The sequence below is a fragment of the Lepidochelys kempii genome, chromosome 8 (assembly GCF_965140265.1).
Source record: "Lepidochelys kempii isolate rLepKem1 chromosome 8, rLepKem1.hap2, whole genome shotgun sequence".
NCBI lineage: Eukaryota > Metazoa > Chordata > Testudines > Cheloniidae > Lepidochelys > Lepidochelys kempii.
The window spans coordinates 6,513,817-6,651,923 of record NC_133263.1 but is presented as its reverse complement, the minus strand read 5'-3'; the positions used below and the strand labels follow the sequence as shown (position 1 = coordinate 6,651,923).

The following is a 138,107-nucleotide window of genomic DNA, read 5'->3' as shown; positions in this document are numbered from 1 at the left end:
AGTCCAGTTGATATTATAAGCCACAGATAGTTTTTTGTGAATCTTAGAAAACACCACAAGGACTTTTTTCTGCTTTACAGCACTCTTGTCTATGGCATTCAAACCACAGTCAGATGCATCAAAACCTTTTGCAGAAGCAGATGAGTTAAAGGACTTTAAAGGAGTCATTGTGCTACCACATACTTACTGAAGGCTGTGATCAAGGTAGGATTGTAAATGGACTGTTTAAGCAAATTAAGAACTCTGAACATGTAAGTTTGAATAAAGTTTATCAGATGTACTGCTATCCATTAAGGTGTAATATACATTTATAAGGGAACCCAAGAAAAGCTTTTGACAAGGTACCTCATCAAAGGGTCTTAAGCATAATAAGCAGTCATAGGATAAGAGGGAAGATCCTCTCATAGATCTGTAACTGGTTAAAAGACAGGAAATAAAGGGTAGGAATAAATGGTCAGTTTTCAGAATGGAGAGAGGTAAATAGCAGAGCCCCTCCCACCCCCCCTCAGGGAGTTGTATGGGGACCAGTGCTGTTTAACACATTAATAAATAATCTGGAAAAGGGGGTAAACAGTGATATGACAAAGGTTGCAGAAGATACAAAATTACTCAAGAGTTAAGTGCAAAGCAGACTGCAAAGCATTACAAAGGGATCTCTCAAAACTGAGCAACTGTACAACAAAATAGCAGATGACATTCAGTGTTGATAAATGCAAAATAATGCACATTGGAAAACAATGCCAGCTACACATACAAAATAATGGAGTCTAAATTCACTGTTATCACTCAAGAAAGATCTTGGAGTCACTGTAGTTCTTTGAAACCCCCCACTGGGACTATTCAGCTTGGAAAAGAGAGGAGTGTGTGTGTGTGTAGCGGGGAATATGATACAGGTCTACAAAACCATGAATGATGTGGAGAAAGAGAGTAAGGAAGTGTTATTTATCCCTTCACATAGCACAAGAACCAGGGGCAATCCAATGAAATTAATAGGCAGCAGGTTTAAAACAAACATAAGTACTTATTCAAACAGCATACAATCAATCTGTGGAACTCATTGCCAGGGGATGTTGTAAATGCCAAAAGTATAACTGAGTTCAAAAAAGAATTAGAGAAGTTCATGGAAGATAGCTAACAGCCACTGATTGACTTAAGATGGTCAAGGATGCAACCATATGCTCTGATGTCCCTAAGCTTTGGACTGCAAGATACTGGGACTGGACAACACGGGATGGATCACTTGATAATTGCCCTGTCCTGTTAATTCCTTCTGAAGCATCTGGCACCAGCCTCTGTCAGAAGACAGGCTAGTGGGCTAGGTGACCAGTGGCCTGACGCAGTATGGACATTCTTATTTTGTTACGTTCAAGAATGAAGTGGGATAACCTCAATTTTCCCCTCATAATTACAACCAAAATCAAAAAGTATTTCCAGCCAAAATCTTCAATAAACTGGAGCTAAAGTAGAAGCTGCATATCAGTTTAAAGAACATACCTTGGTATTGTTAGTTTTAATAAAATTTTATTGAGAGCTTGGAAATTTTAAATAAAGGCAAAACTTTGAAAGATTCAAACAGTTGAAATTATGGAAATGGAGAGTTAAGGAACCCTAAAACATCTTAAGTCTGTGCTCCTATCCATCACAAACTTGTTTCTAAATGATCTTTTATATTCTTGTTTTGATAGAATGAAAGAACTAGAGGTACCTTGTGCTGGTATCCTCCTGCAGTCAGTTATACAGAGTGTACATGGCCAGCTCTCTCTTAAAGCTGAGAAAATTTTAAACCCAATACAGCTGGTCATCTGTGAAGTCCTATTTTGAGTCCATAGCTAAACTTAAGGGCTAAATTGCTAAAATACAGGATTTCAGATATTACCCACCTGTGTGAGAGATTTATACTTCTTGGATAGTGTAGAGATGAAGATAGGGAGTGGCAGAAGTGCAATTACATGTTTACAATGTCACTATTTTAAACTGGTTTGGGAATAGTTCATGTGAAAAAAATACTGAAGTCCATTACAAACAGCTGAGTGACAGCATAATCCGGTAGCAAGGATGGGATTTCCAATCAGGAGCTCTTGATTCCAGCTCTTCCGGTGACACTTTTACAGTCTTAGAGAAGTCACTCAACTCTGGCTGAAATTTAGCCCTAATGTAACTGATTAATGGAATGATCCCTACCTCATATGCACATTGAGCATTAATATTTTACTGCACTTTAAGTACTATTATTGCACAAGATAAAAAAAGCCAGCTTTGTCTGCTTTATTTATTTTAAGTTCACCACATAAATTAAGCTATAAAGCAACAATAATCTGTCATTAATGGAGTTAACATTGGTAAAGGCAGAGTGCTGCCATTGTTCTCGACTGGAACAAGTGAGATGTTTTGCACAAATATGCACAGAAAACAGCTAAAGTTACTCCTATCTCCTATAAGCTTTGAAGGGAAAAGAAATTCTCTGGACTAGTTAAGCCATTCAAAGCCAATGTGCCCTTTACTTTTCAAGGTAGCAATTCAGAGCACCAGAGTACATCTGATTTTTGTAAAACAATAACTAGGTGCTAAAGAACCTTTCTTGTGTAGTTCGGTAGAGCGACAGCCCAGCTCTAAACTCAGCTACAAGTGGTGAATTAACCAGTTTGAAAATAGCCAGCCAGGCAGCCAGCCAAAAGCTAGTTTGGAAAAGATGGTTTTTGATAGATAGTGTTGATAGTTTGCCAGTTACTTTGGCTACTGAAGAAAACTCAAAGCTTAAGTGTTACTTGGTTACATAAGACAGTAGCAGACACTTATTAACACTATACATTTATGAATAAATACTGGCTACACTTAAACTCATGCTGTACATCTGTGTATCATCTACGCAAATTTGTAAACATTAAGCCCCTCTCTGCTGTGATATCCATTACACTAATGAGCAGATAAGGTGCAGCTCCTTCCCAAAGGCTGTCAAACAGGATACAGATCAATTTGACTCCCTCTGGACATAAAAAGGGTAGAACTTCCTGTATGCCATGATAACCCAATCCATTCATTATATTAATATTTGACTAAGATAAAACTATGCATTTTTCTCCTTTCCCAGATGCCACACATCTTACATTACAGAACAGCAGAGTCATATACAGTACACAAGTTCCTTATTTAACTAAACAGAGCATATCTGGAAGGGCTTGAAGGCCACTTGGTTATCTTCAGGTTGCATGTCAAAGCCCCAAGATAAAGATTTTTGTAGTCTGCATTTACTGTTCATTCAGGGAGATGTTTCACAAAAGTCACCGCTTTTAACCAAGAGCAACTGAAAAAAATCTTTGTAGGAAGAGAAATCCTGCACTGGTTGCACTATAATACGGTAGTTAGTGGTAGTGGTGGCATGTTACAATCAGAGTCATGGACATGCTGTTTGTAACTGGTTTTAGATCTGACTTATGGCCAAAATAAGCCTTATGGTAGCACGTAAGTTATGCTTATGTTATGGCATGGCATGGTATATACTCCTGAAGTGCGGAGGGTTAAGATAAGCCTTTAAGTTTTTTCTGCTCAAGGAGCCCACAACTTCCCCCCCCAAGTCACTAGTAAACACACTGAGCACACTCCTGAACCCTTAAAGGCTGTGTGTGTATTGAAATAATCTGAGCGGTCATATTCTTTGGTTGATTTCACCATTCACTAAAAATAATTTATGGAATGCAAAAATTGCACTCAGTAGTGTCCTAGCCTCAATAAAAACTGAAGCAGCAGCATGTTCACTTCAGTGACCTATTATTGGTCCTCCCAAGTCCTACAGTACCATGCATAATAACCTACACTTTCCCACAAAAAAGGCTTAAAATGATATAAATTATAAGCCAAGCCCACAAGAGCTACAGGAGACCATATTTCAACACTAGAAGCAAATACATTCTTAAGATCCATTGCCTCCCAAACAAGCTGTACAGAGCAAAGCGTTCTTTTTCATAAAGGGGGAGTAAAAACCAGTTACACCTTTGAGTACATGGGCTAAAGAAAATTTTAAACTAATGAGATTCTAATAGGGGATGGAAAGCAAGTAAGAGGGTATCATGCTGCTGCAACAGATGGTTATTGTAACTGAAGAGACAGGGCCACAGCCCTGGCATGTTTGCTCATGAACACCAGGCTCTACCAGAGAAAGGATTTGTTTTGTTGAGTATTTAAATATTGGCTTCATGGGACTGATGTGGAGAAGAGGAAAGCCAGCGTAAGGGTTTGGGGTTTTTTGTTGGTAATGCTAATGTGACTTCAGCAAGGGATAAGGTCTAGAGAGGGCCTTCTTTGTGCTGTAAGTTAAACAAGCATGTGGTGTTGTGAGAAAGCCACAGATTCACATAGTGGGCATTACAGAACAAATCATCCAACAACAGAGTTACCTTCCCCTCCAGCTCCCCCGACTCGTGCAACCTCCTCCTCATTTCTTGGCTGGAATTTGTGGTGTGTGTACACATTACAAAGGAGGTTTCACAAACAATTTCAACAGGATGCATTCTGTCATGGCAAAAGAGTCTATCCCGTGGCCACCTTTATGGATCCAGCTGTTGGAAGCCATTATGGGAGCAGTGGGCCAAGGCTGAGCTCCACATGATGAGTGAGCCAGATGACCTCAGAACTCTGATCGCCTTCCTCACTGGGGCGGATTGGAGCGGCCAGATTTTTAAACTCATGCTTCATTTTAAAGCTCACGGTCACTTCGCCCTCTTCTTTCTGTGGAGTGACCTTGATGAAAACTCCCACCTTGTTGGCCTTTCTGAAGGCTACAATGCTGCAAAATAAGAAGCAGAGTATTAGATCAGCCAAGTCTCAAGCAGCTTCTCTCTTTATGGGACTGATACAATATCTCTGGACAGATCTTTGAGTTATTCTAATGCCAACTAGTAACTATGCAATTTTTCAGGTATTACTAGTGGTTGTAAACTCTGCTTGAAAAGCTAGCATGATTCTCCAGAGAACAGACAGCTGGAACAGCTGCTTTCAATCTGCCATGTCAGCTTGCAATGCACAACCTATATAGAAGTGAATGTTTTCTGAACAATCCGTACCGTACACTGAAAAAAAAAAAAAAGAACTTCTACATTGCTCAAGCTTGACAAAAGCCTATGTGCTGAGGAAGAGTAACAGAAGAGGAAGTTGCTGAATATAACCAAGTACCACATGCCAAGTTATCCCCCACACACGAAAGATGGAAAACTCACTCAGGGTCATCTTGAAAATCCTGAGGTTCTGCCAACTCATCATATTCTGCTGCAGCATCTTTGCCAGCTAGGATGAGCTCCTTGGGAGGAACAACCACCTGCAAAACCATATGGAGAAGGGCAGTGCTGAAACACATCCCAACATCTGCATATCTAGCATCAGAGTAGGCACTCCCTGGTGACGGCTAGTCAAGCCAGGGGGCACCATAGAGGGAGAAGAAGAGAGTCTTCTGGTTTTCCTCCACCATTTCTGTTTCCTCCTTATCAAATGGTCTCTATCACACTTTCCCCTTAGATTAGAAAGTTACATGTTCTGAGTTATGGATGCTGATAATAAACCTGTTGAAGGTGATTTACAACTGTTCTCAAATTGTACAATGGTGATATTAATGCACCAGGTTTAAGGTTTAAACCTCCCACATAAGGAGCGTGACACATGGCTGAGACTGATGTACATGAATCCTCCTGTAGCTTATGAGAAGTTGGGTGCTGCTCAGCCCAGCCCACATGAAAGCACAGTGCACTGGAATAGGTCTCTGCATTTGGAGATTGTATAGCAAGAAGGTGCAATACCTTAGCAGTACTGTTGATGTCATCAGGGTCTCCCTCCTCACACTCAATCAGTGTGACATGGGTGAGGTTTTCCACTGGATTGGTCAGAGTCAGAAGAACTTGGCTCTCCTGGTGAGATACATAGGTAGGGTGTACAGTTTAGGAACCAATTACACCGAAAAAGCAGCTTTCACCCTTAGAGTTGACCTCAGGATGGCTAATGTTGCCTTCAAAACTATGTCACATTAACTCCCTGAAGATCTACAGAATACTCTGCTGATGTATACCATCCATCCGCCTTATGGGATGTAGGTATTCAGAAGAAGGATGCTATGCCATGTTACACTTATGAAGGGCACTTCCATCTCACGATTACACTTTTATAGAGTGAAAAAGTATGCTAGGAATTTACTCTGCCTCCCAACTCAATTAGCTCTCATTCCCGACATACTGGTACATCTGAGACATTCACCAGTATCATACTATACTTAAGTCCATTCATTCAAAGTGAAAATATTTCTTACCCACCTCATCCCAGACCAAGATAAGGCACACCACTGGTAGATCTTGCCATCCCTTAGTTATGGTACCTTCTCGGAACTGCAGTAGTTGCTGTTTAACTCCATTCCATTTAGATATATGTTACATGAAGCTAATGCCATCACAAACCTAGTCCCTCATCATGCCAGAGTACCTTTTTAAAATATTGTGGATCCACCATTCACACTCTCCTTTCCACCCTAAGAGGACAAGAAAAGAGAAGCACTGACCTTCATGTAGCGCAGGTTGGGAATGGACATGATCCTCACCTCTGGGATGTAGTTGCTACAAATGAAAGATATAACATGAGTCTGCTTTTGCCAGTACTCTGCCTGTCAAGAGTCCACCAACACAGTCAAAGATACACATCTGACTTGTTTAGAGTGTATGCTTTAGTTTGTTTAAAAAGATACATTTCAATCAAAAGGATCATACACAACAGACAAATCCAGTGCTCTGTAAATAACTCTTAACTACAACCTTATTTTTTTTTAAGCAAGAGATAGTGCCTTTTTCAGATTGTTCATACTTAGTAAAAAGAAAAGGAGGACTTGTGGCACCTTAGAGACTAACCAATTTATTTGAGCATAAGCTTTCGTGAGCTACAGCTCAATGCATCCGATGAAGTGAGCTGTAGCTCACGAAAGCTTATGCTCAAATAAATTGGTTAGTCTCTAAGATGCCACAAGTACTCCTTTTCTTTTTGCGAATACAGACTAACATGGCTGTTACTCTGAAACCTTCAAATTTAGTGAATTTCATTTTACTTTTTGACTAAAGTGGGAAAGTGGAATTTCAAAGAACTAATGTAACATTGTTCTAGAAAGTTTTAAAGGGAATTATTAACAGACATTAAAATCACCTGCTTTAAAGAGATACTGTACAGCAGAGTGCCAAAAGAGCTCCTAGTAATACTGCATTGAGAATAACCTCATAATATGTATCCTCTGGGTAATTTTAAAAAACACAAGTATGCTGTAATTGTCCCTGAAAGCAATGGATTCTACTTGAAACCTGTTTATGCTAGGATAGCTTTTGTGCTCATTTGCATGATGCCACCTAGAACGACATCTCAATGCTGAAGGATCAAAGATCATCATTTTTGCTTAAGTTTTAAATGAAAAGCCTACAGTTTTTCATAGCTGGTGCTTGTAGATCTACTTAATCCTTGGCAACACTCTCTCCACTACTGCATACCACATTCTGCTAGATATATTAAAAACAATTTCTTGGGTTACTTAAGGAAACATTGCATGAGCTCCTATGTGTCCGCAACTAGTTTCTGTTACCATGTTATTTTTTACACCCCCGTTATTCCTGAATTTTTGACATCAAGACCACTGCTAGGAGGAAAAAAAAAAAAAAGTAAAGTAGGGTTTTAACTAGATATTAATACACAACAAGATACTGCTCCCTCCTCCATTCCCAGCATACTCACACAGCAACCAGTTGGATTTTGAATTTAATGGATGTTGGATTGAATTCTGGTTTACTCAGATTATGTTCACATTTCTAAAAGAGATGAAAAGATATTTTAAACATCACCAAAGCACACATTGTGTACAGCCACACAATAAACAATAGGAACTGCAAGTATCATAGTTTGGATGTTCTATTTACTAATTTTGTCAGCCTAGTACACACAAATCGTCCTGAATTTGGTCTCGGCATTTGGTCAAAATTCTGATAAATTGAAAATTTCCAGTTCCAGTACTATCTTGAAAACTTAAGAATTTTGAGTCTCTCCCCATTTTCAAAAAACAAATGGACAAGCAACTACATAATGCAGGACTACAATCATCACAAATCTGCACTAAACCAGAGTTACTACAACCCTTTCCTTCAGATGAAATTAAATTGTATTCTTATTTGTTGCTCATAATATGTAGCACTTAAATCTCATTTAACATCTTCAAAATACTTTAAAATATTAACTAATTAATCCTCAGCTCTTCTGGAAGTTAGATAAAGATTATCCCCCTTTGCTAGATGGAAAACAGACGTGTTGCCCCATAGCTCAGTGGTTTGAGCTTTGGCTTGCTAAACCCAGGGTTGTGAGTTCAATCCTTGGGGGGGCCATTTAGGGATATGGGGCAAAAATTGGGGATTGGTCCTGCTTTGAGCAGGGGGTTGGACTAGATGACCTCCTGAGGTCCCTTCCAACCCTAATATTCTATGATCATACAGTGAATCATCAGAACCAGGATATGAATTCAAGACTTCCTGGCTTCTATGCCTGTGTTCAGTCCTCTGATTTTCTGTTGGGACACTGAAATGTCAAAGGGAATCCGTATTCTGCATTGGGTCATATCACTGGTAACCGACTTTCCATGTTCACTGACTAGGTTTGGTTTCTGTTTTTTTAAACAAAAGGCCATTTTATAATACCAACTATATAAGGTACTCCCATCTCAGAGCTAGTTAAGGCATTTAAGTCCAGATTTTCAAAGGTATTTAAGTCCATAAAGATGCAAACAGGTGCCTAGTGGGATTTTCAGACATGCCTAAGCAAGTCGTCACTGGGAGTTAGGTGCCTATCTGCTTCTTTAGGCACCTAAACACTTTCAAAATCTGGCCCTTAGTCTCCAACCATGGGCCTCACCCTGCCCTACAGGTTTAGTGGGCTTATTATGCTTCAACAGGCCCATATCGAGCTGGTTGTTAGAAGTTTACTTATTTCATGACCCTGTAGCATTACTGTAGGCTGGAACTTTCAGAGACAAAATGCAGTTGCAAGTTAGTTTTCTAGGTGGGTCCCCACAGTTTAGGATTCCAAAGCCGAGGGAAAAGCTGCTCTATGTATCCGGTTACCTACCCGACAGCGCAGTGAGCGTTTGATCAGAAGGTGCTTATGGCGCGGGTAGAGCTGGGAAGCACATATTGGCTGGAAGTCAGGCTGCAGGAGACGTTGGTGCAGGGTAGTCACTGGGCACATATTTGAAAACAAAAATCCAAATTTAATTCTCAACTAGAGTAGCTTAAAATCATGCGGTGTGTTTGAGATTACGGTATACTCTTGCTACATTTAAGGAACTATATACATCACTGCTCCAGTAATTCAGTAATTGCCCTGATCAAAAAAATTAAGATTTCTAGTAGTGCATGGACACAAAGACAAGCCAGCTATACAAAGAAGGAGCAAGGCCCAGGCACTGTAGACATAGGTATGGTAACAATGACAGCCAGCCATAAAACTGGGGACCAGACTTTTAAAGAGACTTCATGACCATTCAAAATTTATTAGGCATGAATAGGAAATAGCACTTGATCGCAGCCTTGAAAAATTTTACTCCCCCATGGAAAAATACAATTTTCTTTGCTGTTTTCATTATCAAATCAGTTGAGCAGTGCACTGTACAAGACAGAAATAGTCTCTGATCCAGGGAGTTTGCCCAGTTCAGACTCATGCACCAGATTACCCAAAAGGTGTATTCCTAAAGCAGTGCAGATTTCTTACACATTTGCTTTTGTGGATTTGAAAGGAGAGGGTGGACATTTGGCACAGAGCGTAAGTAGCACAATGGCGTACTCAAAATAGAAAATCTAGATGATTGTTTGAACTTCATATTTTATACTATTCGCTCCCACAGTTCCTCAGCCAATTTACAAAGACTTGCCAATGGAGGAAAAATCCAGCTAAATAATCAAAGAGAGTGTAAAACTATTTTAAACTTATGCCAAAGTAATGCACAATTGTTATTATAAAGCTTAGCGTACAAGTCCACTCCCTATCAGCACAGCTATTTCCCTCATTTCCTGTCATTACTAACAAGGACAGCTGCTCTTTTCCTCCTCCAAATGCTGCCAGTTTTCCAAAGCAAATAAAGTCATTAACAAAATGCAATCCCAAGAATGCAACAGGACAGTCCAGACTTTTCAGACTCTCACTTCAACTTTTCTTATTAGACAATGAAGTCTGACCTCAAGCAATTAATGCTGTAATTTAAAAAGCCAAAGATTTCATAATTCTTTACTAAGTTGCATCACTGCACCATCTCAAGCAATACAATGAATAAAATCATGCAAACATTAAAAACCCCAGAGGATAATTTAATGAGGACAAAGAGTAGGCTCTTCTCGATGGTTAGCTGGTAAGCAGTAGCACAAGAAACAAAATGGAATGTTAAGCCATTACCCTCTGTTAGATTTATTGGTCTTGTGTAATAATCCTCAGGGAGAGGTTCCACTTCTTCTACAGCATCAGCGGGCTCAATCTTTATCTCCCTCAGGTCCTCTCCTTCTTTCAGGCTGAAGCAAAAAAAGTAAAGACAAATTAGGGAGTCATTAAACACGGTACACCTTTAATGACTGAAAATGTTATACCATAATAAAGTGTCAGATTACACTCAAAACAAAAAAAAAACAGCATTAAGGCTGAGATTCCCTCTTAACTCATACCACTGTAAGAAGTAACTGACTTTCATTAACTTCTATTAAGAGATCTCTGCAATATCTAGGAACAGCAGGGTAAATTACAGGATTAGTGACAGCATGGAGATTGAGAGTGAACTCACTCCCTCTGTCCTGGCATTTTACATGATCCCATCTCTCCACCTACTCTAGAGGTGATGCCCTTTTCCAATAATATCAAATAACTTACCCATCTCTCTCAATTTAGATCTTTATTTTCCTGCTTATCCCTTTCATCCCTCCCGACAAAGTACCAAACCCTGAAAACTCACGAGAGTCCGGAAAGAGCACTGATGGACACCCCAGGCCTCTGACGCTGGAGTCTGGTTCCAAGGCCGTATTTGTCCTACAAGGAAGAAAACAATACCACCAAATCCAGATCTGCCGTCTGTCAGGACACAGGCCTACAGCAAACTTGAGCCTGCAACAGCATGACAAGCATAGGGTGCCAAGCAAATGAAAGCAAACTGGAAGAGTTTCTTCTCTGCTCAATAATTTGCAACTTTTCTTTGCAAATCTTGTTGGTAAAAATATATAAAACCTTGTGGGCTGGGAGGGGCAGAAGTATACTGTCAAAGATTTGTCAAGCTTTAATTCTTTACTTTAACCACCAGGCTGAACAACTACAATGTGCTGAACTGAGTTGTACTCTTGAAGGCAACTCAGTTATAGTTAGCGCAGAATGCAGTAGCTCACCTGCCTTAAAGAAGTGGGTACGTGTGAGCATATTACAGACTGAACCACTCTGCACTGCCATCAGAAGTGGATGGAGAAAGTGGAATACAGATTAAAGTTCTAAATGGCATGGGACCTGGCTACCTAAGTCTACCCACCTCTAGGCATGACCATAATGGGCAAGGACAGCTGACGTACTCACTGACTTACTAGATCTCAGCTGGAGATAGGATACTAAAGGTAGAGGACCTGCTGCTGTGAGACCTAAAGAACCTGACTTCTCAGACCTTCAAGGGACTGCTGCAAGGCTCATCCTATTAGGCAAAAATTTGCTTCACCTGGAGCTAAATGACAGGTTTTCATCTGATGGGTTGGGCTGATTGGTAGGAAGATTATTATTGACACCCATACTGGGCATCCATGTTAGTCTATGCAGGGACCGTGTCTTAGTCAATGCGTCGGAAAGTGCTCTTTTTCAAACATGTTATGTGTCTGAGGGCCAAAAAAAAAAGAAACCCTATGTTATTAAGTTACAAGATTTATAATGAAGCTCAGAACGATGTTAAAAATCAAACGGGGCTGGACTTCAGACACACTATTGGTACGTGAGTGGTTTCAAGTTGCACTACAAGAGCTTTAACACTAGCAGAAACTGAAGAGACTTACCACTACGTGTATTGTGTGTTGCTGTGAAGAGCCCCCAAAAAAGCAGCAGGTAGCAACGGAGACAAAAAATGCAGCCATAAGACAAGAGCAAATGCACAGAGCAGGCTGGTTATACAGTTAACCAAAAGGCTGCAAGCATAGAGACTTATTCTGCTAAATGAAGTAAGCTTCTCTCTAGTAGTTACAATAAACGTACTATTCGAATCTGATAAATTGTTAAACCCAACTTCAGTTAAGACTTTTAGCAGATAACCAGTATGTGCCAATCCTGCATTAGGAGGACAGTTGGCAAGTATCTGATGAACGTCTGACCAGCTGTACAGAATCGTATAGAGAAGTATTAACTCTGGTATCCTGGCTAAATTCCAACCCTGGCACTTGTGATCTGTCTAACCTCCCCCTATATAGTTTCAATATATAAAGATTCTTCCTATCCTTTAAAAAACAGTGGAGTGTTACACAGGGGCAGAACTGCTGCAATGTCCTCACACAAGAAGTGGCTGCATTTCAGTGCTAGCTGAGCTGATCCCTTCACACACCATCTGTGCCGCAGATTTTGAGATCCTTCAGGGATTATTAGCTGCAGGGGGCTGGGAATTAGTGAAATTCTTGGAGGGAAGATTATTGATCCTACCACCTCCCCGAATAGGCCTGAATAACTAAGTATAAGTTCTTTACTTCAAATCCTTCTTGAGAGATCTCCTTCCTTTTTTCTGGCAGGCACTATTATCCATCTAATCTTCAAAACTGAGGCAGTAAAAAAGCCCTGCTCCTGTGCTCCACTGTTTCTACTCTAGGAGCATCACTGTCCCAGCTCACCGAAAAGGCCAGTGGCATGTAGTTTCGGCGTCGCACCAACTTCTTACGGTCCCGCTCAATCTTCTCTTTCTGAGCCAGCTGCTGGTAATACTCAACCAGTTTGTTAATCTGAAGGGAAAAAAAGGATCAATTATATACCGCGTGAAATACTATGCCAGACAGGCCAATGGCATTCATCCATCTGTCGAGTTTCCCCTCCCATAAAGTATTTCCTACCATTGCCAATACTGGTTTTATTTTGAAGGAAATACATTGAGGAAGCGTAGATGTCTCTCAGTCTTACCATACAATGGGCAACAGGAGCAGACGTTTCATTGCTCCTCAACACCCTCTACCATGGCTCATCTCAAGACCAATTCTATCATGAAAATAACACATTACCCAACTTTCACTTCCCAGCTACCACAGTAATTGAGATGTTTTTCAGGCTATTGGGTGGAACATATGACACTCTCCAAAGTCATGGAGAATACTGCATGGCCAGTTGAGAACAATTTGGTGTTGAAGTACAATTGGCAATCTCCTTGTCAGAGACCAATTGTGTTTAATAGAGGATGAGGATAGTAAGGATATATTATGTTGGGGACCAGGAGAGCTCCAGGCCTAGAAGAGGGGATGACCAGGAAACAGCTTCTGTTCACATAGACAAGAAGTGGTTTGTTTTTTTTGTTTTTTTACAGTTTGCATGCTAATTAAAATAAAAGTGTTCCTGCCAAGGTAGAGCCATCCTTCCAATGTAGTTTCAGTTCTTTGGAACTTAGTTTCTATGTGTGGAACTTTCAGATGAAGTCCAAGAAAGCAAAGTCATGTCTGATCTATGCCATTAAATATTCATGTTTGCAGTGTTGTTGTAGCTGTTGGTCCCAGAACATTAGAGAAATAAGGTGGGTGAGGTAAAGTCTTTTATTGGGCCAACTTCTCTTGGTAAAAGACAAGCGTTTGAGCTTACGCAGAGCACTTCTTCAGGTCTGGGAAAGGTACAGCTAAATAAAAGATGGAACAGAGGGTTACTATGAGTAGTTAACACACATTGTAATAGACCATTCAAGGTGAAGTGGCCCGTTAACATCTCTGCAGTTGTAGGACTGAAAAGGGGAGTTAGAGGGTTACAGATTGTTGTAATAAGCCAAACATCCAGTGTCTTTATTAAGACCAGGATATTTAGTGTCTAGCAACGTTGTGAATTTAAGCTCCCAGGCTTATCTTCTGAAACCTGGTATGCAGGTTTCCTTTGAAGATGAGGACTAAGAAGTCAGCTACGGATCACTTTGTGAAAAGTGTTCACCCACAGTTGATATGGTGTTTTGTCCTATTTTTCTGAGAGAGTTCACTCGAGAGCATAGTAATTGTCTCATTTCACCCACATAGTTGTTGCTGGGGCATTTAGTGCGTTAGAAGTGGTATACCATGTGCTGTGATAGGCATGCTTAGGACCCCTGCATCTTGAAAGGTGTGTTGTGGGGAGGTATTGATCATCATAGCAGTGGAGATGTGTCTACAGGTTTTGCATCTATGTTATGTTAAATATTCATGGCACTTTTCTTAAGGGTATTGGTTTGGCCCTACCATTTCCCTCACCACACATGCTTTGTGCCAGTTGGTGGCATTTCAACAATGTTTGTATAAATGTAGTTTGTCCTGAAAGATCCCAAAGTTCTGTGCAAGAGGCACTATATAAAATATTACACCTGTGGTAGGATCTGGCATTCTCCCAGGGGCAAGACGCTGACCTCATGACTACAGGTAACCACAGTTTCTTTCTCAAGAATAACTGAGATGCAAAAATTCACTGATCCAAAAGTAAGACCAGAGCCTTTCTGTCCTAGGCCACCCTCCTAAGGTTTAAGCTTTACCTCTCCCCTTCACTCACCCTCTGTGTATGTGGATTCTCCGGCTCCTGCCAACCACCACTGGCTGAAACAAAATAAAAAAACAACAGTCCTCAGAAGGAGAAGATTCTCATGCTCAATACTCTGGGCAGCTAGAACAACTGTTCCTAAGACTCAACATTAGTGTTTTCCATGACAAGGCTGTAGATGAGAAGTTGTAGGCAAAGTTTCCAATTTCTTCATGATAAATCTTGCCTGTTTGTTGTAATAAGATGCTTGTTTAACACTAAAACCACACACTAGGGGCTGCCACCAACAGTAGCAGAGATCATGTGAAACGCCACGCTGAAGTCTTGGAAAGATCCATGAGGTTCCTCTATTTGGAAGGCTATTCACATGAAGCTTCATGGAGAAGTAGCTTACTTGATCAGTTTTTATACAGCATTTTAAACCAATAATATGCTTGTAAAGAATCACATTATCTACAGCAAAGGGCCCAACTAGTGCTACTTATGTAGTTGACAGGAGATGCAATCATTTCAAAAGTCAAATTCTTTGGGAATCACAATGTCCTTCCAGATGAATTAATGTAAACTAGTTTCCACCTCTACTCAAAGTATCCCCGACGATGTCTCAGTGTGAACAAGAACGGTTGATTAAGTTTTTAAAACCATTCCATAAATGAGTCCCAGGTTTGGATGCCACCTGCCAGTTTACATAAAGTCACTGAAGAATCATAAGCTGATCTTACTCCCTTCACAGCATAATTAAAACTGCTATTAATCTAATCACACAGTATTAAAACAATTATTTACAGTATGTTAATTATGAAGTGAAACACAAGGAAATTAAATGATACAAAGTAAGTAAAACCCATGCACTAGGAAGAGTGTGGTAATGATTTAGTTACATGACAGCCAAACCCTACGGAATATAATATAAAATAGAGAGCTTAAATTCTTATTAGATGGCAAGACTACGAAATACCAAAAAAAAAAGCAAGCTTCCATTGCAGGACAAACTCAACATAGCCTATCCATCACTTTGGTATCCAATATTTTTAAATGCAACACTCAAGTGTATAGGCAATTAACAAATAAACGCAGTGTCCCTGCCCTTCAGAGTTTGCACCGGAAGGTCCCAATTCTGCACTCATTCTGAACTATAGTCATGGGGTTCTGGGCAGCCACAGAGATCTGCTTGTGTCAAGTCAGCTCCACGATTGTGGCTTAATAGTCTAATCTAACCAGTAAGACTGTGCAGCTTCTATAATTACTATATTCCCTGCTAGGCAAAGGATTTAATATATAAAATTGAAAAATGCCTTGAAGAGAAAACCTAAATTCAAATACTGAACCTAAAAAGACTTCAAAATACTCATATTTTGTCATCTTAATAGAAGTGCCAATTTACAGAAGTGATGGAGTTATCATAAAGTACATCATGCATCTGTGTTATCAAACTGATCTACTTAAGAATCTGAAATAATGGTAGTTTGTTATATAGAGAACTGTTCTGATTAAGGGGGGAAAAAAAGAGTTCCTAATTCAGTTGGATCTTTTACTGGGCAAGTGGCACTATTGTAGAACAGGTTGAGAAGTACAACTAACTAACGAATCTTAATACTTCTCAATTCAGAGACTCCCTAAGTGGCAAGATCACTTTTTACCAAGAGGATGGAGTATCCAGCTCAGACTCTGTGGTTAAGTTTTACTGGGGTTACATACACAACAGACTTGGGAGCAATTTTTGTTATTTAATATCTCTGAACAAATGTTATCTTCCAACATTAGTCACTGTCCTGTCTTTAATACTGAGTTACTTACCAACAGACTTATCTGCCATACCCACATCTCTGGAAGTCCAGCGGCAAAATCCACAGGCCAGGTAATATGCTTTCTTCATTGCAGTCTTGGCTGGGTCATCAGGAAGTGGAGCAGGAATGCTTGTCGCCCTAGTGGAAAGTGTGTGCATGCAGCATGGGCAGTCAAAACAGTTAGCACACCTGTCGAAGACAAGGGAAAGTCACGAGCTTGAAGCATCCTTGGCAGAACCTTAGTTTTACATAAGAGTCTTAAAGAACAGAAACTCAGAACTACAATGTGCATTTTTGGTCTCACACAACAGCTTTAGAAAACATTGTGCTCATATAGATTCAATAGGGGAAGGAACAGGATTTCATAAAGTCAGCTAAAGGGTGGACAGAATGAGCTGGTAACACTGAAAAAACAGTACTAGGGATTTAACGTCATTTCAAAGCTTATCTACAACATATAAACGTGATGGCAGGTGACCAAAACATTTATTATAGTGCCAAAAATTATACATAGCACTTCACAGTGAGACACATTCCCTGTCCACAAGGGATCACAATGTAAGTGTGAGAAAACTTAGGATAACAGTTCAGGAGAGGGAGACTGAGAAACTCAGACATTATGGTGATTGAGCCAAACAGTACATAAATGGGCCAGGGGATTATTAATGCTGGAGAAAAGATTGCTCAAAGTAAGGAGCTTTAAAAAGCAGAGATTTAAAGGAGGAGACATTGCAGTACAGAAGCAGCCAATTTTACCTATTCTTCTTCAGCTTAGCTTCAGCTGATGGCATATTTTCCAGGCAACTGGGACAATAGTGAGAGTCCACCTAGCGAACAACAGACAAAGAAGTCACTTCATCCCTCATGATGCGTGTATTTCCAGACAGGATAGCAGCAGCAGCAGCTGCTGAAACACCTTGCTGCATGATTTCAAAATGTTTTATGGAACGTAACAGCAATGTGAAGTCAGTGAAGATATAAGATAGATGTCTGATGTTTGAAATTTTTCAGTCTGGCTTGGCAAGGAGTTTCTCTTTAGTATCTTACCACAGAAGAGGATCTTGTCGAGAAGGATTAAATGCTACTACCTAGGAAACAGGCCAAGTTTAACTGGGCCCTAATATGTTAAAGATTACAAGAGCCTCAAGATAACAGCCATCGGTTTCTGAACTTGAATAATTAAGTCAATAAAGTACTCTGGCCTTTCATCATTTTCCATCTATATGACCACTCTATTTCCATATATGCTCACCACGTGTCTAACTTTATTTTGGCTTTATAACTGCATTGGTCAGCAATTAATAGTCTGGAAAGTTTTATAGGTTTCAGAGTAACAGCCGTGTTAGTCTGTATTCGCAAAAAGAAAAGGAGTACTTGTGGCACCTTAGAGACTAACCAATTTATTTTAGCATGAGCTTTCGTGAGCTACAGCTCACTTCATCGGATGTGGCACCTTAGAGACTAACCAATTTATTTTAGCATGAGCTTTCGTGAGCTGTAGCTCACGAAAGCTCATGCTCAAATAAATTGGTTAGTCTCTAAGGTGCCACAAGTACTCCTTTTCTTTTTGCAAAAGTTTTATAGTTGTCTTGTATCTTAAAGAACAAATCAATGGGAATATTATGTCTCCTTATACAGCCTTTTATTGACAGAGCTGAAATTAACAACTGGTAACTGATCTGTGAAACTGCTTCAGGTTTTGGGGCTGCAGATACAGATTTTTCCTGTCTTAATATGTGGTGACTAGCTCAGTCACTGCAGATAAACAGTATGAGAGATGCAGTCAGCTTACTAGCCCTTTTACATTGTTAACAAATGCTGAAACATTTGAACAAACAGATGTTTTATTTACATTAGATTATTTCATCTTTACAAGTCTTTAGATACTTCAGAAGGCAACCAAACCAGTAGCCTGACTCCAGGAATTTTGGCAGAATATCATTTTAAGATTATTTTTCCAACTTTTGGTTAGGACATGTCAAAATATAACAATTTTTTCAAAAAAGTCGTAATTTGCACATAGAAAACAACATTTCCCTCACTTCTTAAGCCGTTTGTGTTTTAGGTTTCATAAAACACGATCAGAGCAGTTTTCTTATGACCTTGTTACTAAATCCACCTCTGAATATAATTGTCAAGAAGTTGCAGTGCTCAAATTATCAACCTTGGGATTGATACCTCACTAATTGAAATAACTTGTGCAAGCTTTTAAACACCTCTCTTGTGTTTTGTTTGATATAAACATGGTGATCAAGATAGATTTTCATGTGTCAGCAGTCTCTGGACAGAGGGTAACCTATTTATCCATAATCTCAGTTGATCACTATCTAGATTTTAAGTGTGAAAAGGCCTTGATCTTGAATGAACCTTTTCATTGCTGAAAAACAAATTCCTGCCTGCAAAAATCTACTTTGATTTCAAATACAAGGGAAAATGGCTAGTCTAGATGAAAACAATTTTTTTTTTTAAATCCACAAAACACTACCTCTGAACCCTGAATCTGGACTCAGACCAAGTCCCAGCGGCCATGCAAGCTTATTTGTGACAGACAATACACGCCACTGTCTGCCGAGAAAGGACACTATCGCGCTTCGCATTCAGTGCTTTGTCTGGGGAGAGTTTTATACCTGCCAACCCCCCGCCACCCCTCTGAGAGCTTGGGGAATATCACACCTCCTCGCAGCTTTACAGCGAGGGAAAGCAGCCAAGCGCAGGCCTCGCCCATGGCCATGCAGTGAGTCAATGGCAGTCAGGACTCCCAGGCCAGCGCTCCCCCGGCTACACCGCAGTGGGTCCCTGTGCTGTGCCAACCTGCCAGCAGCCACCCTGGGGTTATCCCTGGGCTGCAGGGGCAATATCAGGCAACCAAGGGGAAGGCCAGACCCTGCTAGGGGAGGGGAGCGGGAGAACTTCTGGACAGCTCAGGCCATGGGGTGGGGGTGGGCACCCTGGCTAATAATGGGAGGTGGGGGAGACTCTGCCCAGGCCACTGGAGGGAGGGGGCTTGTTTGGGGGCTGATCCCCTCAAAGACAGAGACGGGGGGGGAGGGGAGCCAACCCACACGAGGCCAGGTGGGCTTCTCCCCTCCCCCAGTGTGGCAGCTGCCTCGGACATGGGGGAGCCCCTGCCAAGCTGGGCCACCTCCCTATAGTCCAGACAGGCCTGAGTAGCTGCCACCCCCCCCCCGCCCGTGCCTGCACTAACCAATCAGAAAACGAAGCTAGCCGACAGACAGCGATACAAACCAATCAAGAAGCCAGCCTGGTGGGAACCAGCCCCCGCTCATACAGTTGAGCCAATAGCAGAGGGCTCGAAGGCCACCTCAGTCTCGCCCCCTCGTAGCGAGCTAGCCAATAGGAAGAACTAGAAGGCTTGCGCGGCAGGCGACGTGACCAATAGGCGTCAAGGGGCCGCCCTCCTCGCTGGCCTCCGGTGCGGCAGGAGGCGGCCCGGCCGCCGGGCTTACCTCGTGGGAGACGCACTCCAGGGAGCGGAGTTCGCTGCAGTAGCGGCAGAAGTAGAGCTGGGAGAGCGGCGCGCGGATCTCCTTTTCGCCGCGCACCAGGTACGAGACCCGCTCCGACTGCAGCAGCGACGCCATCTTGGGAGCCGGGGCCCAGCCGCCGTCGCTCCCGTCACGTGATCCCGGCGCGCGGCGCCCACGTGATCACCCAGCCACTTCCGGGTCGGGGAGAGGCACGTGGTGGGGATTCACAGCGGGTCGTGCCCGTGTGGGCGGGGCAGGCGTGGTCCTTCTCCACGTGGGCCTGTGGGGGCTCTCTGGCGCCCCACCAGGCGATGAGTCTACAGGGGCCATGGGGTGGCCCCGGGCACCCCCCAGCCAAGCCACAGTCCCCCCCCCACTCCGAGCAGGGGCAGGGCCCGCCCTGTGCCAGGCCGCCGGGAGGGATTGTGGCCAGGCGGCAAAGCCGGCCCTGTACCCCAGCAGGTGCTGTGCCCGTCTTGGGGCAGCTCCCTTGGGTGTCAGGGGACTGGCGGCTGAGATGTCTGAGCCCGTTCCTGCCCGCTCTTCGTCTCCGCCGGATTCTGTTCCTGACCTGGACCCTCGTATTTGTGTTATCGTAGCGCCCAGCAGACCCCATTGTGCTAGGTGCTGTACAAACACAGAACAGAAAGAAAAGGAGCTCACAAAAGCTTATGCTCAAATAAATTGGTTAGTCTCTAAGGTGCCACAAGTACTCCTTTTCTTTTTGCGAATACAGACTAACACGGCTGTTACTTTGAAACAGAACAGAAAGATGATCCTGGCCTTAAAGAGCTTACGTTCTTATGAGTAAGTTGGTGGCCACAACAGACAGACAGGAAACATAAGAGACAATAAGACAAAAGTGTCCAACCGTGGAGCACAATGATAACTGCTTAAATCCAGGACTAGATACACAGCCCTTGGTGTGCACACACAAAAAAGCCCTGTTATGTAAAAGACACTGAAATCTTTGCCAAAATGGCCCCTTTCCACTTTGTCAAACTGAACTCAAATTTACGCCTACAGCCCATATGTGTGAAAGTCCCCAGGTCTAAACGTCACTGGGAAAAATCCGTGCATTTTTAGATAATACAATTAAATCTGTACAAGACAGAGCACTATTACCATCCCAAACCATCCCCAAAGTGTCCCCAAATAGTTTGAGAACTATGCTGCCTTGCCTTTTGAAGCCATTATAACTGCTTTGTTTCTTTGCTGTGTTTGGGTTTTGTCCCACAGAAATGGGTGTTTTGCCTCCTTGGAGAATCAAAACAAGACCTTTTCATGCTGTCTCAAGCCTCAGAGACAACTTATTTCGTGTGTTGCTCTCATAGCACTACGTATAGCAGTGGTAAGAAAAGGTACAAAAATCAGTTTGGACAGCAGGGGCCACCATAGCTCTGAATGTCTCCTGCTAAACTCAGTTTATGGTGCAGCATCTCCTCACAGACATGCTGATCTCTCTGTGACTTTGTTTTTTCTTTTCCCAGAAAGGATATGCTGTTCCCGCCATCCCTAGGTCTGACTTTGCAGGGAGCTCTCCTTCCCTCAGTCTCTCCTTCCTTGCACCTGACAACTCCCCTTAATCTCACCTTGCTGTTCCCTTACAAAATCACCTCAATTTCTCCCTTCCCTCCCTCCCTCCTTACACAAACCCCACAGCCCCAGTTTATGAGTATGGAGCCCTACTTCCCTCCCAGCCCCCGCTAGTCAGTTGTGGGTCCCAGCTTTTCTTCCGTCCTTTAGATGAACAAGAGATCTGGGAAACATTATTGAGGTGATCAGCTGCAGAGCTTCAGCACTATGCCAGGGCCGTCAACCACCCAGTCGGACAGATAACTCTTTCATACTTGGATGGGGAGCAGCATAGAATTGGTACAGCTTCTTCAGAAAAAATCATTACAAGGATTACCAAACATTCCCTGTGTGCAAGGCTTTGTGCTTGGTCACTGTGCTTTCCATCCATCCTCACCCTGCCATCTCTTCTGGTCAGCCTGGTTGCTGGTCGCAATCGAACTAAGCTTAAAAAAAGAAAAGCTGATCTGGACCTAATGAGAGGGAATGGGATTAGAATTCACATGCACTATTGCCAGCATCAGTCATTCAAAAATCATGAGTCAGGCCTCAAAATTCGTGAGATTGGCTTTAAAAATAATCAGATGTTTTTAAAACAGAGTTCTTTTTATTTGCCTTCTACTTTCTGAGCCTGGCTACACGTTTTCAGGTTTTTCTGTGCAACCATAACTGATAGAAATTTAGTTTTTTAAAAAATGAAAGCTGAGATCCTCGTGCAGTCTTGTCATTCCAGGAGCTGGGGCTTTAAGAAATACAGCAAAATGCGAGACTTGCAGTAAAATTGTGACAGTCGGCAACTCTGCACTCGATTCTCACAGTTTCCAAAGAATAGAGTTTTTGGTTACATATACTGCTCTTCATGTCCAAGGTGCCACATACTACATTGCTCAGACAATATTTCCTTCGACTTCCAGGACTGTAGGATTTGGCTCAAAGTATCTGAAATTGCTTTATGAAGTGAGATATTGGTAGCAAAGCGACTTACATCAATGCATCAGCCCGTAAGCTCTCAGTAGTGCCGCTGACATGCATAACTGGGAAGGAGATGTAGGCTGGGATCCTATTGGGATCCCCCATTACGTTTTGTAAAAAGCCTGCCACTGAGGTACAACAGACATCAATAACTGAAGTTTATGTGGAACCTAACCAAAGGCAATAAGACGCATAATTGCCCATCTCCTAGGCATCAGCCATATACCAAACGCTGTTCTCTGGGCTATGTTAACAGAGTTAATGGTGGTGGTGCACCACTGAGGAAATAAACTACACTGAGAAAATAAACTACAGGAAATAAATTACAGTAACTGACAAAATCATTGCCAATCTGCTGAGCCATTTAATAAATAAGTGCTCAAACAGAGATCCCCTTTAATAAATAAGTGCTCAAACAAACTTGGTGCCACCATCCGCTCAACGCTAACCAGGAAGAACTGTGCCAGGCTGGAATCTTTTTAATTACAGAGAGCCATCATGTCTGCAGAATTTCCCTGCCTTTTATAGGAAGTGCCTTAAAAACCCCCAGACTTTCACCATTGCTCAAAACCATGATGAGTATAAACTGGACTGTGAAGTGCCAGAGTTATTATGGCCAAGCGACTGGCAGTAGCTCCCTGCTGTAACAGTGCCGAGAAGCAGAGCAGCTCTGCGCTACAAAAGTGCCTGCCGGGCAGGAGTTTTCTGTTAACTTGTTGTTGTAATCCAGAGTATTTGACTCAGCAGAGCAAGAACATCCTGTCTGTAAAACACATTACTGGTACAAGTGATTTAGGTCTTAAAAGAGAGACCTAGATTGCAGGGTGAGAAGAGCATATGCTGTGGATTTTGTGATGAACTCTGTCACTCAAACAGATTGGCTCTGAAGCTGCAACTCATGCCTTTAAAGTGACACGGTGGCAGTGAACGGTTAATAAACCATACTTACTTGGTACAACAGGCCCTGGTTTTCACTGCTTTTCTACCTCTAAAAAGAAAAGGAACCATGCAATGGGTTACCTGTGAGAGTTAATCCATCATGAATATATTCCAGATGAATGCTAAGAGCAGGCCTAGCTAGTGATTAAGGTACGGGATTGGGAGTCAGGATATTTGGGTTCCAGTCTCAGCGCTGCCACGACTTGGGTGAGTCTCTTAATCCTCCAAGCATCAGTTTCCCCATCTGTAAAATGAAGAAAATAAGTGACCTCCCTGGGGCATTTTAATTTGTTAATCTTTGCTAAGCGCTTAGAGCAGCGGTTCTCAAAGTTTTGTACTGGTGATCCCTTTCACAAAGCAAGCCTCTGAGTATGACGACCCCCCCCTTATAAATTAAAAACACTTTTTTATATATTTAACACCACTATAAATGCTGGAGGCAAAGCGGGGTTGGGATAGCTCACAGCCACCCCCACCCCATGTAATAATCTTGTGACCCTCTGAGCGGTCCCGACCCCCAGTTTGAGAATCCCTAGCTTAGAGAGCCTCAGATGGAAGGTCCTGCAGAAGCACAATGCATTGTTAAAGTCGCTGATGTGTGCTGGGGATTTCCCTCCCACCTGGCTGTTCTCAGGAAAGGCGTTAGGAGTTTTTCTACATGTGCTGTTTTGTAATCCTCCCCTGGGAAGTGCTGCAGAACAGCGAAAGGCCCAGAAGCACATGTTTGCAGGTCATTGTTAGTGGGAAGTTTCAGCATGGTAGCCGTGTTAGTCTGTATCAGCAGAAACAAGAAGGAGTCCTTCTGGCACCTTACAGACTAACAAATTTATTTGGGCATAAGCTTTTGTGAGCTAGAACCCACTTCATCAGATGCATGGAGTGGAAAATACAGGAGCAGATATAAATACATGAAAAGATGTGAGCTGCCGTACCAAGTGCGAGGTCAGTCTAACAAGACAATTTAATTAACAGCAGGATAGCAAGGTAGGAAAAATAACTTTTGAAGTGGTAATGAGAGTGGCCCATTTCAGACAGTTGACAAGAAGCTGTGAGTAACAGTTGGGGGAAATTAGTGTTGGGGAAATTAGGGTTAGGTTTTGTAATGACCCAACCACTCCCAGTCTTTATTCAGGCCTAATCTGATGGTGTCCAGTTTGCAAATTAATTCCAGTTCTGCAGTGTCACGTTGGAGTTTCCCACTAGAATCTCCTGGGTTTGAGCCAGCTCCACGTATGGCTCAGAAAGTCTCCTGGTCTCCCCACATTCTCACCAAGATACATCTATGCTTCTCTAGGCATTCAGGCAGGTGGGGGATAGGTGCAACTTGTGTAGTGATTTCAGGTGGCTTCTCGTTACTCAGACACATTCAGAGGTTACAGTCCCTTCCCACCGTATTCTTGTCTACTATGTTTCCATTATTTCCCTCCTCGAATTCTTGCCTGGCTTGGTGCGAAAGGCTATTTTCCGTCCCAATCCCTTTGAATTGACCCACTCGGTATTCTTTCTACACCCACTCGTAGCAATGAAATTCTCCAACTCCGCTAACTCTCTTTGCTCTTGGTTTGCTGCATGCTGGTGATAGGAGACCTAATTGATGCCTGAGTGTAAGCTGGTGCAAATGACTACAGTGGAGTTGTACCCACTTCTGTTCGAGCTGGATGTGGTCCATAACGTTTCACTGGGAAGCAAAGACAGAACGGGACTTTCTTGTGAAAAAGCAGCCTCCATTTGCCTCTGCCCTCCAGTTGTTTGTGGGTCATTTTAAGAACCGACGGAACATTAGGATTGGCAACGTGATCACCAATTCATGCTCTGTGTACAGACAGCATAGTTTCACACCATCTAAAAGGGAATGGTAGCAAACCGTCCAGAGGCAGGGTGATCCAGTGGTTAGAGCACTCGCCTAGCACTTAGGAGACCTGGCCTCATCTCCCTGCTCCTTCTCAGACTTCCTGTTTGACCTTGGACAAGCCATTTGATTTCAGTGGAGATTAGGAGCTTAAATAGATTTGAGGATCTGGGTCTTTGCCCCTCTGTGCTTCAGTTCCCCTGTAAAACAGGGATACTATCTCTGCCCTGCCTCACAGGGGTGTTGTGAGGATACAGACTGTGAATTGCTCAGATACTAGGGTAATGGGCATCTAAGAACCCTACATAGATAGTCCCTTGTAGGTGTACCTCTTCCATGGAGCAGCGTTCTCATTGAGACATCAGAGCAGGAAAAGTCCTATTAACTGATCTAGTCCCCTCCCACTGCAGGCTTGTTCCCTACAGTGCATTATCCAGCATCCCAATTGCAAATGTTACAAGGAGTTCCAGCCTTTCCCGCTGGAGACTAGCTCACAACATCTCACTACAGATGCTTATCAGCCTCACTTTTCCCTTTTACCCTGTTAGCTCCTAGTTATTCCTGCAGGCACCACCCCAGACAACCCCTCTTGCTCCTCGGGGTTTACACCTTCCCCATGTTCGCAGGCTGCTCTCAAGCCCCGCTTCGCTGAGCTATACATAAGAGCGGCTGCAAAAAGTGGAGGTGCTCTTCTGGTTCGTTTTTGACTCTCTCTTTTAGTGATTGGAGGCAACCAGGAATAGATGGATTTCCCCCCCCCCCCGGCCTTTCGTATCGCCCAGGGTAGTGGAAAATTCCATCAGGATTCAGGAACAAAGCTGGCCTTCTTGTCACAATCAGTCAGGATCTTGAGCTGTGTGCCAAATCTTAGCAAAACAAACAGGTCCCAGAACACGGGGGAGCCCTGCGTGCTGACTCAGAACTGCCCATTCCCGTGACTTGAGGGTCAGGCTTGTGTTTCGTATTGCCCCTGTTCCCGGAGATAAGTGATTCCATGCAGGCATCAGCTCTTATGTAAAAAGAAGGGAAGTTTCTAGCCCTTTTGGCTGTGGAGGAAGGCCTGGAAATATGACTCCTGAGCACCAGAGAAGAAGAACCCAGCTTGATTACATGTTTTTAAAAAGGATGGTTTGGGGGGATGGGGCATGCTTGGGGGTTGGCAGAGGGGTTGGCTGCGGAGAGCCATGAGGATGAATGAGTCTTCGACCCAAGAACTTGTCTCCGTTTCCTCAGGGAACTCAGTGTCGTGTCACCCCCTTCCTCTCCTGCAGAATTTCAGTCTGTTTTCTCTCCTCAGGACTTCCCAGCTCCCCCAGGAACTCCTGCTTAGCTGCAGCCCTCTTCACAAGGGACTTGGTTCGGTGCTGCCGCAGGTCCAAACTCTTCAGTCAGGGTCCCCACATTTCCAGCAGCACCTGAGAATGATCACAGAAGGGACCTGCCCTGGTGGTGCTCAGTGTGGATGCAATAGGTGGTTCCTCCTAGCGCCTCCACGCCTGGCATTGGAGGAGCAGCCCAGGGGAGATGAGCCAACGACCCTTGGCCCTCTCTGCTTCGGTCTTGGGCCTGGCAGCAAGCTCCCTGGTACAATTATTTTCTTTCATTTTAAATTTCCAAAGGAATAGCAAGGAAATGGTTTGGAGAACGCAGGGCTCTTCCAGGTGCAAGTGGCTGGGAAATTTAGACCCCTGGTCAGTGCAGGATGCCTGGCAATGGAGTACAGGGTGGGAGGGGAGCAGCAGGATTTGCAGGGATGGAGTAGGAATGATGGAGGAGGGTGCTGGGATTTGCAGGAAGGGCTTGGGGCCAGCAGGATCCGTGACTTTTAAACCTTTGATTGGTTGCTCCTCCAGTTCCTGACAACCGTCGCCTTCATGCCGGCTCTGAACGCAGCAGCTGGAGCCCTTAAATCACTCTCAGCCTTTCCAGACAACTGTCCCCCTTTCAGGGGTCTGATTTGTCTTGCCTACCCCCAAGTTTCACCTCCTTGCTTACAAACGCAGACATAAAAATACAAAAGTGTCCCAGCACATTGTTACTGGAAAATGGCTGCCTTTCTCATTGTTACCATATCATTATTGAATAAACCAGTTGGCACATAAATATTGTACTGACATTTCAGGCTATAGAGCAGTATAAACAAGTCATTGTCTGTATGAAATTGTACCTTGTACTGACTTCACTAGTGCATTTTATGTAGCCTGTTGTAAAACCAGGCAAATATCTAGAGGAGTTGATGTACCCCCCAGAAGACCTCTGGCTACCCCCAGGAGTACATGGTTGAGAACCACTGCCTTAAACCATGTGCGCACTTCCCTGGTGTGTACATGGCCACTGGGCAGCACTGAGCCAGAGGGAGGGAAACAAAGGCTCCCTTTTGAGTGAGTGAGGCAAAGGCTGTTCAGTCAGACTGTACATTCCCTCTTCCTGGAGTGGGTGTGGGCAGAGAGCTGCCCAGAACTGCACACAGCAGCTATCTAACGAGACAGAAACTCGTACACGCACTGTCTCCCCACCCACCACTCACAGGCTCTGGGCTTCCAGGCAGAAGGGCGGAGTCAAGACTCAGAAGGGCTGGACCGATCTTCCTCTCTTACACAGAGAATTACGAGCCAGCGTGTTGGTTCAGCGTGGTGGCTTGGAAAGTTGTCTGCTAGCTACCTTGGAAGATGGTCTGAGTCTCTCTCCTCTTCTTCCCAAGGAGTCCCCTAGTCACCGAGCTGCCAGGACGCCAGCAGGTAACTATTAGCTCTTTCTTTCATTAGCTTTTAAGCACAGCAGCGTCTCATTCTTAGAGAAAAGGAGGACTTGTGGCACCTTAGAGACTAACCAATTTATTTGAGCGTAAGCTTTCGTGAGCTACAGCTCACTTCATCGGATGCATTCAATGGAAAATACAGTGTTTTCCACTGAATGCATCCGATGAAGTGAGCTGTAGCTCACGGAAGCTTATGCTCAAATAAATTGGTTAGTCTCTAAGGTGCCACAAGTACTCCTTTTCTTTTTGCGAATACAGACTAACACGGCTGCTACTCTGAAACCTGTCATTCTTAGAGATGATCTTCAGGTGCAAAATTTGGATTTGGCCCCTGAATTTCAAACATGCTCAAGTGCAGGAGGATCTGATTAATCTCCCAAGTAGAATAGCTTGACAGAGTCTTATTTCCTGGTCCCTTAGCCCAGTCCTGCCTTCTGAAAACACAACTCATGCTAGAAAGGAAAAGCACGGGTGCATGTGTGCTGTTGCTGAGATCTTTAGCCACCAACAGTGAGGGGCCACGTGTGATTTTCTCATCTCTTCTGCGTGTCCATGTCTTCCCTGTTTATCATCACATTTTGCTTTTGCCTCATTCTGCGGTCACTGAGTTTCCCCTTTTGACTATCCCTCCCTCCCGCCCTCCCTGTCTCTGATCCGAATCACTGAAGAGACAGAGCTGCAGGGTGAATGGGAGCTTTTCGTAGCAACTCAATCCTTAGTTCCCCCATACGCCTCCATGTCAGATAGTCCCCCCTATGCTTCAGTAAAAGTGACTAATTTATTCCTGAACCATCTTTGAAAGATGATTATAGATGAATGTTCAAAAGTTAAGAAAGTCGCTGCTCCTGTTCCTGCAGCAGCCTTAACCTGCCTGGGCTGGATCCTCATTCACTTTCACACGTCCGTGGAGTAAGTGATGGATTGACACCAGCATAAATGAAATCAGAATCTAGTCTATTCCCTTTGCTGTAGGTTTATTTCAGACCAGGGTTGCTGGCCATGATATGACATTGGACGATGGCTGCTTTGGCACCGAGATCTCTCAGCCTTCTGCCATGAGAGCTTTCAGAGGAACAGCCGTGTTAGTCTGTATTCGCAAAAAGAAAAGGAGTACTTGTGGCACCTTAGAGACTAACCAATTTATTTGAGCATGAGCTTTCGTGAGCTACAGCTCACTTCATCAGATGTTTACCGTGGTGTTTACCGTGATGTTTCCACGGTAAACATCTGATGAAGTGAGCTGTAGCTCACGAAAGCTCATGCTCAAATAAATTGGTTAGTCTCTAAGGTGCCACAAGTACTCCTTTTCTTTTTGCCATGAGAGCAGCTCTCCTTGCTGTCCCTGGCGTAAGTGCTTTGGTGTTAGCGCTGGAGGGGGGGAAGACATATGACCACTCGGAAATTAGCTCCCTGTGGATAGAATTCTTTCTGACATTCAAGCAGCTAGCAGTAAAACTGGTTACAGACCTGTTCCACAAAAAGGGCAGTGTCAGCAATTGCCACCTTTCCTTTGTGGAGTTAGAATAAGCCCAGCCTGCAATGTTCCTCAGATACTTCTCTAAATTGGGGGGGGGGGGAAATTCATTAACAGAAGTTTAAGGTTAAAGAATTGAAAAGAAAAGTCTCCTTGTCGTGTGTAGTTACGGAGCTCAGGGTTTGTTATACAGCCCAGCTGGGATGCCAGGCTACCTCCTGGGAGAATGAGAGCAAAATATTGGATAATGATAGGAGAGACACCCAGGAGGTGGGGAATAGACCCTCTGACATGTGGCTTCCTAGGGCTGAGATCGGGAGTGGGTGAGTATGATGGTGCAAAACCTTGCTAATCAGAACTGCTACAGAATGTAGGAAGCTGCCCTGAGCCCTCTCCCATTCGGGCCCTGCCCTCACCCCAGACAAAGGGGAAGGGAGAGGAATATCTGGTCCTAAGTGCAGGTTGCTTCCTCCCTGGTGACATTTAATATTTTATAAACTGGGATGAGATTCAGTGCCCAGGAGAGCGAGGGTCTGGCAGCGCTGGCTGGAATCAGGCATCCAATGCAAGTGTCCCATTCTGGCAATGGACGTTTATTCTAACCTGCCCCAAACCTTTCACCTCTCTCAGCCTCTGCCTATGCATCTCAGTTGTAAGGTGCAACACTCCTTGTTATTCCAGTGCGGAGCACAGAGCTGTGCCACGTGTTGTTTCGAGTGGTGATGTTGATACCCATCTAGTGGGCACTAAACTAAGGCCACCAACCTTCATTACCTTTTTTAACCTGCTGCAGGCTAAGTTTCAAACCCAGATCTCCAAAGATGACAGCACAGGGATTTACCCTGCTCGGTGCCACTTAATCTATAACATTTTCATAATTAAGCCTGGCCAAATTGGAGCCTAATTAGCATCCACCATCACCATACGTGTGCATGGGATCACGGTAAATGCACCTACAGATGACCATCTAGATGTCTGTGTGTCCATTTGCACGCACATGACCACAGCTGCATGCCTGGTTGCAGGAACTGCACACGTTAGGTGCTCCACTGAGTATGCATTTTTGCCACAAGCGCCATTTTCAGAAATTGAGTCCTGCTCTCCTATGGGGTGTTTCCTTTGGCAAATCATAAAGCTACATTATGGGCAGATCAGTACTGAGGCAGTTCGGACACAAATACAGTGCCACTGAATCTTGGTCTTGAGCCCTAAGCATTGACAGTGGACAGGGACTGGATGACCTTCGAGGCCTCATCCATCTTTAACCTCTGTGATTCTAAGCAGAGTGCTGGTGGGGTCTTCAGAGTCTTCGTAGCACTAATGAGCACTCATGTCGCAGAGGGTGAATGTGCTGTCCTGCACCAATTACCAGGCACGGTGGTTGCATAAACAGCCCAGGTTTCAAGACATGCTTTCAAGGCTCTGCTGTGGGTGCAGCCTGACCTTTGAATCTGCATGAGCCTTGACCTAACATCCGCAGCCAGCATTAGCTGAGATTAGGGCTTTTATCTGCAGGGCCCTTGAGGCTTGACATCTTGGTTCCTCCTGCGCTACCTTTGCTGGTATGAGTGTGACACAAGCTCCTGCAAATAGTGGAAGTACTTGCTGATCAGCACTAGAGATAAAGCTCCAGAGTGACATAGCATGCAGGGCGCCATCCAGGGCTCCATGAGGGGGTTTGTGCCGGCAGGTGCACATGCCATATTTATAGTGCTGGGAATGGAAATAACCTAATTTTGGCAATTAATTGATCTTTGACTATTAGCGGTAAATAGGCCCAATGGCCTGTGATGGGATGTTAGATGGAGTGGGATCTAAGTTACTACAGAGAATATTTTCATGGGCGTCTGGCTGGTGAGTCCTGCCCACATGCTCAGGGTTTAGCTGATCACCATATTTGGGGTCAGGAAGGAATTTTCCTCTAGAGCAAATTGGCAGAGGCCCTGGGGGGTTTTCGCCTTCCTTTGCAGCGTGGGGCACGGGTCACTTGCTGGAGGATTCTCTGCACCTTGAAGTCTTTAAACCACAATTTGAGGACTTCAATAGCACAGACATAGGTTAGGGGTTTGTTACAGGAGTGGGTGGGTGAGATTCTGTGGCCTGCGTTGTGCAGAAGGTCACACTAGATGATCATAGTGGTCCCCTCTGACCTTAAAATCTATGATTCTATGATCCATTTAGAACTTGGGCCAAAATAATTCCATCCTGCTCTCTCCCTGGGATTGCCTGAGGTGGCCAACATTTACTAGCACGTGCACCGGAGAGGGAGATCAGCTTGTGCATTTCATCCACGCACCTCAAACAGAACAAGTTTTCAGTGCTGACCTGGGATGGATTCTAAGTGTCCCCTCTAGGGGGAGGAGAATCAGAGCTGTGTCTCTGGGCCATCTGAGATGGACAAGGCACATCACTGAGGCTGCAAAAGAGGAAATACATTTTCTCCCAGGCTGATACCTACTTAGAATGTCCACCGCCATAGCCTCTAAGCACCTCTTTGGGACTACGGACTTCCCCGGGACCACTCACATGAGTAAGGATTGCAGGATCAGCCCCTAAGTGTGTGCACCATTTGTCATCCTTGGGGTTACTAGATCTACACCTTGACCAAGGTAACTTTCTTCTGCTGCACAACTAGAAGCTTGTTCTTCCCAGAGGTCTGTTTTTTGACTCAGTCCCCCCTGCATTTCTGGGTGGGCCGGGGCATAGAGTAGGTCGTCTTTGCTGACCGAAGCCCCCACTACGCTGGAAGAGTAGCTTTTAACGTCAGTTGAAACGGGCCAGTGAATTCTTGCCTTGAAACACGCCTGAACCTGCTGATGACATCAGGAGGCCTCTCCCCTGCCACATGGAAATGCATGGACCTGCATCACTCGCATGCCAATTTCAACCAGTCCTCCTTCCAGACACATCTTTCGTAAACAGGTGTGTGATGCATGAGTGGGTGAAGCCTGGTCTGGGCCCAGGGCTCATCCAGGGAAATGTTTTTGCTCAGAGCTTGGGAAAGACATATCTCTCCCCTTCCTGGTCACTCATTACCCCCAGCTCTACGGGGAAGGATAAGGGTTCCTGGGGGGACCAGAAGCAGAGCCAGTGACTCAGTCCCCTGCCAGAAGACCAGTCTAGCTGGCGTAAAAGCCCTTACACCAACAAATGTCACCTACATCCCTCAGGATTTAATTACAATCAGCTCTGCTCACTCCGTCACACCTTGATTGTTCATAAGCAGATGGGTCCGAGAACCTCAGAGACAGGTCTTTGTCATGTTTGGTTCTGTTTAAACAAAGGTTTGCCAGGCCCTACTTTGAATGTCCTTCCCCCCTGACCCTCCCTTTTAGAAAGGAAGGGCTGTCCAATGTTTAGGACTCTAACCTAGGAACTGGGAGGCCCATGTTCTATTCCCTTCTCCGCCACAGACTCTCTGTGTGACCTTAGGTGAGTCATTTAGCTGCTCAGTATCTCAGTTTCCCATCAGTCAAATGGGAAATGTAGCACTGCCCTACCTCACAGGGGTGTGTGAGGATAAATGCATTAAAAGAGTGTGAGGTGCTCACATGCAATGATGATGGGGGCCAGATAAGGACCTAAGAGAGAGATTGTCGCACTGCTCCACTAAGTTCTGGGAACAAGATAACACCCAGACCGTGGGCTCAGCTCTGAGAAAGCTCTGCAGAAGGAAGGGGGAGGCAGAGGGAGGTTTGCTCTGCAGACTAGCACACCCTGGAGTTGACTGGAAAGACATGAAAGAGGAGCAGATAGTGCGGGGGTGGATAAAAGACCAGAAAGATAAACCACAGCCCATCAGTCCTACCTGATGGTGTCCTCTGACAATTTTCTGGTAATTAAACTATTAACTCCATGACTCAGAAAGCCACAATTATGGGAAGAGAGATGCCTCAAGGGCAGCAGAATCCAGTGGATGATGCCACGGCATGAATCCTACAGCCCGGTGTTGTCAGAATCCCGCAGAGAAGCTAGAAAAGTAGATCTAGGATGGAGTACGTCAGTTGGACATTCCATCCCTAATCCCCAGTGCAAACAGACGTGACACTGGCAGCCAGGGCCTTGAGTTTAAATCTGCAATTTTCTAAAGTGCTTAGAGGAATTAGGTATCCAACTTCCATTGAATGTATGGTGGATTTAGGCACCTAACTCCCCTCGTCTCATTTGAAACTCCCAGCCTAAAACAGTATATACACTGATATTGCAGTAATCAAATGCTGCATTTCTCCTGTGCAGGGTTGTTGTAGCCATTTTGGTCCCGGGATATTAGAGAAACAAGACGGGTGAGGTAAAATCTTTTACTGGCCCAACTTCTGTTGGTGAAAGAGACAAGCTTTCGAGCTACACCGAGCTCTTCTTCTCACTAATTTCAAAGATGTCCACTCCTCAGCAACCCACACATCACGGTATAACTGGCTAGAATGCCCGGGTCACTGCTTCGTTGTCTCAAGTCATATAATAATAAATAATTAACAATTAGTATTTTTACAGCGGCTTTTATCCAAGCCTTGCATACGCTGGGCCTCCTCACAGCGGCTTTGCTAGGGCCACTTATCAGCGGGTAAATGGGGTTACATACATTTATTATATATGTATATACACAGTATGTAAGGTACTTAGTCAGTGACACACAGCAAGTCAATGGAAGAGATGGAAATAAGGCTCCTGGCACCCAGCCCCCTTCTCTAAGCATCAAACCAAGCTTCTTTGTTTGAAATATGAGTTCATGGGTTTACATTTCTGCCATTTCTGCATTGCACAGCGTGCTGCAAAATACAGATGCCTGTAAAAGTAATACACTGTGCCAAGGAGGTACCTTGATGCACTGAAGTTTGTAAAAGTTTAAAACTGAAGCAGGATTTCCAAATACATTAGCCAGCAGCACCAGAGAAGCTCCAGACATGCAGGGTAGGGTTTGAAAATCTCACCCGAAAGGCCATTTAGCCTGTTTGTGGCCCTGCTCTACTGCTGTCAAGAATAAAAGAGCAAAGGGCGGGATGGAGGAGGCTGAGACCTTAATGTGACCTGAGAGGCCAGGGGAGGAAAGTTGTATTTTCAGCCGAGGTTGGGAAAGGCCAGGAGTGAGATGGAAAGAGACAATTGGCCATTCTGTAGTGCCAGGGGTAAATGAGAAGAGGGAGGGGGTTAGAGATGGGATGGGGAAGATGAGGAGGGGGTAGGATAGGGGGAACCGTGGAGGAGAGGGGAGGGGGAAGGCATGGGATGAGTGGGGAGGAAGAGATGGAATATATAACTATTTGGTCTTTTCTGGACTGTGCTGTTCTGTGCCCTGCTTTATCCGTAACTCTTTCTTTTTGTGGCAGAGAGGAGGAGTATGGAAGGCACGAGCAGCCCAAATCCCACCATGTCTGCCATCCCCAAGCACATCCTGGACATCTGGGTCATTGTGCTGATCATCCTGGCCACCATCCTTGTCATGACGTCCATGGTGCTGTGCCCGGCCATGGCTGTCATCATCTACAGGGTGCGGACTCACCCCATACGCAACGGGGTCGTGTGAGAACAGAGCCCAGGGCCGAGGTGGCCTCCCTCAGACCACGCTGGAGAAAAAGACAGTGGGCGAAGCAGGCAGCTCCCTGAGCCATGCCGGCCAGGACATGGCAGGAAGCACAGGCTGATACTCCTGGGACCCGAAATCCCTGTGTCACCCAAATGCACCCAAGGGAGCTAGGTTAGTCACCCACTCCGACTGGTGACAAAGCTTCTTCTGGAGTCTGGATGGGTGAGTCCCCCTCAGTGAGTGCAGCGGCCCAGAAAGCCCCTGTCTGGGCTTCATCTCATGCACTCCAATCAAAATGGCCCCCTCGTATTTACCTGGTGAGCTACTCGGAAATAACAGAGAAGCTGCAGGCCAGGGGCCGCAAAGGAAATGTTCAACTTCTGAGAGCAAAGCTGTCAAAATGGTTTCCGGAATGCAGTGGCTTTGGACGTTGAGCGACTCGCGCCGTGCCGCTCTCCCTCGCTGCGAGGGCAGGGGCTGGTGACCTCTGGCTCCTCACAGCTGGGATCTCCCGTCTCCATGCCCCAAGCTCCCCCAGCCACAGGAGAAGAACAAGGAAGGGAAGTGGGGTTCAGTGAAAGTAATTTATTTGGCTTGGGGGGAGGGGATCCGTGTAAGGTGGCAAAAACAGGGGTGCATTTGGCTTCTGGGTTTGCAAGGCCATGGGACTGTATCAACATCGTTAGCACGGCGAGGGGGCCAATCGCAGCCATGTCAGTCTTGCTGTGTTGCAGGCATTTGGTGTAATTGTCCCAGAAATGTACTAGGTGTTGGGTTTCAGAGGAAGGCCCTTTGGCTAACAGCTCTTGGGAGTGACACGGCATCACCCCCAGGCAGCCAGTCACCCCCTTTCTGGGCCTGTCACCTTGTTCTGGTTTCTTAATATCGTTGTAATGAAAGGGCTAGATTGGTGCCCTTTGACAGGGTCCAGCCAGGATCAGTCCCAGGTTGCAATATGCCTCCACCCTGCTCTAGGGAGGCCCCTATTCCAGGGCTGCCGGCCAGTTCAGTCTGGGTGGTCCATTCAGCCCTTGACCTCTCTCCAGAGATCGCCAACATGGAGTCCGTTACTGTGGTGCTCTGTGTGACAGGGACACCCGGGCACTGGGAGCTGGGCTCATGGTACACAGACCCTCACCAGCCGCCAGAGGGTAAATCCGTGCTGGATGCAAACCAGTGCTGAAGGACCCTCCCGCCCCATGTCCTTAACAAGCGCAAGCCCCATAGTTCTGTTGCAGCTCCTCTGCACTTCCTCGCCCAAAGATGGGGAGGAAATGGTTAACAAAACAGGAGAATGCAAATTCCAAGCCAGCGCACAGAGAGAAAGTGCAGTGAGGGGAGAAGGAGAAGGGAGCCCCTCTTAGTACTCAGCAGCCAGTCTGGATTGGTTCCACCCTCTGGATATAGGTTATAGACTCAAAGCTAGAAGGCAGCATAGGGTTATTTTATCCTCACCTGTAACAGCTGAGACTGCTTAGACAGAACATTCCTAAACGGTGCCTAGGTATGTAAGTGCAAAGGGATGCATTAGGGCTAGCAGGGCAGTGCACTCCCCCTTCTCACTGGGAGAACTGGCTCACAATCCACTTAAAGCACCACTGCAGTGAGTTTGCGTGTTCTCAGGGGGTATTTCCGTGCAGCAGAAAAGCTCTGTGTACTATGGTACAGTTAGCAGCCAGTGCCCAGGAGAGGGAGGCCAAGGACTGGGAAAACTCAAGACAGGAGTGCTTTGACTGTACTATGTGTTGGACCCAGGCACGGAACAGCAGGGGAAACTCACAGGGGTTCGTGAGCTGCGTCCTGAGACCAGAATAGTGGGGGAAAGGTAAGGGGCGGGTGCTGCAGCTCGGGACTAGCAAAGCTATGTGTAGAAAGGCTGCCTAGCTGTACCTAGCTGCAGCCATTGCTCACTGGCTGTTGCTTTCAGAGACACTAAAACTCAAAACTTAAGCTGCCAAGTTTGCACTTTTTGAGTTGCAAGAAAAAGTTATGGGGAAAAAAAGGAACAGGAGGGTGAATGCAATGTACATAGGAAAAGCGTGACATAAATGTATTTATAGGACATGTGTGAGCAAAATCACCATCATATAAATTGTGATATTGCACCAATCCATGGAATAAATGGACTTTACTCTACATGTGTGGATGTCGTCCATCCGTGCTAAGGACATTATTAGGTCCATAAATCCTTCTCGCGCTGACCTCACTGGCAGCATTGCCTGCACTCCCTGCCTGTCCTGAGCCATGGCCCTGGTTTTGTTCCTGCGTGAGATGGGGAGCTCCTCAAGGCATGGACCATCTCTTATTCTGTGCTCTGTAACATACTGTGTACGTCCTCAGCGCATCACATTACAGAGGTAGGTCCTCTACAAAAAGAGAGATGAATATGCTGAATAAAGTAAATAGCGTCAGATGGAAAACAAATGGACAAGATAAAATCCCACAGAACCCTTATCAAAAACCAGACAGCCTCACGTGCTTGCTGGGGTGCTGCAGGATGAGGTTTTAGTTTCTCAGTTTCAGGCTGATCTGTATAACTCGCTCCTCTCCCTAGACATCTTGTGACCACCACAACCTCATTGCATGAAGCATAGCACGGCTCTTGGTGCAGGGCTTCTGTTTACATCTTGGGTTTGAAACCAGCTTTACGTGAGCAAACCAGAGACGGGGCTAAGTCATAAGATGAGTAAGGCTGTGGTGTGGGAAAGTGGTGGACGCTTGCAAGTTTCTGAGACCACAGAGAGGCAGTGGGAAGCTGTAACCTTTGCCTACATCCCTGTTTCTGCACTCAGAGGAGCTAATTGGAGATAGAAAAATGCTGACGATACAGTGATGCAGCTTGGAAAGGTACATTCCACTGCTGATGTTCTTTCGGCAGAATCGTCTCAGGCTGGGTAGCATCTTTCCAGTGCAGCTTGATAAGGTGCTGGGGCTGAAGGCACCTGGGGACTTTGCGGTAGTACAGGCAGGGCTGGGGGCTCAGACCATGGGAATGACAGCATGAGGTACAAGGCGATGGAGAATCAGGTTCTAAGTCAGTGACAGAGGCAGGAACGGAACCCTACAGGCCTGACTCCTAGTTGCTCTGCTCCATGCGCTGGAGTATTCTCCTTTCCATAGAGCGTTTCAAAGCATTTTAGTTTACAAAGTAATGAGTTAGGCCAGGCCTGCACAGGGGAAACACAACTGCCATTACATGATGAGCAACAGCTCTCACGTTGTTAGCCCGGAGGCTGGAGTTATCCTTAACTTCCACCTGGACAGGGACCAGGAATGAGCAGAGAGGACCTTGATTTAATATCTTCTGTGTTTCCCACTGCTACTTAATCCCGTGGGCCCCTTGATTTGAAATGTCTGAGCTTTCCATTCCTGGGCATAACATGTCTGTTCTCCATGCGGCTAAGGGCAATGGGAACTAAACGTTGGGAAATGCCACCTAGGCTCTGACACGGTCTTGGGGCCACGGCCCCAGTGGCTCGTGATCTGGGCCACGGGAGCGAGGCAGCTGCTTAAATGAGACGAGATCAACATCCTGCTTACCGTGAAGGAAGCCTCCAAATGATGGTAACACTGGGTATTTACTGAGTTACCATAGCAACGGTATGGCATTCCCCACTAGAAACAATGGTAAATCCAAACTAATCCCTGGTCATTCTAGAGGCCTTTGCGGGGCCAGTTCTCCACTCTGTGTGTGTGTGTGCGTGCACGGCTTGACGGGGGGGGGTGGGCTGGGGCAGAGAGAGCGTGAGAACTGTCCAGGCACAGACGTAAAAGCAACAGAGCTGCAATGAAGAGGCATGGAACCGCGCCCCTGATCCCCAGCGTGCCGCGGGTCAGCACCACCCGCAGACCCGGCCGTGCTCCCAATTCAGCATGCCCCTGGCACATCACAGGATGCTCGCTCATGGCACGGCCAGGCACACCCGGCACCGCTCGCAGGCCCTGCTGTCTTTCATTGCTGAGCACACCAGGCATGCCTGACACACCATCAGGCACCATTTCCTGGGCAGCCTGATGGCCCAACCAGTTCAGCCTAGCTTGTGTTTACATTGGCAACACAGGGTTGTTCACGGGAGGTGGGAAGCTCAGCAGTCAAAGGGTTAAAGAAATACAATTCTCGGTGAGGTTTTATTCGCCTTCTCCAGGTAACTGGGAGTTGTAAGGCTCTGCACAGAAACCAAAGGGGTCTGATGCCAAAGGGCTAACCATGATGAGATCAAAGCTGGGCTCTCCACCATCCAGGTGCATGCGTGTGCCCGCTCATGCAACCTGCCTCTTCGCGCTTTCACATTTGATGGGTCCCACAAGAGTTTAACCAAGAACGTGCTGAACGTGCCTCTCTGCCTGGGGCCTTAGTCCAGGTCGTGTTCTGTACCGGTGACTTTGTCAGGCCAGGAAAATGGGAGCCAAATGTTGGAGCTGCTACACTTCAATGGCAAGACATTGAGGGTTGGATCCAAAGCCTGCTGCTGTGAATGGACGTCTTTCCAAAGAAGAGCTGTTGGCTGTGGGATCGTGACAAGTACATCTATAGTAGCTCACCATATTTTTTATATATTCTTGTAAATGAGGAAGCCACGCGCTGATCAGGCTCCAAATTATGAACGTACAAAATTAAAACCTAGAGCTTCAGTTCTCGTCAAGGAATGTATTTGGACAACTGGGTATGATTAGTCCTAAATTCATAGGAAACAATTATTCCCGAGAAAACATCAGCAGATTCAATTATTGAAAGAGCTAATAGAGTTTCTTTGTGAATGACCAGTTGGTGATGTATCAGGGCGAAGGGGCTCAGCATGTGGAGAAGGAGAGGGATTGGATTAAATCTCCCCAGAGGAACAAGAAAGTGCTGCTCAGGAAATGTGCCTGTCCCCGGAGAGCATGTGCCTCTTTTTGGCAGAGTACACAGTGCCCAGGAAATACTTGTTTACTCCCAGCAAACACACAGCTCAGGAAATGCTTCCAGCCCCAGACCACACGCAGCCCAGGTTGTTAGAGGACAGGCTTCCCAAGAGACACTGTGCTTCTCTCTAGGGAACATGATGTCCCTAGCCACGGAGGACACTGTTCAGGAGATACAGGCATGTTCCCAGAGAACACACAGCCCATTGTGCCACCTGGCCTCTGACAGGGGCTTCCAAACCAGCTCTGAAAGAGTGCCATGCTGGGGAAAAGCAGATCGGGGGGAGCCCTTCCCAGCACCCGCTGAAGACAACAGTTCTGAGAGCAGGAGAAATCTGTTTTCCTTCCCCCTGCATTTAGTGCTGCATCTCATTCCAGCTGATCCTGCTGCAGCTGGGGCCTCCTCCACTCTCTCACTTGGAAGGGGCCCTGCTCCTTGCCTTCTTGACTTGCTCCACCATCTTTGATTCCTTTTGTGGCCTCTGGCCATGTGTTCCCAGCTGCCCTGGCCATAGGTAGTTATGGGGCACTCCCAGACTGTGCGGTGGGAGAACAAATGCAGTGTCCCCTCCCACTGCTACTCTGCTACGCTTCAGTACAGCATGCTACAGCTGTGTCCGCAGCTCTGCAGGGAGTGGCTGTTTACTCAGAACTGGGCTCTCAGTTATCAAAACAAGCCTTTGCTGCCCAGGCTTGTACTTTGTTTGTGGGTGGGTTGGATTTCCAAGCTTCCTCTTAACCGCTGAACCACTTTTCTACAGAAGGCAGGCAGGATTATTTGCAAGGCATTAGCAGAGTGTGCGTGGGTGGATCAGAAGACTAGACTCCTGGGGGGCTGCTGGTCAGGCCTGAGGTGCACTGGGCAGAGCAGTGTGCACGGTTCCGGGGGGCTATCGGTCAGGATTGGGCGTGTGGGAAGTAGGGGAGGAGCAGCAAGTGTTGCTGACGGTTGTGTTTTGGAGGCGAGCACCGTCTCTGTTTGGCCCTGGCTAGCTGGCTCTTCTCTGAGCCCATTTCTCATTGTGAACCACAGACACTTCCTGATGCTGAAGGCCTAGAAATGGTACAGGAATGTATTCTTCTGGGGAAAAAAGAACAGGAAATTCCTCTCCTCTGCTGGGCCACTAAATCGTTTGCAGCCCTCCCCCGGCTCCCTTCAACTTACATTCCTTTTATTATCTCTCTGCCTCATTCCAGCAGGCCTGGCAGATCGTTCTGAAAGCCACATCTGGAGTCAGTTAAGACTATCCTGTGGCTGCTAGCTAGGTCCAAAGCTTTCCCCTGATTCCTCCTCACACATATTCCTGCAGTCCCACCCCAGCCCTCCTCAGCCTCTCTTGAACTCTTCTCACTCCACTAGCTAAACTTTAATGGCCCAATGAAGCCAATGGAAAGACTCCCACTGACCTCAGTAGGCTTTGGACCAGCTCCTAAATGGGGGAGGTCTAGGCTGGATATTAGGAAAAACTGTTTCACTAGGAGGGTGGTGAAGCGCTGGAATGGGTTACCTAGGGAGGTGGTGGAATCTCCATCCTCAGAGGTTTTTAAGGGCCAGTTTGCTACAGTCTGTCAGCTCAGTGAGGCTGATGCACAGATATCTGACAAGCATGCTGCCCCGATAGCCAGGAAAGACTCTTGGAAAGCAAGCTCTGCAGGCCCCAATGAGGCTGCCACGGACTGAAACATCCCCGTGATATGTCGCTGTTGGAGGGAGACTGGCTAAGCACCTCCTCTGGGATCTACCCTTCCACCACCACACTATTCCCCCGTGCTAGCCCATGAGAGGCCCCACATGCAGGTTCCCCTCCTTCTAACCATGGAGGGTGGGACATGGCTTCCTCTGGGGCCTGTGAACAATGGCCACTCAAGAGCGATCAGAGATTGCTCCCCTTCCCCAAAGGGTATGTTTTCACTGCGGAGTTAGCCCAGGTGTTACCCATAGTGCCCTTTCCTGGGCTTGAGGGATTTGAACCCTGAGCTAGTAGGCATGGCTGAGTGCATGTGTAAGCGGGGGAATAGTCCCGCTCTTGTGGGGAACTTTCCTGGCTTCTGCACTACCCCGGTGAAGTGGGCTAACGAAAGGATCTGAGTCCTCACTCCCACTTCCTTTACTCAGTGGCCTCCCTGCCCTTGAGGACTCCCCTTCCACTCTCCTGTCTGGCAGAGTCCTTGTAACCCCAACAAGGCTGGGTTCAGGATTCCTGGGGGGTCTCGACCCCCAACCCTGCTATGGTCACCTAGGACAGGGGCTAGGGTGTCCACACACCGGGGTACTCTCTCTGCACTGGGCACTTCTTTGACCCACTGACCATTACATATAAGTTAAAGCAAGTGCAAGTTATTTAATCAACAATTAATTTTAAAAAGAATAAGGAAAAATGGGAAAGGTTAAAGGAAACACATCAGCCCGCTCTGTGGCAGGGAACATCACAAACAGCGTCTCTGGAACATCAGGGCAGTTCACAGTCTGTTCCTTGCAAGTCCCAGGCCTTCTTCTCAGGCCCTGGCCGTGCTGTAGGGATGCTGTGGGTTGGACACTCGCTCTGGTGGTGGCCACACGCTCTCAGGCTCTAAGCGGTAGAACCCTTCTTCCCAGTGTCGCCCCCGCCCTGTCGGGGTTACGATCCAAGCCTGGCCTGCAGAGCCTCTTGGCTGAGGCGTCTCCCTGTGCTGGGCCCGCTGCCCAGGGTCCCCCTCGCTCTCCCCAGCTGCTCACCGCACCCAGCTCCGGACTGCTCCAGCCCCAGCTCCACCACTCGGTCTCAGCATGGCTGCTGCTGCTCTGCCTCCAGCCCCCTGGGCTGCTTTTCTGGCCCCGCTAGCTCTGGTTGCGGCAGCTCTGCTCCCAGGACAGGGTCTGCTCTCTCTGGGCTGCTTTTCTGGTCCCTCTGGATCTGGCCCAGCTCTGCTCCCCAGCTCAGCTTGGGCCCCTGCTTTCTCCTTAGCTTGGCCCCACTCTGTCTGACCCAGGCAAATCCAGCTCACACGGAGGACGGAGGGGACCTCCCAGGCCTCCTGACTCCCTGATTAGCCTGCCCGCCCTGTCATTCAGGCTGACCTGGGGTATTGGCCTCTCCCCATTGTTCCTAGGGGCTGGCAGTCTCAGGGTCCTGATTCCCCATCGACCCTTCCCCCTTTTCAGTACTGGGAGCTAGCAACTAAAACTCCACCCCCTGACTGTTAGTAAGGGGGCAACAGTCCCCTTACACATGGGCATGCACTTGGGATTTCCTTCGGCCTGGGCTGGCAACCCACCTGCTTTGCAGTGAGAATGCAGGCTAATCAAGCCCCAGTACCAGTAGTCCTCCAGGCTTATCCACCCTGGCTGTACTTTCTTATCTAACCCTTCCCTTCCTCAGCACTGCATTTTAACCCCATGTTTGCCTGCTCCATTTTCCGCCATTTGCAGTGGTGCTGTGGCTGTGTTGGTCCCAGGCAGTAGAGAGACAAGGCGGGTGAGGTAATGTGTATTACTGGGTCAACGTCTGTGGCTGGAAGAGACAAGGCTTCTGAGCAGCACAGACCCGAGGAAGAGCTTGTCTCTTCCAGCCACAGACGTTGACCCAATAATACACATTACTTTACCCACCTCATCTCTCCATTTCCTGCTACGCTTCCACAGCACTGGAGCAGAGAGGCCATCCAAGAAAGCCCTCTCCGGTACTGCCAGTTGGCCAGAAGCTGACCCCAGCCTTCTGGTAAAACTGTGGTTTGATGTCAGTAAGAGCACTTCTGCCCAGGAAGGGCAGGCAGCTTCTCCCACAATACACTGCAAATGAATTTGTAGAGTGGCTCAGGTTAATGCACCGCTAAGAACCATGGGATACCCCGTTAGAAATCCAGCCCAGCCCGTGGGCTCGTACAGCACCATTGTGGATGCAGTCGCACGGGGCTGACACTGGCAGCGTATTGCAGTGCGGATGCTCCACCAAGGCTATGCTAGCTCAGGCTAACAGCAGGGGAGACGTAACCCATAGAGACTGAGCATGTTGCCTCTTCAGTCCTTCCAGCCCTCATAAGCCTGGAGGGCGAGGGACGGAGTTTGGGACCTACGGAGCTTGGCTCACCTATCCAGTACTTTTGATCTCCCTTCCCCACATGATGATAAAGACGCATGTCCTGGTGCTGTGCGATTCTGGGCCTAGCAAACAAGACGAGCTGACCCTGCGGTTTCCAAACTAGCCCCAGCATTTGCTCTGCTGATGGTCCATAAAACATCACGTTAGGAATAACAACATTGGGTTGGTCTTATAGAGGCGCAAAGAAAACACCTGTCTGGGCTGATTTCGCTGGGCTGCCCTTATCAGCGCCCCGCTTGCCATATTGTATTGTCCACGTTCCAAAGTGGAGAAGAAAGACTTGCTCCCGCAGCAGTGAAGTTTCAGCCCTGGAGCAAACATTTCCAGCCAAGTGCCTGCAAACCCCTGCTTGTTATGGGAAAAACACAGCCCAAAAGGCTAGCAGAGGGGAGGGCATGGACGGGGTGGTCCATTTTTTAAGCATGACAATTGGGGATTAAATGTAGGTTGATTTAGAGCAAAGAGTTGGAAATCCCTCCTCAGACCCCTCCAGGATTACATAAAATAATCAAACACTCGTTTGGCCTTTTCCTGGCCATTGGCGTAGTACCAGAGGTCAAAGCCAGGTCCTTTCTTCTCATGGTATTTCTCAGAGGAACGAAGTGGCATTTCCCATCCACGTAGGCCAAATCTGCCTCAGCAATGAACCTGAAATTCATACACACTTTGCCATGAGTTGCTGGGCTTGCTTGCCTCTGCTTCATGATCAAGGGAACGAAGCATCTAAATAGTTCGTACAACTGCAGTGGCCTTTGTGCTTTCAGGTAATGATCCCAGGTGCATGAATACCAGCAGAGCCACTCCCCAAAGAGCTCCAGTTCTAAAGACAGTCAAGATATATCTACGTGAGCTAGCTGGGAGGATTTAAACTAAACTTTATTAGGCGGAAAATGCCAGTTTGGCTATACCAAAACTTTTCACAAAAAAGGGGAGTTCTGATGAATTTCTGGTTTTGAAAAAAAGAAGTTTAGAAATGTTCCAACTGTCCCAGTTCTACATTTTCCGAAACAAATGCTCCCATATCTCAGTTCAAAACTACTTTTTGTGTTTTGAAATTTAAGTTAACGTATATAATCAGAGAATATTAACAAAGGTCAAAATCAAAAAGACAATGTCTAGACGTTATTGACATGAAATGTTTCGATTTACCTGAACTGGTTTATTTTTTTCTCCAGATTTTTGGTTTGCAAAGATTGGATATTTTAACTTTTTGTTTGGATTCAGGACAGGAAACGTTTTCAAAATCATAACTACTGTCACAGAATGGGAAAGCCTCATCTGTATGCCTAGGATGCCAAGTCTAGGGCTGGTTATTTCCTATAAGATTATAAGGAAACCAAAGTGGGATGCTATTCTTCATATCTCTTACCAGCAGCGATTGCTAATAAGAAACCTGATGCTGCAGCCAGTCTCCAGGCAGAAATTTTACTCCTCTGGAGCTCACTGGGGGTTTTGCACCACAAATGACCAGAGGATGGGCTCTGGTCCATGAATTTAGGGCCAATCCAAATCCTGCTGTAATCAGTGCATGAGAGCAGGAAGGAGGATTTTATTGTTATTTATTATATCACTGTAGCACCTAGAGGTCCTAAGCAAGATCCAGGCACTATACAAGCACGGGGTAAGAGTGCCCCAAAGAGATCAGCATCTAACCAAGACAAGAAGTGCAGGGGAACCAGAGAAGGGAGGTGACTTGCCCAGAGTCACATTGCAGGTCAGCGGTAGAGCAAAGAACAGAATCCAAGGCCCCACCCACTAGACCACTACCTTCAGGACACCCGTGAATGGGTCTGAGATGTACTGGGTCTAAAGGCTCATCTAAATGAACACTTGAGCTGAGGTGTAAATCTACCCCACACGCACCTACTGCGCACTGAGTGTCCATGTGACCCGTGCTGCCGCACGCTCCGTTCTCTAGTGCACTTTGCTCTACCCCACTTTGAAACGGGAGGAGATCAGAGCACACCAGGGAGGTTTTAGAGCACAGCAGCAGGGTCCACGTGAGCACCTAGCGCGTGGCAGGCTAGATGGGCCATGCGTGAAGTTTTCGTTTAGACACGCTTTAAGAAAGCGAAGGGCTGAGGACAGAGGAGGAGCACTCTAGATGCAGGAGCTTTCGCTTTTTTGCTGTCATGATGCAGCTGGTGCCCATTGAGATGAGCTTTCACAGAGCAACAGGCCATTTCCTCTGTTTTAATCTGGCTCTTTCTTTTCTTTTCCCCTTTAATCTCAGCATCAGTGAGACCCATAGAATTGCAGGTTGTGTGGACTAGAGTCACTGCAGCACTTTCTCAAAGGGAAAGCAACCCCTTGAGGTTCATAGGCTGGGGAAATGGTACCTGTCCCAGAGCATTAGGCTGAGGAAATGTTCCCAGGACTGACGCCCAGACAGTAGCTGCAGCCAGTCGGAGCGTGGGGAAAGCTGGCTGAGCATGAGGACGACACCAAAGGATACCCAGGTAGAATGGCTGCCTAGAGAGGCCTGACTCCGCAGGGGGAAAGCCTGGTGACCTGAGCTTGCACCAGTCCTGGTGAATGTGCCCAGTCAATCCAATCCACACCTCTTCACTGAGGCGAGCTGAGGGTTTGATCCTCTGTATCCATTTCAGAGGCAGAGGCGATGGAGGAGGGGCTGCGCATATGACAGAATAGGGACCAGTCAGGGCAAGAAGGGATGGACTGTTCTGGGAATCTGGTCAAGATCCAAGGGGGCTGCCTCCGCCCCCCCCCCGTTCCCCCGCCCAGGAAAGGAGTGAAGAGGTGTCTGTGCTGGAGAGCATGTGGATGTGGCGACAATGAGAAGGATGGTGGGATCTCTAAAGGAAATGGGGGGATGCTCTAAGACCCCAGTGAGACAGAGAGTGAAACTCTGAAGGGTGATTGGACATGGTTTACTCATCACTTTAGCACCTCCTGGTGGCTGGTCGGGACATTGCCGAGATCCTTTCATTCTAGCCCCCCATCTTGTCAGCTGACCTAGTTCTGCCATGGACTTCTTCTGGATGACTTGGCTTCTGGCCAGGTCCCACTTACGTTCAATCCCCATCCAGGGCTACAAAAGTCCAGCTAAACAATCCAAAGGTCCCAAAAGGTCCTTCTCTTGGGCTTCTCCGCAGCCCTTGCCCTGGACTCAGTCTTGAGCTCCATTCCGAGTTGAATAGTGTCACACTTTTATGCCCTTCCTTGGGGCTGGTAGGGGAGCCCAGTCTCACCCTCTACTCTGGGTTCCAGCCCAGGGACCCTGTGTTAAGCTGCTAAATTTGTCCCTTTGGACATACTGCTGCCTCCCTGGGCACCTCCCTACCGCTAGTCTTCTTGCAGTATCTCTGGACCCTTCCCCGAGTATCTGGCAGTTACTCTAGGAGACTCCTTAGGTCTTCTCAGTTCCTTGCCCTTCTCTTGAGACACCGACCGACAGGGCTGCCTCCATGGGTTTGGCTCCTTCACCAGGCCTAGCATGGGGCTAACTCCACCCCCACGGTTTCTCTATGGTTCCTTTTCCCATAGAGAGGAGACCTCCTATCTCCTGGCTCTCCTCCTTCCAACATAGGTGTCTCCCCTAGCCCTCTCCCTTTATAAGAACCACCCAGTCTGAATCTCTCCATCTGCATATAATCCTTAATTAGCTCTCTCCCCTCCAGATGCCACAGAATAGGCCAGTGGGGCCCTCAGGCTCTGTGATAACCCTTTATTTGCCAGTGTGCGACATATGCCCCATCACACTGATCCTTAATTACTGACTCACTCCCCCTTTCCCCAGACCCCTCAGCAGCACTTCAGCTCCCACCAAGGAGCACAGAAGAATTCGACCGAACACGGGGAAGAGTTTGACCCTGGGACAGGAGATCCTGAGGCAAGCAGGGGCCATGGGGGGACAGGTGAATGGATTGTTCTGTGAATGGCTTGGGAACGGTGTCTCTTTCAGCTGGCAGGCTCGCAGGGTGGGAGTTCAGGATCAGGCTCCCTGCCCATGGCTCTTGTCTCATCCCATTATGTCAAACCCCACTCTTGAAGCCGCCCCTTTCACTCATCACTACATCACTGCCTCTGGCAGAGCACATGGCACAGTTCTGGTTATTGTTCCTGCCATCGCCTCTCAAGGAGGCTGCTGTACATCTCCTATAGTGCTGTTTATCATGGCAGGGCCACACACAAACACTAGCCGTCTTTCCCTTGTTTTTTTAAATCCCACTTAATGCCTTGCTCCCCCCCAGGTGCCACGTTGTTATCCCTTGGCAGTGAGCATGGTGCAGGGGCATCACATATGTACACAGGCCCAGGGAAGACCTGGTTGCCCTCCATCTAATACCTAACAAGCCCTGCTGCATGGAGGGAACAGTGCAGGAGCAGCCCTTGGGGACTCTGTTTAGCTGGATTTTCCTGCAAGCATTTGCATCATGCCTGATACTTGGACTCCAAGCCATTCCTTCTTTATAGGCCCACACAAAAAGCTTGGTTAAGGTGAAGCTAAGGTAGCAGGCCCATAGCAATGGTTGGCCTGTATTGTAATGGCAACACCTCCACCAATAGATGGCGCTGTATCTGTAGCTTAATGTTAAGTTGTTGTCTGTTATGTTATTTATGTTGCTGTATCTGATTTGGGAGGTGGAGGTTAGTAGGAAGGTTGAGCTCTGCCCGTTGTGCTGGAGTTGTTACCTGCAGTGGTCCAATAACTCTTTTGAGTTCTATAAGCGAGTATTATAGTGTGTTATCTTTCAAGAATGTCAGAGCCAAGGAAAAATCCCAAATGTCAAAAGCCCTGGAAATATAGTTTGCATTGCTCAGACAAAGCACACAAATCACTTTAACTCTGGCCCCAGAGCAATGCCTGAAGCAAAGCACACGATATCCATCCAGAGCAAGCAGTTCAATTTTAGCACTGATCAGAAAAAATCTAGAATCTCCTAACCTTAATTGTATGGTGGTTTATGGTCATGCACAATACACCTATGCAAATTTTACATATTCCTGATTGGACAAATAGCATTTTCACTCTTAATTAAGGACCTGATCCTGTGAGATGCTGAAGGAATTTCTCTTTGTAGGGTGACATAATTCAGGAACCCCTTATGCCATTCACTTCAAATTTTATAGAAAAATTCTTTCTGGGCATCGATCCCTCTTACCATTTTAGACACTTGAAATGATTTATTTGGTGACATTTCGAGGTGGTGATGAATGAGTCTGCTGCCATACCTGGCACATTGATCATTACACAAAAGGTTAAAATACACAAAGGAAACTCAGTGGCATTCTTAACTCTGGAGTGACTGGCCCCATTCTAGTCAATTCAATACTAGTCAATTCAAACACGTGTAAGGAAGTAAAAGAAGCAGTCAATTGTGTCAGACATCTGATATTCCCCTTTTGTTTCATCTACTACTGCCAACAAGGCCAGATAATGAGTGAGACTCTTTGACTCAGCGACAATGCCCACAATTGCATAAGCAGGCCTTGACACACAGGGCTCAAGTCGCTGGTCTGTGGTGCTTACTCACTGGGTGCTCTCCTGAGACATGACTGCAGTATGCATGATTGTGCATACGCATGTGGATATGCAAGGTGGGGGTGTGCAAGAGAAATGATGTGTGCTGGGGGTGGGGGCAGAGGTTGGGAATTGTTGCGGGAGACACACACAATTAATTCATTAGAAATCTGGGGAGAAACTGGAGGCTTGTATGGCTTGTATATTCGTATGTGCTCTCAGGCAGGAACAAAAGCTCGTGCAGCAGGTTCCAGAATCCATTCATGCCATAAATTTGGGAGAGTTGTCAGCACTAATTGCCTCTCTCTCTCTCTCTCTCTCTTATTGGGAAGTGTAATCTTTTGAGAGCTCTGCGGCTTTGCCTGTAACTGAGAAGCAGCTGCCGGCAGAGGGAGGTGAGGGCAAAAGGTTGTTGCCAGGGCAGTGAAGGAGGGCCATTCAGCAGCTAGTTCTGGAAGCTCAGGCAGCAAGCTCCTGCCACGTGCCCGCATCCTGAGCTGCTGGACTCTGCCAGGGCGCTTCTGTCACATGGCCAGGCAAAGCAGCAGATAAAGAGGCTCAGCTGAGAATAGCTTTCAGGGAAACGAAGTGCCGGGGTTGGGAACGACACCCAGATGGCTGAGTTTACTTCTTTCGGGGCTGGCAAGAAGATGAGTTCCTTCCACAAGAGCTGTGAGAGGCCCAGCAAAGGGGTGTGTTCTCTCTGCTTCTGGCTGGAGGTCATCCGGCCAGTTTTACAGCCACAAGCATTGCTACAAAGAGCCCAACCCCCAGGCACGCTTGTGGGCGCTGTAAATAATAATCAGCTGCAGAATAATGCTGCAGGATCACTCCTGGGCCCTCCCTTCCCCCAGCCCCCACTTACCCAAGCTCCCCAGCCAATCAGTTATGTCAGTTCACGAGTTTCCAGTGGCTTCACTGGGCAACGGATGTTGGATTGGACCCACTCTGAGCAATGGGTGGGCTCTTGAGGTCATTGAAGTCAATGGGAGGTTTGCAGTAGGCAGGATATCACCCCAGATATTGGTCTATCTAAGGTATTTAGCTGGTCCACAGTCCTGTTGTGTTAGAACACTTCCCCATCTTTAATGTTTGGTCTGTAATTCTCACAATGGCCCTGTGAGGCCAGGAAATAGGGTGGTATATCCCTTTAGATAGTGTATAAGCCCTCTGCTGGTGCTCACCATGTTCTGTGTTTTAGGAACCACCAAAGGCCAGCCGTGTGTCTGGAGTTAGGCTTGGCCCGTTTGTGTATATTTAGCAAACACTGTTATTTGGGATCCACGTGTGCTGGTGCAGTCTTTTCACAATGCTTTGTTGTGTAAAGAGCAAAAGACAGCTATAACCCCTGTTGTACAGTGGGGAATGGAGACACAGAGAAACTAAATGACTAGCACTGGGTCACATAGGAAGAGTAGGAAGATCTGATCTCAGATCGCTCAAGTCCCAGACAAGCTCCTTAAATACTGGACCATCCCCTTGTCTCCTACTTGACCTATGTGGCAAAAGCTTCCCCGCCTATTCAATCTACCCTGAAAAGCACAAAGCTCTCCTGGCAGCCCTAAGTGAACAGGGCTGTGGCTGGTCCAGACCAGCTGACTGGTTGAGGCACCCAGCATGATGCTGGGATTTGCTCCTCCTTCTCCCAGTGAATTATTAAAGAGAAGACAGGACACAGAACTGACAACTGCTTTCCCACCCCCTTGTTTAGCACCCACTGGGCCAGTCTTTCTTATGGGAGCTAAAATGAACCCAGTAACTCTCAGGAACCCCCGCTTCTTCGATTCTCCATTCTCTGTTATATAATCTCGTGAACACCATCCCTTTCTCTCCATTCAAACACCAGCAATATTCTTTCCTACCTGTGAAACCTCTAAAGAATGTCCATGCATAGCATGGGAAGCTGCAACTGCCGTATTACCGGTCCTCAACATCCCAAGAGCGCCTGATTCTCCGTGGTTCCCCGATTCAGCAAGGACAGAAGATTTATGAAGCCTGAAGAGAACACTGCTGCTGTCAGACAGCTGGGTAAATAATGTCCTTACACCAAGACGAGATGCAAAGGTAGCTGGTGTCCCTCACCCATCGTAAGCTGTTATTCTTTTGCCTCCTATTGTGCAACTAGAACAAAAGTTCAGAGGCTAAGTGGACTTTAGATAAATCGTATGTTGCCGGTTGTACAGATTGTTCCTTGAAAGAAATTGCACGGCTTGTTACAATTGAGCACCGTTCCTCATACTCTTGATCTTGGTGAGAGCTTGAAGGTACAACCCTGTTCTCCAAGATATGAAGACATTCGGGAAAGACAGCTTCCTGGCTTGCATGCCTCCACCTGCAAAACTGGACACCTGCTCAGCCTCTGGCCTGGCTTCTGTGCTCAGGAAAAAGTGGTGAGGCTTTTTCATGGGCTGCACATCCAGGCTTTCCTCACTAGGCCATGGCTATTCCTCTGCCAGGTTCCTGCTCCCATCATGGTACCCGATGACCAAGTCCTCAGACTGGGGAACGCACACAGGCTAGCGTCAGGGTACTAAAGGAGGGAGGAGAAGTAACACAGAGTCTGATCACTGACACCAACTCCCTGGGTAACAAATTGCAGAAGGGACGTCGACATGGGCATTTTACCAGTGAAGAAAATGCCTTTGCTGGCCGCTGACGAGCTGCAAGAGGCAGATACAACATGGGTGCTGATCTGAGCTGAGCCATCCAAGGTATTGCTTTTTGCTCCTCGTGCTCCAGTCATGGGTTTTAGCTCTCAGGGGGCTGTAATGCAGCCTGTACTTTGTTGACAATCCCCAGCTCTCAGCGACTGCATTGAAGTAATTGGATTTGCTCCAGAGTGGCACCATTCTTCAGGGCAGAATTTGACTCCCTGGCTTTAGAAAATAAAGACTTTTTGTTTTATACTTTAAAATATATTATTTTCACGTAATGCACTCCCTCCTCCGCCTTGCTGGCTTGGTGCAGGGGAAGAATTCAGCCCATGGAACAATTCGTGCCATCATGGCGGGGTTGTTCTGGGCTGAGGCATCTGAAGGGCATCCCCGTGGGTCAGATATTGGCCTGGCAGCCTCTGGAGGGTCAGGCAGGAAAGCGCTTTCCAAACCAGGACGCATCATTTACAAGAATGGAAAAGGCCCAGATCAGTCCTAGAATTCAAAACACGTTTTACTCCCTCCAAGGGGGGGTACTGATCTATCTATCTATCCATCTTACTTATAGGGCCCTCAGCATGGCAGTACCAGACACAGTGTTTAATCTAGTTATCCTCACAACACCCCATGCGAGGGAAAGCAGCGCTATTATCCCCGTTTCACAGATGGAGAACTGAGGCACAGAGAAATGAAGTGACTTGCCCAGGGTCACCAGGAAGCCTGTGCTAGAGCAGAAAGTTGAAGCACTGTCTCCTGAGTCCCAAGCTAGTGCCCTAACCCCTGGAGCATCCTTCCCCTTGCACAGCTTCTGAAGGCATCCCGTTGCTTATTGGGAGAGCGACTGATCAGTGGCTCTGTCATGTGACAGGCAAATGCTGGTCAATGCCTGCCCCATGCCTCAGTTTCCCCATCTATACAACAGTGACAGTAAAGCCGAACTCACAGGACTTTTGTAGAGATTAATTAATGTTTGCAAAGTGCTCTGAGATCCTCAAACGAAAGGCACCACAGAAGTGTTAATGGTAAATAAAAGAAGAATGAAGAACTGGAGCGAAATGGTGCAGAAAAGAAAGACTCTTGCAGCAGAATAGTTTCCAAAGAGAACCTTTCCCCACGTTGTCAGGAGGCGCCAGTGGGTCTTTAATGGGTCTCTGAATTCCACTCTGAACAATTAACTTGCCAACCTGCTTTGGCTGAACGTCAAATGTGAAGAGCTTCCAGAAGAAGAGATAAAGGAGCACTGAAGGGGATTGCATAGCTGGAAGGATGCCAAATGGATCTGGCGTGGAAAGAAGAGGAGATTGTTGGCATGAGGCTTTGCCTTTCTCTGGAAGTTTCATCTCACCAGCATGGGGAATTCTTTGCTCGCCCTTCGGACGTCATCTTCCTGGGAGACGTCAAAGGCTCGTGCTTTGCTGCGATCTTGACGCTGGTAACTGGTCTCATGGAGCACATGCAGGAATCTTGTGTTCCGGCAGATCCAGACAGCTCATAACGTTAATTGAGTGTCTCCTAGTGCAGATGCCCCGGTGTCTAGCACTGCAGTCAGATGAGCAGTTAGGAGGATGTATTGGGACCAGTTGTGCGGGGACGGCTTCATTGATTAGAGAACGAAGAGCCAACCCAGGAGGAGAAAGATCTGCCGTTTAGCTTGAGATAAGGAGCTCTCTCCTTTGCATGGGCTAAGAAGGATAGGAGGTTCTCTGAGTTGGAAGCAGGGCTGAACTCAAAATGCAAGCAATGCAGGGAGCTGTTTTGCAGGGAGCAATGCAGGGAGCTCCATTCCCCCTCAGAGTCACAAGCTCTGTGGCTCACAGGCCAGGCCTCTCCTTCCTCAGGAGAAAGCCACTTCACACTAGACCTCCCACTTGGCAGCAGGAACAGAGGACAAGCAACTGCTGACCTGAAGCTCAGTTCCTCCACCCTAGGCCCTGATGTCTGACCTGAATGGGAATGGGTGGAACCAGTTCAAGCGACACGCTGCAGAGGAGCCCGTGGCAAAGCAGACGATTCGAAAGGTGGCCAGCGGGTTAAAGGGCAGAAAATGAATTCAGCAATGAAAGGTGGAAGGTCCTGAGCAGTGGCAGAGAGACGTGCGTGGTGCATGTGGGAGTGCGTTGCAGTGTGCATGTGTCAAAGTGAGTGGATGCCACCAGGTGTTTGCAGCTGCAGAAAGGGTGGAGTTGTGGGTACAAATACAAAAGCATGCAGCTGCCAACGTGTGTACATGTGCGTGTGTAAAGTGTGTGTTTTCAGATGCATGCACTTGCAAAAGTGCAAGCTTCAGTTTGCACAAGTGCATGAGGGTGCGTTAACTTGTGTGCAGAAGTGGGCGCACGTATATGTCTCACTAGGCTTGATACTAGGGATCCCTTCCCGGGTCTCCTTATCCCAAATCTATATTTCTTATACCTAGTTAAGATAAATACATCTCAGAGCCTAAAGATGGTGCTAGCGAGTTTTGGTACAGCCCATGTGAACTGCAGCCCAGCCTGGTCTCTCCAAGTGCATGCAGTTTTTCAGTCAACCCAAAAAAGGACTTTTCAAGCAATCTGATATGAAAATATCAGCTATGAAAAGCTTTCTTTGGGGGAGGGGTGTTCATGTGTGCAACCCCAAACGTTCAAAAACCATGAACCAGCCCACCCCCCAGTCATGAAGTTGGCGAAAAAATCCTGAGGGTTTTTAAAAAGCATATTACATGGGGCGTAGTTTTGATTTGACTTTTAGTTTCCGAGCCTGCAGGGCGCACTTGGGTTACGTTTTCCAGTTTTTCTCCATAAACAGGAGGGCTGGAAACGTAGTTTTTTTAAAAACGAAAGCTGGGATTCTCTCTTCCCACACATCCAGGAGCTGGGGCTTTCAGAAAACAACCCAATATCGCGACTCTCGTGATAAATATCGTGAGCGTTGGCAACACTAGGGCACTGTTATTCCAGACAGACTCTGAGCTGGTCGCGGGAGTTTCTCCAGGCCCTAGCGGAAGCCCGAAATGAAGGGAGACCACAGAGCAGCTCTGTCTGGAGGAGCAGGGAAATGGAATGACGGGAATCCTGTTTACTTCCCACAAGCCATCTCCTGCCAAACATCTGTAGTAACATGGGGCTAGGCGATGGAATGGAGCCTGTTGACTTCTGATTAAATGACAAATAAGGGCGAAGGTTAGTTACATTGGTCTAACCAAGGGGTCTCAAACTCAAATGACCACGAAGGCCACATGAGGACTAGTACATTGGCCTGAGGGCCGCACCACTGACCACCCCTGCACCCGCTGCCCCGGCCCCACCCCCACTCCACCCCTTCTTTGAGGCCCCGCCTCTGCCCTGCCTCTTCCCACCCCTTCCCTGCCCCCATTCCAACCCCTTCCCTGAAATCTCCACCCCAACTCTGCCCCCTTCCTGCCCCCAGGGGTGCAGGAGGGGTGCAGGGTGTGTCAGGAGACTCAGGGCAGGAGGTTGGGGTGCAGGAGGGATGTGGGGTGCATCAGGGGGCTCAGGGCAGGGGGTTGGGGTGCAGGAGAGGTGTGGGGTGCGGCAGGGGGCTTAGGGCAGGGGTTCGGGGTGTGGGGTGCGGCAGGGGCTCAGGGCAGGGGGTTCGGCTGCAGGAGGAGTTCGGGGAGGCGGGTCCAGCCCGGCGCGCACCATGGGCAGGGCAGGATCCCTGCCTGCCTGCCTGCCCTGTCCCTGCGCTGCTCCGGGAAGCGGCCGGGACCTGTGCGGGGGGCACAGGGGTCTGTGTGTTGCCCGGGCGCACCTCCAGGTACCACCCCGAAGCTCCCATTGGTCGCGGTTCCCCGTTCCCAGCCAATGGGAGCTTTGGGGGAGGTACCTGGAGGCGCGGCCAGGGCAGCACACAGGCCCCTGTGCCCCCCCAGGTCTTGGCTGCTTCCCGGGGGCAGGGCAGGCAGGAAAATACCGTGGGCCACGTGTTTGAGACCCCTGGTCTAACCCACAGACCCCTCCTTTGGCATGTAAATACATTGTCCTGGCTGCCGTGTAGTGCTCCTCCTGGGCCGCAGCACTCGACCTACACATTGCCTGCTTTGGAAATACGCAGGCGTCTCCCTTTCCTTTCTGTTACTTTGTTGCTGGCGAAAAGGGCTTGAATGAAAAGCCTGGAGATTAAGGGCCCCAGTTTATCCAGCTAGTGGCTGGGGCAGACTTTCCCCACCCCAACCCCTCCCCTGGATTCTGCTATGGAGGGTTCACCGCTGCGAGGAAGCGGGGAGTTCAGGTCTCCTTGCCCATCCTTCTTCTCGTTGCTGAAGATGCCCATTGGTACCAACTGTGATGGCAGCTCTGCTTCTCCCGCGCCACAGAGCAGCTCCGAACTTCCAGCCTGCATGACGCTTGCTGGAGTTTCAGGGAAACATCAAATCAAGGTAGAACAAAATGAAAGACTCCAGGAGAGAGCACCCAGGGTGCGTCTCCTCCTTTCCAACATGCTGCCCCAGATCTGCCTCCACAGCAGGCGTCTCCAAATGGTAAATGCTGTGCAGAGGAAATGAAATCACAGTGCCTACCTAGCTACATACAACACAGAGGTCATTTTTCCTGCTGCAGACACGTCTCCAGTTAGGAAGTGGGCTGAAAATATCCACCCCACAGAATGCACTGAGCAGCAACCTAGGGACAGGAGACCCTCGGAGGGTTTGCAGGTTCTGTTCGGCTAAGCGCAAGTACTGGGGATGTTTTTCTTTTCCAGGGCCATTCTTGTGAACCAAGTTTCACCCGCAGCGGTGTTTGCAAATTGTGAAAGGGGGGGTGAGGGAGGTTGAAAATATAAGAAGCAAAGTTTTAAATATGACCTGGGTATTAGGATGGGGGCAAGTTGGATCGATACCACAAACTCCTTGACAGTTCCATGGGGGTTTGGGAGGCCTCCAATTGGGCGCATCAGTGGGGCTGCAGTAATTGCCCCGCTCTGTGCACGGAGCTAACACAGCTCTCTTGCACTTCTCCTTCCCTTCCAGGGCTGCTGCAATCCCCATCTCCATGCCGACACCAGCTGGGAACGTCAAATCATCTCCAGTGGGTTGGGTGCGATCGGGGCGGGAGGCACAGCTGGACGGGGAGGTGGTGCATCCCATGCCTATACCGGCCCTCCCCTTACAAACATTCCCAACAAACCCAGAGAGGAGATGCCGAGGGAGCCTGCCAGAGCAGCTATCACATCCTGGTGCTAAATACAGAACTCCTGGGGCCAGGCCAGATTGCCAAGGTGTCAGGAGACGGCCCTGACGTTGTTAGTCACACGAGGGTCCCTTTGCTCACACATCGAATCCAGAGTCTGGCCCATCTTTGCACTCTGGCTGGGTTTTCTGTGATCAGAACTGTAACACTGAGGTGTCCGCAGGCTCAGAGGGATGGTGAGCAGGACCGGCTCTAGGCACCAGCAAAGCAAGCACGTGCTTGGGGGGGGGACGTTCCAGGGGCGGCGTTCTGGCCATCCCAAGCACGTGCTTGCTTTGCTGGTGCCTAGAGTCGGTCCTGTCTCCTTCCCCACGAGCACGCCCGGGGGTTGGCACTGCCCTCCGGAGCTGGGCTTCGCAGCCCAGTGCCGGCAGGAGCAAGCAGCGGGCATTGTGTGTGTGGGGGGGGGGCTCCCCAGTCCCTCCAGCTAGGGCACAATCACCTCCGCTCTCCCGGCCCCAATCCCAGTCTGAAATGGCTGTAGCAGCCCTGCCCACGGCCTCACATCTTGCTATGCAGTGGGGGGCAGGGGAGCATCCCCCCAGTGCCAATCCCAGCCATTTCAGACTGGGATTGGCGCCGGGGGAGCGGAGGTGATTGTGTCCTGGCTGGAGGGACCGGGAAGTCCCCCCACAACGCCAGCTGCTTGCTCCTGCTGACACGGGACTGCAACACCCAGCTCCGGAGGGCAGCGCCAAGCCCCCGGGCGTGCTCGCAGGGAAGGAGAGACAGGAGGCAGAGCTGTTCGGTGCCTCCCAACCAGCTCCAGGACCCTCTAGTTACTCGGCAGCGACAGCCAGGCTGGGCACCCCGCCAGCAGCGTGACTTGGTGCGACCCATGCAGGCCACGTGAGCCCTGGGGTCAGTGCTCACGTCCTGCCTATGCCAAGGCCTCCGGCGCAGGGACAGCCATAGCTCTGCCCAGGCAGACTAGCCCAGCTCACTCCATGGCCGGCCCGGTGAGTAAATGAGTACACTAGTAGGAAATTGTTTTATTTCACAAGCTACAAATTCTCTGTTTTCATTTTTTTTTAAATTTAAACAGTCAAAAAACAAAACAAAACAATACAAAAAACCATTGCAAAGTGCAAACGTGTAAAAGCCAAACAATCCGGGGTTGTTGGGCAGCCAAAATATTTTTTGCTTGGGGCAGCAAAAAACCTAGAGCCGGCCCTGATGGCGAGGGACAAGGAACCTGTCCCCTCTAGCTCCATGGCTCTGATTTGGCCTGCAGGCCAGCTCTGCTCTGGAGATGGGGAGCCCTATGGGTGGATGAAGAATTCCAGGTCCCAGGGGCTGCCGCTGTGCTGGCGTTTACTCTGAAGGGGGCCCTCCGTACAGCTCACTAGCGCCATGGGAAAGCTGTTGATTTAGTGAGCCCAGCTTGTGAGGTGTCAGCTGATCTCAGAGTTACAGTCATGCCAGTTGCCATCGCTGTGGGTGTATATTTGCAGTCCCCTTGCGCTGCTCCTGGGCTGAGATGAACTGTGTGAAAGATTGTGGCACAGTTTGCCCAGCATAACAATACGCTGCACGAGTTAGGAGCACAATACCTGAGCTGACGTTGGGCAGGCTCTTGTGCATTTTCTCAAGCTATTCAGTTCCTCCTCTATCCTCTCTCTTGCCAGTGTTGTTGGCTATACAGGTATTATGCCCCTGAGACCCGCTGGCCACTGATCTTACACGTTCGCCTACATGCCCTTGGGTTTCTGAGTCCCTGGCTAGAAGCCATGCAAAGCAACAGGGTTCAGTTTGCAGGTTGGGGGTCCTCCCTGGAAGAGTCAGGAACTGTCCCTGATGGAGAAGGGACAAAGGAGGAAGCGGATTGATGTGAATCAAGGATGGAGTGAGTGCTCCACCTTCTGCATAAGCTGCCCTGCACTGACTGATGCAACCTGTCGCCTTTTGACAGGTTTCAGAGTAGCAGCCGTGTTAGTCTGTATTCGCAAAAAGAACAGGAGGACTTGTGGCACCTTAGAGACTAACCAATTTATTTGAGCATGAGCTTTCGTGAGCTACAGCTCACTTCATCGGATGCATCCGTCGCCTTTTGGTTTTTACATCCCCATCAGGGCAGACATGGGGGAGGAGGAGCGTTTATACCTGGCACCTCTCCACAGATTAACAGCTCCTTTGGAAGATCACGCATTCTGGGATAACAGGTTTGCCTTTGTCCTTATGACCCTCCCCGCAGGGCTGAAGAGACAGATTCAGCAATACCTGCCTTACGGCTCAGTAGCCATGTGATACGCTACTTATGCCAAAGCCTGGAGACAGCCTGTGACCCTCAGCACGCCTTTAGGTAAGGAGGGGGTTTTGTGGGATGCTAATAGCGGTGTAGTGCACTTCCTTCTCCTATAAGCCATACGCAGGGGTCACTGGATAATGCACGTCAGTCGTGCGCAGCATACGCACTGTTGAAAGGAACCGCCTGCCGTGCCATGGAAAGGAAATTTGCTGTCCAGGAGCCTCGCCGGGCGTGGTCAGTGCTGTTTGATGGCTCTTTGGCCTCTCTGGAATAGATCCATGGGCTCCGTCCTGGTCCTAGTGGGCAGGTGGCCACATCACACCCACAAAACGACAACCCACTGACACCCTCCGAAGAGAGGCCAAGAACTGAATGGGGCAGCAGGGAGGCTGACCTGGCTTCTCCTCCCTCAGGGTGAAGCTCAGTGGTAGGGGTGGGGGGCAGCGTAGGGGAAAGCTCACAATGCTGTGGCCTGTGCTTAATCCCTTTTGTGGATAAAGGGGTGGTTGTTTTTCCACTGCTTCCTTCTTTCATCAGCACTGACCTCACTCGGAGAAGAGGAAGCCCATACTAGACTAGCCTTTCCTTCAGGCTTGGAAGGCTCCTTGGCAATTACAGGAAGATATAGTTGATTATCAAAGCTCTGTAGTCAGGAAGGTATATGCTGTTGTTGGCATGGATGGCTTTTCCTGTTGGCATGGATGAGGGATTAGTTGATTAAGCCCAGACAGCCTGTCTCTCTCACTAGCTGGTCCGCCCCATCATCTCTGCAGGCTCCACTCCAGGTGCCAGGGTCATGGTCAAACAGAACACAACTCCTGTCTCCCTTTATCTCCCCTGTCCCAGGGCTGTTGTAAACAATCCCAGGCTGCACTTCAGGAGGGGGCGAGGCTGGTCTTTGATCCCCTGCTTTCCTGGGTCTGACAAACAAACCAAACAAACGACAATGGGCTGCTGTTTTAAAGCCTTGCTGACGTAAGCAGGTGCCACCAAGCCCTGGGCACATTCTGCTCCTGAGGGGAGCCAGTGGGAGAGACAAGCCCCCAGGGGTTGTAACAGTCCTGACTGAGGTGCAGGGAGACTAAATTACTCGTGCAGTGTTCCACAGGGTATCTGCAACAGAGCTGGGAGTTGCAGGCAGGGTTCCCAAGTCCTAGCTAGATATGGAAGGTAGAGGCTGTTGTTGGAGTGAATCACTTTTCCTGTTGGCACGGATGAGAGATTAATTGATCAAGCCCAGAGAGACCATCTCTCTCACTAGCTGGTCCGCCCCATCAGGGTGGGAGCCAGCTGAGTCTCGTGATGGGGCTTTACCCCTCTGCACCCACAGCCGGGAACATGGACCCTACATGGCCTGGCCCTGGGAGCTCCTGTTCTATGCAGGATGCGGCAGGAGCAGGGGTGGGTCTGGCTCAGAGCATTGCACAGCCCCGAACTGGTTCTGTATGGAGAACAGAGTGGATCGTGCGCAGCCTGTTGGCAGGACTCGTGGGGAACTCTAGTCCTAGCATGGCAGCCAGCTCCCCTGCTGTGTCTGGCTTCCCTGAAAAGCATTCACACTGCAAACCTTCTCTGCTGAGAGCCTGACACCCTTCCCTTATCACAGGGGCAGGGAGGGTCATGCTAGCCAATGTTATTAGCACTAGGCCTTCTGCTGTCCTTGGCAATTGCCCACTCCTAGCAGCCCCTTCTCAATCATTCTCGTGGCTCTTCTCTGAACACTCTCCAATGTATCAACATCATTCTTGAGCTGTGGACCCCAGAACTGGACATAGGATTCCATCAGCGCCCACCCCAGTGCCAAATACAGAGGGGATAGAACCTCCTTCTCCTACTCAACATTCCCCGGTATAAACACCCAAGGATCACATTAGCCTTTTAACCACGGTGTCACACTGGGAGCTCATATCAGCTGATTATCCACCCTGACCCCAAAGTCTTTTTCAGAATCACCATTTCCCATGATAGAGTCCCCATCCTTTAAGTACAGCCTACGTACGTTCTTCCTAAATGTATGCCTTTACATTGGGCCATATTGAAACGGATAGTGTTTGCTTGTGCCCAGCTTATCAAGCAATCCAGATTGCTCTCAGTCAGTAAATCCCCCAACCTTTGTGTCAGTGGCCAACTTTATCAGTGCTGATTTTATGTTTTTTCCAGCAGGTCATTCATAAAAGTGTTAAATGGCATTGAGCTAAGAATTAGTCCCTGCAAGACCCTACTAGAAACATACCTGCTCTATGATGATTCCCCATTTACAGTTAAATATTGAGACCTATTAGTTAGCCAGTTTTGAATCCATTGAATATGCGCTGTGTTTATTTTGTATTATTCAAGGTTCTTAATCAAAATGTTGAGCTGTACCAAGTCAATGCCTGATTGACATCTAAGCATATTACATCAGCATTTCCACCTTTATCAGCCAAACTTGTCATTTCATCAAAAATGTTACCAAATTAGGTTGACAGGATCTATTTCCCATAAATCCATGTTGATTGGCATTAATTACTTTACCTTTCTTCAATTTTTTATTAATCAAGTCCCGTATCAGCTGTTCCAATCTTTTACCTGGGATCGGTGTCAGGCTGACCTGCCTATAATTATGTAGGTGGCCCTGTTTACCCTTTCTAAATGTTGGCAGGATTGGTCTGTGGCAGTCATTGCAGATTTCAGAGTAGCAGCCGTGTTAGTCTGTATTCGCAAAAAGAAAAGGAGTACTTGTGGCACCTTAGAGACTAACCAATTTATTTGAGCATAAGCTTTCATGAGTTACAGCTCACTTCATCGGATGCATAAAGTGGAAAGTACAGTGAGGAGATTTTATATATACACACAGACCATTGCAGAGTGAGCATCTAGAAGCACCTAGGATGCTCCTTGTTATCTCCAGCTATGTAATCCTCCAAAGCTTGGGGCACTTTGGCTGAAATCAGAGAAGCTACACACTGCTTTCTCCAGCTAGAATCCCTCCAGTCCCAATAACCCTCCTCCACTGCAGCACACCTGGCCGAGATCTTCACCAGCAGCAGGAATTAAGTGAAGGAGGCTATTTTGTTTTCTGATAAAGACACTAAAGCTTAACGAGCTCAGCATTTCCCGAAGGGGAACAAACTCTCAGGCATGTTAACAAGTGCCTATCTCTTCCTGGTACTGCCCATGTCAGCTGAACATAGATGGGCTATGGTATGTTCAGCTGTGGGGCTATGGTAAGCCCCTGGGAGCGCTGTCAGATGGAGCCCAACATTCAGGGTGGCATTTTCAAAAATGCTCATCGTACAGCCGCTTAGCGCAGTGGGGTCCTGGCCCATGACCAGGGCTCTTAAGTGCTATGGAAATACATAAGTGAGGACAACGCTGAGTGCTTAGGAAAATCCCAAATCTTTACTGCCCCTTTCTGATAAATCCAGACCCCGTCTCTGGCAGCTTCAGCCCACCTCCCTGAACTACACAGATCCCACTAGGGAATATTCATCTGTAGCCCAGACAGCTACAGTCAGCATAGCAGAGGGAGCCACTCTGGAGCTATTCAGTTTTTCGTAAGTTCAGGGATTCACATTTATGTCCAATTCTGAGCTTCTCTCCAGAGTTTGCTGTCCGCTGTCCTGCTGCCTCCCAGGGACCTTTGTCCCATATCACTGGTCACTTCTACGTGACCTGGCCAAGAACTCACTTGGATTGTTCCCCCAACGTCCCCTCACTCAGCTCACCGCTCTCCACCAATCACCTGCAGGGACACCGGTAGGAAATTCGTTTCAGCACCAGGCATATTGAACTTTGATCCAATGCAAGGTAAACATTTTGATTTCTCCAAACTGGGGGGCACTCGAGTCCTTGGCTGCTTGTGTCTGTCCAGGGAGCAGCTAAGGCTACAGGGGACTTTCTTTGCGCTGTGCTTGGCCAGAGGTCATGACCTCATCTCTTGGTTGCAAGCCTTGCTGCTTTTCCCCGGGTGGCTATGGGATCTGCCTGGGGCCACGGTTTAGAGCATCTCTCAACCCCAGCCTGCCCTTTGTCCTCACACACCTTAAATCTCCTCCAGGCCCTGCTCATGTCCTCCTGCGGCCTCCTCAACCCCACATTCACCCCACCCCCATCCAATACAAGACAGCTTAAGAGCAGTTTGGTTGCTTGTCGCTCTGGCCAGGACACCTCCCTCCGCTGACTCCCCATTTTCCACCACATCCAACTCCTTGTCATTGTCCTCCCCTTCAGATCCCCTCCTGGCTCTGTGCCTCCCTGCTTAGCCACTCTAATCTCCCCCTCTCTGTTTTCCCAGCCATGCCCTGAGACAGGGGTGAGGGAGGCAGAGGGGTGTATTCTTGGGGGGCTGGGAGGTTGTCTCCCGACACCAATCCAGTTCCAGGTTTGCATGTGTTTGCCGAAGCGCCCTAGAGAGCAGCTCCTCATGCACTGAGGCTCCCAGGGCAAGCCTTCCTGCGGCCCAGCTTAAAGGAATTCCTGGCCCCCACCCCAGCCTGCATTAGCCAGTCCCACTAGTAACTCCTCCCTATGCGAGAGAAAGGAGTCTAACCCCAGCTGCCCCCATCAGAGCACCTGCTCCTGAAGCCCCACCCACAAGCCTTTGCTCTGCTGAGAGGCAGCCTTTATAGGGGCCCTAATGGGTTCCAGCTGCTAACCAGGCTTTGTGCTCTCCTAGTGGCCAGATGGACCCTTTTCTGACCCCTCGGTGGGGAGGGGGCTGTGAGCCACACAGCAGAAGGGCTGGGGGTGGAGAATAGAGGGGTTACTTGCCTGAGTCACTGCAGTGGCTGGAAGCGTAGTGGAGATGTTGGGACTGGGCTACATGTCAGCCTAGGGGGGTCTGACCCGTGTGACCTCGTGGCCTGATGACAGAGACACAGATGAACAGTGGAACCACGTCCCTCCTATGAAACCCCCAGCCCCACCCAAACAAGTCTGTAAAATGAGTAATGGGGAGAGACTCATCCCCATCACTAAGGAAAGGAGCCCCAACCTGGAGCCATTTGTACAATTTCCCCCGAACCCTGGGGTTTCAGACCCCGGTCTCCAGATGCCACCTGGCAAAACCTAAACCCAACCAGCCCTCCAGGGACAATCCCACCCACCCTGCTTCTGCTCAGAAGTGAACAAGGATGGGGTTGTTCCCAGGCCCTTGTTCGCTGGATTGTCTTCTCTAGCCACACCGCAATCCAGCAGGGACCCAGGGTGCAAACAGAGCCGCCCAGCTTTGACAGGCGCTTCATTAATAATCCCAGCATTCCCAGACGCTGCTGAAAACTGAGGGACGGCATCAGTGGGGAGTGGAAAGCAGGCCGCGAGGGAAAGGTTAGGAGCCAAGAAGTCTCTGCTTAGCAGAGGGCAGGAGCCAGCTGTCCCCTGGAGAGAACCCCCAGCTGCTATGGATGGGCAGCCCCAGAACTGCAGGCTGTGGACCAGATGAAAGCACACACAGTGAGTTAGTCAGTGTCGGCCTGGAACAGGCTCTGTTAGGGCTTCATGGGGCTCGCTAGTGTTACTAGGGCTCCTTCCCATGATCCCCCTCCCCACTCAGAGCAGTAGCGGCCTGTGTGTGACTCTAAGGAGGGATCTGTGCGATCGCCGTGTCTGTGATGGTGCTGGCAGCTGTGGCTCTGGGCGCCCCGAGCAGAGGACAGCAGAGAGGTAGTGTGTGCACTCCCTTGCTGCTGGGACCTTCCACTGCCTGCCCAGTTCCCTGGGTAAACTGGAGCAGCTTGGGGAGTGCTTTAATTTACACTAGCTGCCAAGCAGCTGGGGATCAGCACAGGTGCAGGGAGCCCTGGCCACACCCTCTTCCCCCCCACAGCTCCCCACATCAACAGCTGAGAGGTGGGATGGTGTAGGAGCCACTCTTTCTTTGTCACCAGAGGGACACTGTTCCAAGGACTCTGGCTGGCTTTAGAGCTCAAGCAGCATCAAGTGGCCCTAACACAGGGAATTGAGACCAAAAGATTGCCAGCTCCAGCAGGGATTTCCCCTGGGCTCCCCCAGGCAACAGGAATTGGAATGCCTTGGTCCTCCCATTCAGTTATACATAAGACTGGCCAGACTGGGTCAGACCAAAGGTCCATCTAGCTCAGTATCCTGTCTTCTGACAGTGGCCAGTGCCAGCTGTTCTCTAATCCTTCCCAGGATTATTCGCCTTTATATTATACCCCACCGCCTACCCTTGGGAGCTCCCAACGACTGCTTTAACCACTGACACTACCATGTGAACATACCCATCTTCCTTGTCCCCCACCCCATTCCCGCTCTGCTGGTTTATCCGCCTGCTGCACCTGGTGGCGTGTGAGTAGCAGGGATTGTCGTTGGAATGCTGGGTTGTCTCTGCTCATGCCCATTTGGTGTGTGAGATACAACTGATCAGTGGCTGTACTTGGGCACGTCCAACGGGATCACCAGGGTGAGACTCGAGGGCTGGGCCATGATAACAGCTATGAATTTCTCCACTGTTTTGATCCTAATCTCCAGGAGCTCAGGCCCGTAGCGTGTTACATAACACCCAGGTCCGTGGTTAATCTCCCTTCCCCTCCACCCCATGCTCTTTGGTTTCACGTTCCCCTCTGTTTTGGAAAGTGGCTGTAATCTGCACTCAGATCCCAGCCAGACTTTCGCACGGGGGCCCTAGCTTTATAAGCCGAACCAAAGCCCTGCACCCAGACCGCTCCAGCCCTGGGGGGGGGGGGGGGGACGCCTGACCTGAGTCCTGATTCTCCAGTTGCTGAAGCAATCAGTCCCCTTTCTCCCACCCCCAGACAGCTCTGGAGCTCACCAGAGCCCACATGGTTAATCCTCTGGTAGCAGCCCTGCCATCCCCGCCTCCCTGCGATTGGCTAGGAGGACTCAGGCTCAGCCTTCTAGTTCTCCCTGCTGCTGCGGGTGGGGAAGAGGACAGGCCCAGCCAGACCCAGGCACCCAGCTGCTGTGCTCTGTGGGGCAAGAAGCGGGTGCTTGCCCCCCATGGCGGGCAGACTCAGGGGCTCTTGGATTTTCCCCTTGTTCTTGGCTGGGTTAATTCAGCCTAACCAGGGAGAGGAGAAACAGAAGGTAAGAGGAAATCCCACCGGAGAACGGTGTGCGTGCAGGGTCGGTGCTCTGGCATGATGCTGTTGGGTCCCAGGGGGCACGCGGGGGTCGGGAGGGCATCTTTCATCTCTGTCTGGGGGGGGTCTCTCCCCATTACTCATCAGGAGAGATGGACGCAAACTGGATCTGGGTTTCAATGCCCCAAAGTTCTGGTGTGTTGGGATCTGGGCTGGGGGGCAGAGGTCTTGGGGTGAACAGCTCCCCCCAGAAAGGGCCTGTTTGCAAATGTGGAGCAGAATTCCCATTTCTAATGGGTGTTTGCCTCATGGGGCTTGGTCTGGGCCAATTCCTGTTCTCAGCAGGCAAACATGGGGAATGCACTGATTTGCTGGAGGGAGAAAGGGGTAATTTCTCATTCCCCTCTCTCAGATGATTCCCTCTTTCCCTTCCGCCTAACTGGGGTTCACTCATTTAAATACATGGCGTTAGTGCAGGGACACAGACTTTTCTTCTCCCTGCTCCCCACCTACCACTGTGGCAGCTCACCCCATTTCAGGGTGAAGTTTCCTTTTGGTGTGTGCAGAGTCCTGGGGTCCCTGGGAATGATTATTCCATGGAGCCTGGCTGCTTGAGGATCGTAGAGGAAGACATCTAATCAGTGTCATTGTCTCAGTTGCTTAAGTGAGCAGGGATCCTTGCTTGGAAACATGGTTCAAGTTACACTGGGAACAAGTCTGGCAGCTCTCAGCTTGATCTCTAAGAGGCCACGTCATGAAGCCAGCACACAGGTCAACATGACTGGCAAGCTCTGCGCAGGCCAGCCCCAGGACTGGACTAGCGGGGAGCGGAGGGTGGTACGGCCAGAGTGAGGGGCATCAGAAGAGCAGTGGGAGGTGCCCAGGGAGGCAGGAGGGTCCGGTGGTTAGGGCGCAAGCCTAGGACTTAAGTTGCATTGGCAGAGCTCAGTGGGGAAGGCTAGCTGGGTGTTTGTCTCTCGCAGGGCTATCAGCTCCCAAAACAGGGCTTACGTGAGAGTTGAGTGCTGCATAATTCCTGGCTGCTCCTCTGCATCACCCATCCATTGCCTGGGAAATGACTGTGATGCCACAAGCCCGGATGGTGGCGTCTTGGACTGAATCAGAGGAGCTGGGTGGAAAGGGGGAAAGCTACCAACGTTTGGCTCCCACTGTTAACCCTGTTTTGTCTGTCCGCCTGTGTGTGGAGGCTGCCTTGCCCTCCTGCTGGCAGAGGATGGGAGGGAGATGGCAGGGGGAGATAATTCTAGACGCCCCAGGGTGTAGGGCGGAAGGGCTGCAGGGTGATGAAGTGTGAGATAGGTGCACTGACACATCAGTGTTGGACATGGGGGAAATGCATGCCAGTCTGCATGAGATAATTAGATACAATTATTGCAGCAGTCCTTAGTCTCCCCTACACCTTCTGTAGGTAGCACGTCAAACCCCGGTCAGGAATCATGGCCCCCACCAAAAGACATATAATGAAATGGTGGTCCTCCCACCAAGAGAACTCACATTCTGAAACGATGGTGAGAGGCAACAGATAGATCTGACAGACAGGGGCTGCAACTGTGAGATGGTTGTGAGGAGCACAGCAAACAGCAGTCACATTACGGTTATATAAAACGCGTTCACCGACGTTAAGCTGGCACGTATCAGTGCTCTGAGTGCATCTTGCCTTCTGAGAACACGAAAGTGAACCAAAATGCCAACTGAGCAAACAACTTAAGAACTCAGGGAGTTCAGAGTTGAGGTTATATGTACAAAAGCCCCAAACATTGGAAGGTTTTAGAGCCATGACTATTTCTTCACTTCTTTGATGCAGAGGGGAAGTAAAGGCAGCTCTAAAAAATAATAAAATATATAACAAATGGAGAAAAGGGGAAGTAGATAGTAATGAATATAAATCAAAAGCTAGGAATTGTAGAAAATCAATAAGGGAAGCAAAGAGGCACAAGGAGAAATTTATGGCCAGCAGAGTCAGGGACAGTAAGGAGTTTTTAAAGTATGTTAGGAACAAAAAGAATCCTGATAATGGTATTGGTCCATTACTAGATGGAAATGGTACAATTATTAATAATTACTCAGAAAAGGCAAAAGTGTTCAATAAATATTTCTGTTCTGTGTTTGGGGATTAAACAAATATTGTAGTCATATTTTATAACACTCTTTCTATTCCACTAGTATCTCAGGAGGATGTTAAATAGCAGCTACTAGCGTTAGACATTTTTAAGTCAGCACGTCCAGATATCTTTCACCCAAGAGTTTTAAAAGAGCTGGCTGAAAAGCTTGCTGGACTGTTAAAGCTGATTTTTAATAAGACTTGGAACACTGGGAAAGTTCCAGAATATTGGAAGAAAAGGGTAAACGGGATCATCTGGGTAATTATAGGCCTTTCAGTCTGACATAGATCCCAAACAAGATAATGGAGCAGCTGATAAGCCTTGGATTAATAAGCATTAAAAGAGGATAATTTAATTAATGCAACTCAGCATGGGTTTACGGAGAACAGACCCTATCAGACAAACTTGATTTTTTAAAATTTGATTACAGTTTTGCTTGATAAAGATAATAGTGTTGACGCAATATACTTAGACTTCTGTAAGCCATTTGCCTCGGTACCACATAACATTTTGATTAAAAACACCAGAAAGATATAAAATTAACACGGCATACATTAAATGGATTAAAAGCTGGCTAACAGGTCTCAAAATGTAACAAAGAATCCTAATCAAACGGGTGTGTTTCTGGTGGTGTCCCACAGGGTCTAGTTCTTGGCCCTGAGCTATTTAACATTTTTATCAAGGTGTGGAAGAAAACATAAAATCATCACTGATAAAAGTTTGCAAAAAGAAAAGGAGTACTTGTGGCACCTTAGAGACTAACCCATTTATTTGAGCATAAGCTTTCGTGAGCTACAGCCGATGAAGTAAGCTGTAGCTCACGAAAGCTTATGCTCAAATAAATGGGTTAGTCTCTAAGGTGCCACAAGTACTCCTTTTCTTTTTGAGAATATAGACTAACACGGCTGTTACTCTGAAACCTGATAAAAGTTTGCAGATAACAGAAAAATTGGGGGGGTGGTAAATAATGAAGAGGACAAGTCACTAATTCAGAGTGATCTGGATCACTTGATGAACAGGGCACAAGCATTTTAATATGGCTAAATGTAAACGTATCCATCTAGGAACAAAGAACGTAAGCTACACTTACAGGATGGGGGACTCTATCCTGGGAAACAGGGACTCTGAAAAAGATTTGGGGGTCTTGGTGGATAATCCACTGAATGTGAGCTTTGGGCAAAAGGGCTAATGCGATCCTCGGATGCATAAAAAGGGGAATCTTGAGTAGTAGAGAGGTGGGTTTACCTCTGTATGTGGCATTAGTGTGACTGCTGCTGGAATCCTGTGTCCAGTTCCGGTGTCGACAATTCAAGAAGGATGGTGACAAATTGGAGAGGGTTCAGAGAAGAGCCACGAGAATGACTAAAAGATCAGAAAACCTGCCTAATGGTGGTAAACTCAAAGAGCTCAATCTATTTTGCTTAACAAAGAGAAGGTGAAGGGGTGACTTGATTTACAGTCTAGAAGCATCTACAAATATTGAATAATGGGCTCTTCAATCTAACGGAGAAAGGTGTATCACTACCCAGCAGAGGGAAGTTGAAGCTAGACAAATTCAGACTGCAAATAAGATGCACATTTTAAACAGTGAGAGTAATTAACCATTGGAGAAGGTCAGATTAGATGATCACAATGGTCCCTTCTGGCCTTGGAATCTATGAATCTGTGCTCTTTGTCGGCTTGGCCGTTGGCATGGGTAGTTACCCTATGTTGCTGTGATTGTATAAACTAGACATACATTTGCAAGACCCAACTTACTGGAAAAACTTGTGGTCTTGGAGCATAATCATTAGGCTTAAGAATTAACACCTCATTGAGGTGAATGGGCGTTCATGCCTCCCAGAGCTGCTGTTTCAGACACAGGGAATCCATTCTGCATTGGTTACACTCAGGTCACTGTGGGAAGGTTTCCTTCACAGCCTGAAGGGCTAGGCACTTCATGCTTACATAAGAAGAATTGGAACCCATCTTATAGGCCAGCTCCGGTCCATGGGCTGTGTGCTTGGCATTTCAATCCTGGAGTCTGCAGGAGCAGGTTTCCCTTCCTGAGACCCTCTGGGGAGCTGTAGGGACTGGGGCAGGCAATCTCTCTTGCCAGGGCCCTTCCCCTTCCAGGTGAGCCGCTAGACTTGCTTTTGTTTCTCATCTTGATGAGAAAGGTCTCTTCCCCTCTCTGTGTCTCTCTAAATCTCTCCTGGTGAATAGGGATCCTGGGCCACCTTGGGGCACAGTTTGGCTCCCTGCTCTCTGAGCCAGCAGCTCCACCTGACACACATGGCTGAGTGGGATCCTAGTAACAGTCTGTTTCTAGGTGACAGATACTCAGCCAGGAGCCAGGCAGTGAGGAGTAGCAAGCCAGTGTGAATCCCTCGGACAGCAATCCTTCTACTGAGCAATCTCCCTTGGCCCTTCTTACACGTACAGGAGGGGGCAGCCAGCACCACCTCCTTTCTAAGGCCCTTCCTCTCCCATCCCTGCAGAAGAAGCAGAGGGGCCAGCGTGAGCGGGTCAGCTCCTCTTCCTGCACAGGAGCGAGCAGCAATAGAAAGAGGCGCAGGGTTGACACTGTTGACATACTGTGGCTATTTTTGGTCCTTTCCCCTCCCCACCTGTGGTTCTGTGGCTGCTGCTTGGGTAGAATAAACACGCTAGCAGCTGCAGCCCTGGAAAGTCAGAGGCGCTGGGTGGGAGGCCGGTGCATGTCAAACCCGATTTCTGAGACTCCAGGGGGATGAGCACACCGTGCGAGAGCCTGGCATTGGCTGCTGGCTCTATTTGGTCTGGGAAGAGTCTCTGCGTGAGAAACCCTGACCAGGCGATCCACGGAGCCCAGCCACGGCTGTCAGAGACAAATCCTATCAGGGGGCTGGAACAATTTATATAGTGGGGGTGCTGAGAGCCATTGACTCAAACTAACCCTGCATATGATGGAAACCACTTCAAGCCAGGGGGTTCAATAACACCCCTAGTTCCAGCACCTATGAATCCTACCCCTTAACGCGATCTGCAGCAGACCCACAGTGGTAGAGGCACGCCCATGGATCGGTTAGGGTTCACCTCTTTAGAACACAAAGGAGAATATAAACTAGGGGTTAACTCCCAAGAGTGCCCCCTGCTTGACTGTTAATGCGTGCCTCGATAAGCCAGGCCTGTTTGCAGGGAGCAGGGGTGTAACGAAAGCGGAGGGCAGCGTTCAAACAGAGGGAACCACGGAGAAGATTTTCCTCTCACCAGTAGAACATATCGGCTAACCCAGCTTTCCATGTGACAACCACCATCTTGGCCAACACTCCAGGGAGTGCCATGGGGCTGCACCAGCTCTGGGGAGGAGCGCACGGTGTGGCCCGGAACATACACTTCCCGGTGGGTCACCAGAGCTTTGCTCTCTCTGGGAATGCACCAAATGGCATGGAATCGCAAAGCCCTTTTCTGGGGCAGGGGATGGTGTCCCACTGGGCCCCTTCCCCTCCCTAAACTGGATGTTGCCCCTCTGCAGATTCCTCGGAAGAGAGGGGTGGAGGCTGGCTGGAGGGGGCAGGAGCTAAGGGAGCATGTGAATGAAGAGAAGAAGTGGAGAAAGGAGGCTGAGGACAGGAGCAGAGGAATGAAATAACGATTGTGAGGCCAGCGAGGAGGTGGAGGAGATCAAGGGAAGGGCGGCAGTGAAGGCAGGATGCAGGGGTTGAGGAGGAGGTGAGAAGGACTGGGAGGAAAGAAAGAGGAAGGATTGAAGTAGATCATCCCTGGATCCAAACCTCCTGGTGATTGGTGGTGGGGGCTGGGTTCAGATTCCAAAAGCGGATCAGAACCTCACGGCTGTCTCCTCCCTCGCCTGAGCCGAACCAAACGTGGCCACACTGGAGGATCCCAGCAGCGTGCCTTGGCCCCTGCTGGTCAGAGCGGGTGAAGGGGAAGCCAGGAGAGGAACTGGGAGATGTGGAGCTCCTTGGGGAAACAGTAAAACCTAAAGAAGCTAGTTAATCGCTGGTCGTCAGACCTTGTTCCTTGCCTCTCTCCAGCCCTGCCCCTTCCCACGTGCCCTACCTGGCTGTTTTCCAGGTGGACTGTTACAACTCGGTGGAGGGAACAATCTACAAGTATGGGGCCCTCACCTTAGACGGAGAGGAGTACATCCCCTTTGGGAAGTACAAAGGGAAGATGATCCTCTTTGTGAACGTGGCTACCTACTGAGGACTCACCATGCAGTACCTGGGTAAGATCCCCTGCCCAGAGGAACGGGGAGAGGATTGTGCTGGAGTCTGGGATAGCCACCTCTGTGCACCTCAGGACACTGGGTGTGGGGGGGGTACCCTGGCACAGGCCAAAGAGAAAAGGAAGGTTGTGAAATGAAAGAGGACGTGGCAATGAGGGGGCAGGGGGGAGGGCGGGGAATCCTCACTGGTGCAGGGGTCAGGTCGGGGTGTTCGGGGGCAGATGGAGGGGAGGAGCCATGGCCAGGGCATGCCTGGGCTCCAGAGATTCCCCTTTGCCACAACGCTTTAACGGAGACAGGGAGAGAGAGAGATGACAGCATGAGCAGGGATTCAAGCACAGACAGGGCCCAAGTCCCAGGAGACCCATGCTGCTGTTAGGAGGACTGAGGGGAGGCTGACGCGCGGGCGTGGAGCTCGCTACTGCTGACGGAGAATGCCAGGACTTCTGCCCCTGAGGCCTGACCGATGCAGAGTGATCCTGGCCTCCGAGTCCTGGGAGAAGCACAGAACTGGAGCCCTCTTCTGCCTCCCCCGTGCTTCGGATTCCCAGCCAGGTGTGTTGCTGTCACAAACGGGTGCCGTCTCCAACGCCAGCCGGCTGCTTGGCGACACCGCCTGTGGCCAGACACCGGGGGAGCAGCTCCCATCTATTGCTGTGGTAACCTGTCTCTGGTTGGGTTTTCCTGTGTGCAGAATTGAATGCACTACAGAATGAGCTGGCGTCGCATGGACTCATCATCCTGGGCTTCCCCAGCAACCAATTTGGCAAACAAGAACCTGGCGAGAACTCCGAAATCCTCCCCGCGCTGAAGTGAGTAGATGGCTGAGTGACGCAGGGGCCTGAGATCCCTTGCGGGGGCAGGGGCAGGGTGGCTGCCCTGGCTTCCACCTGGGCTGGAAGAGGGGGGGAAACAGGCAGTGCATAGTCAAGCGGATACACTGGAGATCAGTAACAACAATGGGACTGACTCCCTATTGCGTGTCTGAACCCCCGCAAAGCCCCAGGGTAATTACAGCCAGCCGCCCCGCACAGTATCTGACAGGGGTGCAGGTGTGTAGATCAGCATTGAGCCAAGCCCAGTGCAGTTAGCGTGGGGCAGGAATGCAAAAGGACCATTCCTGCTTGACCCCAGCCACTAAGCAGGTGGTTTTGGGTCCCGTCCTTTAGATGCAGTTGCTGCAATCTGATAACTTGTGGCACCTTACAGATTAACCAATTTATCTGAGCATAAGCTTTCGTGAGCTGTAGCTCACTTCATCCGATGAAGCTCACGAAAGCTTATGCTCAAATAAATTGGTTAGTCTCTAAGGTGCCACAAGTACTCCTTTTCTTTTTGCGAATACAGACTAACACGGCTGTTACTCTGAAATCTGATAACTGCGTGCTGACCCTGCAGGCTGCATCCCCCATGGCCCAGGCTCCTCCCTGCTGCTTGTGATGTCGGGGAAATGCGGTTGAGGCCCCATCACACTAGCAATTGAAGCAGCATCAGTGTGACAGTACACAGGAGTGATTTAAAAATGGTTCCAGCCCACACAGCCTGCGTGGGCGCGTAGACCAGTAACCATTTAGAAAACCGTTTACAAGCCTGGCTGTTGACCAGGTTGCTGCTGTGTCTAGAACGTGGGTTAAGCCTGGCTTCTGCCGGCCGGGCAGCATGTATGGGCAGGAGCAGCAGTTTCATCACTGTCTCCATGCTAGGTGAAGATGGGCTCCAGAGGCTCCTTTGAACCAGAACCTGACTCTTCTCTCCCTTTGATTTCAGATACGTCCGGCCTGGGGGCGGCTTTGTCCCGAATTTCCAGCTTTTTCAAAAAGGGGATGTGAACGGGGAAGAGGAGCAGAAGTTCTACACCTTCCTGAAGGTGCGTGCCTGCAAACACCCTGCCCTGAGCCCAATCCTCAAGGTTTGGGGAGCACTAGATGGGGACAGATTAGCTTTTCCCAGCACACAGTGTCATTGATGCTTGTCCTTTGCTCTCCTTGCAGAACTCCTGCCCTCCCGTGGTGGAAAGCTTCGGTGACCCCAAAAGGCTCTTCTGGGAGCCCCTGAAGATCCACGACATCAAGTGGAACTTTGAGAAGTTCTTGGTTGGCCCGACTGGGCGGCCCGTGATGAGGTGGGGTCCCAGGACAAACTTGGCCATGGTGAAGAATGACATCATAGATTATATGAAGCGGCAGGTCTTTGGTCAGAGGAGGCAGCCCCTGATCAGAGAAGACTAATGTAGAGATGTCAGCGGTTGGGTGGGGTGGGACTCAAAGCTTTATCCACAGCCAAAAATTTCCATGCAATGCATCCAAAGAGCTGAATCCCTTGATACAAAATCCCTTCTGCTATGACACCAATATGGGTAGAATCTCCCAGGAAAGGTACCAGTCTCTACAGCCTAGTTTGCATGCATACTTGTGCTACTCTGTAGAGACAGGCCCTGACTGTCACTCCCTATAGACAGACCAGTCCTGCAACACATTTGGGGGAAACACAGTTGCCTAAAATGACACTTGATTTATGACAGTCACCTCTCTCCAGGTGGCATCACCTCCCCACGCTGCACCTGCCTGCCATCCTTAACCTGCCCTTCTCCACTGCCACCCATTCTGTTCTGGAGAGATTCATTATTAGCCTAGCTTCCCACTTCCTAGAGAAATACGGACAGGGGAAATCTCAGTGGAGGGGAAAGACCCTTCGCAAGTACAGAGACCAGCCCTCCCCGCTGCTCCCTCAGGAATAGACTCATGCTGAAAGCCACCCATCACTATTTATTTAGCAGTCCAGCCCTCCTCCCTTAGAACTGATCTCGCTGTATATTTGCCGTTGCTATCCCCGTAAATTGGGCTGCTCCTGCTCTTGTCCCGGACCTGGCAGGAGAGCCCTCGGTGATGGAGGGACTTGGATGCTTGGATAATGTGCATTGTCCCACCCCTCCCCACAAAGCCTCCCACACCTGGAATGTGCCCCTTGGAATCTCTCCTGCAGCCCTCAGCTCCCTACAGGGCGAGTTCTCTCTAGCTGCTGTGGCTTAGTGTGTAATCTTGGGCGTGCGTGAGAGCAGGGCATGGGCTCTGGGTGCTAGGAGAATGCATCACCATGAAGGTTAGGTCTGAAAGCCCCCAAAGGGTGGACCTGTCCCAAGCCTGCATGGGTGTAGAGTGGCCCTTCCAGTGCATTCAAGCTGCTCTGCAGTTTCCTGTGCAGGGATGTGCTCTCCTCTCTCCCCCAGGAACCCAGCTTCTCCTCCCACGCCCCCGCAGCCTGTGTAGAGCTGTAGAAATGCAAAATAAACACCTGTGCAAACGTTCAAGGGGGCGCTTGGTTTTTAAGGAGTTTTGGGGGGTTTCCTTTCAACCAGGAGGGAAGGGCATGAACCAGCGAGTCCATCTGGCACTTGATCCTGCTAGGCCCCAGCTCTTGGTTCCCAGTCATTGCCTTCTCCCCTGGGCTCCTGTCATCCCAGGCATGAGACACTACACAGATGAGCCCATGGACAAGGGCCCTTGAGACACTGCAAGTGCCAGGGGACCCAGCGCCCTGGGGTCCTCACACTACTTGTGACAGCAACAGGGGATCCGCTGGCTTGGGTAGAGAGCTCTGTGGTACTAATGCCCCCAGCCTCCCAGGGAGCGAGGGTGTCTCTGTCTCTCAGTACCTGATGTCCAACCTGCCTCTTCCTGTTTATCACAAACCCTCCCACCACACAGCATCAAAGGACTCCCCTTCCTCAGCCATGGGGCTGAACCCACCCATGCCCCACACCAGCTGGCAGAGCAGATTGGGGCAGGCCCCAGACTGGGTCCAGAGCCGCCCCAGTCAGATGGCTCTGACCTCACATTTGGGCAGAAGCGCACAGCCCTTTCCCTGCCATAGGTGCTTCTGTGGCCCCCCATCATGGAGTACCGCAGTCTTCAATAGACTTGCCCTCAGTACAGGTGCTCTAATCCCCATTTCACAGATGGGGCACTGAGGCACAGAGAGACTAAGTGACTTGCTCAAGGTCCCATAAGAAGTCTGCGGCAGAGTCCCAGACTCACCCCAACCACTGGCCTCTCCTTCTCGTGGGCTGGTGCAGGGAGAGCTCCCTTCCGCTCCTGTTTCAATCTAAGCCACTCGCTGGACAGGTGATCACAAGAAGCACTGAGGCTGCGGACGTGCTTGGGGGTCCCTACTGGCAGCCCTAGGCGGAGTGGGGCTGTGTCCACCCTGGGACAGATACTGGCTGAGGGGGCTGGGGTGACATTGTGCCTTGCTCTTCCATCTCCACCTGTACAGCTAGTAGCAGGCCTGGCCCAGGGCAACATGGATAGCTCTTCTCCCAAAAAAGGAACCCCCCCACCCTCCAGCCACTATCCCATTATCTGCTCATGCAAAAGCACCCCCCCACACACACACACTCCCCATCTGAATTCCCTATGCACAGTGGGGAGATGGGCACCCCAATCAGCTCCCTGCAGTAGCAGATGATATGCATGTAGGGCACAAGGGAGTTGTTTCTGGCCAGGGAAGCTTGGCAATTGCTAGTTAAGAAGCACAGTGATCAAGAATTTTCTGTAGTATCTGGCTGGTGAATCTTGCCCATATGCTCAGGGTTTAGCTGATCGCCATATTTGGAGTCGGGAAGGAATTTTCCTCCAGGGCAGGTTGGAAGAGGCCCTGGAGGTTTTTCGCCTTCCTCTGTAGCATGGGGCATGGGTCACTTGCTGGAGGATTCTCTGCTCCTTGAAGTCTTTAAACCACGATTTGAGGACTTCAATAGCACAGACATAGGTGAGAGGTTTTTCGCAGGAGTGGTGGGTGAAATTCTGTGGCCTGCGTTGTGCAGGAGGTCAGACTAGATGATCATAATGGTCCCTTCTGACCTAAATATCTATGAATCTAAGAGCAAAACTCTGCTGGCAATTCAGTTTAGGATGCCAGCCTAACACACCGTTTTTGCTCCAAGACAGGAACCCTTTGCTAGGCATCACCACTGTCTGAGAACAAAAGGAGACAAAGCAAACCCACAGTGGACAATGGCTGGGGTGGAAAATCTCCAGATAGTTTATTACGGAGTATTGCAAAGGAATAGTTATTGTTACAATTCATCATACTTTTTCTGCACAGAAACAAACCAACCAACCTGTGTCATAGATCTGTACACGCGTCTCTGGGGTATATGTTTGCCCCTGGGGGAATATTGTTGTTTTCCAGGATATTGGCTATACAGGGTGCATTTCAAAACCTAGGCTGAGTGGCTGGATTTGTATCAGTTTAAAAGGTTAGCATGTCTGGGCAAAATGGATGGTGAAACATCCCAAATATATGGAAATGGTCTTCTCCATGTGGGAAACCCATGGGGCTTGGGGTGAGAAAAACTAGCCCCCTCACCCCTTTTCAGCTGCAATAATAGCATGGTTCACCATGTGTCGTAAACACAGTGCTAGCAGCTAGAAAAGAAGCCCAGAGCTAGAGCTTTAAGGTTGGCTTTTCGCATACAAGAAACCAGCCAAGATTTACATGGACCCAGGCCTAGATACAGAGCTGTACGGAACAGGATTTAACTCATGTGAACAGGGAACTGAAGGGATAGGGAGCAACCAGAACGAAGGAACAAGAGGCTGCGTTGTTTAGGAGCCACACTGAAAAAAAACAGACACGGGGTGGTAGGTGCAGAACTGGACAGTCACAGGAAGCCAGCAGGACCTGAGGGGACCCACAGAGCTAAGTGACTGAAGTCAGGGTAGATCAAATCATGGAGCGTTTCACACACACGCATGTTAGTTACAGTCTTCACTCACTGTAAACTATAGAGCCGTATTCACAGGAATAGTACAGCCAGCCTCTAGAGCTGGGGTTTTGTTATTCTCCCTCTGGTCTTGGCCAGGCAGGACAAATTTTGAGCCAGAAGAGTAGGTCTATTAATTCAGAGGCAGAAGCAGACTCAAATCTCTACATATGGACTAGCCCCGAGAAGCGGACAAGGAACCGCTTCTATTAGCCTGGGTTACACTGGTAGCCTTGTCTTCAAAAACCCATGGCCAAATCCTGCTTGCTTTGTGCGTGTGAACAGTGCCTGCAAAGCCCATGGGGCCGCTGACATGAACCAGACAAACAGAGGCCAGCTCACTAAATACAGCGCTGTTAGATTGACAGTATGAAACCCTCAAGTCACATGCCCGTGATGGCCAGGTACAGGTTCTTGGGGACACAGGTGCCATGTTATCACAGACAACAGTCCAGTTAATGGCTGGTGGGCGAATGCACCCCATGGATTGCAATATGTGCAGTGCAGAGTCAGCGAACAGACAGAGCTATCAGCTGGCCTCCCGTACTGCAAGCTCCCCTGGGGTTTAAGTTCACACCCTCTGGTCGACGTAGCAGATTTAAATAGAGATCATGGGGAGGGTGTGTACACACAGACAGGTGTTATATTAAAATATCTACCAGTATGGACAAGCACATTTCTGCACAAACAATACAAAACCCAAACTACTTAGAATAGGAGTCTGGCCTTCACCCCTGCTTTGGACTGATGAAGCGTGAGTGATTTCGGGAGCTGGGGGTGCTCCATCATACTGCTCATTTCCTGAATTTACCTGCCTGTGTCCTAGGATTGTCCAGGGTTACGATGACTCACAGCACCTCCCTCTGATGGGGTTAGTCCCTTTCCAGGGATGGTCAGCATCTGGAGGGGACCAGAGTCCATTCACATCCCAGAAAGTAAACCCAAGCAGGTGGAGTAGGGGAGGAAAGGGTGAGGGGCAATAAGCTGGGTGTTTTCTCTGTAGGGCAGATGGGGGTGAAAAGTTCCTCTTCTCCCCTTCCCTTCAGGTTATTGTTCAACAGTACAGAGAACGGCAGAGATCTGCCCCACTGTTCCCCAGAACTAGCCCATGCAGCTAACAGGGAATTGGAGGAACTGAGGGAAGTGACGTCCACAAGAAAGGAGAGGCAAGAGCCCCCCAAAGTACACATTACCATTTGCATGTCAACATTAACATACAGCACATTAATTACAGACCACAGTACACTGCACACACAACAGACACATTAGCCTCTTCAGGGAGACCAAGGGGAACTCCCCAGCACCCGGGGGATCAGAACCCTGGCCATTCCTTTCCTGTCCTCAGACCTTGTTTCGTTGTTATTTTTTTCTTTGGAAGACCTATCACCCCTTCAAAGCCACTGCTGGTACTAAACTGCAAGTACTCAAAGCCTCTGGTTCAGCATACCTCAGCACTTTGCCTGCAATCAGGGCTTGCAACAGCTACCCCAGGGAGTCTGCGGAGCAGGGCAAGCCCAGGGGCATGTTGCAGTGGGATAAAACAGGACGGAGAAGAACAGGTCTGCCTGGGCCCACAAACGAACTCATGTCTATTGTTTGCTACTTCCATCAGGTTTTCTTCCTCTCCCTCGGGTCCCCAGTTCAGCAAGGTAGTTAAGCACACGTTTGCCTTTGAGCAGGTGAGAGGTCCCACGGACTTCAAAGTGCGTCTGATGTTAGACAGGTGTTTAAAGTACCTTGCTGAATCAGGCCCTAAAATATTAGCTCATTACTGAAAGGCGGCTCATCAGCTCTGCTTTGGGGATGTGGGAGAAGAGGGGCAAAGTTCACAGCCTGCTCCCTGGGAGCAATAAAGGCAGGGTTATTGCACACCATAGGCCTGTGGCTCCCTGATAACTCAGAGACTGGACTGTGAGGTCAATCTAATAAGAGAATGAGGGTTGCCACATCTTATCTAGACAGCGAGTGTGTATGTGTATGTATGTACAGAGGCCTGGGCAGTATCTACATGGTGCAAGTTCTACATTCCAGAGTTTCAATGGAGAGTCGAGACACATTTACATTTGGCCCCTGGACTCGGGACACTTTAAAAGCCATTCAAGCCAGAGTGCTCACTTTAGTCCTAGAGAGTGTTCACAGGTAAATGATATGAACCAATGGATTCAGTTTAGCTTCAGCTTGGCTTCTTTTTAACTATGAAAAGAACACACACAATTAAACCCTTTCCCCCACCCATCTATCCAGGGTACCAGATGTCTGTTCAGCAGCCCTCCCTGTACAGAGCTCTGCTTGTCATGGGATTGCATAGGGGCGGTTCTCCCACCTACACTATTCGACGGGAAAAGTCTCTAGGGTCAGCCAGCAAACATGTTACAATACAAAACCAGGCTGCAGGAAAATCCTCCACTGAAGACTGTTGAAACGTAGGGAATGGGAGGCTGCTGCAGAACGCAAGCTCCCCTCTTAGCTGAAGAAGAAGAAGGAAGGCTGGGAATCAAATTAAAATCAAAGCGACGTGACTAGGAACAAGATAACCACGCATGGCCATTTGCACAACCCCTGTAGGCAGGGCTCCCAGTCGGGATTCCAGGGAAGCCCCCGCGCTACTTGCTCCTCAGCAGCTCCTAAGGGCACGGGGCGTTCGCTCTTCAGCGGCTCCCGAGGGAGGCATTCCAGCCCGTCAAGGCTCTGCTGTTATATACAGAGTGTGTGAACAGGGATAACTAGCAGGAGGCAGGTTCTATATACACACAGGCGTGCACACTCCCCGCCCCACTCTTCTTCTGACATTAGCCCACAGCTAAACCGGCCTTTGGTTTTTTGGTAACCCAAGCCCTGCAGGTTCTGAAAGACAGAAAGCACACCCACATCGCGTAAGTATTGCTCCGGTCTCCTTGCATACTCGCTATTTAGAGCCATTTTTAAACAGAGCACAACAGCATCCCGTGTTATTCCCACATGCTGGGCCAGAGGGCAGTTGGGGGCCATCTCAGGCTTTTAGTGAACTTTACTGTCAACTTGGAGACAGGTGTTTCCACGCTCCTGAGCTGAGCGCTGGCAGAGGTGAGGATCAGTGAGGATAAGGGAGTAGCGTGCAAGCTTCCCCACACCCCACTCTCCCAAAGCACCTCGGTCTGTTCCACTATAGCCCCCGGATCCTCCTCGTGCAGCGGGTCTCTGACATGGACAAACCAATGCCAAGCTGGTGACAGACAGGATTTGAAGGTGCAAGCCCACTGCCTCAATGCACTGCAGTATTCAGTGCCCTTCTGAGCCGCAACATGAACGGCAGCTGTCCGGGGTTCTCACGCAGCGCCAGTCTCAGCAGAAGGAAAGTAACCCCTGGCGTGTGAGAGCAGCGTTTCCTTACCAGCTTCCTTGGACAGAGGTTTCATTCCCTCCACTGCTTGGGAGTTCTGGGTCCTTGACACAGCACAAGGTGGGCGCCAGGTGTATTCTGGCTGAAAGGAAGAGTGAGGAATGGGCAGCGTAAGAGAGGGCATGAAACAGGAGGTCTCAGATTCTGTGCAGAACAACTTGGCAGGAGGAAGAAGGAGACGTAGGAAGGATAGTCCAGCGGTTAGGGCCCTGGCCCAACACTTGGGAGACCCAGGTTCAATTCCCTGCTCCACTAGGCTTCCTGGGTGACCTTGGGCAAGTCACGCAGTCTCTTGGTGCCTCAGTTTCCCTCTGTACAATGGGGTAACAGACTCTCCCTATCTCCCAGGGATAAATGCATTAAAGAATGTGAGGATCCCAGATATTCTAGTGCTGGGGGCCAGATAAGCACCTAGACAGACAGATGAGGGAGAGGTAAGACATATCAGCACTGACATTTTAGTTCATCAGTGGTCCGAGTCCACCAGATGGATCATGGAATCATGAGCCACAAACTCCTGAGGGCTACCCCTGGCTCTGCCACTAAGTCACATACCAAGCGTGGACCACCAGCAGCGTGTGCAAATTGCCCGGATCAGACTTTTTTGCCTGCAGTCCCTGACTTGTGCACGCAGTCATGCTGACTGCACACGCATTGTGTGTGCACAGCTGCACTCCCTCCAGGATAAGGAATGAGGCCCATAGCGAGTGGGTGGGCAGCGGCCTACACTTAGCTGGCAGGGGGTTGGGTGGAAGGAGGTGGCCATGCTGCTACCTGGGAATTGTGTGACAGGAACCGCCTTGCCTGGAACACATCCAGATGCTGCAGGAGAGGCTGGGAGGTGCGTGCAAGGAGCAGAGATGGTTACAGGACGGCTCCCCACCCTGGCCCATCCTTATGCCTTCCCGAGAGGGTACTCACAGGAGGGAAGTGGTGGAAGTTTTGCACTGGTGGATGGTCGCCCGGCATTGCTGACGGTGGGTACCGGATTTGATGCCAGTCTTCATAGCCATGGTAGACGTGGTGGGGCACTGGAGGGCTATACTGGAACTGGTACATGGGGCAGCCAGGGCCAAGAGGCCCCGGGACCGGCTCTGGGTGCAACCTCTCTCCAGAAACCTGGAAGAGGCAGACAGGCAGATTCAGGAGCAAAGCCAAGACATCCCAGCTTATACAGACCCCCTTCTGCCCATCTGTGCAAGTCAAACGTGCCCATCGTTGTAGCATCTGTGCACCACGAGCCCTGATCCTTGGCTCTGGCCGAGATGCACTTGGCACAAGATCCTAGGCCGAGGCAAAGGTGCCTGTAAGATCCCTTCATGTCCTCTGATCCCAGCACCAGCCAAGGGCAGGTTCAGTCCCCAGCATCACCTAGAGCAACCTCAGTGGTGCTATGGCTAGACGCCCCCCCACACCAGCCACGCCCCGACACACCCTCTGAGCTGGGGGCACCAGTAACTCCGGCACACGTTCTGATTTCTTAGCCTCCCTAGCAGCTGTTCGGGTTTTTACAGCCAGGACCCCGAACCCCCAGGGTAGCCCTGGCCTATGCTGCTCCCCTTCCCACGGGGGCCCACGTTGCTCTGGCCAACAACCCGTCCCCAAGAGGGAAGAGCTGCTTCCGCCCACCACCCTCCATACCTGCTTGTGCTGCTTTAGCAGCTTCTTCAGTTTCTCCTTCTCCTCCTTCTCTCTCTGACAGTCGTCCTTGAAGAGCCGCAGCTGGAGGAGAGGTGGGGTCAGAACCGAGAGGGGACTTGCCGCAGTGTCGCACAGCGCCGGCCCCCACCCATGGACGCTGGCAGGCGCCGGAGAGAACTCCTGCCCACCGAGGGCAGGGCAGGGCAGGGCAGCCCAGCCCAGCAGACCGGGTGGCAGCAACTGACAGCCCCGCTGGGGCCCCGAGCCAGAGCACCGAACGCACCCACTGCCCCCACCCTCGCTGGGCAGATGCCAGTCTGTCCTTAGCATGATCCCAGGGGGGCTTTAAAATAAATCCGCAGCCTGGGTCACGGGCGCCGGCAGCGGGTGGCTGCTCGTTTCCTGCGGGGGGTTATGGCCCAAAAGGCAGGGGAATTTTGGCAGCTCCCATTCAAATGCGGGGGGTGTCCCTCAGGCCAAGCACCTAAAGCCACCTCATCAGCACTGACCGAAGCCCTGCCTGGCACCCCCGATGCCAACAGGCTCCTGTGGGTCTCCCACCACCTGCTGCCCCGAGAGCTGCTGACCGGCTGGGCTGCGTGCTGGGGCAAGAGGGAAAGTGGGGGACAGCCCCAAATCTCCCCGAGGGGGCAGCTTCTGCAGCTCTTCAAACAGAGAGCAGCTCAAGCAGCTGCTGCCCGGGGCTGCGATGGAGGAGACGGCTCGGGAGGAGAAGAGATCTTTAAAATCTCACTGACAACAGGCCCAAACCACCCTGCATCGCCCATCCTGCTCCGCACGAGCTCCCCAAGGCTGGGGGGAGCTGGCTGTAGGCCACAGCAGAGGCAAGAAAACAACTTAATCTCAATAACCTTTTAGTGACCAACCCTCAGGGCTGGTGGGAAGCCACGGCTCACAGGAAGCCTTCGTCGCGTACCTCCCCCCCACACACCGCGAAGCAAGGGGGCTCAGCTGAGTCGGGGGGAGTGCAGACCTGAACGCTGCTAGCTGACACAAGCTTTCCTGCGCTGGGGACACAGGTATATCATCGTCATAGGTGGGGCTGCACATGGGATCGCAGGGCCCTGCACACTATGAATGTACATGTCTGCTGTGTTTGTCTCTGCTCCCCAGCCCCTGCTGACCCCAAAGCACTATGGAAACTGCCGGCTTCTCCCACACGAGTTCCCCTTCCCCAGCTGGCATGGCCTTCACCTCCATCCCATCTGCGTGGAGCGGTAAACAAACTGCCCACACCACACACTGAAGGGCTAGATCCCCCGAGGGCCAGGAGGCAAAGACCCAGCTCGCTGGCCGATCGGCACAAACAGGGGTCAGGGAAGGATCATGCTGAGAGATCCGGCTCCATCTGCCAGTGGGTTTCACTTGTACCCAGTCAACTCTACCAGCATTGGCTGTCTCAATGCATCCATACACATAGCAGATGCCATCATGTGGCAGAGCTGAAGGCTCGGGGCGGACTTGTCTCCCCTGCCCCCAAAACACCTTTTGACATGAGCTTCAGAGCACAGAGCATTCTGAGCATGACTCCCCCACTCCTCACCCAGCTGCCCTACCTGGTTGTTGGAGACTGTTAACTGCTTCTTAAGTTTCTCCAGCTGCTGCTTCAACTCTTCCTTCTCCTCATTCATTCTCTCCCTGTCGCGCCGCTCCCGCTGAAAGTCCTCTTCGAAGATCTTCACCTGGCAGACAGAAGAGGCAGAGAGGGTCACTGGGCCCTGTCAGACACCTCCCGCGGGGGCCAGGGCGTGGCAGGGGAGGCACCCTCCCTTGGAGCGCACGTTGAAATTCTTCATGCCAAGCTAACCAAAGAATTCACACCGAGCCTTAGAGATACGAGACACCACCCCCAACAGTGCAAGCCCATGTCAGACCTGGCACCCCGCTGTGTGTCCTTCAGTGACACTCCCTGTCATAGGCACTTCCAGCCGAGGCCTGGATGGGGCCACGATCAGATACCACCAATGCCGTTCCTTACAGCCTCTTCCCAGCTACACAAGAGTAAAGCTAGAGGAACGTCAACGGAGTTGCTCCCCAGCTGACCATGTTGGTGAGAATCCAAGCAGAATCTGTCCCTTTAAGCAGAGAGGAGGCTGGGGCTACCTGCTCAGAGACCCGAGACCCTTCCCAGGGTCTGCGTTAAGGCTCTCTCTGCAGCCTTAGCTAGCCCAGAGAGCTAGAGTGAGAGAAAAGAGCCACAGTTCCTCCTTACCTGCTGCTTCAGGAGCTCGTTCTGGGTCAGCAGCTCGTGTGGTCTCATGCTTCCGCCTGGCTCCGTGGCGTTACTGAGTGCAGAAGGGGTGGGAGCAGGGGCCTGGACATTCAGGGCCTCCTCCAGGGCCTGAGGGGGGACAGAGGGCACCATTAGAGTCCATAGAGCAGTGGGGCACATGCCCAGCTGGAAGAGGGCTGAGAAGGCACCCCGGGAGCAACAGATATCCAGAGTTAGTGCAGACAAACCAAGTGACCATGGTGAAGAGCACAGCCACCACCCAGGCCCTTTCTCCTCTCCTGCTCCGACTGCTGATTAAAAGAAACAAAATCCCGTGTTGTCACTGGCCCTCCCTTCCCCCCCATCACCACTTAGACAAGCCAGGGGTGAAACTAAGGACCGAACAGAGCCCCGGTCACTATCCAACAGCGAGACGTGCCTGCCGCTGCCGTGGGATGTCTGGGCAAAGCCTCCGGCTCGTCCTGCTCAGGGCATGGCTGTGTCCCTCCAGGATTTAAACATGGGAGCGGCGAGGGGCAGGTCAGCCAGAACAGACAGAGAGGGCTCAAACCCAGAGACAGGCAGGATGGGTTTGAGGAGGGGCAGGCTGGTATCCAGACCACCACCAGAGGCAGGCTTGATGCACAAGGGGTATCTGCCAGCCAAGTGCCACAAAGGGCTAATTCCCCTGTAATGCCCCATCCCCAAAAGAGAGACAGGCCCTCCCCGCAGCTGCGCTTGCAACGTACAGCCTGTACACTGTCAGTACAGGCTCGATCTAGGACCCTGGCGACCTGCAGCTACCAACCGATGAGCTGAAGTGCCCCCAGCTGCCCACACACTGTCTGATGGAGCCCTGAGCGGAGGTCCTCCCATAATCCCCTGGCGGGGTGCGTGCATGCACCCCTGAGCGAGGCAGATTCCATCAGAGACTCTTCCCAGGGAGGGAGAAACGTTTCTTCTGTCAGCTCAGCCAATTCCTAGAACATTAGCACTCCTCCCTCTCGGGGACCGCAGGTCTCCCCGGGCCGCTGCTCTCTGGCACTGCAGTGGCCAGGAGGTATTTCTGCGAAAGATCTTGGCTAGGAAGGCAGGACAGGGAGCAGCTGCTCTGGGTTTACTGCCCAGCTGGGAGGAGGGGGAGGAAACGGGGCAGCCGCTGCCTTGCTCTGAGGCACAGTGCATTGGATACGAGGTGCAGCCAGTGCCCGGGGAGCCAGGGGATCTGCACTTTGCCATAGGTACAGGCACACCTGTCTGAACAGGCCCTTGGAAACCAAAGGCTTATCTGGGGCGACCAGGGATGGGCGCTGCCAGGCTGCCCACCTTGTTTAGCCTCTGGATCTCCTTCTCCTGGTACTCCCTTTGCTTGGTGACCGGTGCCAGCTGCTCCTGCAGGAACCTGATTCTCTGCTTCAGATCCCTCACCTCCCCAGCCAGCCTCTCCTTTTCTGCCTGAAAGAGCAAGAGGCAGGGAGGTCAGAGGAAGGAGCAGAAGTACGTTACCCACCGCCCTTCCGCCCAGGCCTGTCGTTCCCTCCCTGGGCGTGACGGGCGGGAGAAGCCACGTGGCAGAGCGGGGCGTGAGACAGGAAGACTCATCTCTCGGTTCAAGTGCCGGGGAACACAGAGAACAGCACCTCTGCTCCCATCGGGAAGGTGCCTTCTTGCACGTCCGTGGCTCAGCAGAAGGGAGTCTAGTCAGACCTCTCTGCCCTCCCCGCTAGTAGAGCTGGCCCCTCTGGAGGGCTCAGCAGATTTCGGAGCCTCTTTCCCCCCACCCCCAGCAGACGTTTCCCTAAGTCTGACCCTCTTTCCCACCACCACACACCAGTCGGGCTTGTCAGCCTGAAAGCAGCGAGATGGGCCTGCTCCTGCTTATCAGGCCCCGTGGAGGCCCTCAGCTCTGGTGCTGCAGGGTGAGTGGCAGCCCGGTTCTTGGGGCCTGACAGGACGCAGCCTCCTTCCAACCGTTCGCTCCCATCCGGGGGAGTTTGACTACGCTGGGAGGCAGAGTGCCCCCAGAGACCCTGCATGGGGCCCGCCCGCGGCTCCAAGGCGTGGCATGCAGAAGGGTCGCTGCGTCCTCACAGAGCCTGGAGGCGAGCTACACGCCCCATCTCTCCCCACTGCCCCGGCCCAGAGTTTGGTCAGTCATTCTGCTACCACAGGGACTCTGACTCAGCCGAAGAAGCCTGGCTCAGGAGATACCTCAGGAGCCAGAGGGAGACGATGTGCTGGGAAGAGCCAGGGTTACTGTGGCAAGAGGAAGCCAACGCACAAGTGCCTGGTTTTTGCCCAGCTCCTGGGTGCGGGGAGGATACAGCACTCCCCCCGGCAGGACTCACCTCCTCCACCTCAATCTTGGATTTCGCCAGGAGAAGCTTGCGATCAAAATCCCTCTGCTTCGGCTCCCGCTCTGCCTCCAGCTCACTCAGCGCCCTCTGGGAGTCCGCCAGCTTCTGGCGGAGATCCGTGATCTGCCGGGGGACAGGGCGGCCGCGTGACCGACTGGAACGCAGCGCTGCCCGCAGCTGGTTGTGCACAGCAGAGGTGCAACCCCCACCCCTATTTGCCCACCCACCCCCGCCGCATTTTAACGTAAAACTTCCCAGAGCCTCTTCTGCTGCCTCTCCCCACCCGTGTCATGCATGAAACAGGAGGTTCCAAGGGAAAGAGATGGGCTCCGATACCAGGGTGAAGATGAGAACGGCATAGATGCCTCGGCTGGCATGGACAGAGGGGGAACGAACGGCTGTATGGGTGGGGAGAGAGGCTGGGGAAAGACGGGTGCACTCAAGGGGCTGGGGATACCCGAGTAGCCCCCATGCTGCTCCCTGCAAACAGAGGGCACACGTTCGCCTCTGAGACATGTGCAAACACAGCATCTGCCACAAGCAAACTGCGTGGCACGGGCTGGCACCCAGGAGGTACCTTCTGCTCGTACTGCTGCTTCATGGACCTGAAGTGCTGATCCCACTGCTTGTTCACCTCCAGCAGCTAGGGGGAGAAAGACACAGAGTTAACTGGGACACAGACTCCCCTTGCCCCCCCGCCGAGTGGGGCGAACGGGCGTTTGCAGCCTACCAGTCTCCTACCCACAAAAATATTCTTTTCTCTCTCAGGAGCTCTGTGTGAGCAGCGTGCCCAAGCAGAACCCAGTTCTTCTCCCGCTAGCCAGGCTCATGCTCTTCGAAGTTGAGCTGAACCATCGTTTGTAAAACCTTCATGCTTCGGTGACTTTTAGTGAGCGACTAGCAGCTCCAGCAGGAGAGACAGTAGGAATGTCACAGACAAGCACGGGGCAGGCCAGCTCTGCCAGGGCACCTCAGTCCGATCCACAGCCCCCTGCTCCCCCAGCGCTCCCCCCGCCAGGCTCTGCCAGGGCACCTCAGTCCGATCCACAGCCCCCCGCTCCCCCCGCCAGCTCTGCCAGGGCACCTCAGTCCGATCCACAGCCCCCTGCTCCCCCAGCCAGCTCTGCCAGGGCACCTCAGTCCGATCCACAGCCCCCTGCTCCCCCAGCCAGCTCTGCCAGGGCACCTCAGTCCGATCCACAGCCCCCAGCGCTCCCCCTGCCAGCTCTGCCAGGGCGCCTCAGTCCGATCCACAGCCCCCCGCTCCCCCAGCGCTCCCCCTGCCAGCTCTGCCAGGGCGCCTCAGTCCGATCCACAGCCCCCCGCTCCCCCAGCGCTCCCCCCGCCAGCTCTGCCAGGGCGCCTCAGTCCGATCCACAGCCCCCAGCGCTCCCCCTGCCAGCTCTGCCAGGGCACCTCAGTCCGATCCACAGCCCCCCGCTCCCCCAGCGCTCCCCCCGCCAGCTCTGCCAGGGCGCCTCAGTCCGATCCACAGCCCCCAGCGCTCCCCCTGCCAGCTCTGCCAGGGCACCTCAGTCTGATCCACAGCCCCCCGCTCCCCCAGCACTCCCCCCTCCCCCGCCAACTCTGCCAGGGCACCTCAGTCTGATCCACAGCCCCCCACTCCCCCAGCACTCCCCCCCCGCCCAGCTCTGCCAGGGCGCCTCAGTCCGATCCACAGCCCCCCGCTCCCCCCGCCAGCTCTGCCAGGGCGCCTCAGTCCGATCCACAGCCCCCCGCTCCCCCAGCGCTCCCCCCGCCAGCTCTGCCAGGGCACCTCAGTCTGATCCACAGCCCCCCGCTCCCCCAGCGCTCCCCCCGCCAGCTCTGCCAGGGCGCCTCAGTCTGATCCACAGCCCCCCGCTCCCCCAGCACTCCCCCCTCCCCCGCCAACTCTGCCAGGGCACCTCAGTCTGATCCACAGCCCCCCACTCCCCCAGCACTCCCCCCCCGCCCAGCTCTGCCAGGGCGCCTCAGTCCGATCCACAGCCCCCCGCTCCCCCAGCGCTCCCCCTGCCCAGCTCTGCCAGGGCGCCTCAGTCTGATCCACAGCCCCCTGCTACTCTCCCAGTCCTGGGCCTGTCCTGAGCAGACACGTCACTGTAAGACCCCCATCATGCCAAGAGTGGGACTGCTTTGTAATGCGCGTACATTAGCACTAGGCCACCCAACTCATTCTCCGTGTGAGCCAGGCCTGGCCCGCCTTTGGGGGAAACGGCCAACGTGCTAAGCCAACAGCTCCTGTGTGCGCCGTGGTGCTCCGCAGCGGGCCCAGCTCACCTCATTACGCTGATGCTCGAGGATTTTCACCTTCTTCTCACTTGTCCCTGTCACGCCCTTGCCCGATGCTTTCTCTGCCAGTGCCCCACTCTGGAAGACAGCGCAAATAGAGAACCTCAGGACCTTCCTGGCAGCTGGGCCAGACACATCCCAGAGCCAGGGAAGTGGGAGAAAAGTCCTGCGTCCAACGGCTGCCTGCCCCACCTCCCTCAGCTGTCCCCTGCCATCCCAGCGCACCTGAGAAACACAGCTCATGCTGTCTTGCACGGCGATGGCCGTCAGCCCCGCATGGCTGGGAGCAGAACCCACCCCCGTGGTTCACCGACACCAGCCTTGCGCTGGTTGTCTCTCTGCAGGTAACCAACTTGAACTTGCAGCCCAGGCAGAGTCCAGTGGCCTGTCCCCATAATCCCTTGATTCTGGCCACCACTAGCCACCCCCCAACAGCCACCCGAGCAAGCGCAGGGTAGGGCAGGGGAGAGGAATTTAGATGTCTTTAGTGTCAGGAATTGCTTTTTGGACCCCAGGAGGCGTGGGTCCCGCACAGCGCCACCTGGTGTCTGCCTCAGTCCTGTCCCCACCCCCTTCTCGGGGGAAAGGGACATCTCCCCCTCTTTGAGGAAGCGGATGTGGTGGGAGCAGCCAGCCCTGCACCTACAAAGGCGGGGGACGCCTTCTAGTTCAAGGGAGATCAGCCTTCGGCTTTGGCCCCTGCTGCTTTACTGCCTCCCTTGGCACAGGAATCCGCCGCGCGCTCCTGTTGCTGGTTTGACAGAGCAATCACCCGCCCTCCCAGTCACACAGGGTTTTCAAGTCAACGGTTAGTGAGTGCACCCGCATTCACTTGGCTTCACGACCTCCTGCTGCGGAAGTAGCATCCTCCCCAGTGTGGAGAGGGGGTCTGCACCCCAGCTCCGTGGCCAAGCCCTGGTCGCCATTTCTGTGCTTTGGCCCAAGACCATTCCTCCCCTTACAATGACTTGCTCCTTTCCAGCCCAACTCTCGGCAATGGGGGAGGGGAGCAGCCGTGCTCTGCCGCTTTGCACTTCCCCGCCGCAGCAAGGTTTGCTGGTAGCCAACACTGACCCAGTGGCAGTCAGCAAGGCTGCAGGGAGCATGGCAGAATCACACCTAGCTCTGCCGTAGCTTTATGTCCCTCCCTCCAAAATAAGCCTCTTAAAGAAACAAATACTTGCACATGTTCCAAGCTTAGGGCCTGTTTTCCCACCCTGGAGCCCTCCTTCTACAGAGGGTGACTGCTGGAGTCAGGGGCACCACCCCAGCAACACGGGTCAATGGGGAGAATCGGGCCCTGGAAGTTTAAAAATATCAGCCTATGAAGGGTTAAAGGATGCTTTGAAGATAAATGGGGGGGTTTGCCAAGAGGGCTTCCTGGCACCCTCCAGGATCACACTGTGCTCTGGACTTGGGACTCCATTCCAAGGTGCGATCAGGGTATTGTTGCAAAGGGTGGGAGCTATCCCTGTGGCGTGGGAGCTGTCCCAGGATGGCACAGGGAAGAGGAAGTGTCTTGGCTGCTCCTACCTGCTGCTGGCCAGCGCTCTCCACACCGTCCCCTTTCACGCCCACCTTGTTGCTCATCATCACCATCTTCCTCAACTCCAGGTTCTCACACCTTTGCAGCGGAAAGAGCACAACAGAAATGCAGATTGAGAGACCCTCAAGGATTCATACAGCAACCAGCATTTGACGAAGTTAACCATCAGGGCAGGGAAGATGCTCAATTCCCTCCGATCCACCCCACCACCAACCGCCTCTTGCCCAACCAACATCCTTCCTGCTCTCACCTAAGCTTCTCCGTAGCCTGGTTCCTCTGCTCCAAATCCTTCTCCAGCTTTGCCCGCAGGTCCTCGTTCTCATTACGCAGTTGCTCACACAGCGTCTGCCAGAGGAACAGCAAGTGGCTTTAGGCTCATGCTTCACACAGTCCCCTTGACATACAGTGAAAGTGCATTCCAGCGACAGAACCCCCCTTGGTTTAACAAGGCCAGGTCCCTGCCCAGCATGGCCAACTGGGCTCTATGACTTGGTCTCTCCTCCACTAATGCGACTGGAGGAGAGAAGCGCACAGACACCTATCCCTTGGGCACCACACATCTCGCTCACAAGCAGAACATGACCTCAGGCCTTCAAAGGGTGGTCCTACAGCGGCCAACCCTACTAGAGACCATAGGAATCGAACCAATGGTCCAGCTAACCCAGCAGCATGTCTCTCGGCAGCATCTGCCATCAATGCTTCTGAGGAAGATGCAAGTCATTCTATGGCCAATAGTGAGCAATTATATAATCAAGCTGTCCATGAGAGAGATTTCCCCCTTGCCCCAGGCACTTAGTGCTTTGGTCATGGCTGGAAGTGGGAAGAGACAAGGGGATGCTGCACAAGAGCAGGCTGGACACAGATGAGCCTGCAGTTTCCCCACACACAGATAGCAGGGGGACACAGAGAAGAAAAGATCGAAGGAGGGACTGGTGTGGTGGAGGGGGAAGAAATGAGGAGAGGAAAAGGGAGAGTGCAGAGAAAAGCAGCTAGGCAGTGCTCCCCGGCGGAGGTCCCTGCAGGATTTACATGGAGGGAGGGGGCAAGAGCAAGTTTCCTAGGCATGCCTACGGCGGACAGATCCCACAGGCCTCTCTGCTGTGTGCAGAAGGAATGTCCCTACCTGCAGAACGGACGTCCTCTGCTCATTCTTGTGCACTTTGGAGGCCAGGCGGTTAAACTCCAGGGCCATGCGCCCCAGGTGAGCCAAGACCTGGTTCTTGTCCGGCTCCTCGGCGAAGACACTCAGGGTGCTCTCCAGCCGCTGCAGGTGCAGCATCAGGTTAGTGTCCTCGTTCTGCAGCTCTGCCTCCTGGGAGAGGAATTGCAGGTGGTCAGAGAGGTCAGCCCGGCAGCCTCGCACCGTGGAGCTGAGGGAGAGCAGGGCTGTGCAAGGGAGGAGGCAGCCAGCCACTCAGGCAGCCTCTCTTGGCATGTCAGCAGCACCTTCCAGCCAGGGCTCTCAAGTGCGGAGTTAGCCTCACCTCGGCCCTGCCAGGCGAGCACTCCCTGACAAAGCACTTGGTTAAAGGGGAGTGAAGGTAGCTTAGCAAGCACCTTCCAGCAGGTAGAAGATAGCAGCCAAACCCAGAAGCCTCTGAGAACTGGTGCTCATCCTCCCGCTGAGATGCCCAGCGGCAAATGAATGTGGGGCCAATTCAGACCCCTAAACAGAACCCAACAGAGCATCCATACAGCACAGGGGATTTACGGGGGTTCACCCCGGGGTCCTCCTTTCTCGACCTAATTCGCACTTCTCCCTGCTGAAGGAACAGTGTCTCCCTCCACGCAGGACTCTGAGCCTCCAGTGCCCTCTAGTGGCTTCTGTGTGACTAGACAACGGTGCCCTTCTACATCCCAAAAGACACTACAATGAAACCCAAGTGGCTACCAGAATTCTAGGATCTCCCGGCTTCTCTCTCCATCACCCATCCCACACAGGCAATGCTGGCAAGCACCAGTCCCAGCCTGCCCTCAATGGCCAGCCAGAACGCACCTGTGCCCTGCCAGTGAGATCTGAACCAGCCCGGTGCAGGTTTTTCCCCACCGGCGTCTCCATTCAAGGACAGTCCCCTGGGAGACATACTGTGGGTAGCCCTGGGATAACACAGGAATCTTGGCGCGTAGGAGAGCTCGCCCAGACGACTCGGTACACAACCCTGCTCTGGCTGTGGTGCCAATCAAATGCCAGAGTCCAGGGAGATTCTCCAATGCCCCGCCTCTTGGGGGACAAGTAAGCAAACGGGACCCAATGGGCGGCGACTCCTCTTGCCCCCACCTCGCTGAGAAGTGCCAGAAGGTGCCGCTTTTGAGTTACACACTGGAACAAGTTCAGCTTGTGCTACCTGGTGCGGTATGGGAGCTGGATCCCCTGGACCTGCTCCGGCCTCGCTCAGAACTTGTCTCATCCGTTTCCTCTCCGTCTCACTGCTAGAGCCAGGTCCTCCTCCTCTGTAGCTCCTGGTATATGGGCCGGCCTTCCTGCAGCCCTCCACTGCTTCTCCAAGCTCAGCTGGGCGCAGCTCCCTCTCTTGCCTCTACCACGTAATTCCTCTCTTCCGCTGGGCTTTGTCTCTGCCGTTGTCCTGCTCCCAGTAACCCCAGGGCATGTGGGGATCCAGGTCCCAAGACAGACACTTGCCGAGATTGGCCCAGGCTGTATTTATCGTGGCCGGGCACACCTGCCGGCGTGCGTCACCCCGCACACCCACTTACTTAAGCACATGTTGACAGAACTCCCGGTTGCACCGTTCAGCTACTGAGTCCTGACTTGCCCTAAGCAATTGTGGGTGTTTAGCTGTTTGGTAACCTAGGAGACCGAAGACATCTTCTGGAGCCATGACTCCCAAGAGGGAACAGGTCTCACCCTGTGTGCCACCTGGCCAGTCCACCAAGAATGGGGCCTGCCCCGGGCAGAGTCTTGTGAGCCTTTCACCTTCTAAGAGAGCCTGGCACCGCTCCCCGGGCTGTCTGACTCACGCCCCGCCCCGCCCCACCCCACCCCACCCCCCTGTCCTTTTGCCCCCATGGCCCCGGGAAATCCCAGAATTGCAGGAGTCCACATCCACCTCTCACGCGTCCCGTGGCTGACTCAAAGGGGAAAGCGAAAAAGCAACATCCCCCAGCTTCACAAACCACAGGCCGTCCTCAGCCCTGTGACTTTTTGGCCCCATCAGCTTTTATCACCGTTAGCAATGCTGCTGAGGAGGGCACCCTGTCTGGGCACACCATGCCTGGCTCGCACTCAGCACTGTCAGCCTTCATATCTGCCCAGCCAGGTAGCACACAGGTCAGCTGTAAAGCCCCCCTGCCACTCAGACAAGCCAAGAGAAAACTGGCTAAGACAACGGCAAGCAGTAAAGTTACTGGAGCGAACTCCATTCCCAGCATCTGCCGGGGGAGCTGCTGGTATGTGGAGGTAGCTCCCTGCTATTCCAGCCCCAGCACCAACTAGCAAAGGGCGTGACAACATAACACGCTTCTGACTTTCATCACTCCACCTCATGTGTCTGCCACACATGCACCCAGCCACCCTCTTGCCTGCTCCTGGTTTCTCTCTGTGCACACTGGTTTCCTCTTAAAACGGGGTGAGTTTCCCTATGGGGTTTAAATTGGTTGAGCTGGCACCTCTCAATGGATGGTGGAAGCTGGACGGATATAAGCTGATTTCAGAGCATCCACACACAAAGTCGCACTGGATTAAACAAACCGCTATAAGTCACAGCCTTTAGTGAAACTGGTGCAAATGTGTTCGTGGGCTGGGCCTCGCACAAACCCGGGGACCTGTCCCAGTGGAGCAGCACGGGTTTCTGGGATCTGGCACTGGGGCTGTTTTTATCCAACAAGAAGCTATTCTCTTTACTGTCCTATTTCCCTCCCCTGCCCCGGATGCTGCCCGGCTCGGACACAGTGGTCTGGACCCAGAGCAAAGGGTGCAGCGACTCGCTCCACCATAGTGCCGGCAGAGTGGGAAGGATTCCCCCCTTGGCAGACTCTGGGAACCAAAACACAGGTACAGTCAGTAAGTGGACACTAGGGGGCGAGTGCCCCCTTCCTCAGCAGCTCAGCTCCTCCTCGTTCGGACAGCTCAGTCTGAATCAGCCTGCTAGGTACTGCAGCCTGCGGACAGACTCCCAGGAAAACATCCCCAGCCTGCTCAAAGCAACAGGGTGGGCGAGAAGGGCAGGGAGGCAGTGACTGGCAATGCTCTCAAAGGATGTGCTCCCCTTAGACCTGTAGATTTGTTCTGGGACTCCTGTCAGGGATACAGCCAAGCTTACCACAGGCCAGCTGAGGGCAGGCTACCCGATGGGCCTCAGTCGGGACCCTGCCCTCCCAGCTCTGCTGTGCCAGCAGCGGGCACCTGCTGAGCCGAGCCTGCTAGCCATGTGGAGTCCTATGGTGGTTTTCACAGGGATAGTTAACAGGGGGCTAAGAGGATCCTAAATAGGTCAGGGTGGGTGAAAAAATCCCATCAACTATGTGTGGGGCAGGGGGACAGTGCGGGGTGGGGGCGGGGGGCGAAATAACCCAGCGATTGTCAAGTTGCGCAGAGACCGAAAGGGTTACGAAACGTGCAGCACCAGATTGCTCCAACGATTGCATCACTCAGGACTTTACGGCCCCTTTCTTCAGCCCCGAGGCGCCCGGTTTCCCAGGCCGATGGCCTGCCCCCCTGGCTGAACGCCCAGCTGCACAGAGCCTACGGCACCTGCCCAGAGGGAAGTCACCAGCGCCGGCCCATTTGCATAAGTGAGCAACGAGGCCCTTCTGCAGCAGCCTCATGCTTTCCCCTTGTGAGCTTTCTGACCACGTCCTGGGAAATCGGCCAAGGAAAGCAATCACACGGCGGTTCTTGTGTGCGCCCCGCAGCTCCCGTGCATCACACCAGGGACTGAAACGGGGCGAGGCGATGGGGAAGTGGGTGTGGGGAGAATTGGCTGGCTGCTCCTCTGGCCTTGCTACTCCCTTAGACAAGCTGGGAATCAGCACTCTAGTCCTAGCTACTGCCCCTGATCGTCCACCACCTACCCGGCCTTCATTCCCATTCAGGAAGAGCAAATCCTGTCAGTGTAGGTGAAACCAAAACAAACAGCCTTGCCCATCTCACACAGTCCCCACCGCCTGCCCGTGGACACGCTGTGCCCCCGCTGGTTACTAATAGCTCTGTCTCAAGTCCCAAATGAGCTTCCCCCCAAGGAACCGAGCTGGCAGGATGACTCACCGACTTCCTGCTCTCCTGGGAAAACCTCTTGTCCTCACCAGATACAATTTCGAACTCTGACGAAGATCCCTGAAACAGAAGAGAGGGGAGTCAGGCCCCCACCAGGGAAACCAAATCCTGCGATGCTCCGTCACAGCAAAAGGGAGGACGGAGATTATGGGGGCAGCAGGGAAGAGAGATATTTCCCCGTTCCACCAGCTAGCTTAATGCACAGGAATGGTTTGGGCCAGCGGGTCAGCTCTTTAAGCCGCTCTATGCATTGTAAAGATGATCCTCCAGGTCTGGGGACTCGAATCCAGTGACAGACAGGTTTCCCCACAAACAGAGAGCAAGTCCTGTGTCTACAGGGGTCAGAGTTGGGATGGAAGCCCCTGAAGGGAAAGTGAATGGGCGTAGATAACGGTAGCTGGCTCTGCATTCTAATGCTGTAACGCAGAGCAGCGGTTGCAATTACATGCTAGTCTAAAGCCACAGACTCACAGTCCATTCTATCACTGATGTGGGAAACAAAACAGGGAGAAATTCTACCCCTTCGACGTGTCTGTTTCCTTAAGTCTCCGAGTTTGTTTTGTTTAATTGCCTGATAATTTCAGGGTCTGGGCTGCTAAGGGTTAACAGGCAAATGCCCCCCTTTCATCAGACTTACAGTGGATGGAGGCTTCTGAGCTTCTGTATCCTGCTCCTTCTCAGCTTTGCCTGGACCCGCGGGGGACAGGCGGGGCTCTGGTTCACCTCCTGTAAAAGGCAGAGGACACCACAGCTGTGAATGTTGGTAAACAGGAGAGCAGTGAATAGGCAGAGACCAGACAGGCTAAGAAGTCAGAGAGAACCATGATTTCCAGCTAGTGGGACAAGACAGAAACCTCCATCCCGTTCCCCGGAGCGGAAAGGGAAATCAGGCTTCCACTGGGTGAAATTCTGCACTGGCAACAAATGTTACTCAGCTGGCCCGATCCCTTCCCCCTGGCTACAAAACAACAGTGTTTTGTAACATCAACAGGTTGCAGAGAGAGGTCAGACTGCAGACTTTCCTCCCACCTAACCCACAGCAACGGACTAACAGGCACTGAGGAACGGCTTCCAACCTTGCCCAACCTTCTCCTGTCTCTTTACCCTGGCCAGTGACTGCTCGGTGGGTAAGTGGCCCAGGTAGCGCCCTGCAAATGCAGACTGTGTGCATTAACTCCCAGGCGTTTGCCTTTGGTCAGTCTGCTTTGTCAGGTAAAGTGGCTGGAACTTCCCCTGTTCGGATGCTTCACACAGCTATCCTGAAAGGTCAGGTCCAGGGCTTAGACAGTCTCTTTGCAGCCAGTCCCTGTCTCATCAGCCAGTCCCTGTGAGTGGACAACTTTAAAATAACAGCTGTCACACAGGCCTTGCCCATTCATGGATATGCTTTGCCGGGTGCAGGGCACCATTACCTCCCCGCAAACTGAAAGCCTCAGGCAGGTGCGGAATTTGCTCCCTACCCCATGCAACTCCATTGACTTGACTGGAGCTTCTCCCCCGCGCCCCCCCAATACAGAAGGCTGTTACATTAAGAACATAAGAAGGGCCAATACTGGGTCAGACAAAAAGTCCATCTAGCCCAGTAACCTGTCTTCCTTGTCTACTAAAACTAGACAAGCCATAACCTGTCTTCCTTGTCTACTAAAACTAGACAAGCCATTTACAACGCACACTTTGCTTCTCTACAAAAGAAAAAAGACACTAAACTTTCTAAACTACTACATGCTACAAGGGGCCACAGCAATGGTTCCCTCACCCCACCTAGCAATATTGTTAACCTATCCAACTATACTCTCAGCCCAGCAGAAGCAGCTGTTCTATCTCGGGGCCTCTCCTTCTGCCCCTCCACCCCCACGAACATGATACAGTTCTGTGGTGACCTAGAATCCTATTTTCGACGTCTCCGTCTCAAGGAATATTTCCAAAATACCTCTGAACAACATACTAATCCACAGAGGTCTCCCTGCCAACACTACAGAAAGAGGGACTCTAGATGGACTCCTCCTGAAGGTCGAAACAGCAGACTGGACTTCTACATAGAGTGCTTCCGCCAACGTGCACGGGCTGAAATTGTGGAAAAGCAGCATCACTTGCCCCATAACCTCAGCCATGCGGAACGCAATGCCATCCACAGCCTCAGAAACAACTCTGACATCATAATCAAAAAGGCTGACAAAGGAGGTGCTGTTGTCATCATGAATAGGTCGGAATATGAACAAGAGGCTGCTCGGCAGCTCTCCAACACGAGTTTCTACAAGCCATTACCCTATGATCCCACTGAGAGTTACCAAAAGCAACTACAGCATTTGCTCAAGAAACTTCCTGAAAAAGCACAAGATCAAATCCGCACAGACACACCCCTGGAACCCCGACCTGGGATATTCTATCTACTACCCAAGATCCATAAACCTGGAAATCCTGGGCGCCCCATCATCTCAGGCATTGGCACCCTGACAGCAGGATTGTCTGGCTATGTAGACTCCCTCCTCAGGCCCTACGCTACCAGCACTCCCAGCTACCTTCGAGACACCACTGACTTCCTGAGGAAACTTCAATCCATCGGTGATCTTCCTGATAACACCATCCTGGCTACTATGGATGTAGAAGCCCTCTACACCAACATTCCACACAAAGATGGACTACAAGCCGTCAAGAACACTATCCCCGATAATGTCACGGCTAACCTGGTGGCTGAACTTTGTGACTTTGTCCTTACCCATAACTATTTCACATTTGGGGACAATGTATACCTTCAGATCAGCGGCACTGCTATGGGTACCCGCATGGCCCCACAGTATGCCAACATTTTTATGGCTGATTTAGAACAACGCTTCCTCAGCTCTCGTCCCCTAAAGCCCCTACTCTACTTGCGCTATATTGATGACATCTTCATCATCTGGACCCATGGAAAAGAAGCCCTTGAGGAATTCCACCATGATTTCAACAATTTCCATCCCACCACCAACCTCAGCCTGGTCCAGTCCACACAAGAGATCCACTTCCTGGACACTACAGTGCTAATAAACAATGGCCACATAAACACCACCCTATACCGTAAACCTACTGACCGCTATTCCTACCTGCATGCCTCCAGCTTTCACCCTGACCACACCACACGATCCATCGTCTACAGCCAAGCTCTGCGATACAACCGCATTTGCTCCAACCCCTCAGACAGAGACAAACACCTACAAGATCTCTGTCAAGCTTTCTTACAACTACAATACCCACCTGCAGAAGTAAAGAAACAGATTGATAGAGCCAGAAGAGTTCCCAGAAGTTACCTGCTACAGGACAGGCCTAACAAAGAAAATAACAGAACGCCACTAGCCGTCACCTTCAGCCCCCAACTAAAACCCCTCCAACGCATTATTAAGGATCTACAACCTATCCTAAAGGATGACCCAACACTCTCACAAGTCTTGGGAGACAGGCCAGTCCTTGCCTACAGACAGCCCCGCAACCTGAAGCAAATACTCACCAACAACCACATACCACACAACAGAACCACTAACCCAGGAACTTATCCTTGCAACAAAGCCCGTTGCCAATTGTGCCCACATATCTATTCAGGGGACACCATCACAGGGCCTAATAACATCAGCCACACTATCAGAGGCTCGTTCACCTGCACATCCACCAATGTGATCTATGCCATCATGTGCCAGCAATGCCCCTCTGCCATGTACATTGGTCAAACTGGACAGTCTCTACGTAAAAGAATAAATGGACACAAATCAGATGTCAAGAATTATAACATTCATAAACCAGTCGGAGAACACTTCAATCTCTCTGGTCACGCAATCACAGACATGAAGGTCGCTATCTTAAAACAAAAAAACTTCAAATCCAGACTCCAGCGAGAAACTGCTGAATTGGAATTCATTTGCAAATTGGATACTATTAATTTAGGCTTAAATAGAGACTGGGAGTGGCTAAGTCATTATGCAAGGTAGCCTGTTTCCTCTTGTTTTTTCCTACCCCCCCCCCCAGATGTTCTGGTTTAACTTGGATTTAAACCTGGAGAATGGTCAGTTTAGATGAGCTATTACCAGCAGGAGAGTGAGTTTGTGTGTGTATGGGGGTGGGGGGGATGTGAGAAAACCTTGATCTATGCAGGAAATAGCCCGACTTGATTATGTAAAGAGCTGTCACTTTGGATGGGCTAGCACCAGCAGGAGAGTGAATTTGTGTGGGGGGGTGGAGGGTGAGAAAACCTGGATTTGTGCTGGAAATGGCCCACCTGTTGATCACTTTAGATAAGCTATTACCAGCAGGACAGTGGGGTGGGAGGAGGTATTGTTTCATGATTTCTGTGTGTATATAAAGTCTGCTGCAGTTTCCACGGTAAACATCTGATGAAGTGAGCTGTAGCTCACGAAAGCTCATGCTCAAATAAATTGGTTAGTCTCTAAGGTGCCACAAGTACTCCTTTTCTTTTTGCGAATACAGACTAACACGGCTGTTCCTCTGAAACCTGTCTTCCAACAGTGACCAATACCAGGTGCCCCAGAGGGAATGAACAGAGCAGGTGATCCATCCTGTCGCCCATTCCCAGCTTCTGGCAAACACAGGCTAGGCACACCATCCCTAATATACGTGCACTAGGGAAGGTTAACGGGCAGGCCAGATGCGACTTGCCAAACTTTGCTCTGACCTTCTCCCTCCACAAATGCAGAGCAGCGGTTGCAATTACATGCTAGTCTAAAGACACAGACTCACAGGCCATTCTATCACTGATGTGGGAAACAAGGACACCTCACAGGCCATGCAACTCCCTGGGAAATCAGGGTCAGAGGCGTGTGTGTGTACGTACGTATGTACATCCAGCCAAGTGTGAATCTGCTCAGACAAATACTTTATGTCCTCTTCCTGAATCTGGAGAGGACGGCTCTCCCTGGGTAAGCCTCCCACCTTCATACCTGTTATTTCGGACAGTTTGTCAAAAGAGGAAGACGACCTCAGCATCTCATTGTCCTTCACGAGGTCCTCCACCTTCTGCCGCAGCTTTGATGCTTCCATTTGGGACTCTTCCAGCAGTTCTCCTAGTGTATACAGTAAACAGAGGAGTTCGCATTTCCTGGTATTTACCCTTCCCTAGTATATAGCTGCCATGCCCCAGAGGCCAGTTCCCCAGGCCAGCCTGCATAAATCCCCTCCCCAACTTGTATTTCACAACCAGAAGAAATGGAAATGTCCACATGGCCTTCTTCACCCAGAAATAATTCTTCCCAAGCAAATAATCCCACCCTGGAACTACAGTTGTTGCTTCTCTGCCACAGAGGGACTCTGGCATGGAAACATCAAGGACAGCACATCTTACAGGGGAGATTTTGTATTTCCTATGTCTTCTTCAGTTTTTAAAAGCTCTGCTCTTAAGCCAGAGAACCTCACTCTGGGCCAGGAGGGTCCCTTTTCCAAGCCCTTTAATCTCCAGTGGGTAATACAACAACAAGACCTAATCTTTTCCCACACTCAAGCATCTTGTCAGGTGTCTCGGAATGGTGCATCGCAGTCTTCTGCTGCCTGTGAACTCTCAGATGTTACTACACATCTACACTCCAGTGGCACAGTGACAGTCCCGCAGTTGTGGCATGGAGTCGCTGCCTACAGCGACGAAGGAATCCCGTCTTCTTAGCGGTGACTGCACCAGGCGCTACACCTAACCCCGGCACACAGCAGGTGAAATTTCTCACTGCTCTGAGCGATGTAGCTAGGTCGAGCTAATTTTTCAGTGTGGATCAGGCCTTAGTCTGCATTATTTGGGTCCACAGGGCCAAAAGATTCCCCTACTTGTGCAGCGCAGAAGCCAGCAGTGAGGTGGACTAAGTGTAATCAGGTCCCACTACAGCAAGAGGGGGAAAAAGCCGTCAAACGGATTGGGGGTGGGAAGCGTCAGGTGGCAGCTCAACGTGAGCATAACCTTATTTAAAAGTAAACGCTAGCTGGATCATGGCTCCCGAGGTACATCACAGAAAGATGCCGGAGGAGCTGAGCACCCTTAAGATACTGCTCAATTCTCGTCCATGCATCAGCACAGCAACCCATCCATTTAGCACAGACCACGGGCCTGTCCGTAGGCTACACCAACAGCAAGTGTCTCAGCCCCTTCGCACGTCCCTGTGCGTAAGCCAAGAGATCCTGCCGGCACCATAGCAGATTTTACAGAGAGCCAAGAGCTTTGCGTTGCCTTCTCAGTGACGAGCTAGCCCCTGCTGCAGGTATGCCCAGCTGCGCCCCTCGCTGCAGAATGGCATAATTCATACCTGGGAGGGGTTTCCCAGGCAGGGAATTACCCCTTGGGTATCAGTTGTCCAGGGCATGTTCAGGAAAGGTTAAGAGGGGCTACACATTGAATACATAGTCCCAGTTTCCAATGTCCCAGCTAGGGAGTGTTGCAGAGCCAGCAATTGCACCCTGGGGTGGGGAAAAAGAGGGGTGTCTCTCTGTAGCACCCCCTCTAGCTGATGAAGCAGTCAGAGCACCATGCACTTTTGGATGTGGCATCATGGCTGCAAGGCAAGGGTCTGTCACAGGGAGGCAGCGGACTCTCCAGAAAGGAGAAGGATAAAATAAAAGCCACGCCCCCTACCCACACAAGTCCAGCACCACAGCAATTACCTAGAGACTTTATCCCCTGCATCTTCTCCTTCAGCCGGGTGTTCTCCTCCACCAGCCGCTCAAAGGCTGCGGCCGCCTCTTCCTGTGTCCCCCCACCAGGGTCGTAGATGCGGTAGGGTCCTTTCCCTTCCATGTCTGCAGTTTAATCATCTACCTCCCAACCAGCCATCCCTGAAAGGCAACAAATCAGAAAGTCACCCTTCCCGACCCGAGCCCCTTGAAGTGTGAGAACGGCCCTGGGGTACCTCACGCCCTAGCCCAGATCTCACAGGGCTCATCAGCATTTGGGTTCCAGCAGCTGCCAGACACAGCTATCTCCAGTTGGCCTGCTCATGATAGCTATATGTAAATGTCACCAGAGGTGGGTGGGTGGCTGGCTGCATGTGTTACAGTGGGTTAGTGCACTCCCTGGCCTCGCTGCAGACCTGCGTTTGAAGCCTGGTTCAGTTCAGCAACAATGAGCACACTGGTCTCTGTTGCTGGGTGTGGCTCAGCCACAGGACTGGGCACCAACTGGCAGGCCCCTGCTCATGGACAAAGCCTGTCCCGCCACTTCCTTTCGCCCTGTCCCCAGCATGCACAAGTGCGTCGCTGGTGTTCAAAGCCACATGGAAGCATCACAGCAGATTCTTCTCCTGTACCCTCCATCATCTCTCACCCATTAACGCAAGCTACAGCCCCTCTCAATTGCATTTACTCACATTCAGAAACTCTGGTTATTTTGGACCCCCAGCATTGTGTTTGCACACCTTTCCCTTAGAGAAAACATCTGTGGGACAGGAGCAGAGCCAGTTAAGGGCTGCTCTCTGCATAGTTTTTGCACCAATTTAACTAGCTCAATTCAGAAACCGATATCATTAAATCGGTGAGACACCTGTGAGCAGACCAACCCCAAGATGGTTTATTGCAATTATCTTTTGAAGCTTCTGAGTGATACACGTTAGTCCTACACCCAGTTTGCACTCAGGTCATTCTTTCCCCGCTACTGATTGGCCCTTTGCTCCAATCTCCTTCTCCACCTCCCTCAAAGTCATTTCACCGCAGTCTCATTCCACTTGATCATGCCTGTTCCTCTCCCCTTCCTCCTTAGAGCTGCTGGGCTCTCCTGCTCTTTGGCCATGTGGTTAACACTAGAGCTGGTTAAAACATTTTTTTTTTAAAAAGATCACAAGAGCCGTGGAAGTTGTTTTCATCACAGTTTGACAGATCAAGTTTGTTTGTTTTTTAAAGAAACGTTCCAAGGATATGGGTTTTTTTGTAAAGTGACATTTTCTAAAATGATTTTTTTCAGTTTTGACAAGATTCCCGCCACATGACTAAACAGATCAAGTAAACCTGTCAGTGCAAACAGAACAGAGAGAAAATTGCCCCACAGAATCCCCAAATTGAAACCCTCACAAAGGGAAACCAAAAGATAAGAGGGAAAAAATCTCCATGAAAAATTTGTAAAAGACTGAGAAAGAGCAGAATGGTTACATGAATATTTCCGTTGCCAGAAAATGGCCACATTTTTTAATTACAAGTTTTTTAATTACGAGTAAACGCCTTCAAACAGCTCTCAAACACACAGCTTAGTCCTGTCTGTGTTGCAAGATCAAACTCTGTTGGGCTCCACCCTGTTAGATCCATCTTCTGCAATTCACTAGATGATGACCAAAAAGAAAAGGAGTACTTGTGGCACCTTAGAGACTAACAAATTTATCTTAGCATATGCTTTTGTGAGCTACAGCTCACTTCATCGGAAGCATGCTATAGCTCACGAAAGCTTATGCTCAAATAAATTTGTTAGTCTCTAAGGTGCCACAAGTACTCCTTTTCTTTTTGCAGATACAGACTAACATGGCTGTTACTCTGAAACCAGTCATAGATGATGACCGTGTCAACACAGAACCACAGATCGGGCTCTGAGACATCTCAGATAAGCCCAATAGTTCGTTAAATAGGATTTTTGGCCCCAGGTGCCTCCTGGATACATTCCATGGCCCAACCCAGACATATTCCCAGGTGGAAAAAACAGTCTGTGTTAAGTTAACCAGTTATACAAGAAACAAAAGGCCTGGGGAACCACTAAGTTATTTGCTGGGCCTAAATACCTGGACGTGGCTCAGCCGTGTGCAGAGAATCAGGTAGCGGTGGGCGAGGGGAGAAGAGAGAAAATAGCTGACACCATGACATTTATTTATTAAGCCACCATTTTTATGGATCTCTCAAAAAAAAATAAAAAAATAAAAAAATAAAAAAAAATCACACCACTGGCTGGCTTTCTGCATCAGTTAAGTGAAACACTCCTTCTTTAAGCTCCAGGAACACCTTTGCCAGCTGCTACATGGCAATCAAAGGCTGCTAAATTACATTTAATACTTCTCAAATTACTTTTCCAGGTAAGCAATGGCTGTAGTAGTCACCACAGGGATGTTATGAAATTGCGAACGGGGTGGAGCGGCTACCTGAGAATCACTGTATCATCACAAGTTCCACGCTAGAGCTGGTCAGGAATTCTTCCACAAATAGTTTTGGTTTTTTACCCCCAAAATGCCAATTCATCAAAGCCAAATCTGTTCACAAAACAGGGGCTGGATTCGACAAATCTCCTAACTCAAAAACCTGGGAAAAGAAAAGATTTGAGATTGTCTAAATGGACATTTTACCATTTTCAAAACAGGAAGTTTCACGTGTTTTAAACAAAATGACTTTTTGTTTTGAAATTTTTAGTACATTTATATTTAAAAAAAAAAAAAAAGGAAGAAAGGAAGGAGAGCCGTTCAAAGAACAAAGATCAAAATTGAATCAAGATCTTTTGATTGAGCCAAATTTTTTTCCAGGTTTTCCACTGGCAAAAATTTTCAAGTTTTTGATTTTTCATCCCGGTTCGGGGCTGGGAATTTTCTCGATATCTCACATTTTTGTGGGACAGGAAAGCTCTAGTCCACGCTCTGAAAATTTGAAGCCCCCTGGCTTGAGGCACAGAGATACTTCCAAGTTTACATAACCTGCCTGTCAGCGGGATCAGGGACTTTCCAGATGACAATTGCCACCTGACAGGATCTGCAACCAGAATAGCAATTAACTCACTGATTGTTTGAAGATAATTAACATGACCTAGGGAGGGACTTTTCCTCCAGAGTAAGGTTTAAAAAACTGGTAGTTAGAATGCACTGGGACCCTAAAGGCACAGCTCTGCGCACTTTCCCTTCTCTCAATGGATGTATTTCACTAACCAGGACTGGATTCCAACAACGCCCACTACGATACAATTTGTGTCCTGGGTTGGAGGCCCAGGAGAAGATTTGCAGGTCCAGTCCCTCTGCTTACTTCTTTGGAGTGCTGCGAGTGCATTATCTTATCACGAACATGTCGCAAAGGCCTCCAGCGCACTGCAGTTAACACAGGGCAAATCCCACATTCCATTTCCGCCACTGGCAGCCCTCGTGAAAGAGGAAGTACTGAATCCCAGTCTACAAGTACCGACATGGGGAACAAATATTTAATAACGGGCTCTTCAATCTAGCAGGTCTAACACAATCCAACAGCTGGAAGCTGAAGCTAGACAAATTCAGACTCGAAACAGGCATCAATTTTTAACACAGTCAGAGTAATTGACCATCAGGACAACTTACCAAGGGTTGGGGTGGATTCCTCATCACTGACCATTTTTAAATCAAGATGGGACGTTACTGATAAAGCTCCACTCTAGGAATTATTCTGTGGAAGTTCTATGGCCTGTGTTATACAGAAGGCCAGACTAGTTGATCAGAAAGATTGCATGGCCAGAAGGGACCAATGAATCCATAAGGAGAGACAGCAATGATAGACAGGCACTGAGCGAGCCCCCTGACCCCTCCACAGCACATAGCTCTCCCAGTGGACTGCCGTCCTGGCCAGCAGCACCTTCTGCCATTCCAGCCCCGACCTCCCTGGGCAGAATCATGCCCAGGCACATGGGCAGCTTGCATGAGGTACATGGACGCCCACAGTAAGGCACCAAGCCTAGATGTTAAGACTGGTGCTTTCTGTACCCTGAGGGAGTTAAGACACCACATCTCCAAAGGGAAGACAGGTGCACTCTGACCTTCCAAGCGGGTGAAAAGCAGCCAGAACAGTCACTATCTTCTCAGCTGCTGCCAGACCAAAGGCTCTGTTTCTGTAGCATGCAGGAGCAGCTGACAGGAAGCTGTCCAAAAGCCATGGCAGTTTCAGTACCTGCTGACCTCCCCTAAGGAGCAAGACATCATCCAGCACTGGGAAGTGCTCAGCACTGTCAGATTGAGCGTACCACAGAAGAGATGCACCGAGGGCTAAGTTCTCCCTCGTTATCCAAGAATCAAACATTTGGTTGCTAAGCCTCATTGGACTGGGTGATTTGGAGGGCAGGTGGGTTAATGCACAGGTCTCTCTTGAGAGAATGAGCCATAGAGAACCATTGTCCTAAACTAATGATTCCAATAGCCAGAGGTTGGCTGACTGGGGAGACTTCAGCCACCTGTAGCCTCATATGGATGGCAGCCTCTGCCTGCCTGAGTCTGCTGATGGCCTAGAACAGTAGTTCCAAGCCATCCATCTCTGTCACCTCTGAAGTCTAATGAGGGCAATTCAAAAGTCAAGGTTATTAAGTGTTTCCCCACCAATCAGAAGTGGTATTTAGGCCCAGCTCATTGTGACACACACGGCGTCTCTCTGTCTCACAGAGTCCAAGTCAAGGCTCTTTCTGTCACACCCAGCCCCCACGATCCTCCTGCTGTTCAAGACTCCACAGGTGCCTTTGTTAATCCCTGGGGCCCTCCCATCCCCTCTGACTCAAGGCCACTAGAAGTTTTGTTCATGTTCTGAGGTAGGGCCAGAAGGAGCTGTGAACTTCACCGTTCCTCAGCCCCGAACTGACGAGAAACGTGGGGTGTTTTTTGTTTGTTTTTTTTTCAAGCTGTCCTGGTCTTTTCATCAAGCGATGACGACTCCTCCCGAGTTGTGAGACTCTCCGAGGGGAGAGCACAACAACCTCAAGAGAACTGGAGGGAGAGGACACAGTCACGCAAGGCAGACTGCGGTCACCTGCCCACCAGCTCCGTTCTCAGCCTGCTAGAGTAGAGGGTCGGGGCACAGAGACCTTTCAAAGGAGGGCTTTTATAACAACTCAGCTTTTATAACAACTCAGCACAAGAAGAAATGAGAGGATGAGAGTGGGTGGGGGAGAATTCAGATTAAAGATCAAGAGTGTCACATGTCTAAATAGCCACATTACAGTGTCTGGGAGAAAAATACAACCCAATGAGCCATCAGTGCCAAGTCAGCAGCATTGGGGATTAGTAACGGGGGGGACAGCTCTTGCTCTTTCGTTAAGAACAAGAAGGAGCTTCTCTTCCTCTCCCTCATTCAGTTCTCTCCCCATGCCCGGTATGTTGACTGTAGAGCTAGTCAGGCATTTTCAGACAACTGTTTTTCATCAGAAAATGCCAATTAGTTGAAACCGAAACCATTCGGGGAAAGGGTCGTTTTTCTACAAAAATAAATAAAAAAAAATAAAATAAAAAATTTTGAGTTGAACAAAATTGTCAAAAAGTTTCATTTTGACATTCCAGGTTGAAATCACTTTTTGTTTTAAACTTAAACTAATTATAGTAAAGAAGCAATAAAAATTGGTCAAAATTGACCCAAATGGGATTATTTTTTTATTTTTCAGTTTGTGAAAATTTCCTTGGTTTTGACTTTTCAGCCCTATTTGAGACAGGTCATTTTTTCAACATCTTGAATATTTTCATGGGACAGTAAAACTAGTCCGGTGCTAGCCCTTGCTTAGAGTTCTCCCTCCTGTCTCACTCTACTTTAACTAGCAGGCAGCACCAAAGCAGATTGAAAAAGGAAAGGCAGAGAGATCAGGGTTGCGAGGCAGGACTCCTGGGTTCCCACCATATCCCTAGCACTGACTTGCAGTGATGCCCCTTCTGCAAAATGAGGATCACGCTGGCTTAGCGCCCATTCAGGTGTGACAGGGACTAGTTAATGGTTGCTGAGCACTCTGGAAAGCATAAAGGCAATGGGCATTAGATCAAGGGTCTTCAAGGCAAGGTCTCTCCAGTCTGAGGTCTGAGCAGTGTTCAGCTGAGTCCAGTCCTACACTGTACCACACATTCCAATAATAATGCCAGGAAAAATTCCAGCATGGGATTTTTCCAGAACTGCCATACTCAAGTGGGGAGTGTTCCCAAGCAAAGTCTCTCCTAGAATCAGGCAGGTATAGGAACTCTCTTCGACTGCAATTAAAAACATTCCAGGAGCCTGAAGTGCACCAGATGCAATCCAGGGAGCTCATTTGGATTTGCCTGTTTGAACTTCACTTCAAACCAAGAGAGGGCTTTGCTGTGGCCCTCTGATGGAAGGAATCAGGACTGCTCAGCTGTGAACACTGGGGCCTATTCCGCTAACAGCCGGTAGAGATCCTTCCTTAGCTCAGACAGCGGGGACCTGTGCATTTGGAGTATATGGTGACCAGACAGCAAGTGTGAAATTAATCGGGACGGGGGTGGGGGGGTAATAGGAGCCTATATAAGAAAAAGACCCAAAAATCAGGGCTGTCCCTATAAAATTGGGACATCTGGTCACCCTATTGGAGTAGGATGAACTCAGTTCTATTCCTGCTGCTACCATCATGCGGTGAGTGGCCATGGTGTACAGGGAGGAACTTCACAAACCCATAGCCAGGTCCATGCCAGGAAGAACACAAACAACTTCCTTCCCTTCTGACTTGAGCTCTAGAATTCAATACAATGAGCATGTGCGAATTATGTAACACCACTTCCTTGGAATTTCCCTGTGGAGTTAGCCTCCTCTGAAAGGGTTCTTTGAGACAGTATACAATAGAAGCCAGTCGCGAGTGAGCTAGGACAGTACATCCAGGCACTAGCCTTTCACTTCTGGAGACCCATGTTCAAATCTGCCTACAGTCATAACGACTTTGGTGACCTCCTCTTAATCATTAGTGAAAGACTGTCAGTCCTTGGCAGAGAGAGCCCAGCATGGACCAGAGCAAGTGACACCGCTCAGGATGGAGGTGCATCCGCAGAGCTGGGTGGGGGAAATTTGCACGGTGTTTCCTGGAACCATAACTGGTTCAAACTAGTGCTATGTGCCCTTTGCTAGCATGGGCATTAAATTCTCACTCATAGTTCCAGCTGCCCTGCAATGTGCTTATTTGTAGATCTCATTGGCCATGACCAGTCCCTCCCACCCCAGCCCCAAGGTGATTTAAAAACCCAAGTGGCAGGAGGTTAATTATCAGCCATCCAGTGGGGATGGTGTGAACCTACTCACAAGCTAGTGAATAGCAGCCCTTCGGAACACAAGCACCTATTAAAACATCCAGCATTCACCACCACTGAGAATGGACGCACACAAAAGCAGCCCACCAAAAGCTCCCCTTACAAGTTCAACATCAACCCACTGACTAGCAGCAAAATGCTCTTTCCAGATCATTCCTCTTCTTGGCAAGGCCCATGTACAGATGAGGAAACAATAAGAAGCCGCACTGGTGTGGGCTATGTTAGAAATATACTACTTTTTTTGTTTTTGTTTTTCTAAAAGCAGAAGCAGATAGACAATTGGAAAAGAAAAAAATATTTTCTTCTGGGCAAGAGGAGCAATTGGTATCATATGAACTGCTTAGAGCCCAGGATCACAGAACCCTTAGCTTTAAACCACAATTGTTGGCATCATCTTCCCCTCCTTCCACACGCCCTGCATTGAGAAACCATGGCACACCCAGGAGACTGAGTTAACTAGAGTAGAAGGCACAGTGTAGTCACTCCTCCCCTCCCCCCCCCACACTGCAAAACGTAGGCACGGGCACATCCATGGAGGACAACCTAAAACCCCCCCCACCCTGGACCAGGCTTCTAGAAAACATGAGATTGGCTCAAAAATAACATACAGTGGGTTCTTTTTATTTCCCTTCGGGGTCCACATTTTCTAACTTTTCGTCACAACCCTGAGGCTAGAAACTTACTTTTAGTAGCAAATATAGATATTGGCGGAAGTGTCAAATGGTTTCAGCAGATATTGGGGCTCCATCGTGCCTGGGGCTGTACAAGCACAGAAGAGACAATCCTTGCTGTAAAGGGTTTACACTCTAAAGACACAGACAGGTCATGGGTAGAGGAGACTGATACAACATACAAGCAAGTGGGAAAGGTGAAGAAGTGACCCGGCTTGGTTAATTACATGTAAGGCTGCGAGTCTGTCATGGAGGACACGGAAAGTCACGGAATCTGTGACTTTCAGCGACCTCCATGAAATTCTGCAGCTGCAGCAGCCAGTGTGGCTGACCACAGGGCCGCATGAGCAACGGGCCCCGGGGGCCGCTGCTGGAGCCGCCCCTGGGACCACCCAAGCAGCAGCCAGAGCAGCAGCCCCAGGGGTGGCTGCACCTGGCCCCAGGGACCGTCCGAGTCGCGGCCGGTGCAGCTGGCCCCAGGGACCACCTGAGCAGCGGTCCTGGGGCAGCCAGAGCAGGGCCCTGGGGGCAACCGTAGCAGCAGCCCTGAGGCAGCTGCACTGGCTGCTGCTCAGCAACCTCAGGCAGCTGGTCCTGGGGACTATCCTACCAACGGCTAGTGCGGCTGGCCCCGGGGACCGCCTGAGCACTGGTCCCAGGGTGGCTGGGGCAGCAGCCCTGAGGCAGCCACACCAGCCACGGCTCGGCAGCCCTGGGCAGCTAAGATTCAGTCAGGGGTGTTTATAGCAAAAGTCATGGACAGGCCACGGGGCATGAATTATTGTTTACTGCCCGTGACCTGTCCATGACTTTTACTAAAAATACCCGTGACTAAATCTTAGCTTTAATTACACGGACTGTAGGGTTGGGTTGTTTTTTAAATAATTAGGGTTACCCGCAGAGCGGGGCGGGGGGAATAGGAAGAGAAGGAGCCACAGCTATTGCAAATGAAAGCGGAGATTCTCATGGGCTCTTGTCATTCCAGGAGCTGGGGGTTTAAGGGAAAACACCAGATACTGTGAGACTCGCAATGTTATGACCCGGAGCCATCAGAGAGCCAGCCTGCATGTGACCCTTACCCAGCCCCTGGGAAGCCCCAGATATACCGGGAGAGTGATCCCTACATTGCTGCTGACAGCCATGGTTGTCCCCTCTCTAGTGCTCTGAAAACAATGGACAGTGCTGAGAAACACGCTGGTGCGTTTACACTAGCAGTCAAAGGCGTTCCAAGAGCAGTGGAGGTGTGGGGACAGATTCTGTGCTGAGCCGGAATGACTGTAACAGGGCATTTTCATAACGTACACAGGTGACCTCAAGAATCATAAGGTTTAAGGTCAGACGGGACCACACCAGATCTTCCTGTCTGACCTGCTGTACATCACAGGCCACCAACGCCACCCAGGACCCAAACCCCAAATCCCGCAACCAAAATTAGATTGAAGTAGGACAGCCCACAGGAGATGAGGCTCGTATGTGTCACACAAAGAGAACAGGCAGGACCAAAGTGCACAGATGCATGAGGCCCCTGCCATGGCAGGGAAATGACTGAGAGAGATAAACCCAGATAAACCTGGCAAGTGACCCTCACACACACCCTGTAGAGAAAGGTGAAAAGTCCCCAAGACCACTGCCAATCAGACTGGGGGGGAAATTCCTTCCCGACCCCCATATGACAATCAGTTAGACCCTGACCAAGAACCAGACAGCACCAGAGAGAGAAAATGTCTAGTGCCACCTCAGAGCCCAGGATGAAGCCTTGAAGCTGGAGCTTTTAGGAACATAAGATATAAACCGGCAGTGAGTCCCAGAGTGGCTGAGCCGTTCCCCCACCATCACAAGCAGCCCCGTGTGTCACATAATCCTATTCACGAATTCACCCAGCTCTCTCAGAGTTAATTCAGTTGTTTGTCCCCACAAGCCTTATTGGGAGGCTGAGAATCACCTGGCCAGTGAGTGAGCCTCTCTCAGAGCTCCCCTTCACCCCTCAGACTGTGGCTCTGTCCCACACATCCCTTAGACACCACCAAATCATTCAGCAGGACCCTGGCACTCATGGGAAATCGAGACAGACGCCCCTCCACACGGGCAGGGCCAGGAAGCAGGTGTGCCAAGCATCAGGAGTCACTGGCACAGCACTATAGAAAAACGCTACTCAGCATCAGCTGATCCTTATGCAGAGCAGGGGGTTTCCTTCTTGCAACACAAGGCAGTCCAGGGCACCCAGGAATCCAGGGCATGAAAGCAATCCCCCAAACTCTGCAGCACACTTGGATTCCAAAGGGCACCTGCTGAGGACAGCAACTATCTCCTCCAAATGAAAGCAAAAGCACTTCAGCCTTATTTACTGGAAAGCAGCTAACTATAATAGGGCTGTACCATCTGTGGCCAGGAGGGTAGATACCACGGGGGCTACAATTGGTTTAGGTCTCGGTGAGAACTCCAGTAGTTCCTCAGTCCAGATACAAGTATTCTACAAATAGCTCTCACACACGCCCACCTAACCCCGCTGGGGACATACTTGGCTGGCTACCCTGGGCGCACTGCTGTTTTGAGCATGCTAGCTCAAACAGCTCTAGCACAGGTCTGGTTTCCCATGGTGGGAAACACACTCCCAGCTGCTGTGTAGACATACCCTTGGAGGCGAAGCCGGAGGGGGAAGCGCGTGCCAGAACACTTGCAGGGCGGGGAGTTGGTCGGGAGAAGGGACTTTCCTGAACGAGGAGCTGAACCTGGAGAACAAAATCCAGGTTGTACGACAGTGAATTCAGCCTAGAGTTTGGGTATCTCCTAGCCGTCTGCCTGCAGAGACCATGCCAGAGTTTTATTTACCATAAGGGCTGGCTGGAAAACAACTATTTCAAGGATTCAAAAAGCAAGGTTTCAAAATTTGTTTTCATTCTGATCCGAAATGAAACCACGACCTTTGGCCGTTTTTTATTTGTTGGGGGGGCGTGGGGGGGTTAGAGACACACCCCAGAATAGCCAATAGCCTAGTAGTTCTAGACCCTGCTTTACCTACCTCCCCAGCTGAGCGCCCTAACCACTGGGCTATCAGATATTCTAGTCTCGGTCTCTGGGTATGTCTACATGGGAGCTGAAGAAGGTGGAATTTCCAGCTTGGCAAACGTACCCAGGCTAGCTCTGATCAAGCAAGCACACACAAAAAAAAAAACACAAAACAAAACAAAAAAGTGTAGCCTGATGGAGTGACTTGCAGGATAGCCTAGTTGCCCTGAGTATGTACTTAGGATCTCTTACCGGACTGTACCCGGGCATCCCACTGTCTATGGCTGTACTTCTGGTTTTTGTGTGCCAACTCAATACTAGATAGCAGAGGTAGGTCTACACAAGCTGGAAACGACACCTCCAGTGTAGGTGTACCCTCTGTCTAGAAATTCCACCCCTGACCCAAGAAAACGTCCCAATGAAATTTGTGCCCAAACAGATACATTTCCACATAACATTTCGGTTTTGATGAAACAGCATTTGTCACTGGAAAAATAGTTCATCAAAATTTTTTCCAGCTCTTCTTGTAATTCCCCTGGGGGCAGTGACCATGCAGGGGGCAGGTTTTTTAGCAAGCAGGAAAGCCATTGCTCTTATAGGTTCCTGCTAGAAGCAATTACCAGCCACCTATTAGCCAGAGACCAATGCAAAGGAGCACCAATAGTGAGATTTTAGCAGTAGCGCCCTGATCAGAAGCTAAACCCCTTCTGTGGGGTGATGGTCTTCTTTGCAGGATTCTGTCCTTGGATGCTGCTTGGGGACCCCATCCTCTTTTGGGAAGATAAGTTCTCTCTATTAATCTACCCTTTCCCTAGACCAAGTATTTTCATTTTGCTTCCCACACTGCATCAGTACCTGCCTCAGCTACTGATCACAGCTTTCCAAAGTAGCAGAATAAACTGACATGCTTTCCCAGCAGCCTTCAAAGCTCCAAACAGCAGCATTTAAAATGAAGCAGAACTTGTTAAGTGTACTCTGCTGCTGCTTGAGGAAACTCTGAGCAGCAACAGTGGCAGTGACACTGCCAGCAGACTCAGGAAGTCAGCATGGAACCAAGTCCCATTTGAAAGGTTATCTTCATAACCATAAGAGCTAGAATTCTTAAATAAAGGCTGAAATTCTGTAGAAACTGATGGCTAAGCTCCTCTATGCTCTCTTCACTCACCCGGCAACATTTCGTACCCATCATTGGCAAGTGAAACTTCAAGCCCTGTGCAAAACAGCGGGTCAGGCTGAAGGGGTATTATAGCATCAGCTCAGCCCGTAGTGCTACAAGAAGAAAAGGCCGTTAAAGACTCACTTCCCTTTCTGTCATTATTTTGCCTTTTCAAACACAGTTCTGAGCTCCGGATGAGAAATCTTATATGAGTGTCACTGTTTCCAGAGCTCCCAGAATAAACACCATGGCTCAAGCTATGTGGGATGCACACCCCCAACTCCAGTATCCCATAATTGTCTTTGCAGGAGGTAACAAACAATAACTACATTTAGCAATAGCTGAGGCTGCTCCAGGATATACCCCCTCCACCCAAAACCTGAGAAGCATGGAAATAAGATAAGGGGAAGGACTTGTGCATTCCTTTCCACCTTTATCTTGCTTCCAATGCCATTAATAACACTGCATAAGGCTCTCACTTCCATCTCCAACAGATACCCAAAAGCAATACCAAGAGTCATCCAGCTCACTCTCTAAAGCAAGTGCTCAACAGTGACCTCAGATGCATCTAGGATCCATCCTTTCAGCACATCTGACTATCCAACATGCCATGTGTTGGGGGAGTTATTCTGCCTTGACCCTGCTGAGGTCACCATATGATGCAGCTATGTCATGATACAGCTCCAGCTTTTCAGGTGTGGTTCCAGGTACATTAGTAAACAGATCAGTTTTCCCATAGATGTTTCAGAGTAGCAGCCGTGTTAGTCTGTATCCGCAAAAAGAAAAGGAGGACTTGTGGCACCTCAGAGACTAACAAATTTATTTGCTGTTATACCTACATTTAGAAGCGTGATTTCTAAGCTGCAGGAAATAACCAAAAAGCTTTTTGAGGATGGCAGGGGAACAGGCCTCCCTACCCCAGCCCTTATGAGGTGCTCATTCACTCACACCTAATATTGTTACAAAACATGTATGTAGAGCTGGAAATTACACCATGCTTTATAAATATAGAGAGGAATGTTTCTGGACTAAAAGAGCTTACAATAGCTGGAGCACGTGCCATTCTGTCGCTAAATGCTTTCCAGATTGTCTCAGAGAAAGCATCTTTATAATCCAGGGAGCACTATGGGATTACGGGTGGGGGCTGTGCCAAACTGCATATGCGTGTTATTATGTAAATGAGTATTATTATGAACTAGCAATCTGGTAGGCACACCAGCCTGGTCCTCTACTAGGTTTCCTGGACAGAAGTCAAGAAAAATGACGGACAAAGCTTGCTCTGTTTATTGTAAACTCTGTGGAGTGGGGACTGTCTTTTTGATCTGTGTTGCTCAAACTTTCCCCATAGGACAGAGCATATCCTAACAGATGGACTGGCTCCCGGACATCTCCCCTCTCATTTGGGACCACACAACATCCCTGGGGTCACTACAACAATTGCTTACACGAGAAAGTAAAACTGGAAGGACCGCATGTATTTCAGAGAATCTTATACATGTAGGGTTGGAAGGGACCTCGAGAGGTCATCTAGTTCAGCCCCCTGTGCTTAGACAGGACCAACTAAACCTAGACCGTCCTTGACAGGCGTTTATCTAACCTGTTCGCAAAAACCTCCAATGACGGGGATTCCACAACTTCCCTTGGAAGCCTACTGCAATACTTAACTAGTCTTATAGTTTGGAAGTTTTTCCTAATATCTAACCTAAATTTCCCTTGCTGCAGATTAAGTCAATTGCTTCTTGTCCTATCTTCAGTGGACATGGGGAACTGATCGTCATCTTTATAAGAGCCCTTAACATATATGAAGACTGTTATCAGGACTCCCCTCAGTCTTCTTGTCCTCAGGGCTAAACAGGTCCAGGTTTTTTAAAGCTTTCCTCGTAAGTCAGGTGTTCTAAACTGTTTATCTTTTTTGTTGCTCTCCTTTGGACTCTCTCCAATTTGTCCACATCTTTCTGAAAGGCGCCCAGAACTGGATACAGTACTCCAGCTGCGGCCTTGCTCGTGCAGAGCAAAGTGGGACAATTACCTCTCACGTTTTACATACTACACTCCTGTGAATAAACCCCAGAATGATCATCAGCTTTTTTCACAACTGCATCACATTCTTGTCACATATTCAGTATGTGATCCACTATAACCCCCAGATCCTTTTCTGCAGTACTGCTACCTAGCCAGCTATTCCCCATTTGGAGTTGTGCATTTGATTTTCCTTCCTAAGTGTAATATTTTGCACTTGCCTTTATTGAATTTCATCTTGTTCATTTCAGATCAATTTTCCAATTTATCAAGGTCATTTTGAATTCTAATCCTGTGCTCCAAAGTGCTTCCAATCGCGCCCAGCTTGGTATCATGTGTAGATTTTACAAGCATACTCTCTGTTCCAAGTCATTAATAAAATATTGAATAATACTGGACGTAGGACAGACCCCTGCAGGACCCCACTAGAAATATCCCCCTAGTCTGAGAGAGAACCACTGATAACTACTCCTTGAGTATGGTCTTTCAGTTATGCAACCACCTTACAGTAATTTCATCTGGACCATATTTCCCTAGTTTGCTTATGAAAATGTCATGAGGGTCTGTGGCAAATGCCTTACGAAAATCAAGATACATTAGGTCTACTACTTCCCCCTATCCACCAGGCCAGTAACCGTGTCAAAGGAGGAAATTAGGTGGATATGACATGATTTGTTCTTTACAAAACCATGTTGTCTATTCCTTATAACTATTATCCTCTAGGTGCTTACAAATGGATTGCTTAATAATTTGTTCCAGTATCTTTCCAGGTAACAAAGTTAGGCTAACTGGTCTATAATTCCCACTCCCTGGGTACTCTTTGTTCCCTTTTTCAAAGATAGGTACTATGTTTGCCCATCTCCAGTCCTTTGGGACCTCAACCCATCATCCATGAGTTCTTGAAGATGGTTCCAAGATTGCTTCAGCTAGTTCCTTAAGTAGTCAAGAGTGAATTTCGTCAGGCCCTGCCAACTTCAATACATTTAACTTATCTAAATATTCTTTAACCTGTTCTTTTCCCTGTTCTGGCTTATGTCCGTCCCCCCTTGTTGTTAATATTAATCATGCATCTGGTCACAATTAAACTTTTTGTAAGTGAATCAGAATAGGCATTAAACACCTCAGCCTTCTTGATGTCATCAGCTATTAGCTCTCCTTACTTGCTAAGTAGTAGACCTACACTTTACTTCATCTTTCTCTCGCTCCTAATGTATTTATAGAACCTTGTCTTATTGCCTGTTATGTCCCTTGCCAGGCACAACTTAGGTGGTGCTGTAGCCTGATGTTGTCCCTACATGCTTGTGCTATTCTTTTGTATTCATCCTTAGCAATCTGTCCAGGTCTCCACTTTTTGTAGGATTCCTTTTTGATTGTCAGATTATTAACCGATGGAGCCATATTGGCCTCTTACTATTCTTCCTATCTTTCCTTTACATTGGAATAGTTTGCTGTTGTGCCATTAATACTGTCTCTTTGAGAAAATGCCAGCTTTCCTGACATGTTTACCTTTCCATTTTCTTCCCCTGGGACCTCACCTACCAGTTCTCTGAGTGCGTTAAAGTCTGCTTTCTTTGAAGTCCATTGTCCTTATTCCCCTGCTTCCATGCCTTCCTTTCCTTAGGATAATGAAATCTATCATTTCAAGATCACTTTCACCCAAACAGCTTTCCACCTTCAGATTTGCAAACAATTCCTTCCTGGTAGCCAGAATCAAATCTAAAATGGCTTCCCCTCTGGCTACTTCCTCCACCTTCTGAAACAAGTTGTCCCAATACGTTCCAATAACTTATTGGAGATTGTGTGTTTTGCCATATTACTTTTCCAACAGATAAGTGGATAGTTAAAGTTCCTCATTACCATTACAACCTGGTCTCATTTTTAGTTGTCTTTGTGTGATGCAGGAGCTGGAAGCAAGGAGAGATGCCAGCCCCATATGACCAGCTGGCTGTCTGGACCACTAGCAAGCACTCTGTGAACCACTGATGGTCCATGGACTACACAGCTCAGTAACCTTTGATCTAACCCAAAGAGGCAATCAGCAAGTTATATTTTCCTAGGGCTCGTCTTTGCTTTTCAGTCAAAGCCAGGTAAATGCAAATCTGGAAAGGTAAACTGCAGGGAGAACACGGCTCTCTCTTTCAAAGATCAGCTAGGATGTTGTTCTTCAAAATCACAACTGGATTGACTATTGAGATGTTTCTTTCCCCCCATCAGATCCTTTGACTTGCAGCACACAGAACCAGGTGTCCACCAGACACTCTTCTAAGGCCAGTTCCGAGGCCTTCCGTGCACGACGCTCCCTTTGTCATTTGGTCAATCTGTGACAAGGTTAGCAGAGAAGGCTGTGTCTAGTGATCAGTTCAGAGGACAGGTTGTCAGGCCTCTTGGGTTCTACAGGTGAGCGACGTGAGCGAGGCAAGTCATTTCCCAGAGGATCAGCGTCTCCATCCGTATGGCAGGGATAATACTACATATCATTATCCCAGGGCTGTTGCAAGGTTTATCTAACGTATGTCCATAAAGTCCACAGAGACTCTCGGATTAAAAATACTGTATGCGAGCAGGACGCCGTCAATATTACCTGGGGAGGCACAGCCTGCAGGGACTCACCAAGGAGCCTCAAATGGCTCCTGGGAATGGGTACGTTTCTCTTCTGGAAGCTGCTACTATGACAGACATTGTCCCCAAGGAAGAGCTGTAAGTGGCATCTATAATCAGCAGCACCCCAGGTCCCAGCACACCCCCAAGGTCTGCGCTGTGTATGGGCAGCATGTAACACCCCCACACCTTACCCCATGCACACTGTGCCTTAGGGGGGACCTCGAGGGAGTGTGGCACTGCCGGGGATCTTTGGGGTGAATGGGTTTGCAGGACGACGTCTCATGATTCGCCAGGTGGGCACCGCACCTCAGCCTTTCCACTGCAGGTCCATGAATCCTCCAGGCCCGCTCAGAAAGAGTCAGTCACTTGGTGCCGGGGTGGGGGGCCATGCAGGAGATGTCTGAAGAGCCGCCGAGAGGGTGGGGGGGGTGGCTTTACACACACGCCCCGGCCTCCATGGCACAGAACCCATTATCAGCCTTGTAGGAACCCCACCCCACAGACCCCACTGCTCCGGGGAAGCGGAGCAGAGCGTGACTTCCATCAACCGCCCCACTCCCTCTGCAATAACAACATCCCCCCCGGGGGGGGGGCACCACCTCCATTCCCACACCTACGGTGCTTCCTTCCCAGGAGCCCCACAGCGGGGGGGGGGGGGGCACTTGGGGAAGCAAAACGCCTCCGGAGACAGCCGAGCTGCTGGGGGCAGAGAGGGAGGAGAGAGAGAGAGAGAGAAGCCCGATCTGTCAAGCCCCGGTTTGCTTTCCAAATATTCAGCTGTAGTCTCCCTCCCAGCCAGCCCCCCAGCCCAGCCCAGCCCCCCGGCAAGGGGGACGCAGCCAGGCCAGCCGAGAACAACACGGCGCGGCGCAGCCAGGCAGCAGCAGCGCCAGGGCCCCCCCCCCAGCGGGGCCGGCTGCAGGAGGGGCCCGTGCACCTTTGCAAGCGGGGGGGGGGGGGGAGGGTCTCGTCCTACCTGGGAGACGGGCAGCCCGGGTCCGCCGGCAGCGCGCGCCCTACGGCGACTGCGGCTCGGACATCGCAGCGCCCCGCGCGCTGGCCGGCGGGCGGCGGGAGGAGGCGGGGGCGGAGGAAGTGTGAGTCAGCGCCGCCTCCCCTGGAAATTCCCACCCGTGATTGACGGGCTGAGCGCTAACCCGCAGATCCCCCCCCCCACCCCATGGCGTGCCGCAGACCAGCTGCCAGCGGCAGGCGGAGGGCGATCTAAACAGAGAGGGCGGGGGGGGGGGGGCATGGGGGAAGCAGAGGGAGCGGTACGGTCAAGGGAAAGGGAAAGGGAAAGGGAAAGGGAAAGCAGCGGGACAAAAGGATGGGAGGGACCACCAGGAAACTACCCTCGGGTTCTGGATGGATGGCCCCGTGCCCCGCAGTGTCGGGGTTGTACACTGTGACGTTCTGGAGCATTCTGGACCAATGGCCCTATGCCCTGCGGGTTGTACACTGCGATGTTCTGGAGCATTCGGGACTGGCGGCCCCATGCCCTGTAGCATCGGAGTTGCACACTGCGATGTTCTGGAGCATTCTGGACTGACGACCCCATGCCCTGTAGCATCGGAGTTGCACACTGCGATGTTCTGGAGCATTCGGGACTGGCGGCCCCATGCCCTGTAGCATCGGAGTTGTACACTGCGATGTTCTGGAGCATTCTGGACTGACGGCCCCATGCCCTGTAGCATCGGAGTTGTACACTGCGATGTTCTGGAGCATTCTGGACTGACGGCCCCATGCCCTGTAGCATCAGAGTTGCACACTGCGATGTTCTGGAGCATTCTGGACTGACGACCCCATGCCCTGTAGCATCGGAGTTGCACACTGCGATGTTCTGGAGCATTCTGGACTGACGACCCCATGCCCTGTAGCATCGGAGTTGCACACTGCGATGTTCTGGAGCATTCTGGACTGACGGCCCCATGCCCTGTAGCATCGGAGTTGTACACTGCGATGTTCTGGAGCATTCTGGACTGACGGCCCCATGCCCTGTAGCATCGGAGTTGCACACTGCGATGTTCTGGAGCATTCTGGACTGACGGCCCCATGCCCTGTAGCATCGGAGTTGCACACTGCGATGTTCTGGAGCATTCTGGACTGACGGCCCCATGCCCTGTAGCATCGGAGTTGCACACTGCGATGTTCTGGAGCATTCTGGACTGACGGCCCCATGCCCTGTAGCATCGGAGTTGCACACTGCGATGTTCTGGAGCATTCTGGACTGACGGCCCCATGCCCTGTAGCATCGGAGTTGCACACTGCGATGTTCTGGAGCATTCTGGACTGACGGCCCCATGCCCTGTAGCATCGGAGTTGCACACTGTGATGTTCTGGAGCATTCTGGACTGACGGCCCCATGCCCTGTAGCATCGGAGTTGCACACAGTGATGTTCTGGAGCATTCTGAACTGACGGCCCCATGCCCTGTAGCATCGGAGTTGCACACTGCGATGTTCTGGAGCATTCTGGACTGGCGGCCCCATGCCCTGTAGCATCGGAGTTGCACACTGCGATGTTCTGGAGCATTCTGGACTGGCGGCCCCATGCCCTGTAGCATCGGAGTTGTACACTGTGATGTTCTGGAGCATTCTGGACTGGCGGCCCCATGCCCTGTAGCATCGGAGTTGCACACTGTGATGTTCTGGAGCATTCTGGACTGGCGGCCCCATACCCTATGGGATCACTCGCCTGAGCTGTAGCGTGCTGGATCATGGCTGCAGAATGCTGTCATTGCCTTTATAATGCAAAGAGCAGAAAGAGGCAACCACTCTTATCTCCCTAAGTTTCCCTTCCTAAATTTAGCACTCGAATGGTTTGGAGTCTTCGAATCACTGATCCACCTTGGCTATCTGTGAAGGGGGAAGAGGCAGGCAGGGAGGCAGAAGGCTGATTACATATGTGGAGGGGATTTCCACTCCTGGATGGAAGTGGGTACTGCCACTGTGGTGCCTGCAGTAAACATTGGGCTGCTCACGATCTGCTGCTTCCTCTCAGTCTCTCCAACCCACAGAGTCACTCCGGAAAAAAAAAAGCCTTTAAGCCTGCATCTGATTCTGTTAATATTTACTATTCGTATTGTCATAGCAAGAAGCAGCCCCGGACTGCCCAATGACCAGGACACCATTGTGTGAACACAGAACAAAAAGATGGTCTTTGCCCCACATGTTAGATGCCCACTGGCTGTCTGCTTGCATCTGGCAGTATCGGTAATCATTACGAGATACTTATGCATGGTGGCCTTTGTGATTTGCAGGGTGCCAAGGGAGAGCAGGTCCCATGCTGATGATATAGCTCAATGTGCAGCAGCAGTCAAAAAATCTAACAGAATGTTAGGAACCATTAGGAAAGGGATAGATAATCAGACAGAGAATATCGTAATGTCACTATATAAATCCATGGTACGCCCACCCCTGCAATACTGTATGTAGTTCTGGTTGCCCCATCTCAGAAAAGATATATTAGAATTGGAAAAGGTCCAGAGAAAGGCAACAAAAATGATTAAGGGTATGGGACAGCTTCCATACGAGGAGAGATTAGAAAGAGAGGGGAGTTTTCAGCTTGGAAAAGAGACGACTAAAGGGGGTTATGATAGAGGGCTATAAAATCATGAATGGTGGGTAGAAAATGAATAAGGAAGTGTTATTTATCTCTTCACATAACACAAGAATCAGGGGTCACCCAATGAAATTAATAGGCAGCAGATTTAAAACAAACAAAAGGGAAGTACTACTTCACACAACATACAGTCAGCCTGTGGAACTCCTTGCTAGGGGATGCTGTGAAGGCCGAACTTATAATGGGGTTAAAAAAATTAGATAAGTTCACGGAGAATACATCAATGGCTATTAGCCAAGCTGTTCAGCGATACAAGCTCATGCTGTGGGTGTCCCTAGCCTCTGACTGCCTAAAGCTGGGACTGGATGACTAGGGTTGGTCACTTGATGATTGCCTGTTCTGTTCATTCCCTCTGAAGCACCTAGCATTAGTAGAGGGGGGAGTCTGTCAGCAAGGACTGTCAGCAGCTGTCAGCAAGGACTCCTTGGTTCTGGGGCGGGGAGAAATAGAACAGAAACCCTGAACCTTTAGGTGGATGCTCTTAAGCCAGTGAGTATCATAGAATATCAGGGTTGGAAAGGACCTCAGGAGGTCATCTAGTCCAACCCCCTGCTCAAAGTGTGACCAATCCCCAACTAAATCATCCCAGCCAGAGCAGTGTCACGCCTGACCTTAAAAACCTCTAAGGAAGGAGATTCCACCACCTCCCTCGGTAACCCATTCCAATGCTTCACCACCCTCCTAGAGCAAAAGTTTTTCCTAATATCCAACCTAAACCTCCCCCACTGCAACTTGAGACCATTACTCCTTGTTCTATCATCTGGTACCACTAAGAACAGTCTAGATCCATTCCCTTTGGAACCCCCCTTCAGGTAGTTGAAAGCAGCTATCAAATCCCCCCGACTCTTCTCTTCTGCAGACTAAATAATTCCCATTCCCTCAGCCTCTCCTCATAAATCATGTGTTCCAGCCCCCTAATCATTTTTGTTGCCCTCCGCTGGACTCTTTCCAATTTTTCCACATCTTTCTTCTAGTGTGGGGCCCCAAACTGGACACAGTACTCCAGATGAGGCCTCATCAATGCCAAATAGAGGGGGGACATCACAGACTCAGAGATGGAACCCCCTGCCAGACTGGGGAGGTGAAGGTGGAGCACGGGGAGCATGGAGGTGCAAAATCCATTCTTACTTAAAGTTTTCACAAGTGAATTATACCAATGTAACTGTGAGTTGCCAGACGAAGCATTCCGCTAGCTAGAGGATGGTCACTGTGTTTCCTCAGAATGCCAGAGACTCACTGCTTTGTTTCACAATGACCACATATTTGCCTAACCTTGTAACTATGGCTGGCTCCCCTTGATATCAAGGGGAACTGTCCATGAAGGTCAAGAGTGATGCACGAGAGGCACGCCTATATACAGTGCAAAGAGCGGCTCCAGAGTTACCGAAGCTTTCCTGGCACCATGAGCAGCTCAGATTGTGAGAATTCCCCAGCCTTTATTGCCTAGGGGAGAGTCAAATCATCTTTGAGCTGTTTCTTCTCATAATATATTGGAAAACCGACATTACGATCTGTTTCCTTATCACATTTCCCTCCCTCCTCCCCCGGCACCATCGCTTCTGTTATTGTAGGGTGCTCATGAGCAACAATGGTGCATAATGACAGGAAAAAAGAGCCAGTGACAACTGCAGGGAATTTCCCCATTTCTGCACAATATTGCACAGATTTTCACATACGCTGGACCGATCTTCCATTTAATTATTAGCCATTTTTTGCCAGTAAGGTGCTAGGGAATATGCCTATCAGGCTGTGGAACAAGCAGAGGATCCACACTGCAAGCAGAGAAGTTGAACCATTCCCCCACAGCTTTCAGCCTATGCACCTCACTGCTGACTTGTAGCAACTCCTGCTAGCCCATGGTGGGCTCTCCCAGAAGGCTGCCTGTACACTTCAGTCCTGCCCTACAGCATGGTCAGCCGTTCCAGTCTTGGGTTCCCACAGCACACTGCTCACGCACCACCATCACTTTTTGGAAACCGGAGGCTTCAGGAAACACCGGAGAACATGGTCATTAAAGTACGTTACAAGGGGTAAGCTCTGTGGCCTAGTCGCTTGTTGCTCTAAATAGAACAATGCCTTAAAATGTTCTACAGGGTTTAATTTCACAGCTCACTGTGTTCTAGGACTTTGGTCGTGGGACTCTCGTGTCCTGCATTTTAAACCAGTGCAGGAAATGTAAATGCCTATGTTCTACAGCTGAATGTACCACCCAGGTGCTCTGTGCACCCAGGAATCTATGGGAACCTTGGGACTGAAAAACAGTCAAATTATCCCTGCTTCTTGTAGCCCAGCTGGAACTCGTTTCGTTCTGTTTTTTGTTCTGTGAGCCAGCAGAAAGCCTGGAGGCAAAGCTAAATATGGCCATATTGAGCCACAAAGGGGCTTATTTTTAAGATAGTTTCTCAGCCTGCAAATAAATAGCCTAAGGCAATCTGTAAAAACTCTGGTCTATTTCTGTCAAAGAGAGACAAAGAGGTGTCGTGTCTCTATCTCCATAGTTCCAGAATCTTGATTTACAACATAACTGACTCTTCTCCCTTTCACCTTATCTACCACATGCTCTGGCTAAAAGAACGTTTGGTTACTCACCCAGGTAGGGCCAAGGGGAGCTGGCGAGAGAGAGCCTTCGGTCCAGACTCTGGGCTGTTAAGCGAATACAGGAAGGAGAGCCCAGCTGAGTTACTTTTAGGCAGGAGAAGGGAAATTCCCCATGCTGAGGCCCCAGACAGCTGGAGTGGTTTTGATAAGGAGCCACACACAGCATGAAGGGCTATCCTGTGTCTGTCCTCCTGAAGAGGGGGCTGTACCTCACTTATTAATTAGTAATTGCAGCCTGGAACCACAGAACAATGATTCAGTTATGGAATCCTAGAAAGGCTGATGAGATCATCCAGTTCCTGCCTGGCCATTGGAAGATTGTTCTCTTTCCCACATTCCCATATGTTTAGTGACTTCCCTAGGAAGCCTGTTTAGCGTTGCTAGGAAATACTTCCTGCTGGCCAGCCTGCCTTGTCCTCCCTAGCCAGTGATCAGTGCATCCCATTGACAGTCCCTCACTGTCCCATCAGCCTCAGCAGCAGTGAAGTCAAGTGGGCCAGTGGTAGATTCTGAAGGCAAGGTGAATAGACGCCAGCCCTGCAGTCGTTCCAGATAAACCATGTGGCGTGGTTACCAAGTTCTTTGAGAGTCTGCTCAATGGCCGGAACTAGTTGGCACTGGAATAAACATGAAAAACTCAGAGAGTCTTTTCCACTTTAAAGAGATTGATCCCAGCTCTCCACGGGGCCTTGGACTGAGGCCATAACGTTACTTTAGTTATAGTGCAGAACACTGCTCTGACAGCTTGTATTCCTCCGATTCCCTCATTCTCCAAGTCAAAGGATGATGGAGGACCAAGTTCTGTTGTCAGGTACACCCAATGATTCCAGCAGCCTTGTCTATACTAGCAAAATGACTGCTTGTACTGTATAACAGCTGTTGCAGTTATGTAGATGATGTAGACAGTGCTCTTACCAGACGCCAGAGTCCCATCTACACGGGAGGACAAATTCTCTGATAGTATAACTCCCCTCATGTCAAGGGAGTCATAGCACCTAGAGCAGTTTAGCACCCAGCAGCTGCACCATTGCTGGCTCCTGCTCTGTTGTGAGCATTTGTTTTTCTATTCTAGATGCACCAAGTGACAGCAGAATCTGGAGAGACAAGGTGGGTGAGGTAATCTCTTTTATTGGACCTTCTGGCTCAGTTTTTCTAGCTGCCAGCCCTGCATCTTCTACCTGGCATCAGAAATTCAAGCTGTGTTCTCCCAGCCCATTACATCACCTTACTTCTACAGTGAGAATTAAGGGGACAACTTGACTGATGCTGCATGAGGCAGATTGGAATCCAGCTTGCTCCCCCATTGGCATTACTGTCCTTGGCTTTAGCACTTGGAACAGGAAACTAATTAAATTTGAACTGGTTTAGTTATACCAGTTTGGTTACATTGGTGCAAAACCCAGGCTGCACACACTTAGTTCATTTCAGAAGTGGCTTATTACAGTTTAGCTTAAACCTGTTCCTAATCAATCTCCTGCTAAGCCAAAACAGACCTGGTATTATCCAGAGTCCCCCACACGGCCTTTTGCACTAATTTATGTAGATCAGTTTAAAATTGCACCTGTCGTTAAACTGGTGCAACTCTGCATGCAGATGAGCCCTGAGTAATAAGACATCCTGGTGCTCCCTGTTTGCTTACTCAGGTTAATTTTGCAATCCAAGCTCTCGCCCTATATCTTTGTGCAAGTGGAGGGGGGAGCGGGGTTGGGGACAAAGGACAGGAATAAAATCCCAGACACAGAGGGCACCTCGAGAGAAGGCACAGAGGGGAGTGGCACAGGTTCAAAGGCTGAGTGCTTTTCTAGGCTATTTTTGCACTTTGATCTGCGCAGGGCACCACATTTCTGACATCTCGGCATCTACTGACATCAGAAGTGGGGTTTCGCTGCTTCTGTGGCTGGAGTATTTACCAGTCCAGGCTGGTCTGTTTTGTTGCTTTGGTTGACAAAGGAAAGCAGAAGAACTGCGAGGATGACGCCTTCTGAGCTCAGGGAGGAAGCTTTGGCCACAGAAGGGGATTTCCAGAACATCAAGACCTGACTATGTAAATCATGCACTCAGATTACCCTGGCAGCATGAGAGGGCTCAGGGACAGAGTGCGAGGGAGAGGGATGATTCGGAGATCAAGTAGGATGGAGGCAGGAACTGAGAGGGAAAGAGGAGAAGGAGAATGGACCATTGAGGAGGTGAGAGAGGGAAAGAAGATGTGTGGAGGGGAGAAGTGATAATGGGAGGAGGGGAGAGGAAGGGGACAGGACTATTAGAGGGAAGAAGAGAAGAGAGTTAAGGTAGGCAATTGCTTCTCCATACCTTTTGCAGCCCACGGCCTATGGAATGCACCAAGCTATTTAGGCTCATGCCTAAATAGCAGCTTCCTCCATGACCCATCCCATCATACTGGGGCTTTTACCCTTTCATTTAATCAAATAACTCCCCCCACTTTCCAGAACTTGTACCAAGGATCTCCACTACCCAGCCAGCAATCCTATGGGCACCAAAAGCTTTGGTGGCATGATCTGATCGTCAGTGATGGGCATAGACTGAATATCCAGCCAGATTACCTTCAGGACCTAGCCAGAGATGGAGCTGGGTGGTGTTCCATCAGCAAGGAGGTCATCATTCCATTCCCATGACTGTAGGTACTTGAGACCATTTGGTGGCGAACAAGAACTGTGAAATCAAGATGAGGCATGGCCAATTCTATGGGCCACATTCTGGTGCAGCTCTAGTGATAGCAGCAGAGCCATATGCAGTAACAGAGAATTTGGTCCCAAGAGATCTCAGATCATGTTTTGCTTTGCTTTAGCCTTTAGCTATGTCAAGCCTAAATTTTCAAGGTCAAGTCACACACATGGGAGAGACTCAGAACTGTTTGCCATCAAATTGCCTTTAACTGGACACGACAACAGGAAACAATTAACAATCATCATCTTCTGGAATGTCGGCACCGCAGAGATGAGCAGGTTCCTGGGACAGCCCTGTGTGGGTGGGGAAGGGGATTTGTCCCATGCACTGAGAAAATTAGGCAGTAGAGACACAACTGAAAGAAAAGGAGTACTACTGGCACCTTAGAGACTAACCAATTTATTTGAGCATGAGCTTTCGTGAGCTACAGCTCCCTTCATCGGATGCATCCACGGTATGCATCCGATGAAGTGAGCTGTAGCTCACGAAAGCTCATGCTCAAATAAATTGGTTAATCTCTAAGGTGCCACTAGTACTCCTTTTCTTTTTGTGCACACAGACTAACGCGGCTGCTACTCTGACAACTGAAAGAGTAACACAATAGCATAACATGGTCATGCCTTTACCAGCTTTCTGCAGCTATACTTGTCTGTAAATAACCGGGCCCCATGGCCAATACACCTCCAGCAGGGACATCAACTTGGGACCCAGCTCTAGTTTCCATCCACTGTCTCTGGTGAGAACAGGTCCCTTTCTGCACAAGCCAGTTCCACGGAGCTGGTTTGTGATGGTGGACCATTAAAACTGGTACAGGGAGTTTTGTGTGAAAACAGGCGTCAAGAAGGGTTGTCAACCCTCCAGAATTGTCCTTGGAGTCCAACCAAAATTGGCAACCCTAGAATCAAGATTGTTTCCTCCTTATCTGTCTAGTTTGGGAGGGCTGAAAAGCCAGAGAAAAACAAGAATAACCTACTCACTCCCCACCACATACAGAGAAACATGCTGAAATCACTGCTCCAAAATCCAGCTTGCTGGTGTTTTAGTGCACTCAGATTTCTCCAAAGTAGCACAGTCGGTTCTGGCCAGAAGTCAGAAGCTTAATAAGGCCACAGCATGGAATGTAGGAAGAGGGGCTAGGCCCCAAAGCCAGCCTCATGCTGAATACATTCGCCAGACCTCCCAGAGTATGTCAGCAGCAAAGAGGACCTGCAATAACCCTGGGAACTGACCCAGAGTGAAAGGTCATCCATTTGGGACTCAAATCGCTGGCTTTGGGGGTTTTTTAAGTGTTGCAACAAATGAAATGCAATTTTGCTTTGCCTGGAAACAATCCATCACTGGCAGTGATGCTGCTGCAGAATGCAAAGCAGCTGTGTGTGTCTGGCCCTCTCTGTTCTCATACTTGTACATGAACCTCTGACCCTCACAGACAGTTTCCTGTGGGAACACCAAAGGCCTTGTTTTCCTGGTGGGGGGGTGCGGGTGGGGGTGGAGGGGAGAAGACAGACCCAGACCTGCATTCATACCTCACCCACGAGTCAGCTTTTGGGTGCTTCCCTTTTTTTATTGTACCCGTCCCCCCTTCCTTCTATAGCGCTGTGGCTCTTAAACCATTAGAAGAGCTTTCCTGTTGCATTTATTTCTGTGTTTGACATGGTTTTCCCCAGGAATTGAAATTAGGGGGGTGTTCAAATTTTCAGGGGGGTGTCAGGGCCGATGAGGGGTGAGACTGTGAGGGTGAAGGTGGGCTGTATGGCACCATAGTAAAAACTGAAACATGTTTCATGACCATTTTATTAGATTTTTAAATCATCACACAAATTAAAGTTGGCTACTCAAGCCGTCTATGAAGCACATCATCTACATTCTTCTTGGTTTCTTGTTATAATTTTGCACAACTCTGTTAATGAACTTCTTGAATGCAATGCGTTCATCTTTGGTGGCTTCTCGTGTGTCCGGTACTTCCAGTCCTTCAGTTGATATGCTCATTAGTTCATTCCCATGATCAGGCAGAAGTTTTCAAAACACAAAATTCTATTCAATGATGAAAAAGAACGCCCCACTGTAGCTGTTGTGACTGGGAGTAGCAAGAGATAAATTCCTAGTTCTTTCAGCCCAGGAAACACCGCATAAAGATCAGGTCGAGCCACTAATGATGATAAAAAAGAATTTGAAGTCAAATATTCATTCATTCGTCGTAGGATATTCCACTCTGTATTCAAATTCTCTATTCTGTCCTGAGCACATGGGACCCCCATTGCTGGTACTGCCTCACTCCACTCAACTGTCGGTGTTTTATAAGACAGGGATCTGTAAAAGCTACGTAGAGGTTGAGTAGAATCTAGAAATCACTGTTGTAGATTTTTAAGAATCTAGTCTGTGTACTTTTTCAGTTGTCTTAACAAACACTTCTTGTCCTCTTCTCTTAAGGATTCAATATAAATGCCTTCATTAGTCAACTTCTGGACTGAAGTCTTTGCTTCTTCCAGTATTTTTTCAATGGATAGCTCTCTGATTGACCCAAAGGTAGCTTCTATTGCTGGACAAAGATCTACTAGTGTTGTAGCAGATGCCTGGATGGCATTGTTTAATGACCCAAGGGGTTTCAACAGTAGACTTAGAAGAGAGGGAATGGCAATAGTCTTCTCTAAACATAGTAGCAAAAGTAATCCACCAGCCTCACTACTTAGATCCATCCCATTTTGGTAGATACTTTCCAAAGCCAGTAATAATGGCTGCACTAATTTTAAGACAACAGCCAAGGATCGTTCATGAGAAAGCCAGAGGGTTTTCCCAGGTTGGACTAATATGAACTTCAGTTCCAGTGTATCTTCTATATTTTCCAAGATATTCAGGCTTTTTGGACTCTTGTTGAAAAAAGAATATAATGAAGACATCAAAAGACATTTAAAAAGCTATAAATTTAAAGAGTCTGCAGCTCATACTAGCGCTAGTTGGAGTAGATATAGTGTGTATAGGAGAGATTATGGTAACACTTTTCTCTGAGCAAAGCTTGCACTCCACCGTGTCTTCCAGAGAAGTTTGCAGCTCCGTCAAACGCACACGCAGCCATCTGTTTGGGGTCTAACTGACAAGCATTTAACTCTTCTAAGATGTGGGTTGTCACAGATGCAGCCAATCTATCTTCTATAACTTGAACATCTAGAAATGCATGTACTGGCCTACCCCTGACATCAAGATAACGTACACAATGACTTAATACTTGACGACCATTTCCATAGGTGCATTCATCAGCCATGTATGCAAATTTTTTGAATGTGGTGAGAGAGTTCTTCACTTTTTCAACTGTTGAGTCTTTCACTGTTGTACCACGTGCGTCTAGCCAGTCAGTTGAGTTTCTTGCAGAAAGACAGTGAGCATTTGCTGGTCTTGTTCAGAACCAGTGTTCAACTTCAGGATGAACAAGTGACCATGCACTTAACATTGGCCTCCAGTTTGTAGTGTGCGGTATCTCTTGCCTAAATAGAAAGTAGGATGCCACAGCCATGTTTGTTCGCATGAACTGTGTTGTGTAACAGCCTCATTAACACTCACTGGTGTTGTCCTTGGTCAGTGGAGACTGAGTTCAGAGGTGCTTTCACGTGAGTTCACCTCCCAGGTGGGGGGCAAGAAGGCACCTTGCTCGCTCCTCCAGCTGCTCACTGTTCGCTCTGGCCACTGTTGTTCGTTGTGCCACCGTTCACTCCATCGCTCTGTCGCCAATGGTCCTGCGCCGTCACCTTCTGCTGCCACCTGCCACTGTGACCTCTGAGAGTTGGTCTCTTGAGGTCCCACCCAGCTCTCAGTGATTTCAGCTGAGCTCTCAGTGGGGGAACCTCGCTGCTAGAGAAGACTGGGCCGTCTCTTCCACAGAAACACTGTCCCACAGCAGGTCTGAGCACTTAGACCTGATTCTCAGTGATCTCAGCTGTAGTGGTCACTGAACACAACAAAAGACTCTCTGTGGAGCCTAATCAGCTCTGTCTTTAAACAGTGGAGAGGGGCAGGTCAAACAGTACTTGTGACTCAGGCAGACCATCAAGTAAAACACCTGTCCTCACCCTCTCTCGATGCCCTCAATCGGCACAGGCTAAGTACAGTTCTACTGCCCTTTACTCAGACAATAAGAACATTTCTCCCCCCACCCCGAATTCAAGTGATTTGTAACCCAACCCCAGCCAAAATCTGTCACTTGGGCAACACAGCTCTATTTGCTGGATACCTAGGTAGATTAGGTGTGAATGTAAATACAATCTGGTCCTGAAGCCTTTCCCCCCAGCCCCCAGCTCATCACTAGCTGGCAGGGAGAGCTCATTTAGACTTTGCTTACAAATCATAATTTGAAATTATTAGGTTGGCCAACATCACCAAAATGAATGCACTGATGTGGTCATAAAAACAACAGCTGTATAAGGAAGCTAGTCTATGTTCATACTTTTCAAATCTCTTATACTTTTTCAGATACACGTATTTTATCATACACTGTATATGCTTTTAAAGTGTGTATTAATGTTTCAATTTCAATTCAAATTTCCAAACAATCACTAAATTGGCAACACTGCATGTAACTAGTTCACAAAACTGGGGAAGGGGGGGTGAAGTAAACACCCCCATGGGTAGGGGGGTGTAGGGAAATCCCTGCATGGCCCTTTTCATGTACTTACTGGAGGCAGGGAGAGAAGCTATTTGGGGTGTGACAGGTGAGAGACGAAATACCACCTAGGACCGATGACGCTTTCCTGGTTACAGGTGTCCATTGAATTACCAGAGGTAATTACCAGAGGTCGCCATTTGCCTTCAGAATCACATACTCTAGTCAGGTGAGGTCCTGAGAAAGGTTTCAAGGCTGGGAAAGTTCAACCCATGGCATCTGAGCTTAGAACAGGCTCAGCTCCAATGCATGATGTGGGAGAGAGAGGTGTACTGGAGGGATAGTCCCGGCTCTCCTCTGGAGACCAGGACTAAAATCCTAGATGGGTGAAGATGGCCTGGATTCAAGGCTTCTCACCTTCAAATATCTCCATTTGTAAAGGTCACACACACTCCCCCGCCCGCAGACTTGGCCATGAGCCTCACAGGACCAGGATAGCAGGGGCTGCTAGACAGGGACCTAGAACAAGAGTAGCAAGAAGTGCTGCCAGAGGGGGATCAAGATGCATTTAAACCCTGCGCAGGGGAACCACTATGCTTGGCTCAGGCTGCTTCAATTAACCAAATGCCATCCTGCTTGCTCTTGCGAGCACCTTGCAGCAGAGCCTATTCCTTCCCTGAGGCCTTGCATAGCATCAAGAAGTCTGTCAGAAGTTAAATAAGATCACTTCTCCCCCGCACCACCCAATTTCCTGCACCGCAGAAAGTGCCAGTAGTTTACACGGTGACTGAGTTATCTTTTTGGTACACAAGAAGTCTTAAACCTTGGAGCCCAGAGGTTGTTACTCCCTCATTTCCTCGTCATTCGTTTCAAGTGGGTGCTACTGCACTTTTGGTTTCGGTTACACTTCTCACTGCAGAAATAGCTGCACTCTTCCCCACTCATCCATGATGATGAACAAGGACAATTTCAGGGGGGCTGCCTGGGAAGTAGAGAAGAAGGTGGAGTTGGATTATTTCCCAAAGCACTGGAGGGGAGGGATGAAGAGGGAAAATACTCCAAATGCAGAATGAATCCTGTAGGACTGTGCTTGAGTTCCCCAAACCACTACAGCACTCCTATTGTTCGGGGGAGGAGGGCAGGGATGGGGACCCCACCTCCGACATACTCCAGGCCACCAGGAATTGCTCCCTCCTGGCTTGGGATGCTTTTAGGGGCTGCTGAGCTTCTCACAGTGATGGGACATTGATTTCATGGTCTAGGTCTGCACTGAGGATCTTTGGAAATTCTGCCACCAGCGAGTGCTGGGTACTAACCAGCACTAACAACAGCAGGAGCAGACATGGAGCTCGGGGTGTTACGGTTAGTGTAGATGGTGGTTACAGTGATGATGGCTTGTTTCTGCTGGAGCTATAGCTAATGGAGCTTCGTTACCACAGCAGTAAGGGCCAGATAAGGACCTAGATCAATAGATGGATGCCCTGGGGCTAAACCATCAGTGGCAGGGGTAATGTCAGAGAATCGGTGTTGCAAAGGGAGCCCCTTTGAGGAGGATTTCTCCCTCCTATCACTGAGTGACTTTGGTGCCCTCATCCACTCAACAGGGAGCAGCCAGGACTTAACTTCATAGCCACGCCCTCCCAGGGAAATTCCTCACACATGAAAACAAAGACACTGGTCTCAGTGTGTCAGGTTCAGCTGGAATTTCTGGCAGGTGGCGGAGAGTGAGTTTAGGGCAATCTCCTCCGAGCACAGGGCCAAAACAAACAGACTTCCCAGACCTTTGGGGATCATCTCTCTATGCTTGGCTTGCCAGTGAATGGAAGCAGCTGGTCTCTAGTTGTGCAGTTTGGGGTGGCCCCCAGCATATGCAGACAAACAGGCCCCACCCTCAGGAGTCAGAGTTACACAAGGATGCTGTGCCCAAAAGGGCAGTGGTAGCTCACCATCACATTTGCCAGCAGTTGCGTGTTGCTGTCAATCTTCCTGTTTCCAAGCGAACAGAGACACTTGACGTGCTGCTCTGGATTCCTCTTCCGACAGAGGTGTCATATCTAATGACACACCTTCCGACAGAGGTGTCACATCTCCACCAAGTCAATGGAATTACTTCGAATTCACCCCCCGGTGATTCAAAGCAGTAACTGCCTCACAGCTTCCACGGATAGATGCCTACTTAGAACATTCTCGATGAGCAGCGCGGAGGAGCGAGTGGGTCAGAGCAACCACTAGACCTGCTCCGTTCTTGAGTCTAACCTGCTCATGCCCACAGGGCTGACAGGCCCAGCACTGAATTGAACTTCATACAATAGTTTTAGCCCCTTTTAAAACATCCTCCTGCAAAATGCTCTCAGCTCTTCCCAACAGATGGCAGCAACATGGGTTAAATGCCAGCTGCTACGTTACGTGGCCCACCCTCAAGCCAGCTGTGTTTTGGGGATTATGAGCTTGCATTGCAATGTTGTCCCTCCGCTTGGGTTGCCTGTTTGTTGTACATGGGGTGGCAGGGTATGGTAAGGTACGAGGAGAGTGGGTTAAAAAATTTTTGATGGAACAGTTTTCCTTTGGAAAATGCCCTTTTGTAGAGCCCTGCAAATCCACGGGTATCCGCTTTATATCCGTGGACCATTTTTGTGGATAGCCACTCGGATGCGGATACAAATTTTGCATCTGCACAGGGCTCTGATGGTAAGAACTGGGCAGGCAGCTGTGAGGAACTGTGGTGCGGACCCTCCACCTGCCCACGGTGTGGGGATGGGGGCGAGGGGGCTGAGAGCAGCCCCCAGCCGTGTCCCTGCCCCCCAGGCTCCCAACCCGGCCAAGGGCAGGTGGAGGGTCAGCGACTCCTCGCTGGCTCCCCCCAGCTGCCTGCATAGCAAGCCCTGCCCCGGCTCTGGCGGAGGGGGAAGCAGAGGGGGGACGGTGCCTCGGAGCCTCAGCCCAGCCACGGTAAGCAAAGCCCTGCAAATCTGAGGATCCACAGACAATTTTTGTGGATTGTGGCCCAGATGTGGATACACATTTTTGTATCCGTGCAGGGCTTTACCCTTATGTCCAAATTGTAATGTTTTGCGGGAACATGTCGATTGCAAAGAATTTTTGGTGGCACTATCTAAACAAATCATTTTGACGTTCTTGTTTTGATAATTTCAAAACATAGGTTCCACGTTATCATTTCATTTTGATGTTGATGTTTTAATTATTATATTTATAATAACAGTTGGAAGTTCCAAAAAAAATTTCAATTTGGAAACATCAATTTGGCAAAAAAGTTTTGACATTTCAATGGTTTTTTCCCCCCGATTCAGAATGGAAACAATTTCCAAAATGTTGGAATTTCCTGCAGAATGGATATTCGAATTTCCAACCAGCAACACTTCCTAGGATCTGAGGGCAATTTTAAAATAGGTAATTGTTGGGTGCATATTACAGGTTTGGCACATGTGCTTTGAATGCCCCATTAGCAGCTTGTAAAGCGCATCAAACCATGAATGGGATCAGAGGTGAGGGCAGGAAGGTCAGATTTTTACTTCAGCTTCATTGTACCAATAGCCACACAAATATCTAATATCCAGAATTGTAACCACAGTCCATTCCGTAAAGGTACAGAGATCCAGTCCAGATTTTTCACAGAGGAAAAGGGAAGCTTACGCAGGCTATTGCCAGGGAATGAACAATGGGTTTAATTAACCAACCTCTTCCCAGTTCAGACAGATCCTGGACTGGATTTCTGTTTCCATTTGGAGCGG

The 138,107-nt window shown here is 49.7% G+C and overlaps 4 protein-coding genes across 10 annotated transcripts; 2 read left to right on the top strand and 2 right to left on the bottom strand.

The window, feature by feature from the left end:
* Window positions 1-252: 252 nt before the first annotated feature.
* DCTN4 (dynactin subunit 4) lies at window positions 253-20,181 on the bottom strand. Of its 2 annotated transcripts, XM_073355321.1 has the most exons (14): window positions 19,985-20,181; window positions 17,274-17,344; window positions 16,528-16,706; window positions 14,743-14,786; window positions 12,873-12,980; window positions 12,054-12,074; window positions 10,985-11,058; window positions 10,438-10,550; window positions 9,118-9,227; window positions 7,741-7,814; window positions 6,533-6,587; window positions 5,784-5,891; window positions 5,211-5,308; window positions 253-4,780 (listed from the first exon to the last, which is right to left on the bottom strand). In XM_073355321.1, the coding sequence occupies exons 1-14, from the start codon at window positions 20,117-20,119 to the stop codon at window positions 4,567-4,569; spliced, it is 1,404 nt and encodes a 467-aa protein (XP_073211422.1). In that variant the 5' UTR covers window positions 20,120-20,181; the 3' UTR covers window positions 253-4,566. The 2 variants fall into 2 exon arrangements, with proteins under 2 accessions (XP_073211422.1, XP_073211423.1); XM_073355322.1 differs by lacking the exon at window positions 12,054-12,074.
* Window positions 20,182-27,989: 7,808 nt separating this feature from the next.
* SMIM3 (small integral membrane protein 3) lies at window positions 27,990-37,229 on the top strand. 4 transcript variants are annotated; one of them, XM_073355316.1, is made up of 4 exons: window positions 27,990-28,078; window positions 31,754-32,494; window positions 33,809-33,978; window positions 34,897-37,229. In XM_073355316.1, the coding sequence occupies exons 3-4, from the start codon at window positions 33,948-33,950 to the stop codon at window positions 35,091-35,093; spliced, it is 228 nt and encodes a 75-aa protein (XP_073211417.1). In that variant the 5' UTR covers window positions 27,990-28,078; window positions 31,754-32,494; window positions 33,809-33,947; the 3' UTR covers window positions 35,094-37,229. The 4 variants fall into 4 exon arrangements, with proteins under 4 accessions (XP_073211417.1, XP_073211420.1, XP_073211419.1 ...); XM_073355318.1 differs by lacking the exon at window positions 31,754-32,494 and having other exon boundaries at window positions 28,004-28,078; XM_073355319.1 differs by lacking the exons at window positions 31,754-32,494; window positions 33,809-33,978 and having other exon boundaries at window positions 27,997-28,078.
* A 29,280-nt stretch (window positions 37,230-66,509) lies between these two features.
* On the top strand, window positions 66,510-76,339 carry GPX3 (glutathione peroxidase 3). The gene is made up of 5 exons (XM_073355315.1): window positions 66,510-66,700; window positions 72,879-73,032; window positions 73,727-73,844; window positions 74,800-74,899; window positions 75,024-76,339. The coding sequence occupies exons 1-5, from the start codon at window positions 66,614-66,616 to the stop codon at window positions 75,258-75,260; spliced, it is 696 nt and encodes a 231-aa protein (XP_073211416.1). The 5' UTR covers window positions 66,510-66,613; the 3' UTR covers window positions 75,261-76,339.
* A 1,696-nt stretch (window positions 76,340-78,035) lies between these two features.
* TNIP1 (TNFAIP3 interacting protein 1) lies at window positions 78,036-127,162 on the bottom strand. 3 transcript variants are annotated; one of them, XM_073355313.1, is made up of 18 exons: window positions 127,074-127,162; window positions 104,099-104,269; window positions 102,400-102,522; window positions 98,115-98,203; window positions 97,469-97,537; window positions 93,368-93,556; window positions 92,495-92,589; window positions 92,232-92,322; window positions 90,687-90,776; window positions 88,984-89,049; window positions 88,398-88,529; window positions 87,376-87,504; window positions 86,050-86,178; window positions 85,394-85,519; window positions 83,817-83,897; window positions 83,097-83,294; window positions 82,167-82,257; window positions 78,036-81,640 (listed from the first exon to the last, which is right to left on the bottom strand). In XM_073355313.1, exons 2-18 carry the CDS (start codon window positions 104,229-104,231, stop codon window positions 81,597-81,599), a joined length of 1,875 nt encoding a protein of 624 aa, XP_073211414.1. In that variant the 5' UTR covers window positions 104,232-104,269; window positions 127,074-127,162; the 3' UTR covers window positions 78,036-81,596. The 3 variants fall into 3 exon arrangements, with proteins under 3 accessions (XP_073211414.1, XP_073211413.1, XP_073211415.1); XM_073355312.1 differs by lacking the exon at window positions 127,074-127,162 and adding an exon at window positions 121,838-121,952; XM_073355314.1 differs by lacking the exon at window positions 127,074-127,162 and adding an exon at window positions 121,838-121,952 and having other exon boundaries at window positions 82,167-82,253.
* Window positions 127,163-138,107: the final 10,945 nt, after the last annotated feature.

Coding starts and splice junctions, on each gene's coding strand:
- DCTN4 (XM_073355321.1), bottom strand. CDS start 20,119: ATGGCGTCGCTGCTGCAGTCGGAGCGGGTCTCGTACCTGGTGCGCGGC. Junction 10,551..10,984: donor AGTGCTCTTTCCGGACTCTC/GTGAGTTTTCAG, acceptor TTTTTGCTTCAG/CCTGAAAGAAGGAGAGGACC. Junction 6,588..7,740: donor AAAATCCAACTGGTTGCTGT/GTGAGTATGCTG, acceptor TTTCATTTGTAG/CAACTACATCCCAGAGGTGA.
- SMIM3 (XM_073355316.1), top strand. CDS start 33,948: ATGTCCACTCCTCAGCAACCCACACATCACG. Junction 33,979..34,896: donor TCAGCAACCCACACATCACG/GTATAACTGGCT, acceptor TTTTTGTGGCAG/AGAGGAGGAGTATGGAAGGC.
- TNIP1 (XM_073355313.1), bottom strand. CDS start 104,231: ATGGAAGGGAAAGGACCCTACCGCATCTACGACCCTGGTGGGGGGACA. Junction 90,777..92,231: donor AGAGCGCTGGCCAGCAGCAG/GTAGGAGCAGCC, acceptor GCTGTCTTCCAG/AGTGGGGCACTGGCAGAGAA. Junction 81,641..82,166: donor ACCTCTGTCCAAGGAAGCTG/GTAAGGAAACGC, acceptor TCTGTCTTTCAG/AACCTGCAGGGCTTGGGTTA.